The sequence below is a fragment of the Silene latifolia genome, chromosome X (genome assembly GCF_048544455.1).
Source record: "Silene latifolia isolate original U9 population chromosome X, ASM4854445v1, whole genome shotgun sequence".
NCBI lineage: Eukaryota > Viridiplantae > Streptophyta > Magnoliopsida > Caryophyllales > Caryophyllaceae > Silene > Silene latifolia.
The window spans coordinates 330,182,866-330,302,501 of record NC_133537.1 but is presented as its reverse complement, the minus strand read 5'-3'; the positions used below and the strand labels follow the sequence as shown (position 1 = coordinate 330,302,501).

Sequence of the window (119,636 nt, the reverse complement as noted above, 5' to 3'; positions counted from 1 at the left end):
AGTAACGTAACCTTTTTGTCATTACCAATCGTTGGTTGGCGCAGTGGTAGCATGAGGCTGCGCTTGCCGCTTGGTAGGGAGATCTGCGGATCGATCCCCCACAACTGCGATTGAGAGGGGTTTAAATACCGTAATCCTTGGACACCCCCCGAAATCCGGATTAATCGGCCCAATGTGGTTCGGATTACCGGATAGTTTAGACCAAAAAACGATTCAATGCACCTTCAAAATAAATTAAATCTAAATCTATCATATATAATAATCCATCAAATTCAAACTCGATTTGAATTAATTATTATCCCTAAGACGGTACAACCCTAGTCATAAGCGTGCCAGGCCAACATATAAAAACCAAAGATAATCTAAATAAACTTGTTGTCAATCATACCCAAAATCCCAACTTTTTATCCCAAGAAGATTGTCAAGTAAAAGGAAACAGCTGTTGCTGAAATTTGTGACAAATTTACAACAAAGCGCCAGCCTCTTTACCAACCACCTAAGCTTAAACTATCTTTCACCAACAACAAAATATTCAATTTCAATCATTAAACAAAAACCCAACACTAATAATTAATTAATTAATATAAAACCGTCTTCCAATATAAAAAAACGGTCCATTCTATATATAAACACAAATACTTGTATAAGACAATTTGACTATAACTATACTTCTATTTACATAAAAATATAAAACCGTTTTAAAATAAGATTAACGGTTACATCAATAAAAAGATCGTCTCAGGGTCGATAATTCGATCTTAATGAGTCAACTTATAGCACAACTATCAAGACCTCTTCTATCATTATTCTCTAATTACAATCATCATACACACTAACTACAGCTAGTCTTGCTTTGCTTTGTGACGCTTAATTCAATCATGAACTTTGACCTCTCACAAAAAGGAGAGGGGACAGTGGGATATCCCCATGTGCTTCCCACTCACCTTCAATGGCGTTTTGTGAGAGAAAGCGTATCCGTCATGCTTGACGGATATCGCCCGTCTTCAATGAGATTTTGTGCACTAACTAATCTTTAGGATTTTCCCTCCCAAATATCTCCCTGTTTTTCTCCAACATAATATTAATCAATCTCCTTCCTTTTTTTCCCTCCCTCCAAAATAATAAAAATCAAAAATTTTCTTTACTTTTTTTGCAATTAATTAAAAACTTTGCAACAAAAAATTAACCCTTTGTTTTGATCCTTTCCTCCCTCATTTGGGAAGAAGGTTGGGCAATTTGCCCTCCTTCATCCTTCTAAAAAAACCCACAAAAAAAAATCAATTTTTTTTTTTTTCAAATTTTCCGAAAATTCCAATTAATGAGCAATAAAATTGACAAAATTACAATTTTATTCCGATGATAACTCCGGCGCCAGCGCCGGCCCCATCGCTAACTCCGGCGGCGTATTTCGCATTCGGGTTACGGCATTATGGCGTATTTCCGGCGCTTCCGGCGGTTGACGCTTTCGACGTCGCAACCGTCGGATTAATCCTCTGTTTTGTGTTTCTCTCTCTACTTTCTGTCTCCTTTGTTATTCATCTTAGGATAAAATCCCGTAATTCCGTTAAACTTCAAAGTTTTTCATCACATTGGACCGCCCGGTTTCTTATGATTATTTTGATATTATTTTGGGCCGTTAATGAATTATTCCGGTTGCCAATTTTACGTAAAGGTTACATGTTTCCCTATTTACCCTTGCTTTCGTTACCTTACCAGACCCAATTTTGTAGATTACATCTTGTTTTGTCGTTCGGGGTGTTTGAACCCGGGTTTCTGGTTACGCTTCTTTTTCTTGTGAATATTTCGATTAATAAACGGAGTCCTAGTAATCTTTGGGCTATTGGGTTTGTTGCAATGACGTGTTTGCCCCTAGTGGTTGCGCTTTATTTCGTTATATTCATTTTACCTGGGAAATTCCGGTTTCTAACGCCGGCGGTTTACCGTTATTCTGTTTTAATGGAAGATGAGAAAACCGGGGAACACGTCTTGTATTGCACGTACCCTTTTATTGGGACGGTTGTGTTTGCAATATTCGGTGTGGTGTACTCGCTTGCATTCTTAGTCTCGTGTTGGAAAGTCGTGTCGCTTGCAATTAACAAGCGGCTAAGGGCGCGTGTTAATACACTTGCGTTAACGGTGATCGTTTGCCTATCGGTTCAGGTCGTGTTATTGTCGACGTCTGTATTTTGGGATCCGGTTGACTTGTGGTATTACGTTTTTGTGTTTATTAATTTCGCGAGTGTGTTGACATTCGGGGCAATGAGTCAGGGTATTTTGGTAATTAAGCCGGTTAGCGATACCCTTATGGTTGAGAACGCCCCGAGAAGACTAGGTAGCAGGGGGCCAGGAGATGAATCGGTTTGAACGGGTATATGCCATACGTGTGATCTTTCGAAGAGAGGCATTTTGTGAAGCGGAGAATCGAACTGTAGTCACTCGCGGGTATTTGAAGTCGAAAATAATGAAGATGATGAGCAAGACGCGCTACTTGCCCTCGAAAGGTTGATTATATTTCAAAGGAGAAGGATTGAACTAGTGTAAGAAATGTCTCTTTCAATGCTTTTATAAGATTTTTGTGAATTGATGAAATTATAATTCTTGATTTTTGAATAAAGAAGGGAAGAAAAAGAGACGTGGGTTGAAGAATATTAATGTAAATGTTTGTATATAGAGGACATTAGCATCAAAAAATGATGAATTTTGTTCTTTTCAAATTTTTCAGGTGTTTATGTTTTTAATCGAGTTTTATTTAGTGTAATTTTATTTTGAATTGTAGAAATAATCAAATTATTATATGAAAGTTAGAAAGATCCAGAAAATAAGTTTGTACACATTGTTCAAATTTTTGGGATCTTTAAAACAAGTTTGCACAATTTATAATTTATGCTTATTACTTTGTTTTAAGCTTTGATCTATTACAGAATAATCACCTTTGTTGGATTCGAACTCATGATCTATTGTCACGATACCTCAATTATAATCACGAGAATAATCACCTTTGTTGGATTCGAACTCATGATCTATTGTCACGATACCTCACTTATAATCACGAGACTAAGGTGTCGTTCGGTTGCCTCCACAAAAACGTTGTTCGTATTTTTGGGATCTTTAAAACAAGTTTGCATGGAGTACCATTTATAATTGATGCTTATTACTCCGTTTAAGCTTGATCTATTACAGAATAATCACCTTCGTTGAATTTGAACTCATGATCTATTGTCACTATACCTCAATCATAATCACGAGACTAAGGTGTCGTTAGGTTGCCTTCACAAAACGTAGGAATTAGAAATCCCATGATTTTCCAATTCCCATGAATTGGATATTCATGTGGAGTTCAATTTCCATGAATCGGATATTCCTGTCAAATTTTCATGTGTAAGACCTCTTTATATAATCACCTTTATTGTAAGGTGCTATACATGTATGGACTGGAACAAGAAATTGTGACACGGAAAGACACCTTGTTGGAAAGGATCAAATGCTTACATGTAGATTTCTTAAAAACACAAATTTATATTTCGAGTAAGTTTATTTTGGACGAATCATGATCATTTGTCCTAAATTGTGTCCCTTCTTAATATCTTTACACCACATTTTTCATTTACCACTTAATATCATAGTTTAATTACTCTGTGTGTGATTTAGTAAAATGTAATTATGTGCCATAATATATATGGGATAAGAGATGAGACATCAGTATCTAAACCAATGAAATTCAACCAATAGCTGAGACGGTTTCTCGTAAATTTTCCAAAAGAGAAATTGAAAACCAAGATTTCAGAAAATCTAAAGTTAACAAATCAAGTTTTTTTTATTCAAATGAGCGTACTATGTCGCGGGAAAGTTAACAAACCAAGTCATAATATGCATATAACATAGGCAAATAATAATGTTCCAAATAATAATGAAGAAAACAAGCTAATGTAGCTACGAGAATGCAACATCCCCAAGTGCGATCGAATTTCAGAACAATGGCTTTAGACTTTAGGGGGCGTTTGGTACGGAAAAGGAAAAGAGAATGGGATTAGGAAAGGGTTTACAAAGGGTAAGGAATTAGATATTATAGCACCAGTGTAGGGCAACGCCGGTGATGGCATGAGGACGACGGCGATGGGGCGGAGGGGGTGCGGCCAGGTGGTGGTGGTTATAAGAGCGTTTGAGATACTCGAGCGTGGTAAGGAATTAGAGGAGTTTAGGGGTAAAGGAGGGAACTTCATTCTCTTTGTTTATGTCTAACAAAGACAAACTAAAGGAATCAGTACATTTAATATTTTAATTCCCTTACCCTTTCCTGAATACCCCTAACCAGGAGCGGATCTGGGTGAGGGAATGGGTAGGCACGTGCCCTCCCTTAAGGTGATGATAAAATTTATTTCTGCGCACGATTATTAGAAAACCAAGTTGGTGTAGTGGTTGAGAGGAATGTCTTTGTATTTGATTGTGTGGGGGGTTGGAGGTTCGACTCCTATGTGTGGCCCATTTTAGGTTGAGTCCATGAGTTCTCATCTAAACCATTGAATCTTAAAAAATGGATGGTTGAGATTAAAAGATAAAAGACACACAATTCACACTACCTATGCATAATTAATTGTTTGTCTCTTTTACACCAATTTCCCATACACTAGTTAATTATTTCTCTTATAAATTCATTTACCTCTCATTTTTATTTCATTTTCAAAACAAATCAAAAATTTTATTTCCGCATAAAATGAAAGCCACTTCTTAAAAAGCTCCGTAAATCTTCATTCGGACTCCGATTAGGGCGAAATAAAAGCCTAAATTTATTATTTTTTCGGGCCCGTCATAATGGTGATATTTTTATATACCATTGAGTTTTCAAAATATTCAGTATTGATCTATTGTGCTCGAAATATAATGGTTTGTATTTGTTTCTTATTAATTTTTGTTGGATTTTGTTGAAATCGTTGTTAGGTATTTAAAATGATTTGATAATGTTAAATATAGTGATTTGTATGATTGTTTTTTTGATGAATTATATCTACATTTTTTAGTTATTAATTGCAATTTTTTTATGAAGATGGAGATGATGATGATGATGATGATGATGATGATGAGTCGTTGGCGATATTGATTGATGATGAAGATGTTGATATGTCTTTGGTGTTATAGATTGATCGGTTGCTTGGAATATAATGGTTTGTGTTTGTTTCTTATTAATTTTTGTTGGATTGTTGAAATCGTTGCTTAGGTATTTAAAATGACTTGATAATTTTAAATATAGTGATTTGTATGAATGTTTTTTTTTGATGAATTATATCTAAATTTTTTAATTATTAATTGTAGTTTTTTTATGAAGATGGAGATGATGATGATGATGATGATGATGATGATGATGCTGATAAGTCGGTTGGCGATATTGATTGATGATGAAGATGTTGATATGTATAGATTGACGATGAAGATGTGAGATTTAGATTGATTCATTTAGATTGATGATTGTTGATGAATGTTGTAACTTCAATTATATAGTGTGTAACTTTATTCTTGTAAGGGTGTAACTTCAAGTAGTGTGTAACTTCAGTTGCATTTCATGTAATTTCAGTTTTGTAAGGGTGTAACTTTAGTACTTTACGAGTGTAACTTTAATCTTGTAAATATACAAGTTTGAATATTACTAATTTGAATATTTGTAATTTTAGCACAAGTTATGTAACTTTAGTGCTTCATGAGTGTAACTTTAGTGCTTTATGATGAGTATAACTTTAATTTTTCACGAGTGTAACTTTAATCTTTTAGAGTCATTTCGCATATAAAATTTTGAATTTTTTAATTTGAATTTTTGTAATTTTAGCACAAGTTTATGTAACTTTATTGATTTACGAGTGTAACTTTAGTGTTTTGCGAGTGTAACTTTTATCTTTGACGGGTGTAACTTTAGTCCTTTGGTAATTTTGTATATGTAAAATTTGAATTTGTGTAACTTAATCACATGTCTATCTAATTTGAATTGTTGAAGGTGTAACTTTAATATGTGGCGTGTATAACTTTAACAAAGCAAGTGTGTAACTTTAGTTCGTTCCACCACCCTCGCCTCTTCATTCGGAATCCAATTAATTATATGAGTAAATTAATTAATTAAGATCAAGTAAAATAGTATAACTTCAAGTGGGCATGGTGTAATTTCAAGCAAATGAGATAATTTCAAGCAAATAGGGTGTAACTTTCTAGTAATTAGCCGTACTCAAAATTTCAAAAACTCAATGGTATTCAAAAATATTACCATTGCGTCGGGCTCGAAAAAATAATAAATATAGGATTTTTTTTCGCCTTAATCGGAGTCCGTATGAAGATTTACGGAGTCTTTTACGAACCCGCTTTTATTTTACGCGGGTATGAATTTCGTTATAATATTTTGGTAATTGAAATATAGATGATAGTATATTAATTTAATAAATTAGTTGATAGGAAAGAGAAAATAATTGATTAGAAAAATTGATAATTAAAATTATGGGAGACAAAGCATTAATTGCATGTTGGGTGAGTGTTTTTTTGTTTTAATCCCAACCATTCATCTTGTAAGATCAAATGGTAGAGATATGGATTTATGGACTCAACCAAATTTATGGATTCATCTGAACCTAACTCTCTCTATATATATATACCTGATTGCTGTGGCCACATTTTTTCTTTCTACAGTTTGTAGCGCGATTGTGGAGACGAGCGTAGCACCTGAATACGATCAAGATGAGTAAATCTTACACACATGTAAAATTGATAAAGGTTGAGACTTACTTGCGGCAGACATTCTTGTGTTAAAGATACTAAGTCTACTACTTCAAATCCCACGTGATTAATCTTTAGCTAGACTTAGGGCATTAGCAATAGACAAACCTCAAAGAGGTTTGTTCTCATGCCACATAAGCTAATATACAAACTTATTTACCTACAAACCTCCTACCAACAATAAATAAACCTCTTCAAGGTTTATATCATGGCCCACTATACTTTTTTCCTCTCACATTCTCTCTCCACAAACCTGGTTACTAATTTGTAACCCCTTTTATCCATGAACCTCAACACTCATCACCAACAATAGAAGGTTTGTTGACAAACCTTTAAAATGATGGACATGTCATCCTACAAATCTCTTGATGAACCTCTATTGCTAATGCCCTTAGTCTTAGTTGTTAAAGCTTAGTCAATAGTCTTAGCTTGTACTTCCTTCTTTTACTCTTCTGTTACCTATTCTCTAGGAGTTTAGTTAGCTTAGGTTTCACCCTATTCTTTAGTATATAATCATCCATTGTACACTGTAATTGTTAACACATTCAATATACATTTATTCTTATTCTTTACATGGTATCACATGTCTCCGATCCTCACGATCAAATCAAATCCGTGTCTACCTTCTTGCATTAGCTACTCGACTTTTTCGAAAACCGACCAACCATGTCGAACAATCAACTTCAAATCGTCAATACCGCTGAACCCACCCGACCCCTTACTCTCGTAACGTTTGCCAATTGCATTCAGTTGAAAGACACTATCACCTTTCGACAGTGGAGGTTTCAAGTCCGTGCTATTATGAACGGACTTGAACTCTTCTCTTATCTCGATGGAACCGTCGTTGTACCACCACGCACCACCACTGTCGACCCTGTCCCACCCGCAACCGAATCCACTACCGCTGCCAACCCTGCCTTTTCGACCTGGTATAGGCAAGATCAGCTTATACTAGGCGCCCTAATCGGTACCCTATCCCCACCGATTGCTGCCCTTATTGTTAATGACACCACCTCCACCGCAGCCTGGACCACCCTAACTCACACCTTTGCCAACTCGTCCCGTGGCCACCGTCTCCAAATTAAAGATCGTTTGGAAAACATATCTCACACCGATGACATGACCATCACCGAGTACATGACTGCTATCAAAGCATGTACCGATGATTTGGCTCAGTTAGAACATCCAATGGATGTCGATGATGTTACCAATAAAATCCTCAACGGCCTAAACTACGATAAATATCGCTCCGTCATTGAGGCAGTTCGTGCTCGTGACACATCAATTTCTTTTGAATCTCTTCATGAGAAATTGATACAGCAGGATGATGAATAGCATTTTAGTCACTTTTTATCCCGCATTTATATCTTATTACGACTCAATTTTGCGTGCTTAATTGTCTAATTAGCTCATTTATTTTCTAATTTATAATAATTAATCGTTTTAATTATATTTAATAATTAGTCGGATTTCAATAACATTAGTATTAATATTATTTTATTGTTTATAATTTGTAGGCGAGGCGATATAATAAAGTGGAGATTCGAGTAAGAATAAAAGGGAACGGAAATCGAGGAGTGAGACGGGTCATGGAGCAAAGCATGTGAATCAAATGAAAACAAAAGAAATGGTCAAAGCTGACCATTTGACAAAGTCAACCCCAACACTTTGCTTCATCATCAACAACACGCAACAACTACACCAATCTTGCTTCACGCCACCTTCACCATCATTCACCAGTCATCATCGTCATTCATACTCCCAACTCCATCTGCGACATCTCAGCAGCAACGGCTTCAATCACCATGGCTGCCACCAGTCCAGAAGCTCGACATCACCACCGCCATTTTCGAATATCACCATTGTTGTCCCATGCGTCCTTCACCTTCAACCCGTAACAACCTGAACTCCATCCTCCGTCAATCCATAATCAATCCTCACCATTAATCAACAACAGCAACCCCACCATCTCCAATGCATAATCAGATTCGAACTCGGAATCGAAACCGAGCTTTTATGAAGCTTTGTGCTCCATGCTTGGTGCCCCGGCGATCGATATCCCCTACCGGCAGAACACACCCATTTTTCCTCCTTTTTGCAATGGCCTCGCTACCGGTATAGGGACCGACGAAACCCGGCCACCTGACAACGCACCAAATCAACAATTTAGCATCGGTCTTGTTGTTCTCTCTGGGTGCCCCGTGTCGATCGACCGTGAACACACATCCCACTTGATTTCTGCTTTTTTCTCATTGACCTCGCTACCGGTGACCTCGCCGGCGGCCGGTGGACCGGCAAAGAACACCTGATCGTCCTTTTTCCTTTTTTTGGCCTTTTTGTCTACTTTTTGTTCAATTATTTGGGGAATGCGTGGATTGGTTTTTGGCTGGGAGTGTGTTATTATTATTATTATTATTATTATTATTATTATTATTGATGGGGCATATTCTGCACCCGCTGACCAGTCAACATATTGAGCAAGGTCAAAGATATCCACAAGAAGTCAACGGCTTAGGCGACCTAACCGACGAGGCTGTCGGCGGCTGTCGATGGGTCCCGGCCGGGCAATCACCAGGCCGGGGCACACATCCGTGAACTCATATCCAAGACCCCTCGGCGGTGAGTCAACGGGGCCCGCCGGCCTGCCATACGTCCCTCGGCCGAGGGGTAGATCGATCTTTCCCACCGCTAGCCACTTGGCCACTTGGCCACTACGTGACAAAAGGTGAAAGTCTATAAATACTCCTCTACTCTCATTGAGTAAAGGATCCACAATTTAACCTAAGAATCACTATTCAACTGGTAATATCTTCCTTATCTCTCTACAATATATACTTCACCAAGTAACAACAACTTATCTTTCTAAGTTTACGACTTGAGCGTCGGAGTGAGTTCGCTCGGCCCAAAGCCGAGCCCCTCGGTTGCTCATTGTTTCAGGAGACCGCAAGGAGGATTCAACTAAAGACATCATTCTACAAGCACGGGTGGTAACATATAACTGCTCTGGAATTACACCCGGAACAATTGGCGCCGTCTGTGGGGAAAAGATACTAGAAGCTAGTCACATTCATTCCCAAACAAAAAAAAAAAAAAAAAACCCACCCAAAAAGCTAAGAAGATGTCAAAACAACAAGAGGTATTCGTGAATCGACGAAACCGAGTTCGCCAAGATGATACCGTCCACAACTCGGGTTGCGCGACCCTCCACCGGCCGGGTAATTCAGCCGGAGTACGGGATGCCAATAATACCAGATACGCCGCACGCCGCCAACCAGTCACCATCATGGGACATGTGGTTGATGTAGCGAAACCGAAGCTACTCCTGGACCTCATTAGTAGTACGTCGGCTCACACTGTCACACCGACAAGAGCGGCGGAACCCGTCCAGGAGACCAGGGCCCAGAACGTGACTCCAAGAGACTTGAATGGAGCACTGGAAGAAGCTGGCCCCGTCAAGACGCCGGAGGAGCCCAGCGTGCCAGTGGTGGACCTAAGTCCTTCCCGCACCCGCGGAGGACAGCGTCGCCGCGCACCCGACGAGGCCTCGCCTCGGAGGAGTGAAAGAAGTCCGACTCGTCAGAGTCGGAGGAGAAGCCCGACTTACCCTAGTCGGAGGAGAAGCCCCACCCAAGACGAGGAGAGGAGCCGGACTAGGAACGCGAGGAGCCGATCGCCGCGTGTCATTCGACACGTGGTCGACACCCCTCGGTGCCTATGTCCTTGACACCGCCGTGCCAACCAAACTAAAATTGCCGGCGTTCACATACAAAGGGGATAGCGACCCCACCGACCATGCCGAGGCCTTTGAGTCGTACATGTCGGTGTGGGAACAACCCGATGAAGTCTGGTGCCGAGTCTTCCCAACGACCTTGCATGGGATGGCTCGAGTTGGTACAAAGGGCTGCCCGACGGCTCGGTATCTTTACGCCGACCTAAGGGACGCCTTCCTAGCCCAATACTCTTGCAATAAGAGGAGGGCCGTGGAGACATCGGACCTCCTAACTATTAGGCGGGGAGGGGGCGAGTCTCTACGAAGCTATGTGAAGAGGTTCGATGCCAAGGTTCAAAGATTCGAGAGATTAATCCCGAGCCGGCGCCTTGCGGCGATGAAAGGCCTCCCAAGGGGAGACTTAAAAACGAGCTCATCAAGTCCGGAGGCCTGGGCTTAGACGCCGCCAGAAAATGGCCGACCAAGCCATCAAGGTAGAGGGACTATCACAAGACTGGTCGGCCACGCGAGGCCGGGCACTCGAGAAAGAAGAGCCACCGGGAGGACAACCCGGATGAAAGACGCCGTGACAATAATAGGTCACGGTCGATAGATCTGCCAGGGAGCGAGCTCGGCGGGCGCCGGGGAGTTCGGGAACGTACCACCAAAGGCGGTACGGTGATCACACCCCCGGTTGTATCTCGCCGAGGTTTTCGCCCGAGCAAGGGCGAGGGCCAGAAATGGGAAAGGCCCCCAAGCCGAAGGGAGACGGTGACACGAGCCAAGATCGTGAGTACCACGGCCACACCGGTCACCTTATCGACAACTATCGCCGGCATCCGAAGAATGCCATTGAAGAGCTAATCCGGAAGGGGAGCCTCGGCAAGTATGTTGCCAAAGGCCAAAAGACTGAGGCCGGCGGATCAAATAAGAAATCCGTCTTTGAACGGATAGGAGTGATCCATGTTGTCATCGGGGCAACGAGAATGGTGGGTCCGCTCATGGGCACAAACGGCACCCGAACGAGCCGTATCGGGCCATCAACTTTGTGCCCAAAACAAATACTCCCGCTTCCAACATCCCCGATATAACTATTGGGAAGAAGGATTACGAGGAATCATCACCCCTCACCACAACGACCCACTCGTAGTCCACTTGGACATAGCCAACCACCTGGTGAAGAGGTGCCGATTGACACAGCGCCTACACAAACATTATGTACAAATAATGCTTTCTCAACCTCGGTCCGAAAGTTGAAGACTTGAGCCCCGCACCAACCCGTTGTACAGCTTTTTTCGGAGCTTCGGCCTGGTACCCCTTGGGTCAATCAGGTTGTCGGTGAGGTTCGGCGAGGGAAGTGCGGCCAAAAACGTTATGTCGAGTTCGTGGTCATTGACGGCTCGTCCGCCTACAACGTTCGATAGGCCGAGTCACCCCGAGCGAGGCCGATGCGGTAATGTCCATCCGGCTCGACATTGGTGTATGTCTCGGACCGGGGGGAAGCGCATAAGCTCGTTTCAAAGAACGAAAAGGACGAAGTGGTCAATATCCAAGTGTCCGCCAGAGGGTGCAACATGCAATCCTTCAAAGTGGCGAAGAAGTCAGAGAAGGGGAAGAGCCCATCCTTGCAACAGGAGGGCGAGCACATGGGTGCCACCGTCGGCATGGTTGAAGGAGCGGAGACCGAAGAGGTGGAGATTGACCCAGGCCGCACCGTAACTATCGGTGTTAACCTGGAGCCAAGATTCAGAGCCGCACTCCTAGATCTGCTGAGAAAGAACAAAGACGTCTTCGCCTACTCAGCGGCCGAGATGCCAGGCGTGAGCCGGGAAGTAATTGTTCACAAACTAAACGTACTCCCCACCGCTCGCCCTGTCAAGCAAAGGATGAGGAACTCCTCAGCCGAGAAGGATGAGGCCATCAAAGCCGAGGTAGATAAATTGCTTTGGCGCAGCTTCATCATGCCTTGTACCTATCCTGAGTGGTTAGCTAATGTTGTAATGGTGAAGAAATCATCGGGGGCATGGAGGATGTGCGTGGATTTTACCAATCTTAATAAAGCATGCCCCAAAGATTGCTATCCCTTGCCTCGAATAGATAGTTTAATCGACGCGACGGCAGCTACACTATCTTGAGCTGCTGGACGCCTTCTCGTGGTATCATCGGTGTTCATGGCCGAGGAAGACATGCCTAAATGCGCATTCATCACTGCTAACGGCACATACATGTACAAAATGATGCCGTTTGGTTTAAAGAACGCCGGTGCAACTTACACAAGACTGGTGGACAAAGTGTTCCAAAATAAAAAAGGGCGAAACATTGAGGCTTACGTCGACGATGCTATTGTAAAAAGCAAGTCCGACAGCGAGCACTTAGCCGATTTGCACGAGACATTTTGTTCACTAAGGAAGTACAAGATGAAGCTCAACCCAATGAAATGCAACTTCGGTGTCCGGGCAGGTAAGTTCCTTGGCGTACTTGTTAGTGCCAGGGGAATTGACGCCAATCCAGACAAAGTCCAGGCGATCCTAGACCTGCCGGAGCCGAGGAATCGAAAGGAGGTCATGATGCTGACCGGGAGGATGGCGGCTCTAGCCCGTTTCATCTCTCGGTCAGCCGACAAGAGCACCCCATTTTTCAAGGTGTTGAAGGGGAATAGGGACTTCGGCTGGGGGGAGGAGCAGAGCACGCTTTCAAACAATCGAAAGCTCATCTTCGAGACTCTCCCAACCCCGTCCGTGCCGATCTTTGGGGAAACACTATATCTCGTACATAGCGCTTACCTCGGCCACGGTCGGTGTCGTGATCGTCGAGAAGAGGAGAAGCAACAAGACACCAATCTACTTTGTCGACCATACATTGTTGCCCACCGAGAGAAATTACCCGCTGATTGAAAAAGCAGCCTTCGCTGTCGTCGTCGCTGCAAGGAAACTGAAACCCTACTTCGACGCACATCCCGTGACAGTCCTAACCGACCAGCCGTTGGAGAAAGCATTGGAAAAATTTGAGCAATCCGGAGACTCATCAAATGGGCGAGAGCTATCCGGCCGGCATTCGAAGACAAGCCGAGGCCCTCAATAAAGGGACAGACTCGCGCATTTCTGGCCGAATGCACATACCAAGAAGAGCAAAACCCCAGAGTATGGGAGGTATACACCGACGGGTCCTCCACGACGAACAAACGGAGCCGGATACTTATCATCAGCCCAAACGGGGACGAGTTCGAGTACGCCTTGAAATTTACCTTCTCGGCCTCAAACAACGAATCCGAATACAAGGCGGTGATAACCGGAGTCGAGCTAGCTAGGGCCGCAGGGGCGGAGCACATCATTTTGAAAACAGATTCACTTTTGGTGGCTAATCAAATCAGAGGAGAGTACGAGACTCGAGACGACGGAATGGTAAGATACCTGGAAAGGGTAAAAGCTGACACCTCAAAGTTGAAATCTTTTCAGATACAATGCATTCCCAGGTTTGAGAACAACCGAGCCGACGCTCTCTCAAAACTCGCCAGTTCAACCATCAAGAATGTCAGCCGAACTGTGCTGGTGGACATCAGGAATGCCAAGAGCATTACTGAGGCCGTCGGCATGGTGGGTAACATAGAGACCGAGACAACGTGGATGACTCCGATAATGAAATACAAATTGACAAATGAACTACCGGAGGACCGCAGTCTCTCGCAGAAAATAAACAGGATCGCAGCAAGATACTTGGTGTTTGAAGGGGAATTGTACAGGAGGTCCGTGACGAGGCCACTCTTAAAGTGCGTCGGTCCAGCCGACGCGCAGATAATACTGACAGAGATCCACGAAGGCATCTGCGGCCATCACATGGGGGCAAGAACACTAGCCCACAAAGCTCTCCGAGCCGGCTATTTCTCGGCCCACCATGCTTGCGATTCCGAGCCAAGACCAAAAAATGCAACAACCACAAATGCATGCTCCGGTGATACATGCGCCATCCCGAGACCTGCAGCCGGTGCTTAATCCCCTTCCTTTCGCACAGTGGGGGATGGATCTACTAGGGCCATTTCCAACGGCATCCGGCGGAAGAAAGTTCTTGATTGTCGCCGTTGACTACTTCACCAAATGGGTTGAAGCTGTAGCATACCCTGCAAAGACGACGGCAGCCGTAAGAAAGGTAATCTGGGAAAATGTCATAACTCGTTTTGGGTTACCCCAAGTCATGGTATTCGACCACGGCCGAGAGTTTTGGAGTGACACAATAATGAGCCGGGCCGGAAGAGCTCGTTATCAAATTTGCATACTCCTCCGTCTGTCACCCACGAGCAACGGACAAAGCGAGGCGGCCAATAAAACAATCCTCAATGGTTTGAAGAAGACAGTTGAAGACCTAAAGGGAAGATGGGCCGATGAACTACCCGGCGTCCTATGGTCCCTGCGAACCACGGAGAAAGAAGCAACGGGGTCAAATCGTTCCACTTAGTCTACAGTCCGGCGCCCCCGAATTGAAGCAACGGTGCCGACATTCGTAACGGCCACCTTTAACCCGGTTGAAAATGAGGAAGGCTTAAGAACCTCCCTAGACCTAGTTGAAGAAAGCCGAGATACAGCACGCCTCAACTTGGCGGTGTACCAAAACCGAATGAGAAGAGCTTACAACCGAAGAGTCCACAAAAGGGACTTGAAAGTAGGGGATCTAGTCCTAAGAAAGTCGGCCGCCACCAACAAGGGAAACATTCATGGTAAACTAACGGCCAACTGGGAGGGTCCCTACAAAGTGGTTGAAGAAATGAGGCCGGGTACATACCGGCTGACCGACATGGAGGGTGTGCCTCTGATGAGCCATTGGAACACTGAAAATCTCAGGAAATACTTTGTGTAGCGGCGGAGGTGTCCAAAACAATTGTTGGCACCCCAACGCATGTTTACATCTAATGAAGAATCACCCAATTTTTCCGTCAAAGTGTTTACCCCCTCCGCGGTCATATCGTGGTAGACGCCCTGGCCCAAGCCGGGCAGTCACCCCAAGAATGCTGTCGCGCCGTAACCCCTAGTCGCCTCGGCCCGCCGAAGGCCTGGCAGGGGACACAACGGTCGATACGCCAACTTACGCTGTCGCGTCGTAACCCCTAGTCGCCTCGGTCCGCCGAAGGCCAGACAGGGGATACAACGATCGATAAGCCAACTTACGCTGTCGCGTCGTAACCCCTAGTCGCCTCGGTCCGCCGTTGGCCAGACAGGGGACACAACGATCGATAAGCCAACTTACGCTGTCGCGTCGTAACCCCTAGTTGCCTCGGCCCGCCGAAGGCTTGGCAGGGGACACAACGATCGATACGCTAACATGTTCACAACGGCGGTTGGGAAGCGCAAATCCGACGCCTCGGTCAGACCGAGAGTGAAAGAGGAAGCGACCAACACGCTAACATGTTCAAGAAAAAGACGTTAAACGCAGTTGAGATACGCGTTCTAGCTGCCTCAGCTAAGCTGAAGGTAAAAATAAAAAGCGCTCAATTAATAACGCAAGAAGACAAGAAAAGACCCCGGCCAAGCCAGAGGCAAAACAAGCAAACTTTCATTAATGACAACAGATTACAAGCGAGAAGAATGCAGACGACGGCCGTCCCCATAGGGATAAGCCAAAACGCAACCTACCAAAGTCTTACATAAACAAGGAAAAGAAAAGCAAAAGATTACAGACATGATATTTGAAGCGCCAAAAGATGGCGGGGAGGAAAGGCTCGATGGTTGGCCCCGAACAGCTAAAGCTATCCGAGACGCCGGGTGAGTCCGGTGACGACCGCCCGTCTCCCTACGCTGATGCCGCCCACCATCGACAAAGAGCGGCGTCAACTTCGGTGGCCGGCCCAGAGGAAAGCTTGTCATCTCCACATGCCTTCAGCCTTTCAGCCTCCTCTTCGGCCTCCTTCACCTTTGCATCATAAGCCGCCTTGGCCTCGGCTATCTGAGCCGCCTTCGCCGCCTCCTCTTTTTCCGCAGCCGCCTTTTCCGCGGCATCGGCCATCTCGTCCAGAAGCTGTTCAAACTTCTCCCACGGGAAGGAGTCTTCAGGAATGAGCCTCTTGATCGCCTCCCTGGTCGCTTCCTCGGCCTGATCCCGGAATTGAGCGCACAAGTCAGGGAGGACCTTATCTTGAAGCACCTCAATATCTTTCTCCCTTTGGGCAAGAACAGCCCTAGTGTCCGCAAGTGCCTCCGACTGAGCCTCATACATCCCCCTCCATTCTTCCCTTTTGGCAACAACGGCGTCGTAGCCACCCTTATTTTAACGCCCCGTAATTTCGGACCGTTAATATATTTCGAAAATAATTTATTAATCAAATAAAATTTGATATTTAAAGTAATTAAAGTAAAAATAATTCAAAGAAATATAATTTTATTATATTTTGAAGAAAAGAATTTATTTTGATAGTTTCGAGATGTTTAAAAATAGTTTAAACCGTGTAAAACTTTTTATTTCGAAATAAGGGCGTATCGGGGGGAAAATGACAATTCTTTTGAACGTTGGGTAAACGAATTTGGAAATGGGTAGTATGAATATTCAATTTTCTTGTAATCTCGTGTTTAAAAACTTTGGTCTTGACGGAATTTGCATTTGACTTACGGTTTTAATTATTATCGAAACGAGTCAAAACCGACTCGAAAAATCCCGACTCAAACCCGACTCCCTCCTTTCTTTCTCCCTTTCCCGCGGACCAAACCCCCCTTCCCCTTCATTTTTCTGATTTTTCTTCTATCCTTCATCATCTTCAACTTCTAATCTTACAAACACCATTTTTACATAAAATCAAGCTAATTTGGCCATAATTTCTTCGTTTCTACTCGGATTTTCACGAAATTTACCTTTCCGGAATCCCCTCGCCGAGATCTACAACTTAGTATGTTCTAATTTCAGTTTTCTTTAAGTTGTTTTAAGACGAAATTTCGGTATTTTCGGTAATTGTGCTTATTTATGGTGTTTTTATTGTTTAATTAGGTGAAGATTTGGAAGACGAGTTCGGGGACTCGTATATTGTAGAGGATAGCGGTTAGTTGTTGTTAGGGTTTCGGTTTTGAGGTGCTAATTGCTCATTTTCTAGCTTAAGGTAACATATTTCGAGTTACTCGACGAAAGATCGTCACATGTTTTTGATTTTTGTATGTTTGGTGATTTTTGTTTGAGTAGTAGTTTTTCACATGTTAAAATTTGTTGCATGCATGCTTAAATTGTGCCTTTTGTTAGTTTAAATTAACAAAGTTGAATTGGGAACGATTAATTAATGTTCAGACGGTCTTTTACTAAACAAAAATGGAAAATAATGGTGGTGTAGGGGGACGGCCAGCAGCCGGCAGGCCCACGGCAGCCACGGCCGGCCTTGGGGTTGGCCCGGGTTGGTCTGTGCTTGTTTCGCGGTTTTTCGTACAATATTGGTCATTTCGGGTTAATTAATGTTAGAATAGTATAAGTAACAAATGGGTAGTATTTTGAATTGAAACATACTAGTAACAAAAATTATGTTAATGGTAAAATTGTGCTTATATTAATAGTTATCACATGTTAGGATAGTTTACAAAATGAAATTGTAATTAATAGGCTCAAAATGAATTTTATAGCGATAATTGTAATGTTTTGTTGATTGTGCCGAAAACTGAGCCTTAGTCCCTTTGACTGATGCGATGTCTGTTAATTGAGTGATTGGTCACCGCAATTTGACCCGCACTGCCGCAGGGTCTGGGGTTGCGGGTAAAAATTCGGTTGAATGATTTAGATAATCGGCCTTTTTCTTGTTTTAGGCCATTTATCAAGCTTTAGTTCACATGTATAGCTTATTGAATTTAATAGTGTCTTGTATTGTAGAAATGGTCCTAGTTTCCCCTAAAGCCTTTAATATTGTTAAAATTGCTAGAATTGGAAATTAGTATTGAATACTTATTGAGGATATTGTTGGGTTGTTTGCTGAATAGACATTTATATAGCCTTTCACATGATAGAATGTTAACATTTAGGTTGGTAAGTTGGACTTTTTGCCCTCTTATGGTTAAGTGGGTGTCTTAATTGACTTGAGTGGTGAGTCTTGTGTGGTGTGGGCTAAAGTATTCAAGCTGGGACTAGCTGGGACTAGGTCCTAGGTGAGTATTTCGGCCTTCATCATAGATAGGTCTTTATAGTCTTTGACGAGTATATGTTCACTGCTTGATAGCCTTTGTGTTCCTGACTAGTGGATTTATATCCAAGTTGGGGCATGACCTCAGTTACTTATTTTGATAGTAAGTGGTCAGATTAAGTACTAGCCAACCCTTTGGTGGACTCCTTAGGGTACTCACTTCACTTTGTTTTAAAAAAAAGTTGTGGGTCTTGGGTGCGGTGGTGTGTATCCGCATGTCTAGGTCTCAAGCTTGATTTTTAGGCTAGGGTTGTGTTGTCTCTTGGCCATGTTTTATTAATATTAACCGCTGAGCCAAGATACCGGTTCGATTACCTTCCCTACCTCGTGGTATAGACTCGAGTTACAAAGTGACTATTGACGGTGCTAAGAACTTATGCCTGTCTTTGATATATTGCCCTTTCTTGTATGGTGATTTTATGAACTGTAATAGGTGAGATGTAAGTCGGTTACAGTTGATAAAGTTTGGATTACTATTTGAATTATATGATTCACATGATAGTTTAGTTTGGTCAGTTAAGGAGTCATAGGATAGATTACATGATAATTACATTGTTTATCATATTGTTTACATGTTTTACTACATGTTACATTAATTTTGACGATTCGTGGCTGGGAGGACTCGAAGTTACTCCCCACCGAATTGTGGCTTTCGTGTTTGTATAAAATGCGATTGACAAAGTTGTTGATGCTTAGTTGGGGTCACGGACGAGCTAGTGAGCAAGGAACCTTGGACCTAGTTTGGCTTTCTTTTGTAGAAACCTTTTATCTTTTGGTTATGTATATAACCTTTTAACTTTTGGTTTGTATATAATTTGAAGGGACATATGTCTCCCTTTTCTATTTTGGGTTTGTATCACTATATTTCCGCGTCTTAAGTTATGTATGTAAATTAGTTTATCAGCTTTTGCAGGGTTTTTGACACTCTTCTTGAGTTGGATTGGTTGTGAATGGTTTAGGAAGAAATTTTTTTGAAATTGCAGGTTTTATCTAGTTGAACCATTTACAAACATATCCTACCAGTTTTTCCGTAGAGTTTACGCATTTAAGTTTTTAGATAACGCTAAATTTTTTTAAGGGTGTCACACTTATACCTGTCCCGCTCCTCCAGCAACTGGGCAGAGGTGGCATCAGCAGCCTCGACTTTGGCCCTCTCGGCCAGTAGCTGCTTCTCAGCTTCCTCCGCACGCTTCCGAGCAGCTAGGAGGTCAAGCTTAGCCTTCCCGGCTTCCCCCTTTGCCGCGGAGAGATCAAGCTTAAGCCGTTGGATCAGTGGCACAGCCTGGGCCATGGCCTGTTCTTGCTCCATAATGTAGGAGCCGCCGATTGAGTCCACTTCGCCAACCTCTTGGATATTTTTGCACCCTCTGCCACAAGCTCGGCGGGGGAACCTTCTGGAGTGCGGAGTCAACGGTGACATTCCTATCACCCGCCTTCTCAGTGTGCTTGTCTAATTGTCGATCGGTAAGAACGGCGGCCGCCGACGGCGGATCTACAAAAATTTACACAAACGCATCCATGTCAACATTCATTGACACATCGTAGAGTCTCACATCGGGAATGCATAATGAACCAAATAAGTCGAACCACGGGTTAGGTCCGTACCGATCTGGACCTTCTTAGTTGGAGGACCGGGTGAATCACTCTTTTCCGAGGCAGCGCAGGCTTTGCGGCAGTGACTCTTTTCTCTTTTTTGGAGGAGGAGGGCCCTTCGCAACGGTCACCATCTCCTCGGAGACATCGATGACCTCCACATGCTCCTTCTGGACCGTTGGGGTTGAAGAGGGAGTTGGGATCGACAACGTCGCCGACCTGGACCTTGCCTTTGATGTTCTCTTGGCACGCCCCCGAGAACCCGTGCTTGAGCCGCCGCCGATCCAAAGTGCCTTCACCGCTTGTCCATAAGTTCGTTGGGAGCCAATCTACGATCACGCGCGTCGGCCTGAGGGTGCCGCTCAACGACGTTCCCGTCCTTATCAAGCCCTAACCTCTTCAAGGTCTCCTCCGACAGATCCTGGCCAAACCGGTCTGCAAGAAACCAGACAAGAGTTACATAAAAGAAGTAAAACAAAGCTAAAAACAGAGCGTAATAGGCAAAGATGGGCCTCACACCGACCCTACTCACCCTGGTTGAGGGCCGGTATGAGGCCGACGCGGCAAAGCACTCATCCTGAAGAATAATCCGAGTCGGGGCACCCATCCCTTCTCAAAGATCAAACAGACGATCGCCCGCTCCTCGTCGGCACCAAGAGGAACCCCGCCGGCATCCATCTTGTGCTTACTCTGGGAGACCCATTTTTCACGCTCCCTCTTACTCTCGCACCGTAAGTTGACTTGGTCTTTGGAAGGACCGGGCAGCGGATAGTCATCCGACTTCGACATATACCCACCGCCCCTTCCAGTCCTTGCGGAAGAAAGCTTATCAACAGAGAGGACGCCCGCTCCATCTCGCATGCCGTACCACCCCACCTTACCAGGGGTCGATGCCCGAAGATGATGAAGCCGGCGGAATAAGTTAACTGTAGGTACCTTCCCCTTGAAAAGACAGAGCCACACGAAGCCAACTATCGTCCTAATGGCCAACGGATGCAGTTGAGCCACGGCAACGTTCATAGCTTTGATGATGGCCGTGACGTGTTTATTCAAAGGAAACCGGAGGCCATACTCCAGATGCCTGATATATACTCCGATATGACCCGGAGGAGGGCAACAGACCGCCTGACCCTTCCCAGGGATAACAATTTTGTACCCCTCACCGAAGTAGAAATGACCCTCGAAAAGAGTTCCACCGGAACAACTGGCGAATTTATTGGTCCAGGCACGGTCAAGACCAGTCATGCACGCCTCGCCGTGGTCCAGGATATGCGGCCTCTCTTCACCAGAAGGGATCCCTTCCTCACAGTCATCATCAACATCATCGTCCTCCCCACCCTCCGGAGCTTTTGGATCGACTTCAAGAGACGGAGACCTAGGGCCCCCAAACCTTATCGGGATGGCGTTTAGTATCTCCTCCTCATCAAGACGCGACGGGAACCCCGGCGCAGCTTACTAGGTCCAAAGACCAGCAGAAGACATGTTACAACAAAACTTACGAGTTAAAAAGAGAATTTATTTGTTTACCTTGAAGAAAAATGCCACGCCGGAGTAATGATTCTGAAAGCTAGAGAGAGGTTTCGTCACAAGGGCTAGAAAGAAGAAAAATTTTGAGAAAATGAAATTGGTGGCCAATTTCAGGGACTAAGTACCCTATTTATAGAGGAAAGCCCATGAAGAGGGACCAATCAGGGCACAGCCCATGAAACGTCAGCCAATCAACAAACAGACACGTGTCGAACATGCAACCACGGAATGTCAATCGTTGCAACAAATGTTTGAATGTCAATCAATGTAACAAAGACCAAGCGTCTTCAACACGCCCCTTCATATCTCTCTGCCTGTTCATCTTCCTCAACAAATTCCTAAGTATCCGTCTCTCCGCCGCCACATGATCAACCAAGCCGTAAAGCACCGCCAGGGGGCAATCGAAACAACCGCACTCACAACCCTAGTCTCGGCAACGTCATTGCCTTTTCCACATCGGATGTCCATTACACAACCATGTGGAGGGGGATATGGTACGACCTAAGCGAGCCACGCCGAGGTAGAAGAAGCCGGGCGAGAAAATTTCGTCTTACGCAGAATATACGCTCAACGTACATCGGAGCCCATACCACGGCATGACTACGCTGGGGCAAATTGATGGGGCATATTCTCGCACCCGACTGACCAACATATTGAGCAAGGTCAAAGATATCCACAAGAAGTCAACGGCTTAGGCAAATTAACCGACGAGGCTGTCGGCTGTCGATGGGTCCCGGCCGGGCAATCGGCCACCGGGCACACATCCGCGAACTCATATCCAAGACCCCTCGGCGGTGAGTCAACAGGGCCCGCCGGCCTGCCATAGGTCCCTCGGCCGAGGGGTAGATCAGTCTTTCTACCTGCTAGCCACTTGGCCACTTGGCCACTACGTGACAAAAGGTGAAAGTCTATAAATACTCCTCTACTCTCATTGAGTAAAGGATCCACAATTTAACCTAAGAATCACTATTCAACTGGTAATATCTTCCTTATCTCTCTACAATATATACTTCACCAAGTAACAACAACTTATCTTTCTAAGTTTACTGACTTGAGCGTCGGAGTGAGTTCGCTCGGCCCAAAGCCGAGCCCTCAGTTTGCTCATTGTTTCAGGAGACCGCAAGGAGGATTCAACTAAAGACATCATTCTACAAGCACGGGTGGTAACATATAACTGCTCTGGAATTACACCCGGAACAATTATTATTATTAATATTATTATTATTAGTGGTATTAGGGGAATTATTAGTAAAGTGGTATATAAAGACCACATTAGAATAGAACAAGGGGGACATTACACATTACTACTTTAGAAATTAAATTAGAAATTAGTCCCTCCATTATTATTCTCTCAATATTGTAAAAACCCTCATATTTCCTCTCTTATTTTCATTCAATAAAAAGTTGTTATCTTTCTTTAATTATTAGTTTAATTCTTCTTTTGTTCATTCAAGTTCTTCTCTTTTCATTAGTTTACAATTAGTAATTTTGGGTTGTATTTGGAGAATTGAAGAATCCTTCCATATTTCAATCCAAGTTCATTTCTTTGCTATTGAGTGGGTATAATTTCTCTTCCTAATTTCATTTGTTTACATTTATTTTTCTTTCAAGTTTAATCTTAATTGTTTATGTTAGATTGTTGTTATTCTCTCTCTTGTTCATCTTTTCTCTTCTCACCATTGTTGTTTACAAGATTGAATCTTTGATTTCTCATGTTAAAGATTGAGTCTTTGTGTTTATTGAGTTAAAGTTTGTGCCTTTAGTTTAATCTTCATTGTTTCTTGAATTAAATTGTCTTTCCTTATAATTTAAGTTGGATTGTTGCATGATTAGTAATAGAATTTGTACTTCCATCATGATTATGCATAAAGTTTCCATCTTTGTTGTTTCTCTTGCAATTAGGAACATGATTAGTGAGTAGTCTTCTACTAGGACTCGGTTTGACCCGACATGAGTAGTTTCACTAATTGAATCTCATAAAGGCTAATTATTTGGGGAAATTGGTGAGGGTAGTTTAGAGGATTGACTTGACTTATGGATCGATTTTGGGTAGTGTAGACTTGTAACCCTTGTCCACCAACGAGAGTTGGTTAGGTTGTAAATCGGGTACCCGGAACTTGGTCTTATCGCTAACCTTGGTTGAGACCGAAAGGGAGAACTAAGGGAGGGTACCTCTAGACTAGCGTTTGAAATCGACCTCCGAGAGGAGGAGTGGGATGACCCGGATTAAGATGGGGGCTTAATGACCTTGACCGATTTCTTGACCTCCTTGGAGAAGTGCACGTTTTTGGGGTTGTTGGGTGTTGAGTCAAGGATTCCGACCTTCGAACCCGAGAGGGGGGTTGGTGGGTAGTGCTAGTGTCCTACTTCGAACCCGAGAGGGGGGTCTTAGGCGAATTAGAGCCATCTCCTCCTTGCTTGTCTACCCTAGTGATTAGCCTAGGGAATTAGTATATGGAATTACGAATTGTTGTGGGAGAACCGAGTTCTAGGCCTTTTATTCATTTGATTTACAACTTTATTCCTCTCTTACTCATTTATCATCTTTAGTTAATTTGCATTTCATTTCATTTATGTTAGTTGTTTAGTTTAACAATCTCATCTTATATTGCCGACTTAGCTAAGCACGAGAATTTAGACAATTAGTAATCACCCATGCTCCCTGTGGATTCGACCTCGACTACCCTACTACATTAGTTAAGTTATTTGTTTGATCGGGGGAGTGCGACAAACCCCGCTATCACAGGAACTCCGTCTGAAAAACACCCCAAACCCGAATACCCAAACCTTTAATCCCTCCGCTCATGCTGCTACCTATCGACCCAACAATCATAATAATAATAATCGCCACAACTACAATACCCGTCAATCCCAACCACGCCAATCTTACCCGCCCAAACAGTCCTATCCCGAAACCCCTCAACCCGGTTACTCCAAACCCTACAAGGGTCGCTGCCATTTTTGTGACGAAGTTGGTCATGTTGCCTCTAATTGTCGTGACTTTCAGGCCAAATACCCGAATGTAGTCTTCCCAACTCGTCAACGCTGCGGCCCTCAACCCCAGGCCCATTCCGCCACTCATCCCTCTACCCATCCATCTGCTTCTTGGACCGTGGATAGTGGTGCTTCGCACCACATCACTGATGATTTAAATACCTTGTCCCTTCATCAAGCTTATGATGGTGCTGATGATCTCGTCATCGGCGATGGCTCCGCGCTCAACATAACTCACTCTGGTTCTTTTACTATGCCTTCTTCTTCCTTTCCTCTTAAATTTACTAATGTTCTCGTAGTTCCTAAAATTTCACGAAAATTATTATCCGTTTCGCAATTTTGTACCGATAATAATGCCTATGCCGTTTTCTCACCTACTTCTTTTTGTATTAAGGCAAATCCGACGGGAGCGGTCCTTCTTCAAGGGCCCCTTATTGACGGTTCCTACGTTTGGCATCCGACATCGCCTCAAGCTCAAATAGCTGTCGCCCCAGGTCAAGCTTCGTGGCACCATAGACTTGGCCATCCATCAAATAAAACTCTTCAAGTTATTAGTTCGCAATTTAATTTTCGAATTTCCCATTCCGAGCAATGCATTTCGTGTAACATTAATAAGAGTCACAAAGTACCCTTTGGACAAACTACTTTAATTTCTAAGGCACCATTAGATCTTATTTTTTCCGATGTTTGGAGTTCACCTATTTTATCTACCGATTCGTTTAAATATTATGTCATTTTTGTTGACCACTTTACTCATTATATTTGGTTATACCCGCTAAAACGTAAGTCCGACACCGAAATTACATTTCTTAAATTTCGTTCCATTGTTGAGAATTATTTTAATAAGCCAATTAAGCAATTTTATTCCGACAATGGTGGGGAATTTTGAAAATTAACGTCACATCTCAATCTCACGGGTATTAACCATTTAACGAGCCCACCTCATACACCGGAGCACAACGGATTTGCTGAACGTAGGCACCGCCATATCGTCGAAACGGGTATGTCTCTCCTTACTCACGCTAAATTACCTACTTCCTTTTGGCCTCACGCCTTTTCCACCGCCGTTTATTTAATAAATCGACTTCCTACCCCGTCCCTTCAAAATTCATCTCCTTTTACTAAATTATTCAATAAAAATCCTAATATTACAAACCTTCATAGCTTTGGTTGCTTATGCTTTCCTTGGCTTCGACCTTACACGGATCACAAACTCCAGCCCCGCTCCACTCAGTGCATTTTTATTGGTTACTCCACGACCCAAAGTGCCTACTTATGCCTTGACCCGCTCACTAACCGTATTTATACATCCCGTCATGTTCGTTTTGTAGATGATCAATTTCCCTACACTGAGCTTTTAAAACCTACTGCATCCTCTCCAACCCTTACCTCAACTGAATGGTGCGACTTTGTTATTCCTGTAACTTCGACCCCATCACCAACGTCTATCCCCTCAACCTTCTCCACCTCCGACACCCCTGCCTCCACCAAACCCACCCCTGCCACGACTCCCAACCCCACGCACACCCCTGATTCCACCACTCCCTCTCCCATTGAACCCGCAGACTCCCCTGTTTCTCCCTCCCCTGCCTCTGCCGCACCCCCTCCACCACCTCCACCTCCTCCTACCCGAACCATTACCCGCCTAAGCAACAACATCCGCAAACCTAACCCGAAATATGCCCAACTCACCACTATTTCCACCCAATTTGTAACCCCATCGACTGTTAAACAGGCTCTTATTGACCCTTTGTGGCGAGCAGCTATGCAGGCCGAGTTCGACGCCCTTTCTCGCAATCAAACTTGGTCCCTTGTTCCCCCTGATTCTGCCCCGAATGTAATCGGTTGCAAATGGGTCTTTCGCCTCAAGTATAATCTTGATGGCAGCCTAAAGCAACACAAAGCTCGATTAGTTGCTAAAGGTTTCCATCAACGACCCGGTTTGGACTATACTGAAACCTTTAGTCCCGTCATTAAACCAACCACCATCCGCCTTATACTCTCCCTTGCTATTTTACATGGTTGGTCGCTTCGTCAAATCGATGTTAATAATGCCTTCTTGTAAGGCACGCTAATCGAGGATGTATACATGGAACAACCATCAGGTTTTATAAATCTCGACTTTCCGTCTCATATTTGTAAATTACGTAAAGCTATTTATGGGCTCAAACAAGCACCTCGTGCTTGGTTTACTGAGCTCAAAAATTATTTTCTGTCATACGGGTTTCGCAATTCCTTGTCTGATCCGTCATTATTTATTTACGATAAAACTAATGTCCGTCTTTATGCTCTTGTTTACGTTGATGATATAGTTGTCACAGGTTCTCATTCGAATGAAGTTAATAAATTCATTGCAGCCATATCAGTGCGTTTTTCCCTCAAAGATCTCGGCTGCCTTTCTTACTTTCTTGGGATGGAGGTCACCCCGACATCAGCCGACCTTCATCTTAATCAGTCCAAATATATTACTGATGTTCTTACCCGATACGATATGCTTGATTGTAGTCCTTCTACGACTCCCATGCTTTCGTTTCCACCCCTGCATCGTGAAGATTCCAACCCAATTCAAGACGAGTCCAAGTACCGCGCCATTGTTGGAAGCTTACAGTACCTTTCACTTACGCGTCCCGATATTGCCTTTCCAGTTAACAAGTTAGCTCAATTCTTGACGCACCCGACAGCAAATCATTGGACCGCGCTTAAAAGATTGCTTCGATTTCTCAAAGGTACGATTCATCATGGTATACATTTACTCAAGAATACTCCCTTCAATCTTCATGCCTTTTGTGATGCGGATTTGGGAGGTGATCCTCATGATTATGTCTCGACCACCGGTTATGTAGTATTTCTTGGACAAAATCCTATATCTTGGTCGTCCAAAAAGCAAAAGGCTATATCACGCTCATCTACTGAAGCGGAATTTAGAGCTGTTGCCAATACCACTGCGGAACTTTTATGGTTAAAATCATTATTCAGTGAGCTCGGCATTGCTGTCCCATCGCCCCCGGTTATATTCTGTGATAATTTGGGTGCTAAAAACTATTCCGCCAACCCGATTTTTCATTCCCGTATGAAACACCTTGCCTTAAGTTTTCATTTTGTTCGGGAACAAGTCCAACATGGGTCTATACGAGTTCAACATGTTAATGGTGACAATCAAATCGCAGACACTCTCACTAAACCACTATCTAAGGCCCGGTTTCTACTATTATCTTCCAAGATTGGCCTTACTCTCCGACCGTCCATCTTGAGGGAGCATGTTAAAGATACTAAGTCTACTACTTCAAATCCCACGTGATTAATCTTTAGCTAGACTTAGTCTTAGTTGTTAAAGCTTAGTCAATAGTCTTAGCTTGTACTTCCTTCTCTTACTCTTCTGTTACCTATTCTCTAGGAGTTTAGTTAGCTTAGGTTTCACCCTATTCTTTAGTATATAATCATCCATTGTACCCTGTAATTGTTAACACATTCAATATACATTTATTCTTATTCTTTACATCTTGTCTTGGTTATACTTCCTAACCAAGGCCTGTAGAGAAGGCTCGATAATTCCACCACGCAGCCTTAGAACAAGATGCAGAGTCGACTCTACAATAACAAACACATTATAATTTATAGTTCAGCATGTATCGAAAAAGAGGAGTGGGACACCGGACATGAAATTAGGCCATAGAAATAAGTAGTATATTATCGGAAGAACAAACCCTTCTGAATGTTGTAATCAGCAAGTGTGCGGCCATCTTCAAGCTGCTTCCCGGCAAAGATCAATCTCTGCTGGTCTGGTGGAATTCCCATTTCGAAATCAACCCGTACAAAAGGTCAACTTTATTTGCTGACAGTACATACAGCGTATAATGATGCTTCAAAACACGAAATTTGACATTCATTATGACGAAAGTTAACCAAATTAATACATATATCTTGACATCTAAGGGATAGCTTAAACTCCATGAAAAAATCTTCCAATTTTTAGGCGATTTTAGTTGATAATTCGTCAATAAACGACTTTTTTACAAGATTTAACCCTTAAAAATCCAAGCTAAGGGTATATGTTAGAATTTGTAAACTTAAGATACATAGTAGAAAATCTCCTAAAACAAATAAAGATTTTTAATACGAGTCTAATCAAACTGCATTGCAATTTGGATTTCACAAGTTGACGATTTTCAGTTTGGGTAGAATGGTTTATGCGACTATTATTAAAAGTAACTATGTTATACTCCGGAGTGAATTAAGAATAATATGGTTATAGGATAGCTACTTTTAACGGTCTCATACAAAGAAACGGTAATACCATAGAATTAGTACGAATAAAAATTGTATTGCAACTATAGTAAAAAAAATATAACCCAAGAAAATAAAGACCTTCTTTGTCTTGAATCTTGGTCTTAACATTTGTAGGCATTAAAATTTTATTTAAATGTCAAAAATACAAAAAATAATTAATTTGAGTTAATAATAAATAAATTACTCAATTTAGTTATTTTGCCCCTTTTAAATCAAATTTGGGTCATTCTGAGTTATTCGGGTTCAAACAGAAGTCAAATTGGGCTAAAATTGCAAACGGGCCGAGAAGTGGGCATGCGACCAAGCCCGAGGGAAAGCCCAGCGATTTCTCTATAAATATAGAGAATTTCATTCATTTCAAAGGAGAGAAAACTCGAATATAGAAAAACTCGAAGAAAAGAAAAGCTCTGAAATTCTCTCTGAAAATCTCGTGAAATTCAACGTAAGCAGTCAACAAGCACAACAAATTCGTGCGCTGCTGCAAGAAAACTCAAACATTCAAACTCGAATATTCAAACATTCAAACATTCAAGAGAGACTCAAGTCGTTCGACCCTCTCAAGAATAATAGTCAACGTCGCACGTAGAGTGCATACACCCTCTACACGTGCAACCCCTGCAAAACGCACGCGCACCCCCTACGTGGATCGTGCACGCGTACCTTATTTGTTTAGTTAGAATCAGAGGATTATTAGAGATTGTACACGAACTTTTCTGATATTAATAAAAACTCATTTTGTTTCCTTGTTTTGTATTTCAGTTATCGCAATACAAAATTTGTCGTTACAAATTTGGTGAACCCGACGTGAAACTCTCTACCTCTCATCTCTACTACTTTACAAGCCAAGTCTACTTAAAAAGGATGTCTACCAAGCAGGACACGTCACCTGACGCTTCCAAGAAGACCTACGCAGCTATCCTGCAAGGCACTCCCACTGCTGCTACCTCCCCAGCTGTGCAATCAGTTGGCATCTGCACTAGAGGAATGGCAAAGAAAGCTGCTATCAACGCTGCTGCTACTAGCCTACGCTCTGCACATGTCCCTACCAGGCCACGCAAGATCTCAGTTGCCTCCATAGCTGCTGCTGCTACAGCTATCCTTGCTGCCTCTACTCCTTCGCGCGAAGGGAGTCGAAGTTCTAAGGTCGACAAAAACGCTTCCCCTTGCAAACCTAGGGCGTCACCAAAAAAGAAGGATGCTTCCACTCCTATCAGCGCTTCAGTCATGGTGATTGCAGGTTCTACACTTGAGGAGCAAGTCCAAAGCATGAATAAGCTCCTTGAAAAGATGGTGAAGGAGAATGAAGAAAAGAACAAGAAGATTGATGACCTTCAAAAGGAGGTGGTGGAGCTTCGCGAGAAAAAGATCTCAAGTGAGCACACTGACTCTGACAAGGATGATGATACTGATAAGGACGATGACAAAGATGATACTGGAAAGACTTCTGGCAATGAAATTGGCGCTTTCACGGAAGAGAAGCTCCAGGAGTTGATAGCTAAGACAATTAAAAGTCAGCTAGGTGAAAGTTTGACAAGCAGTGGACGCTACATCAAGCCTTACACTAAGAGGATTGACAGTCTGTGCATGCCTCTTGGTTATCAGCCTCCAAAGTTTCAACAGTTCGACGGGAAGGGAAATCCAAAACAACACATCGCCCACTTCGTCGAGACATGCAACAATGCTGGAACTAATGGTGATCATCTAGTCAAGCAGTTCGTACGTTCTCTTAAAGGAATTGCTTTTGATTGGTACACAGACTTGGACTCTCAGTCAATTGACAGTTGGGGTCGCATGGAAGACGAATTTCTTAACAGGTTCTACAGCACTAGGCGTATTGTCAGCATGAGTGAACTAACAAACACAGCACAGTGGGAGGATGAACCTGTCATCGACTACATCGATCGATGGCGTGCATTGAGTCTGCAATGCAAAGATCGCTTAAGTGAATCCTCAGCAGTGGAAATGTGCATTAACGGGATGACCTGGGATATTCTTTATATAATGAAAGGAATCAAGCCAAAAAGCTTTCCAGAATTGGCAACCCTCGCTCACGACATGGAAATTACAATCAAAGGGCGTGGCAAAGCTCGATCAACCTCTTCTAAGACGCCAAGTGAAAAGAAGGAGTTCAGAAAGACAGATAAAGGCTTCAAGTCGATAGGAAAGGAGGCAATGGTCGTCGAAAACAGCGGCTCGCCCGTTAAAATCTCATCAAAGCCTAAGTATGAAAAGAAGAAGGACTCATATGCTTACAATTATCAGCGGGACAAACCCACATTAAAAGAGTTATAAGCTAAGAAATACCCTTTCCAGACTCTGACTTAGCCGGAATGCTAGATGACCTTCTAGAGAAAAAGGTTATACAACTGCCAGAGTCCAAGAGACCTGACCAGGTTAACAAGACAAGTGATCCCAACTATTGTCGCTATCATAGACTGGTAAGTCATCCCCTTGAAAAGTGTGTAACACTGAAAGAGAAAATTATGCAGCTCTCCAGAGACGGAAAAATTATCCTTGACTTGGATGAAACAGTAGCTACAAATCAAACTACTGCAGTATTGGAGCAGCATGAGGAACACGAGGAGCCAACGATGCATTGTGGGTGGGATGTATGCATGTTGCAATTCGGGAGCCTTGAACCTGTTGCTATATGGTTTCAAAAGCCATCTTCATCGACATCCCCAAAAGCAGGATTAGGTCCTCAAGATGAGAAGAATGTAGATGATGTTGACGAAGGGTGGACCTTAGTCACTCGTAAGAAGACAAAGAAACAAGTATGGCAAGCAGTCGAACATGTCCATCATCGACGAAAGCAATCAAAGAAGATGAAATCTTGCATGTCTGATAGGGAGAAGAAGTCTGAAACAGTGGTCAAACCATGTGTCTTGCCTATCAATATGCCTAAGCAAAAATCGTTGAGTCATATTGCCCTAGAGGAATTCCTTCCAAGAGATTTCTTGAACAATGTTACCGTATGTACCATTTCTGTAGTAGGTCATGATGATAAAGAAAAAGTAAAGGAAAACGAAGCAGATGATGCGGTACCATCACAACAATTGAAATCTTACCCTCAAAAGGAAAATGAAGTTGTAAAGGCTCTCAACGCCCTTCCCGCAAATATGGGGTGGAGACAAATCTTTCACTTGCCTAAAGAGAAGCGTCAGATAATACTCCAAGGACTTGATAAACCAGAACTATACGCTGGCAAGATGAAAGATGTAGGAGAGTTTGCAGAGTCGTCAACACAATGTGTCTTCTGCAATGCAGCCTTGACCTTTTCAGATGAAGATCTGCTTCTTGGTTCCAAGCCTCACAATAGACCGCTTTATGTGTCAGGCTACATTCGAGGACAAAAAGTCAACAAAATCTTAATAGATGGAGGCTCAGGAGTAAATCGCATGCCCAAATCAACCATGAAAGAGCTAGGCATCACGGTTGATGAACTTTCTAGCAGTCGAACAGTAATTCACGGTTTCAACTTAAATGGAGAGCGGGCTATTGGCATGATTCGTTTAAACCTTAGCATGGATGACTTGTCATCTGAAACACTCTTCCATATCATCGAGGCCAAGACATCCTTCAAGTTATTATTAGGTCGACCATGGAAACATGAAAATGGAGTCGTTACATCAACCCTCCATCAATGCTTGAAATATTATCGCGGCGGTGAAAGGAAGATAAATGGAGATGCCAAGCCTTTCACTAAGGCTGACTCTTTCTTCGCTGACGCAAAGTTCTTTGAGGAAAATGGTACTTCTAGTGAGTTCATGCCAACTACCATTTCTTCAACTGGAAAAGGAGGTAAGCTGAAAGAGAATACCAAAGAAGATGTTGTTACGAGTCATGTTAAAGAAAACTATAAGCAAAATATAGATAACGCTATTAAAGCATCTACCCCCTTTACATCACCCAAAAAGCAAGAAATGCCACATAAGTCTACCTCGCCAGTATTGCGGTATATTCCCAAGTCCCGCCACAAAGAAGGAGATAGTCCTTTTGCAGAATGTCTAACAAATAAAGATCTTAAGGACAAAAGTAAACCAAGCCCAATGATCAAGCAAGAATGGATGGCGAAAGTCACCACACCTCTTCCAAGTTCAAACCAAATGAAAGTTATGAGACTTCTTCCAGTCGGTTTCGTCTGTTCATCAAACCCATCATCAAGCGATCAGAATGTGGGAATATTTGATTCCAACGCATACAAGCTACTGGCAAAGGCAGGTTACGACTTTACAAAACCAAATCCGCTTGGGAAACTTGTAGAAGTTGAACCATATGGGCTTAACAAAATACAACAGGAGTTGTTCAAGCAAGAAGGAAGCTTTATAGAGACTAAAGCGGGGGGGCTTGGTTATAAGTCTCCCACACCCGTGAAGATCAGTGCTCGTAGGAACAGAACTACTACATCTTCACAACATGTCACAGTGGAAGAGGCCGAGGAGAATGAAGCAGAAGACATTAAAACACTATCAACATCTTCAGTCTTCGACAGGATAAGTCCACCTGTACAGAGAGCTCGTCCTTCTGTATTCGATAGGCTGGGGAGACCGAGTCCTACAACAAATTGCCCTTCTGTCTTCACTCGACTGGATAAACGAGGAACAAATGAAGTTAAGTCGTCAACCCCTCCGCCATGTACAAGAAAGAAAGGTGCATTAAGTGATCATTTAGGTGTTCGTTCAAACACGGTCTTCACTCGTTTAGGAGCCTCCAATAATGATAGTGATAAGACTCTTCTGTGCTCAACTTCTGTGGAAGAAAACGATGAAGAAGTAAACATAACTGATGATTTGAGAAGCGCAATACCTTCTCGCATGAAGCGTTTGCAAGTGGTGGACATCATCCAGCATGAAACACTAAAAGCACGAAGACGAGTATTAGTTCTCACTGGTCTGTCCTCAAACAATGTTGAAGAGTCTAAACCTCCATATTCACACTCCCGTGATGCAAAAGACTTGGAAATTGTGACTTCTTATCATATCACTGCAGAACAGATACCTGATGACAGGGAAGAGGTAGAGGCTGACAAGGCACCTGAAACACTTGAAGATGAGGTACAATCAACCGTAGATGATTTAAAAGAACTAAACCTAGGAACTGATGAAGATCCTCGTCCAATCTACGTCAGTGCTCTATTGACTAAAGAGGAAGAAGAGGAATACTACAAATTGTTGGTTGAGTACAAGGACGTATTTGCTTGGAGCTACAAGGAAATGCCTGGACTAAGCCCAAAAATTGCAGTTCATCGATTGGCAATCAAAAAAGGAATCAGTCCTAGAAAAGCAATCTCAACGTCGCTTTAGGACGGAGCTTATACCTGAAATCGAAAATGAGGTTAACAAACTCATTGAGGCTGGATTTATCCGTGAAGTCAGATATCCTACCTGGATAGCCAACATTGTTCCAGTCAGAAAGAAAAATGGGCAACTACGTGTATGCGTCGATTTCAGAGATCTTAATGATGCATGTCCAAAGGACGACTTCCCTTTGCCAGTTACAGAGTTGATGATTGACGCAACCACTGGTCACGAAGCACTCTCATTCATGGATTGTACTGCTGGTTACAATCAAATACATATGGCACCTGAAGATCAAGAAGCAACAGGTTTTCGAACCCCAAAAGGAATCTTCTCCTACACGGTCATGCCGTTTGGACTAAAAAATGCTGGGGCCACATATCAGCGAGCAATGCAAAAGATCTTTGATGACATGTTGCATAAAACGATAGAGTGTTATGTCGACGACGTGGTTGTCAAATCAAAGAAAAGAAAAGACCATGTCTAAGACCTTCAGACCGTCTTTGAGAGACTTAGAACATGTCAACTCAAGATGAACCCACTCAAGTGTGCATTCGGTGTCACATCCGGGAAGTTCTTGGGGTTCGTGGTAAGGCATAGAGGCATTGAAATCGACTAGACGAAAATCAAAGCTATCAACGAAATGCAAGAACCAAAGACATTGAAGGAGTTGTGCGGGTTGCAGGGACGTTTGGCATACATTCGAAGGTTCGTCTCTAACCTAGCAGGACGTTGTCATCTCATGAAAAAGGATGCTCCATTTCAGTGGGATGAAAAATGCAAACATGCTTTTGATAGCATAAAAAAGTACCTGACTAGTGCACCAGTGTTGGGGGCCCCGATTCCAGGGAAACCGCTCATTCTATACATCGCCGCACAAGAACGATCACTGGGGGCAATGTGTGCGCAAAAAATTGAAGACCGCAAGGAGAGAGCACTCTACTACTTGAGTCGTACCTTGGTTGGAGCTGAATTAAATTACTCGCCCATAGAGAAGATATGTCTTCCTTTGGTGTTCGCCATCCAGAAGTTGAGGCACTACATGCAGGCACATACCATACACGTGGTCTCAAAAGCTGATCCAATCAAGTACATACTCTCAAGACCAGTCTTATCTGGAAGACTTGCGAAATGGGCGGTGCTACTTAAACAAGTATGACTTAGTGTTTGTGTCTCAAAAAGCAAGAAAAGGTCAGGTTATTGCAGATTTCTTCGCGATCATCCAAATCCAAAGAGAGGGGAACTTTCAGACGAACTACCAGGAGAAGAAATTTTTTACGTGGACATTTTACCCCATGGCAAATGTACTTCGACAAAGTCTTTGCAAGGCGAGACGGAGCTGGAGCAGAGTTGTGTTCATATCTCCGCAAAACCATGTAATGCCATACTCATTTACACTCACACGCTTTTGCTCAAATAACGTGGCGTAATACCAAGCTTTGATATTAGGTCTTCAAATGGCAATTGAAATAGGCGTAAGGGACATGGATATTTACGGAGACTCACAATTGGTGATCAGCCAAGTCCTCGATGAGTATGAGGTAAGAAAGGAAGACTTGATTCCTTACCATCAACAGGCGCTGCAACTGCTTAATCAACTTGACTCCATCAATATTGGTCATGTACCGAGGAGTGCCAATAAGTTGGTTGACGCGCTTGCTAACCTTGCAGCCACTTTGGCACTGGGGGCAGAAGAATCTATGCAAGTGCCAGTCTGCAATCGCTGGGCAATACCTCTGCTTGAAACAGTAGAAGATATAGATACAACATATATGATTTGCGTCTACACGACTGATGAGGATGACTGGCGCCAACCTATCATCGATTTCTTGGACCACCAAAAATTACCTGATGATCCCAGGCACAAGGTAGAGGTACGTCGACGTGCTCCAAAATTTCTTCATTACAAAGGGACGCTCTACAGACGCTCTTTCTTGGGACACTGGTTGAGGTGTCTAAATAAAGATGAAGCTACTGAAGCAATGCACGAAGCTCACTCTGGCATTTGTGGCGCTCACCAATCTGGACCTAAACTTTATGATCGTGTAAAGAGAATGGGGTATTACTGGCCAACCATGGTTCAAGACTGCATGGACTTCGCGAAAAAGTGTCAACCCCGTCAGTTCTACGCAAACTTCATACATCAGCCACCGGAGCCATTACACCCCACTGTATCTTCATGGCCCTTTGAAGCTTGGGGACTTGACATTGTGGGATCTCTCACTCCAAAAGCCTCGAATGGACACGAGTATATTCTCGCTGGTACTGACTATTTCTCAAAATGGGCAGAAGTCATCACATTACGGGAAGTCAAGAAGGAAAATGTTGTGAATTTCATCCGAACTCAAATAATATATAGATATGGTGTACCACAACGTATCATAACTGATAATGGGAAACAATTCGATAACCATCTGATGACAAGTTTAGGAGAGAAGTTCAAATTCGACAAAGATAAGTCATCGATGTACAACGCTCCCGCAAATGGCTTGGTCAAGGCTTTAACAAGACACTTTGTAACTTGTTGAGAAAAGTAGTAGCAAAATCAAAGCGAGATTGGCATGAAAGAATTGGCGAGGCATTGTGGGCCTATCGCACCACATACAAAACTCCTACTCAAGCAACCCCTTATGCGTTAGTGTATGGAGTAGAAGCTGTGTTGCCGTTAGAAATGCAGATCCCATCCTTACGCATTGCTATTCAAGAGGAACTTACAGAAGATGAAAATGACAAGTTACGTTTAGCAGAGTTGGAGGCACTCGATGAAAAAAGACTAGAGGCCCAACAGAAGCTCCAATGTTATCAAGCAAGGATGTCGCGAGCATTCAACAAAAAAGTACGTCCTCGTTCTTTTCAAGTAGGAGACCTAGTCCTTGCAATACGAAGACCAATTATCACCTCTCACAAGCCAGTTGGTAAATTCACCTCAAAGTGGGATGGCACGTATGTGGTACAAGAAGTCTACACAAATGGCGCATACAAGATTGCGGATGAAGACGGTGTGCTCATAGGCCCAATAAATGGGAAATTTCTGAAACGTTACTACTCTTGAAACAACACCATGCTCCTAAGCAAGAGCGTAAACTGCAAGCCATGCTCCTAAGCAAGAGCGTAAACTGCAAGCCATGCTCCTAAGCAAGAGTCTAAACTGCAAGCCTCTATGAACTACGTCGGCTTGATCTTGTGAAGTACTGTTTCTACTTTGCAAGTACGTAGGCAACTTGGGTGAACATGTAGCCTGAGTGCAGCCACACAAAAAAAAAATGTGTATCACACCAAAAAAAAAACGTTTTACCGCTCCTGGCCCGCATGAGTTTAAACTGTGAACGGCTAAATCTAAAAATCACGTGTCTGTTACGTTATATCTTATACATAGATATAGTCTAACAGCCGAATACAAATTTATAATGTAACATACATTTATATTATATCCAAAAGAGAGAAGTGTGCAGCATATCAGCTAAACACAAAATTACCACGTACAACAAAACAGTACGAATACAAAAAAAAAAAAGTACGTGTGTATACCGAAGACTACAACTCTTACTTACTAAGTTATAACGTACCTCGTTATCATGTCAAAATAAAAATGGGTACGTATACAAAAAAAAAAGGATGGTGACCTATGATAAAATTTATCCTAGAGTACCAAATCCATCCAAGCATCTGGGTCCAATGATGATTGCAATTCCAGGACTAAACGTCTCTTCTCCTCAAGAACGGCTACATCTTCTGCACTCAATTTCGGGGTGGCCTCCAATTTAGCGATCTTCGACCCTCTTGTTTCAATTTGGTCTTGAGCAGCCTTGTGGGATCTTTCAAGATTTTCCATGTCACTAGCTAACTGACGATATGCTTGATGAGCTTTTTCTAACGTATCTTCCAGTTGAGCTATCTCCTTGCCTACATCGGACATCTTTTCCGCTATAGTGAGACAAGCCGCCTCGGCATCAGCAAGAACATGACTATCTTTTTTGAGCCCTTCGCGCTCTTCAGTAATTTCTTTGCCCAAATCCTCATGGCGAAGACGGTCCCTGGTAGCTTCTTCTAGAAAGCGGAAAGCCTTGACGGTGGCGACATACGACTCTATCTTGTCTTGAAGACGAGTTGGATCTCCTTTAAAGTGTGTTATACATTTGTAAACCAAGGTGGCTTCTTTCCCAATTTTCTCGACATCTGCAAAAGCTGCCTCTTTTACGGTCTTCAACAAACTACTAGCAGCCAACTTCAAGCCTGTATGTAAAATCCCTTTTACTGGTGTTTCTGGCATAATTGTAATCACGGATGGCGCGGGGATGTTCAAGTTTGGATGCACGTTAACTAATGTACCAAGCGCCCTCTTGTGGAGTTCAAGATCTTGTCTCGCAACTGCTTTTAGGGAGTGAGGACTTTGAACAGACGGTTGACTGGTAGAGGTTGACTGGGCCATTGTTTTGTTCTTTGGATGAGATGATTCTACTTTACCTTCGTCAACAGGATGTTTGAATTTTTTTAACTCCTTGCCTTTGCGTGGATTCAGTCGGTCAACAACATCAAGAAGAGGTTCACCTATCAAATTTGGCACTTCTTTCTCGAGGTTAAATTCTCCATCCTGCAAAAAGAAATTTTAAATAAATAAATATATATATATAATAATAAAATAAATAAAATAAAATAAGTTGATAACAATAATTAAAGGGTTATTTAATATGAATACTATGAACTATAAGGGTCCTTCCTAAAATACTCTGACCTATGAATTAACTATGAATAACACCAACTAACGTACCGCCTCTCTTATAATAGAATTCCCCTTTTTTTTACCTGTTGCAGCAGGTAACCTTGATGTGGGACCCATTTTTTTTAATAAGCGTCTTATCTCCATCTCTTCAAAACTCCATTTTTACTCTGGACAATGGCTACCTCCAATTTCTCCTCTCTTCAAATCCCAATTTCTCTAAATTTCTTCACGTCCTACGTTTCACAACTTAGGAATTTTCCAGATTTAAATCCATTCCATTGTCGAGCAAATCACTGATTAATCCCCAATTCACATACAAAATCCGTCATTAATTCCAATTGACATTGCAATTAAACTCTATATTTCACCCCTTACCCTTCATCAATCTCAACCTGAAATACTCCCAACACTTAAAAATCACAATAATCTTCCCAAACTTAATTGATAAAACCCTAAATTTCAATCCTTACAACTGTATATCATAAATTCTTCAAAGATTCAATTGTTTTATATATTTTGATTCAATTAGTGCTGAACTCATTTGACTTGGTTTTTTTGGTTTATGGCGTCAATTTAGTGTGGAAGAATGGTGATGGTAAATACCTTGTGTAACCAACAAATTAGTACGGAATCTCGATTATCCGGGTTATTCGCTTTTGCTCTACCATTCATGGTAGGTAGCATGAAGGACTAGAGGCGTTAATTGTGTGATTGGTGAGGATAAATGGGTAGCAGGCGGTGGTGGCGGTGGATCAGTGGTTGATTGTACGTGGTTGTGGTTTGGTGATTGATGTGCGGTGGTGATATGGTAAAGGAGGAGGGTGGTTGTTCCTGTAATGCAATGTGTTGAAGCAACCCTTAAAATGTTCCAGATCTCTAGATCAAATTCAATAGATATAAATCATATAATAATGGTTAGATCAAACCCCTTAATGAAAGTACTCCAAAATATGGTGTCAGGTTGGTGTTTCGATGAATGTGCTCTGAGCTTTGTTTAATGATGGTGCACAATGGATGCGGGCGGTGTCGACGGCTTAACATGAGTGTTGAAATTGAAATTGAAGAAGGCGAGATCTTTGAAATTTGCGTAGGCCAGGTGTTTGTTGTCGATTTCCCATGTTGTTTATTGGTGGAAATTTGGTTTGATTGATTATGTTGATGTCTAGTATCGGACCTTCAGATTCAAAGGGGAAGTAAAGGGGCAGTGCTTGTGGCGACGATAAGGCTTGAGTTGGTCGGTGGCAGATCGAGGAGAGTGGCAGGTGGTTATTTTAGGGTTTCAATGGTGGATTTTAATGGTGAATTGAGGCGTTGAAGGGTTGTGGATGGTAGAGGTGCTTTAAGGTAAGGGATGAAGATAACTAAGGTAAGGGACGATGATGAAGGAAGGTAAGGAATAAAAGTCGACAAGGACTTGTTTATCAGGTAGTCGGTCACCAGAGAGCATTTTGAGAAGAGAGTATTAAAAGTTGGGTTTATTTTGAGATTTACTGAAGTTCATAGTACTTTGAGAACATCACCTATAGTTTAGAGTATTTATATTAAATAACCCATAATTAAAGGTGTACTACCAGAATCAATTTTGAGGGATTATCAGAGAATTCTGGTATGTTTGCAAAGAGGTCCACGTCAACTCGACTGAGGTTTCGCACATCGATAGTAGCAGCTGCTTTGCCTTTATCAACTTCTCCTCTGGCTTTATCAACGTCTCCTCGACGCCTATGTTTGAAGTTGGTGTCAGACTCCCCATCATCACTATCCACTCCTCCCGCAATAATTTGGTTTGGTTGCAAACCGCCCGCCTGGTTTCTCGGAGATTGAATTAAGGATGGTGTCTCACCAGAGCCTTCAGTTATGGAATGATTCGGCGACGTACGTGTTGCACTCTTTTTCCCATGACTTTTAGATAACTTCTTGGTCGGATCAGGTTCTATTGCCGAATTCAGCACATGAGCTTTTGCTAACAAGTCCTTAACATCTACCTTGCTCCACCACTTTTCAAAAGCTACCGAATTAAAATCGCGCCACTTTGACCTTGGAGGAGGAAACAAATGCACCCGAGATCGACTACCTTCAAATAAAATCATTCGCCATTTTTTGAGAGCTTTTTTGCAAGATACATGTTTAGCATTTGAAGTAAGAGTGCCGGGAAGCCCTTGACAGAAACCAAATTGTTTGGAAAACCGATATGGGGTGTATGGCTGGAGCACAAATAATGCACCGGAGCGTAATGGAAAGTATGCAGTACGTAAACAAATGAAATAGCTGAAGTTTACTTTATCTAAGGCTCCATCATCGTGCAAACATACACCTTTGTCAAAGAATTTAGTAATACAGCCAAGATTGATGGATCGTCCCTCGTGAATGAGTCTACGAGCTTCTTCATCTCTGAAAAATTTTGCGTGTTGCGCACCAGAATAAAGCACCATTCTTGGACCCCTCGGGCATAGTTCAACTTCATGATGTGTCCTGAAATAATGAGCAAGCCAGCCATACAGATAATGGGCAGGGAAAACAGAACCCGAATAACCAGGCTTGGGAGATGTAGAAATCATGTTGAGCCCTCGATAAATACTAGCTAACACCGGCGGCGCAAGACTAAATACTTCTCCACGAGCCATCAAGCTTGCTACCTCAAAAGTTTCTGGTCTAATAAGTCGATCTTCAGATTCCGGGAGTACAAAGTTACATAACCAACATGACAAGAAGGCTGCCAAATATGTTGATTGTTTCCGACTTTCATGAACTATTCCCAATGACTCAAATATTTTTGCCTCTTCAGCTGTCCAGACAAGCGCTTTAGGGTCAATTTTTCCAGAAGGGTTTCCCGTGAATTTGGGAGGATTCTTGCTCTCTCGTCGTCGCTTCGGGGCATTTTATATATATGAGACCTCTTGCACCAAAACTCAATCCATTGCTGTGAAGTGACACCTTTGACACCTTTTCCACCAGACTGCATTTTAAGACGATGATAAACAACCAGTAGGAAATGACATGCTCGGGGGATTACCCGAACACCTTGAGCATCAAGAGCATGTAAGTTTTCAAAACTAGGAACTGCTTCATCATAAATTGATCCAAGGATAGGCAAACCGCTGAGACGATGGAGATCCCATAGTGAAATAGAAAATTCTCCGAACATAGTATGAAGTCACTACTACAGATACAGGCTATAACAACGGTTGAAAACCGTTGTTATATAAAAAAGCGGACGTTGTTAAAGCGTCCGTTGTAAAAGGTTTTAACAACGGTTGGTTTTCTTAAGAAACCCGTTGTTAAAACTATTAACAACGGTTTTAAGTATAAAAACCCGTTGGGGAAAGTGTGACTCAATTTTGGGGGGAAAGTTATAACAACGGTTGTAATATACAAAACCGTTGTTATAACTAAAGACAACGGTTTTTTAATAAATAACCGTTGTTGTTTGTTCTTAAAAAAAAAAAAAAAAATTAAATATTACTAGATGCATGCATAATTACGGCCCGTTATAATTCCGATGCATGCATTATTACTGCCATCACTGTGCATATGAACGGACAATATGGAATGAGAAGGGTTAGTAATAAGATTTGAAGCAGCATTGAGAGATATGATGATGATTATGGCACAACTTCCTAACATATATATTAATTAAAAAACAACTCAACCCACACATTGATTAGTATAAATACATTGCATTATCTCCACTAACATTTCCATTATCTCAATATATACATCTCCAAACCCTAACTGCTAAAACAAACTCCAAATAAATTAACCCTCCTTAATCTTTCAAAACAAACTCCAAACTCCAACAAAATGAATGATATCATCCTTAAGACTCTTACTATGATCGAGAACAACAACAGTTTCATCCGCCGGTTGCTCCATATTGAGGAAAGTTTCAGGAGCTACCTTGCGGATGCTCGATCCGTACTGAAGGACGCCAAAGAAGATGGCTTGACGGAGCGGCGATTGCGGCTATATGACGATATAGCGGATCTTTGAACGGAACCTCCAAATAGCCAAGGAGAAGAGGACGGATATGATAGAGGAGAATAAGATCCTCTATGAAAATATAAGAATTGCATTTTTATTAATGTAATTTTTTTTTTAATTTATGTATTTATAAATATATATATATATATTAATTATGTTTATCTTGCTTCTTCATCTTGCTTCTTCTTTGTTTTACTAGCTAATTATGCGAACAATACTTAAAGAAATAACATAATGGTCGATAAAAACACATACATGCAAATGAAATAATTAGAAAAAGAAAATAATGACGATGAAACTAACAAAGGATTTGGCGAGATTTACCTGATAATTACAGAACGTAAGAGACGATGAAATCAACAGTGACGGCGAGAAGATAAAACGACGATGAGAAAGAGAGAAAGAGAGAAAGAGACGATGAGAAAGTGTGTGTTTTGTGTTTGTCTTTGTCTGATGTGTTTGTGTATTAAGGTTTGTGTTTTGTGGCTGCAGCAGACTTGTGTTTGTGTGATTTATAGTATGGAAGGTATTGACAACGGTTATTAAACAACAACCGTTGTCAAATAAGTTTTAACAACGGTTGTAAATCAACAACCGTTGTCAAATAAGTTTTAACAACGGGTTCCAAAATCAACCGTTGTGATTACTTTTCACTAACTTTGCGTCAATTTTGCGCCATATTATTAACAACGGTTGTGCATGTGTAACCCGTTGTTAAAACTAATAACAACGTTTTTTATAACCATACCCGTTGTAATTCATTTTAGTAAAATTCGCGCCATACATTTTACAACGTCTATTGTGATTTTCGTGAATACTCGTTGTTAATGGGGTGTTGTAGTTGCCTGGATTTGTAGTAGTGAGTGTGTTGGTAGTGGAACACCAAGCTTCTAGGAATGCACGCAAAATACAAGGTTCTCGGACATAAGAATATAATGAAGCATACACCGCATCATAAATTGAACAATTTTTTAGGCCGGCTCCATATCTAGCAAGAACATCTTCGGTCCATTCCCAGTATCCTGCGATGTAAGTTGATTCTCCGGGAATTTGAATAACGCGACAACCCCATCTGGTATCTCCGGAAATGATTCTACGCCCCAAAAGTGGAAATATTTCATCTTGCATAGGTTGTGTAGGTAAAGTACTGATAAGCGTATGACCACGGGTCCCATAAGCGCTCGGCCTAGCAGGAATTGACATGTTTTCTTGAAAATCCGCCGGAGTAATGGTGTTAACCAGTTCACGCTGAGCACGCAATAATGATTTGTAAACAGGAAGGCTGGTCTCGGACTCTTCACCATGGTCACCATTGTTAATACACAAGTATTTTCGATCACCCTTGAGACGTTCGACAAAGTGCGCCATGTTGAGATATATACCTGTTTCAAAAAAAAAGGGGTGTCTGTCAAGAGTGAATAATAAGCATAAAAGAAGCAAAGAAGGCAAAATATACATATTCACAAAGCATCTCATATGGCTACTACGTGACAATAAGCAGGACTACCTTACAAGAACAATTATAAACCTCTAGTCTGCTAGTCAAATAATCAAGTAACGATGAAATCGGTCTCACTTTTGAAACTGCAAAAGAAAACAAGAAGATCCAAATCATAAAAAAATATATATATATAGTGGAAATAGAGAATGCAAGATGGAGAACTAGCACAGCATGAAGGTATATACAAAGCATGAAAATGGGCTGAAAATCAAATATAAATCTCAACCTCAAGCTTAACACAAAACGGTCTCTTCATCATTCAAATAAAGACCAACGTTTCAACCTATAATTAATGCCATTACAAAATAAAGAATAGCACGAGTACCTGCCGGTGTCGGGGCTAAGAACAAAGAAACAAAAAAAGCACTCAACAAAGCAGCTGTCCGAGTATTTATACTGGAGTTGTGGTTTCCAATCAGCTGCCAAAAGAACAAGTAACAAGTAGAAGAAGGGTTACGGTCTGGACGCCATGAAACTAAGAAAAGACCATGCAAATTCGGTGTACTAAAATGACGAAGCTACTACATATGTTAATTGTGAGACAAGAACAAAGCAAAAAATGAGATGCACACACAAGCAAACGTCAGGTCTTGTACAAATTGATAGAGAGGATGAACATGTAAACCCAAATTGCACAATCCCACCATATGGTTGTAAACTTACCTAAGATTGTTAAAAAAAAAAAGGAGGAAAACTCACTCAAGTTTGTATCCATCTCATCATTTGGAAGTATAAAAGTGGCAGAAAATCAAATAGCAGGCCTAAGCTTAATACGAAGACAGTCCCTTCTCCTTTACGAAGACAAATGCTTCTCACCATAATTATTCATAATATTAACAAAAGACTAATGAAGTATGCATCCCTCAAAGAAATAAAAAAAAAATTCGTAATTGTATACTACACTCTATGAACTAATGTGCAGGAGGAAGATTGAGTACCCTATAATTAACAAAAAAAAAACTCTGAAACCATGAAGAACCTTTTCTATTACATTACCCCTAAAGCCTTGGTGTTAGGCCCAAAATATGGATATGGGCTGACTTGGGGCAGCAGGCATGGGGGCGCCATGGGATGCAGAATATCAGGGTACCAGCATCAGCAAGCAGCGTAGGAACTGGGCTTTGGTCCACACGGGAGAAGCTTATGAGAGTCCAGCATCTTGCGAGATCCGAAGAAGGAAAGTCCTACCCAATGTCAAATTAGGGATAACTTGGAGGGAAAGCAAGAAACCCTAGCCTGACGAGCTCCCCTATATAAAGAGCCTCAATACAAGGAGGAACGATGATAAAAAAAAATACAAGAACTATACTCTAGCATTCGTAGCAAGCATAAGAATTGTATTTCCTCTCGAATTATAGTGAAAATATTGGTGGGATTCCGTCTCCCCCCGCGGTTGTTTCCCACATCGGGTTTTCCGCGTCACCAAAATTGCTCGTGTTCTGTGTTTACATCATTCATACAGGTTAACATACGACGCTCAAACAAATCACAATACAGACCTAACGCTAAGACCACTTTAACCCTAAATTGGTAGAAATTTACCAAAACAGTTTGGCGCCCACCGTGGGGCATAGTGGTCGTCTTTGTTAGTCAGTCTAACTCAACAGTCAAAATATGTCCGGACACAAAGAAACAACCCCAAGCAAAGTCGGCGGTGCACCAGCAACACAGGTACCACCTCCCTCGGCAGCAGCGGTAGCACGTGCAACTTCGGTTCGGACCACCACTGCTGTTCAGATACCAGCAGCCAAGCAAAGTCAGAGTTCCCAAGCAGCAGCAAGCCCATCCTCGGGAAGGGCTCAGACTAAAGACCCAGGAGTCGCTCAGGGACAGCAGGGAGTCCCGCAATCAGAAAGAGGAGCACAACCCAGACAACAGATTCAAGCACCTCCAAGTCCTACCAGCATCATGATAAGCGGGTTGGACACATTAGCCAGAACCATCAGGACCATGCAGAGCGAGAATAGAAGCATGAGATCCCAGATGGAGGAGGACAACAATCTCCTCCGAGCACAGATCAACGAATTAAGGAACCAGGCCGCTAGCCCGGCCCCTGGGATGCGAGAAGACAGATTTGGAAGGCCGCCAGGAGAAAGTGGGGATCGAAGGCAAACACGGGTATTACCACGCGAAGTAGCACTCAGACTGGATATGGATGGAACACCACAGCCACGAGGAGGCCTGGTCCCAACAGGACTGGGAGCATTAACACCAGATGAGGAACCAGTGCGCCAGGAACCTACGCCCACGTCAGGCGCGGTGGGACCACAGAGAAGCAGGGCCACAATCGCAGTCCCAATAACCAGGATGCCAGTTACGAATCAAGGCGAATATACCTGGGAGGACACTCCGGTGGCAGCAACATCGCAGGCGCGTCAAACAGAAATCCTGGAACAGCAGAACTTCGTACGAGGAGCAGGACACCAGTCACAGGAGCATCTGCGACCCACCGGAAGAGAGACATACATAGAACAGCAGTACCAGGAACTACGAAGCCTCCTCAGGAGGGTCCCCGGCATGCCTCTGCCTATGGAGATGGTTGCACCAGAAAGCTACGCTGACTCACCGTTTACTGACGATATAGCCACAGTGGCCTTACCAAAAGGATTTAGCGTCCCAACAATGACCCTCTTCGATGGAACCACAGACCCCTGTGATCACATCAGTCAATTCAAGCAGAAGATGATGGTTACTACAGCCACGGGAGCCTCAAAAGAGGCATGTATGTGTAAGGGATTTGGTTCAACCCTAACCGGGGCAGCATTGCAATGGTTCGTCGGTCTACCTAACGGCACTATATCCTCATTCGCCGACTTGGTCAACGCTTTCAACCAACAGTTCTCCAGCAGTCGGAGGACACCCAAACAACCGAGTGATCTGTATAGGATCGTTCAGGAGATAGGTGAATCAATCAAAGACTACGTCACTAGATTCAATGCAGAAAAAGTCTCAATACGAGGCTGTGATATGTCCACTGCCATCAACGCCTTCAGGCAAGGCTTGGATAAGGAGTCAAACCTCTACAAAGAATTAACGATGTATCCTTGTGAGAGATTCGAGGAAGTCCAACAGAGAGCTACCGCAGCGTTAAGGTTGGAAGAAGATATACAGGCTAGAAAGGGTACAACAGGCTTCGATAAGACAAGCAGGAAATTCGCACCAGAAAAGAAGGATGACAGAGCTAAGCCATACAGCAGACCCAATATCAGCAGGGTAGCAGAAAAAGTTCAGCAAATTGATGATTCTCCGCACCCTCCTAAGCTATCTGAATACGGATTCAACACGGGAATGGAGGGGTTGTTAAAAGCACTCAGAAACCTGGGTGATCAGGTGAGGTGGCCAAAGCCACCCACTCAGGATCGGCCAAACGACGACAGAGACAGCAGCAAGAGGTGTGAATGGCACCAAGACATAGGACACAGGACGGAAGATTGCTACAAATTGCGGAGGGAGGTGAAGTTCCAGGTACGCAAGGGGAACTTGGACCACCTGTTATCACGTGGGGGCAAGCAGGACAGAAGAGAAAGCGACAAATCGCGCTTCCTTCCTTCGCTCCCACCCGTATCTTGCGAAGATTATTAACGTGATAACAAAGGATCTCGAGCTAGCGGTTTTGACATATTCCGCTGCGAAGAGGAAAGCCACCGGGAGCAAAGGGGTCATCCGAAACCTCGTGCGAGTAAGCCGAGCAATTTACCCCCGAACTTTCGATGAAACCGACATGGAAAGTGGCGCGAGAAAAGACATGACGATGCCTTAACTATAACATTATCCATTGGCAATTGCACTGTACGGAAAGCATTGGTAGATACAGGGAGCTCTGTGAACCTTATCATGCTCGAAACCCTCAAAACCATGGGTTTCGATAAAGAAAACCTGATAAAGAAATCGTGCCACTTGGTGGGATTCAGTGGGGAGATCATGATACAAAGAGGTGAGATAACCATCCCAACGTATATTAAAGGAGTTAATAAACTGGTAAGATACCTAGTCATCGAAGGTCCAACCACCTACAACGTGATACTAGGAAGACCGTGGCTGCATCAGATGAAGGCAGTACCTTCAACATATCATCAGTGTCTCAAGTTTCCAACACCATGGGGCACGGTTACGGTAAAAGGAGATCAAGAGGAATCCAGAAACTGCTATACCCAAGCCCTCAAGGCTACAACCAAGCTCCCCTCATAGCAATTACAGGACCGGGGCACCTCGGCAGAATACAAGGAGCCTCCCTCGGAGGAGCTGGACCAGATACACCTGGACGAGGAACACCCGGATAGGACAGTGTTGATTGGGGCAACCTACAGTGAAGAACTGCGCAACCAGCTGATTCAATTTCTCAAGAGCAACATGGATTGCTTCGCCTGGTCCCACAATGATATGGTGGGCATAGACCCATCCGTTATTTCGCATAAATTAAGCGTGAACCCAAGCTGCACCCCAGTACAGCAGAAGAGAAGAAAATTCGCGGCAGAAAGAAACGAGGTCATTAACAAAGAAGTGGACAGTCTCCTGGCAGCAGATAAAATTAGAGAAGTCAATTACCCTGAGTGGCTCTCTAACGTAGTAGTGGTGCCCAAGAAGAACGGCAAATGGAGAGTGTGCGTAGACTTCACAGATCTAAACAAAGCTTGTCCCAAGGATCCCTTCCCATTGCCGCATATCGATGCAATGGTGGACGCTACTGCGGGACACGAGGTACTCACTTTCCTCGATGCCTGGAGCGGTTACAATCAAATCAAGATTCATCCACAAGATCAAGAGAAAACAGCATTCATGTCGGAAAGAGGCATATATTGTTACAAGGTCATGCCCTTCGGCCTAAAGAACGTCGGGTCCACCTATCAACGGTTGGTAAATAAAATGTTCAAGCAACAAATAGGAAAGACCATGGAAGTATACATTGACGACATGGTGGTGAAATCTAAAAAGGCAGAAATGCACATGGAGCACTTGGCGGATACCTTCCAGACGTTAAGGGAATTTAAAATGAAACTTAATCCATCCAAGTGCTCGTTTGGGGTGTCTTCGGGAAAATTCCTAGGATATATGGTGACCCAGAGAGGAATTGAGGCAAGCAAAGAGCAGATAAGAGCAATACTCCAACTGAAATCATCCCAGAAGCCAAAGGATGTGCAGAGGCTAGCAGGAAAGGTGGCGGCCCTAAATAGGTTCATATCAAGGGCCTCGGATAGGTGCAAACTATTCTATGATATATTGAGGAAGAGTCAGAAATTCGAATGGACTGAAGAGCATGAAAAAGCATTCGCAGAACTCAAAAGCTACCTAAGCACGCCACCATTACTCGCGAAACCTGAGCAAGGGGAACCACTATTTTTGTATCTATCAGTCACGGAAGCAGCCGTAAGCGCAGTTCTGGTCAAAGAACAGGAAGGAGCGCAGCATCCCGTATATTACATTAGCAAGTCTCTGCTCCCTGCAGAGACCAGGTACACTTCCTTTGAAAAGTTAGCATTGGCTTTGGTTACTGCCTCTTATAAACTGCGGCCGTACTTTGAATCTCACACCATCCATGTCATAACCAATTACCCCCTGAAGACTATTATGAGGAAGCCTGAACTTTCAGGTAGAATGACTAAATGGTCAGTGCATCTTAGTGGCTATGACTTGCAATTTGAACCCAGAACGGCGATAAAATCCCAAGCCCTAGCAGATTTCGTCTCTGACTTCTGCCCTGCTACTCGTGGGGAGGCAGAAGAAGGAATGCTGACAATGATGGGAAGTCAGGATGGTGAGGTATGGACCCTGTATATTGACGGAGCCTCAAATGCAAGAGGGGTTGGTGTGGGTTTGGTGCTGCGATCTCCTAAAGGGGATATGATAGTGCAAGCCATTAGGTGCGAATTCAAGGCGACCAATAATGAGGCCGAGTATGAAGCCCTTATACTTGGGATGCAGATGGCGTCAGGGCTCAAGGTAAGGAACCTGAGGGTGTATAGTGACTCCTTACTTGTGGTAAATCATGTGAACAACGAATATGTGGCACGAGATTCAAAGATGATAGCCTATCTAAAGATAGCCACAGAGCAGAAATCAAAGTTTAGGACGTTCAAGATAACTCAGGTGCCACGAGATCAGAACGTGGAGGCAGACGCCCTAGCTACGCTGGGGGCAACCTTCCAGCCCACAGAACTGTCAAACATACCGATTACCCACGTATTGACCCCAGCCATCCAGAAGGAGCCAGACCAGGATCCCGCAGCAAAGAATGTACACGTACAGTGTGCACAGGGAACCAAAACGCTGGTTTCTACAGTGGGACAGCAGGATGCAGATTGGAGGATTCCATACCTAAATTGGCTAAGGGATGGGACGCTCCCTGAAGACAGAAAGGAAGCACAGAGTTTCAGAATAAAAGCTTCCAGATATATCATGATCGATAATATTCTCTTGAAAAATCATTGGCGGACCATGCCTCGGTGTGCTAAGCAAAGAGGAAGCGAAACGATACTACGGGACGTGCACGGTGGAGAATGTGGGAACCACGCTGGAGGACGAAGCCATCACAAACAAAATCTTGAGGCGGGGGTATTTCGGCCCACAATGCGTGCAGACGCCGTAAACCATGCCAAACGTTGTGAATCATGTCAAAAGGCGGCTCCAAAGAATCCACCACCAAACAGAACCAATGCATCCGATTATCTCTCCATGGCCATTCATGATGTGGGGCATGGACATAGTGGGAAAGCTGCCCAGGGCTCCAGGAAACAGAGTATATATGCTAGTTATGACCGACTACTTCTCAAAGTGGATTGAAGCAGAAGCAATGACAGAGGTAAAAGAACAACAGGTGATCTCTTTCATCAAGCGCAACATCATAAGCAGATTTGGGATACCATCCGAGATCATATGCGACAATGGGTCCCAGTTCATATCAGATAACACCGAGGGCTTCTGTGCACGATGGAACATAGCACTGAGAAAGTCAGCCCCCAGGTATCCGCAAACCAACGGCCAAGCTGAGTCCAGCAATAAAATTATTGTGGAAAATCTCAGGAAACGGCTGGAAGAATTGGGGGGAAAATGGGCATATGAACTACCACTGGTACTCTGGTCAGATAGAACAACGCCGAAGATGGCGATAGGTCAAACTCCGTTTAGCCTGGTATACGGAGCGGAGGCAGTGATACCCTCAGAAGTTCTGGTACCCACACACAGATACGGCTGTCAGACGGCGGAGCAGAACAAAGTCGAAATGACTAGGAGCCTAGATACAGTTGATGAGCTGCGAGAAAGTGCTTACATACGGATGGCATCGTATAAGCAATCCGTAGCAAGGACATATAACAAGAATGTCAAAATCAGGACCCTCGAAGTAGGGGACCTAGTACTCAGAAGGGTATTTGAAAATACCAAGAACCACAAGGCAGGCAAGTTCGCCTATAAATGGGAAGGGCCATATCAGGTCGAAAGCGTTATTAAGAATGGGGCATACAGGTTGATGACCATGCACGGTCAAATCCTGGAAAAACCCTGGAACATCCGTCACTTGAAACGGTACTTTGTCTGACAAAGTGCCAAAACTTTAGTGTACAAAGGACCTTTCGAAAGTCCGTGAAGCAAAAACAAAAAGTTTTCAAAAAAAAAAAAAAAAAAAAAAAAAAAAAAAAAAAAAAATAGGGGGTGGGGGTTAGTATATGCTTTAGGTGTTAGTTCGTTTCATAAAAACTTTTTTTCTTTTTTTAGTCAGAAAGAGTCGTTTTTAAACCAAGTAGTACAGGTTGTGGCTTCCTGGATCCAGGTGTTGCCCTGGAACACCATGAGATAGCACCAGGTAATTTGCACTACTTTGGACTTTATAATGCTTCTACGAAGAAGGGCTTTGGTACTAATGTTGGTTACTTATCAGATGAGGCACACTTTGAGGGTCCAGCCCCTGCCATGTGAGGCTACGAAGACGCTTATCTTAAGTCAAGCCACATGGAGAGCATACGCCGAGGTAGCGCGCAGGGTTCGGCATACTAAGACCACCCATACCTTAACGTTAACTCAGTAATTCCTTAGCTAGCTATGTCGTCGATCAATGGGTGCACGCACGGATTTCAAACGTCTGGAACCACAAGGAGCGCAACACTCCTTGTTAGTCAGAAACATTCAATGAAGGTAAGCTCTAAGTCAGCCAACCCTAGTGATAAGGTATTTTACGTCATGGGTGAAATATGTTATCAAAAATCTGTCGCCAGAAACAGGGGCTGTGCACCTGGAGCCAGGTCAGCTTCCTGGGTATATCTATGTGGAATCAAAACTCCAGAAATTGGTGGCAAAAACGCAAGTATAACAAAAGTGGGGCCTGGAAACCTGGGCCCAGAGCTACTTTAAAATAGGGCACCTGCTACCTTTAGCAGGCGCCATCAAAAGTTCAACGCCTGCACACCGGCAGGCACAAAACGGACCAAAACAAGAAAGAAAATAGTTTTTTACAAAACTTGCGCCACACAGGGCCAAGTCCCCAGATAATTTGAAATAAAATTTAAGAGAGGTCGATCCTCTCGATGGCTGCTTCCTGACTATTTCTCTGCTCCCCATGCTCTATTTGCTTCTCCGTTGCAGGTGTCTGGACAGCCTCAGGAGTTGCAGTAGCACCATCGCCAGCCTCCCCAGCCAGGATCTCCTCTACAGTCCCAGAGATGGCTCCAGAAATATCCATGGCTATGTACTCAGGCTCCGGGTTAGCAGCTTCAGCCTCAGAAGGGAACAGGGCACTCAGGTCCATGCCATTGGGAAATGCACGAGCAAACTCAGCCAGCTCCTCTTCCAGGTTCCAGGATGTGTGCCTCCCCTCGGTATAAGCACGGATGCAGTCGATCCGCCCCTCAAAAGCAGTATAGGCTCCCACATTCTTGGCCAGTTCAGCCATCTCTTCAGCACGGGCCTCCGCCTTTGTTAACCCAGAAGTCAGAACGCAGTTGGCCTCCTGGGTCCTTGCCAGCTGATCCTTAGCTGCCTCCTTCTCCTTAAAAGCCGCGTGGAGCTGCTCCCTCAACTTGGCACAGGTGGCTGTGAGTTCCTTGTTCTTCCCCACAGAAGCCAGACATTCAACCTTAACCCTCTGCAGCATCTTGCGAAGGTAGAGAGAAGATTGGAGAGCCTAAAACAAAAAAGAACACGTTAGTTGAGGAAGCACATGGGCAAAGGGAGAAAAGAAGCAGCGAAAGGAGGCTCACCAGAAAGCAGTGTTCTGCAGCCAGGTCGGTCATTTCCTGTGGGGCAGTCGAGTCAAACGCCTTTGAGCAAGCTGGGGTCAGAAACCTTTCTAGTGCAGGCCAGTAATTGGCACGGTCAGCATCCCCAAACTCAGCAGGGAGGCGTAGAAGCAGCTCGTCAGTATGAACGGGGGACCTAGGTGCGCGCGATATTGGGGTAACTTCAATGGGTTCTGGAGCAGGCCTAGAAGAGGACCTTCTTCTTGAGGAGGCAGGAGAGTGAGAGAAGTCAGCCGTTCTCTTCCTGGCATGACGCATCAGGATCTCAGAGGCAGATGGTTTAGCACTTCCTCCAGGGGCACAAGAACGCAGGGGGTCAGAATAAAGAATCAAAGGGGACAGGGAATTCCAAGAGATTGAAGGATGTTTACCAGAAGACATGGTTTCCTCGGTAGCAGAATCGTCTAAACCAGCAAGCAGGAGGGGAAATAGTCTACGATCTTCAGGGATGGAAAAGAGCTTGGCAACAGAAGTATCCTCGTCCTCGGATTTCTCAGGATTCTTGAGTTCTGCATCAAATCAAAGAGTAAGAATAGTGAGCGACGGGGGCAATTAAAAATAAGCATGTAAATACACTTACTCTTGGCGAAAACCCAGTGCTCAAACAGGTAGTCGGCACGAATGGGAAGAGATTAAAGCTTGACATAGAAGAAGTCCTCGTACCACCCATCGTCTTTCCCTTTTGCCGCCGAGAGGAGGAAGTTCTCGGTCTTCTCCACAGACCTAAAAGTATATTGGCCGTGCCCCAGTGACCGACACTCGAACCTATGGGCCAGATCTGACAAACCAATCTCGGCGCCCATACTGTGGTTCAGAGCAACGGTGGATAGGAGGATCCTCCACGCATAAGGAGCGATTTGGGCCATAGGGAGAAAGTTCAGGCGGATGAACTCTTGTATCATCGGGGGGAAGGGAAATTTGAGACCAAGGACGAAGGGGTAGGTGTACAAGCAGACCCACCCCGAACGAAAGGCGTCTGCTTTCTGACCAGGTTTGGGGATGAGGATCACCACATCGTCACCCAACCCCAGCAGAGCTTTGATCCTGGGTATATCCTCTTGGGTTAGGTGGGAGTCACCGGAATGCGGTCTTTTGAGGACTCCCTGTGAGGGGAAGTCATCGTTTTCAAGGTCGATGGTGGTGGAGGAAGATGATGTTAAGCGGGTCTTAGCCATGATAAACGAGGAGAGAGAAATGAAAGTACCTGAGAGGACGGATGAAGGCGGCGCTGGCAGTGAAAGGACGTTGACAAAGAAGGAATTTGGGGAGACGGAAATTTGAAAGGTTTGAGGAGTCGAAATGATGATGAAAGAGAGAGTGGTGGGCGGATGAGATTAAATAGGAAAGAGTAGTTGGGGTTTTGAAAATGTGAATTGAAATGGAGTATGCGAGAAGTCATTCAACGATACACTGCAATTTCCCGCTCAAATAATTAGGGTTGCACTTTTCGCAGAAAATTGGGGGCAAACTGTTAGGCCCAAAATATGGATATGGGCTGACTTGGGGCAGCAGGCCTGGGGGCGCCATGGGATGCAGAATATCAGGGTACCAGCATCAGCAAGCAGCGTAGGAACTGGGCTTTGGTCCACACGGGAGAAGCTTATGAGAGTCCAGCATCTTGCGAGATCCGAAGAAGGAAAGTCCTACCCAATGTCAAATTAGGGATAACTTGGAGGGAAAGCAAGAAACCCTAGCCTGACGAGCTCCCCTATATAAAGAGCCTCAATACAAGGAGGAACGATGATAAAAAAAAATACAAGAACTATACTCTAGCATTCGTAGCAAGCATAAGAACTGTATTTCCTCTCGAATTATAGTGAAAATATTGGTGGGATTCCGTCTCCCCCCGCGGTTGTTTCCCACATCGGGTTTTCCGCGTCACCAAAATTGCTCGTGTTCTGTGTTTACATCATTCATACAGGTTAACATACGACGCTCAAACAAATCACAATACAGACCTAACGCTAAGACCACTTTAACCCTAAATTGGTAGAAATTTACCAAAACACTTGGGAGGCAATATTTTAAGCAATGATATACAGTAGGTCTTCATCAAAAGTGGGGCTTGGGCTTGTTAACTTCAAACCAATATACCCCCTGACAAACCAGTTCAAAAAACATCTCGTTGAGAATCAAAGAGAGAAGACTCGCAATTTTTAAGAATATCAGTCCGTCTACTGGAACTAAGTAGTAGCTAAATATCTCCCTGGCAAGCAAACCCAATCAAGAAAGAATATTAAGACACTCTCTTCCTATGTAAAGTACAACGAAAGTACCTCTGTTCTTCGACGTCGATGATATGGGCAGCTGCTATGCACAATAAAGAAACTAGTAATTACTTTACTCGCTCAATCGTCAGTGTCGTCCTGCTTTCGAGGAACAAGACGGCTCCAAAGAAAGTCGAAACAGTTCGCCACTCTCGATTCGACCTTACACCTATCAAGCACAAATTAATTATTCATGGATGAATTCTTGAACAGAGCAATGGCTGCAAAAGGAAAGGAGAAAGACAGATTTTTTAAATGGAATAAACACAAAGGAAGGAAACTGAACAACCTGAGTCAGTATCAAGCTTAATTCATAAAAGCTAAACAAGTGACCATATGAGTTCAAAAAAAACGTACAAGGAAAATGGTGATAACATGGTCAAGTATAAATATAAACCACAAGCAAGATTTAAAGGACCAAAGAATGAACAATGGAGTCATTAAGGAGTACCTCTTATTTGAAGAACGTAAAGCTTGTGTGAAATGTGATATGAAGATGCATACGTCGAGAAGTATATATAGAAGGAATTTATGATTAGAAAATTAAAGTGCTTGTCCTACAAGTAAAATCAAGCCGTTCCACCTCTTAAAGGAACCAGTAAAATAAGCTTTGGAGAATTTACTGGAATGATCAGGTCAGTTTAAAACAAATTGTGTTTTAGCAAATTGCTTACCCAAGAAGTTATGAGTATATATCTATAAATATTATTAAAAGGGTAAATCTTAAAAGCCACATAGACAATGCCACCTCATATTACTAGATGTCATCTTGCATTATCAAAATTACACGTCACCAATCCTCCATGTAGTACGTGTTTAATTAAGAGGGTAATTCATGTTCGTATAACGATCCATTTAAAACGATACACAAATTAAAAAATATTTACATAAAAAATAAATTAACATAACAAACATTAAATTTTGACTTTTTTTTTTTTTTTTTACAAGAAAGATATTTCTCATATATTCAAAAAGGATATTTTTTTTACAAAGATATAACCACTTAAAGGGAAAGAAAGTAAAGAGTGCCTAAGCTAAATAATTAACCGCCCCCAATTAGATCCTCGTGATTAACCAAGGGAGTTTTGAATAGCAAAGTAGCACTAACTACAAACTGGATATCCCTCAAAAGAGCAGCAACAGTCCTGTCATGACCCTCAAAAATCCGCCTATTTCTCTCACACCAGATGACGTAAACAGTGGATTTTTGGCCTTTTTAATTTCTAGATAAACTGGATATCCCTCAAAGGATATTTTTCTGGTTAAATAGTTGTTCTACATATTTTTTAAATCCTCGGTGGGTTGGTATTCAGTTTTGACCGTTGGATGATTCTAAGACTGTTTATCGGATTGTGTGTTTATGTCTTGCAGGTTCAAAGGGCATTGTTTTGCGGATAGAAGGTTGGGATATGTTTGCCTCTTTTTTTTTATTTTTTTATCTCGTTGCTGTTTTTCACCTTTATTCACTCAATTCTGGGTTCTACAGTTCAATAGTAGATAGATTGATTAATTTAGCATTATTATGGGCAATAAACAATAACCACATTATTTTCTTAAAAAAAAAAAAAAAAAGAGTAATTACAGCAAAAAGTTAGAATTAACCTATCAAATTAACAATTTATAAAGCCAAACTCGACTCTACACTATGCAATTAAGAATAGTAGTAAAGGGAAGTAAGGGTCGAACCCAAGAGAAGGGATTTAAGACTAAAAACTTGAATTTGTAAACTATTGACTACTAAGTAGGTCTCTACTTACTAATGAAGAACCTAATGACAACTTAAACTTAACAAAAAACACTAATCACAAACAATGGGTATTAACAAAGGTCAACTAGTAGAAAACATGGATGAAAAAGGATTGGTTTTGGAAAACAAACATGGAAATATGAGTAAAGATTTTAGTTCTTCCTATTGAGACAATTCCACAAACAACTAGTATGCAAGATTCAATATTAAGGGAAAACTTGATGTAATTCTCTCTTAGTAACCCAACAATGGTAAAGCTTGACTCTTTTTACTCTCTCGCAATTATCTACCCAATACTATCACCTCAAGATGTTGATACATGTAAATTAAACCATCTACACATACCCTTCAAGCTTAAGCAACAAATCATTAAACCATGAAAGGAGACTAAGCATGAGCATTAAGAATTTACCAAAAGATGAAGCTAGGATCAATTCCTCATAAGATTAAACCATACAAATGAGCAAAAGACATGGACTTTTCTATTTGTTGTAAGAATCCTTTAAACCAATTCAACAAACAACAAACTTGCTTCAACAATCCCAACTAAATTAGACAATTTCCTTAGGATTTGCACTAGTCAAGTGAATAACATGCAAGGATGGCCAACCCAAACATTCAATTACTCAACATAAGAAATTAAGCACAAGAAAAGAGCATTAGATAAATTAAGAGAGGTTTAAGAGTCTTACAATCACCAAAGTTGGATACTTTGATCAAATTACATCAAGCAATGGAAAGATTAGCCTTCCATCTTCTTAGAAAAACCCAAGAAATGAGGAAAGATTAACATTCAAAGCTAAAAGATTACAATTTTCACCCAAAATAAATTGTTCTTGCTACTACAAATTTCTAGAGGTTATTCAATAATTAGATGATAACTAGGTCTTCAAACATGAGGGGTATTTATAGGGCTGCCCGAAAACCTAGAAAGATCCCCCATTAAGAAGCCCAAAAAGGAGATTAGAAAACCCGTATAGCAGAGGTGCGCGCAGTGCCACAAGCAGCTGCGCAAGACTGTTCTTGCTCACGCAATTGTGCGCACTGCAAGACTGTTTGCGCAGCCTGCTGCGCACAGCTCGCATTTGTGGAATTGCGGTGCGTATTTGCGCAGTGCGCACACAATTGCGCAGCCGCACACACACACATTGCGCAGTGCGCTTGGACTAACAGCGAAAGATCTTGCGAAGGCCATATCTCCCTCTTTTTTTGGACAAACGAGGCGTGTGACCTACCGTTGGAAAGCTAAGATCACAAGCTTTCACCTCCAATTGGCCTTGCATCGATACGAGGTCTAGAACTCGAGATATACTCGTTTGAAGTTGACCCTTGTGAAACCGAGTTTTCAATTCTTCATTTTGGCTCTTGTTTGTGCATGTCAAGGCTTCAATTCTTCCTTTTGCTTGCTTCTCTTGATTTTGCACTTATTCCCTTGGCTTTCCTTTTGCTCTCCTTCTTTGCCTTGGTAAGTTATAAGCTAAGACTCTAAAATTACAACCAAAAGTGCAAACCGGTATATTACAACAAGTCCAACTAAAACCTGGTATCAAGCATGTTTATTGTGATAACATTAACCTATTGACTCGTCACAATTTGACACTATCAAGCAGCCTTCATCATTTCAAAACCATGAATGGATTGTAACTTCTTGTTGCAATTTAAATTGTCATTTCTTTCATGTTCAAGCTTCAGCCATTGTGCATGCTTTCTTCTCATGCATTAGTCAGTTCGTCAATGATATGGGAAAGAGAAAGGTACCAACTCCTGATTGGAGTTGATCACTTGGTCCTCCTCTCTTCGAGACACTATTCCCACGCAGAAGGCAGAACTATTGTTTGCTGACATTTAAATGGGCATTCAGATCGCGTGGCCAAGATATTTGCTGCTGAGATAGATACTGCTGATTGTTATTTCCAAAGTCCACTTATCCTGAATGAATATTTTGTAGTGTAAGCTAGATTCTTTATTGTAACCAGTGCGCGCAGGTGAATTTTCGGGCACACTAGAACTTCAGAGAGCAATACCTGTTCTGAAGAAAGCTTATGGTAATGGTATGGGCAACTGTGAGACCCATGGTTTAGGTTTGTTAATGGTTGATTATTCTCATTGGTCGTTTTTGTTTTAGGTTTTCCTGGTCAACAGAGGGCTAGAGTTACAGAGCTATCTAAATTTGGACGCCCTGTGAGTGGTTGATTTTTCCGTTTTATGTGAAATCTCATCTAATTAATTGCTTGTTGTGGGCATTGCAATGACGGTTTGAAAATGGTGATTGTTGTTAATAGGCTAAAATGAGGAGTCAATCCTGGTGGTTGCGGTTTTTTGTTCAGATTGGAGTGGAAGTGAACGAACCCGCTACCAAGAAGTTTGAGCAGGCTGCCACCAAACAGTCATACTGTAACACCCCTGCATTTTTCGGCAAATTTAAGAACTAAAATTGATATATAAAACTCGCCGAAAATACAGAAATGTTATAATTTTAATATATAAAGTCTCTTATTACAAATTCTTTTAAATATAAAATAATACAAAATGTAAACAAACTTTTAAAAACTTTAAATAAAATCTTCACTTCATTATCTTCACTGGGCATTTAAAATGTCGGCTCGCCACTGCGGGTTATGAGCCAATCTATAATCTTCACTGGGCATTTAAAATGCCGGCTCGCCACTGCGGGTTATGAGCCAAACTTTAATCTTAACTGGGCATTTAAAATGCCGGCTCGCCACTGCGGGTTATGAGCCAAACTTTAATCTTCACTGGGCATTTAAAATGCCGGCTCGCCACTGCGGGTTATGAGCCAAACTTTAATTCTCTAATCTTATAGCTTTCAATTTATTTAAAGCGAACACAATTTAAACACAATAAAGAACCAGAAGTTAAATCAGAAAACCAAATTCCTCATATCTCAATCTTAGTACAAAACCATTGTCTTAGCTCTAATCTTCAAACAGAGAAGCTCATCTCATCTTCTAAATAATTTGCTTCAAGAGTTCTGATAACTCTTGTTCACATACCACCAGAACCAAGTCCCACTCCTTACTTTAGCCTACTGCTCACTTTTATTTCCAATGAACAATATTGTTTTAAATGGAAAATGTAAACAGAGCCACCAAACTAACCAATTATACCAATAATGCAAACTACTTCCAACTTACTTGAATTAACTAAACAACCCATCTCGGTGACCGGGAGACTAATTTACTAAGTATAAAATATATAACTAATAACATATCTATGTATGGAGTCTTTCCTTGGACTGAACTATAACTGAGAAAATTAGCCATAACATGTAATCCATGGTTAAACAGAGAAAGGAGGAGGTATACGAAAATACGAAGTAGTGTCACCTGATCTGACAAAATTTCCTGCACTTTCTTCCTATTAGACGATTTATCAACGAACTTCAGATATATGGTACTCATTTAAACAATAACCTTAACATTCAATGATTCAATATTACTTAAATTAAATCACTAATTATACACCCTCAAATTTACGAGATCAACTTGCTAAAACGAGCACATCCCGTCTCATTATCAAACCCGACACCTAACTTCAATTAAACCATGAGCCATAGCATGACCACCATAAATCTTTCACGTTAATTCCTTCCTGCTATCAACCAAGCCAACAAGAATTCCAATTAAAAAAACTACTCCACTTCTTACCTATATCCTTTATCATATAACTAACTCAAGGCGAAGTAATCGACACAACTACTCACTAAGTTAGATAGTAATATTAACCATATTTTCCGTCTTTAAACAACTTGTATTGCCAAATCATTCAATTTATTCAATAAAGAATGTATACTAACTAAAAGGTGATACCTTGATTGATTCGGAATGGAGCGGATACAGAAACAAAGGATGATGGCAGCGACATAGTTGATCAGGGAGTATAAAACGTGTCCTAGCTCTTTCGTTCTCGCTAAGTCTCTTCAAAATACAACACGGCAACGACAACACTCCATGGTTGGCACACCAACATATTAATTGAATGGCTCTATTGAACCTCAATGGCAAATAGCCAATGAAAGGTAATAATAAAGATAGGCTAATTGCACAGAACCATGAAATTGGCCACCGTGAGAAGATCATTAGTAAAATAATGATCCTTATTTTGGAATTAGGATAAATAATTCAATCATAATGATTGATTATGCTGTTGATAGTGATAAATGATGAATGACCATGCTCTTGAATTGATGATGAGCAAAACAATAGAAGTAGAAAAAAAAATAAGAGATCTAAATGACTGACTAAACTTAGATCGAGTAGGCATACCCAGATCTCCATTTTGGGAAGATTTTTATGGCGGTGAAAGGAGAGTACCCAGAACCTTCTCGTCACCCAATTGAGATGTGAATAGTATATAAAAAAAATGAATATAAAAAAAATGAATACTTACTTACGATGCACAATTGTTTATAAAGAAACCCCGTCAAAACCGAAAATATTATTATGACTTTTGAAAAAAATTGAACGGTGGGGGATTTTTAAGTTCTGAATTCAATTCCGAATTCTTTATATTTTTCATTATTATTATTATTATTATTATTATTATTGAAATTAAAGTATTAAAAAGAATATTTAAAATATATTGGGGTATTACACATACTCACCAGGCTCCCAAGTTTTTCACCTTAAATCATTTCATTAAATATTCCAAATTTGAAGACAGGATCTATGTTATGTAGTGTTAGGTTGGTGTAGCAATTGTGATTCTAATTTACCTGGTGTTCACTGTTCACCACTACTTTGTATTCTATGCATTCAGTATTTATTTATGTGAGGGATGCATTCGGTATTTGTTATATATATTTGTGATATATGCTACTAAATCATTTTTAGTCTCACATTTCCGATTTGTAATTGGGACATCTTTTTTTTTTCGGATTGAGGTGTGCGTTCACCCATGAACAGTTCCAAAGGATGATTCATGTCAGCCGACCCCAAATTATTTTGGGATTAAGGCTCTGATGTTGTTGGGAGAATGTTATGTATGTAGGAGTCGGTATATAAGTACATTCATTGGCAGGAGCAAAACTATGGCCTTAATTGTGTAAAATAGCTTTTCATTTTAAAAAGGAGTTTATTTATAAGCTACTTTTTGGAAAAGTTTTGCTTGTTTGGCCATACTTTGGTAAAAACTACTTTTATAAATTTTGTTTGTTTGGCCTAACTACTTACATCCAACTTTTTTGCTTTTTTATTTTTCTTATTAACCATGTTATTTGTAAAATTGAATACAAAGTAATATTTAAAAAATTTATGTAATCACTCGATAATTACATAAAACTATATAATTATCGATCAAAATTATGATTCATATAATTGTCGGTGTACGTCAGGAAGGCAATGAATTGAGTAGCAGAGAGAAGATGGAACATACCATTATTCATATATAAGGGGTAGGGGTTTCATGGAGGCAAAAAAAAAAGGCGCAAATAATTGGGGTTTTTGGCGCAAGGTGAAAATAATTGGAGTATTTGGCGCTTTTGTGAAAAGTAGAATGAGAAGTAGAAAATATCTACTTCTACTTTTTGGGGTCAATAATCAGTTTTTGACTTCTTAAAAGTAGTTTTTGATATCTCTAATTTATAGTGTTTGGCCAAACTTTAGCTTTTTAATTTACAAAAGCACTTTTAAATCTTGGCCAAACACCACCTATATTGGGAAGAATAAGATGCTAAATTGTGCTCTTTATTTCATGTCTGTTTTTGTTTCTTCATGTTGCATAGTTAATTATCTTTTGTACGTAATTAGAGCTGGTAAGTCTGACCCGACCCGAGTGACCCGACCTGAACCCGAGCAAACCCGACCCGACCCGAACCCGAAAATATTGTGACCCGAAACCGACCCGACCCGACCCGATGACAACCCGTAACCCAACACGACCCGATTATCAGTGACCCGAACCCGACCCGATACTAACCCGATTAAATTGATGACCCGACAATTATTAAGCTTAATTTTGACCAAAATGAAAATGATTTTGTGTTTAGATTGATATGTTTGACTTAGTAATGAATTAATTAAACCAAATAATAGGTTAAAAACTAAATTTAATGGTTAAAAATTGTAGTAATGCGATTAAGTCACCTGACCCGATAATGACCCGACTCAAACCCGACCCGACCCGATACATCATTTGACCCGAAATGACCCGACCCGATAACGACCCGAACCCGACGCAACCCGAAAGGGTATGCTGACCCGAACCCGACATCACCCGACCCAAACCCGACCCGACTGACCTGATTGCCACCTCTATACGTAATAATAGTTGAAAAGGGGCAAACGAAAAAAAGTGCTTAGTCATGGAGTTGGTAAGAGATCTGTTAGGATGATATTGACCAATGACCATGATATGCCACGGATCTATTATGGCCTCTTCAGCTGTATGGCCTATATCTAGGGCGACTCTAGAGGATAGCTTTTACAAATAATTAGAATATCTTGTCTTTCCAAATCACACAGAAACTACGAAGGGTCTTAGCCAGTAAAAAAATTACTACAAACTAATAATATATTGATTGACCCAGGGGCGGAGCTACCCATTGGGCTATATGGGCTGTAGCCCAGGGTACTTTTTTGAAATAAAACTTCATAGCTGAGGATAATACACAGTTGTTCTAACTTGTTCCAATGGTGAAGTAATGTTATACAAAGCCAGTGACCCGCGTTCGATTCTTCATTTGTTGATTTTTTACCCACTCCGTTCAAAATAGGGAGGTTTGGGTTCCTCTTATTTCTTTGTTGAATATACTCAATATAGCTATATATTGTCAACATGCAATTTCATTTTTTTTACTCCTTTCGGTCCCGGTTATTTATTTACCTATTTTTATATTAGGGTGTCTCATTTATTTTTTTACCTTTCTAATATTAGGAGGATTTTTATGTGTATCTTGATCATAGACATCTATTATGGTCCACCGATAATCCACTAATAAGTAAGTAACAACCACCACAAACGGTCTTATCCTCTTTCCTGAATCTTTGTGCTAAAACCAAATGTAAACAAATGACCGGAGGGAGGGAGTAATTGTTCTAAATTAATTACATTTCGGGTTTCTTTGTAAACACACAATTACTATATCCGTTTTGATTGTTCAAAATATATTACATTCTCATGCATTTGGTAAAACATATGAAGTGCGTTATCATGTATATAAATAACATCCATTCCAAAAAAACTCTATAAATTTAATTAAAATATAACTCATATAAATTTTAACATATATAAAAAAATGATTTGAATGAAGGAAATATTTAACAAATATATAAAACAAATTGGTCTATGTATTGGGTCATTTTTGGAGGATATAAAGACATGATAATAATGTCTTCATTTCATTTTGAGCCTTACAATAAGTTAATTTTTTTTTTTTTTCATTTTAAGTTTAGCCCTACATTGATTCAATTTCTGGCTCCGCCCTGGATTGACCAGTATGCATTTGATCACTTCTCCCAAGCAAAACCAAAGTAGGACCTTTAGTTGACCGTATTATTAGAGTACTAAAAAAAACAAAAGTATATAGACGTTATTAAGGAAAGTTGGAAACGGTGGAATGCCAGAGGATAATACCTGTTACGCCGAAGCGTCGGTGTTCGCTTTGGGCTAAAGCTTCACGTATTTACTTTTGAGCTTCTTACTAAAAGGCCCTATACTATCATATTTGTGAACACTTGCAAAGATGACATTTTCCCTTTACGCTAGCTATCAATGTGGGACATGAGTTCGCACCCTAACAGAAGTAGTTTTATGTCATGACTCATGAGGAATGTTGAGTTAAATTAGGCAAATGCGGTTGTGCTATCTCCTTTTTTTTCCGTTTAAATGTTATACAAAATACGTATTAACTATTCCCGTCACCACATGAAATCAAATGTGACTAAAACTAAATGTATACTTTCTCCGTCTCGGTTAATTGTTGTCATTTGGTTTTGATCCAAATACCAAGGAAAGAGAAGATGACCAATTATTAAAGGATATGTGGACCAAATTGAGTGTGAATGATTAAATTGCTCATCAAATGCATTCTCTATTTCATTTTACGTTTTATGTCGTGTCCCATTATACTCTTTTTGTGAAATTATTTTATAATAAATGGAGTACTATTAATTTCATTGTCATTCTCGCCCAAACATGCATGGCAAGTAATTGAAATTATTTGAGTGAGGTTAACTTAGCCTACTTAGGTAAATTAGTACATGATTTTGCAATAACAATTATCGTCTCAAACCGTTTTACACAACATTTTTTTTGTTTTCTCCAATACTACTCCCTTCCTTCAAATCCACCCTTCCTCTTTCACTTTTGGACACTATTCACAGTTAAGGAGAATCTTCAATATTCTCGACAATCTATAAGAGAAAATATATTCATGTGAGATCCTGTTTGATTTGTCTTTTAGGAGTACATTATTATTACCAAACTTGTATAATTCTTATTACGGAAAATTCACGTGGTACCCTCGAATTTTGTCATTTTGCACGTGGTACCCAAATTTTTAAGTTTGTGTACATAATACCCTCTATGTTTGATTTTCATGCACAACATGTTTTTTTTGTCGCTATAAAAAAACTCAATTGCGCATAACTCCTAGACCGGAATTCGGAATCGACCAATTTATTTTCCGAAAATGCTTATCTCGTCATAATCTACGATTTGAGAAAAAAGAAATTGTCGACTGACATTTTATAGGGTTTTTTTTAAAGAAAATCTCAAATCAACCATATCTTCGATCTTAAATTTCCGAATGACCATTTTTGTTTAATCAATTTATAGATCTCGAAGAGGTAATCAAGTTGAAAAAAAAAATTAGTCAATTCCGATTTTTGGTCTATGATTTATGTTCAATTAAAAATTTCAAGAATGATAAAAAGGGCACATTGTGCTTGAAAATCAAAACCAAACGATATCATGTGCACAAACTTGAAAAGTTGGGTACCACGTGCAAAATGGCAAAGTTCAAGGGTACCACGTGAATTTTCCGTTCTTATTAATAATATATAATGAAATATATAAACGATATAAGATGCACATTAACAAACGTGAAAAAGCAAAGGGAAAAACATATTTGAATCGAGGGAGTATTAGTTTTGTATTCCCCTTTTGTTTTTTTTGCAGAAAACATCCTTTTAATAAAAAAACAAGCAAGTCAGATGATTTAACTAGTAATATGAGACACGGCGATTACTACTCGTAATATGAGACGCGGTGATAATGTGTTTTAACTTGTATAGACGTATAGTTGTATATTATGGACAAGGGGGGATGTCTTTCTGACTTATTGATTCTTATTTTTTCAATAACTTTTCATCACAATAATGATATTAAACTTTTGAAAATCGTCTCCGGATTCAAGCTTGCAAATAGAACATGCATGATTAAGACTTTAAGATAATACGGAGTACATAGTATGAAATGATGACAAAAAAACCTCCAAGGCTCCAATACGAATAGTAGTCACCAACCTTGAACCGGCCACCGCCGGTTCGGGTCTGGAAGCCAACTACTGCTTGCTTTCCTCACAACCCTTAGATCATCCACCTTCACACCATCCTCCTCCTCCTTCTCCTTGATGTTGGATTTTATACACAATAAAACCTTTGAAATTAATATCCAAGTCTTTTTGCTGTTGTTCTTCTCCTTGATTGATCTCAAATTCAGGGACGACTCGCCATTGTCTCGCGTTGAAGCAGTGAACCGGTCGAACTCATTCGGGATCGAATTAGGGTACAGTATGGGTGAGCTCCTGGACCGACCTAGCCTCATGGTTGAGCATCTATGAGGTCTAATATTATCTACCGGTGAATAGTATTCTTCCTCGTCCATTATTATTATACTAGGTAGAAGCTAGTAATTTTGGTCTCTTAAAATTTCTTGTAAAAAAAATTGTTTTCTTAGTTTGTTGACAATTAGTAATTTGGAACGACCGACTCTTTTCTGATAAGGAGAAATCTAAACATCGTCGTGTTTTTCTAGTGGGTAACTGGGGTTGGCGTATACCCTATACACATCAAACATACCATAATGATGATGTGAAGGTGTGACGATGCGACGATGATATATTCAAATACTCCCTCCGTCCCGATCCATTGTTGTCATTTGATTTTGGCATAAAAATCAATTACTAAATGACAAGTGGAACAAATTGAGTGTAAATGATCAAATTGTTCATCAAGTTCATTCTTAAAATAGAAAGGACAACAACTCACCGAGACACCCCAATATAGAAAAGGACAACAAATGACCGGGACGAAGGAAGTATTATTCAATGTTAACAAACATTGGTGGCCAAGTCGCTAACATTATACTGTGTGTGGTGACCTGGCAAAAACATCTCAATTTGATTGACCCGATCTAAAAAGGTCGATCTGAAATCCCAAATTGACGCGAATTACATCTCACCCGAATGTGGCCCGAAACCCGAATAGATCCGACCCAACCCGAAAATGACCTGAACTTTCTTGACCCGTAACTGCCCCGATCCGAAAATGACCCGATATGAAACCACCGAACCTGAAAATGACCCAATAAAACATAACTCTAATTGAACCGAACATGCTTGAAATGATTTTTTATCTCTTATTCATTGACCCCAAAAATGACCCGATCTGAAGTAACCCGACCCACTTGACCCGATCAACAAACCTGAAATAGACTCGAAACCCGAAATGACCCGACCCGACCTGAATTAACCCAAAAACAATGAGAGACCCGAACTAACCCGACCCACAAAAACAAATTAATACAAACTCTTTATTTTCCTCTCATAAATTTGTATCAATCTACCTATTCATTTAATTTTTATTTCTTTTGTTTAATAAATGGTCTTTTGTTTTTTCCTCACAATTATTATACTTTGTATTTATTTCACCATAATTTTTTTATCTCCCCCTTAGTTCACAAAACATTCTTCTTCTCTCAAATAAATTCTTGAAATTAATTAGATATTTAATTATATAAATTTTCTTACATAAATATTACAACAATCCTCTTTTTCATTTTTATCCAAAAAGTTGGTAGGTAAAGTATGCATATATAACCAATTGAATTATTTAAATTTTTTATTCTTATTATGTTTTGAATTAATTAAGAGTTAGAATCATATTTAATTATTATTTTTGTGTAATTTTTCTATTGGTTAATAATAATTCAATTATATTAATTACTTGATTATCTAATTAAAAGTAATCTCTCAATACCATGTGTTACATACTTATAAAATACAAACAAAATAACAAATATTAGTTGCAAACACAAAAAACAAATTAATATAAACTTTTTATTTTCCTCTCATAAATTTGTATCAATCTACCTATTCATTTAATTTTTACTTCTTTTATTTAATAAATGGTCTTTTGGTTTTTCCTCACAATTATTAAACTTTGTATTTATTTCACCATAATTTTTTTATCTCCCCCTTGGTTCACAAAACATTCTTCTTCTCTCAAATAAATTCTTGAAATTAATTAGATAATTAATTATATAAATTTTCTTACATAAATATTACAACAATCCTCTTTTTCATTTTTATCCAAAACGTTGGTAGGTAAAGTATGCATATATAGCCAATTGAATTATTTAAATTTTTTATTCTTATTATGTTTTGAATTAATTAAGAGTTATAATCATATTTAATTATTATTTTTGTGTAATTTTTCTATTGGTTAATAATAATTCAATTATATTAATTACTTGATTATCTAATTAAAAGTAATCTCTAAATACCATGTGTTACATAATTATAAAATACAAACAAAATAACAAATATTAGTTGCAAACACAAAAAACAAATTAATACAAACTCTTTATTTTCCTCTCATAAATTTGGTATCAATCTACCTATTCATTTAATTTTTATTTGTTCTATTTAATAGATGGTCTTTTGGTTTTTCCTCACAATTATTATGCTTTGTATTTATTTCACCATAATTTTGTATCCCCCCCTTAGTTCACAAAACATTCTTCTTCTCTCAAATAAATTCTTGAAATTAATTAGATAATTAATTACAAAAAATTTCTTATATAAATATTACAACAATCCTATTTTTCATTTTTATCCAAAAAGTTGGTGGGTAAAGTATGCATATATAACCAATTGAATTATTTAACTTTTTTATTCTTATTATATTTTGAATTAATTAAGAGTTAGAATCATATTTAATTATTATTGTTGTGTTTGTATTAAAATTGCAGGAGGATGAAATACTCGCATATCAAAAACATTGCATGAAATATGGAAATAATGGTTATGGAACTTCTTTGCAATTATCTTTTGATTTGAATATATTTTTCATTTTTATTGAGTTTTCCTTTTTTTATTATTATGGTGTATGCGCAATATCAAATTTTAGTATGAATATCTAATTATTGGTGACATGTTACATTATATATTCCAACCCTTGGAATATTAATTGACAAATTTAATAAATTGTACTAAATTGTCTTACACCCTTTCGTGCACTTTATTAGTTTTCCGTGTACTATTCAACTTATATTTTGTCAATCAGGTTATAAATCAAATATCTTAGTCAACAAACAGATTATAAATCAAATGTCTTAATGAAAGTGTTGAAGTTATATGCTCCAAGGATATAAATTGGATCTTTTAATGTGGATCAAGGTAAATGTTTTGCATGGTTTTTGATTGGAATCCGATGATCATTCTCCAATTCATTGTTTCAACTTTGAATGTTTTCAAACCTTTAAATTATTTTTTGTTTTCCATCAAATATTTTCTTCTAGCACTCCCAATATTTCTTCGAGAAATGTTTATTTATTTTTTGTAATGATTTGTATATATTTTTCTTTTCTCATAATTAATTGTTAAGAATATTTTTTAATTATCACCCCACTTCTCTTTTTTGTCTATTTTTATATTATCACTCTTTTTTCTTTAATTTCTACTTTGGGACGTGATTTTTACCAAATGCTTCTTATAACTTTTTTAAAAATTACAAAATAAATGTCATCGTTTAAGGGTAAAATTTTCACATTACTCCACCAATTGCAAACTTTTTCCTAATCTTAATTATTGCGCACAAGCAAATGAGGCGATAATTAAAAAAAAATGGAAGTATAATAATACAAATTTTGCATACTTATTTCTTTGGAATTCATTGGGATAAGCGTTAAAACTTCTCACATAAAAGTTCACCAACAACAAGAGATATAGAGATGACTCTAATTGACAAGAGATATAGAAATGAAATTAGAATGATGTCATTGTTGAACAGATACATTTTCTCGTGTATCCTCCCAAAAATTGCTCACATAAAATTTATTTTAAAAAATATTGAATGTGTATTTATTCTAAAATTTTATTTGTAGAAGTCACATGTCATCAACTCCTTGCTAATAATTTAAGTATATCACTTAGGTCTTTCATTATACAAAAATCATTTCAATAATATTTTTCCCAATACGTTGGAAATCAATTGAATTTACAAGGACGATGTTGCAAGACCGACAAATCGACAAGAATTATAAATGTATTATTTGCTGAAAAAGTTTAACAAACTCCTTTGCATTTAAGAAAATAAACTTGTAATTTTATCCTAATTAGTAAGATAAACATAAGTTGTATTTTAACAGAACGCTTTCTACACATTATTCATATCGTCTCTAATTGACTAAAGACAATATGTAAAATTCAGTTATAAAATATCATTATTATTCATTCATTTATATATTTTATATTTTTACTTTATTTTACATTTCTTTTTTCATTATAATACATTAGGTAATAAGGAATAGAATTAGATGTTCAAGTGTCCAACCTTTTGTTTCTTTGCCGGATAAAAATGGGACCAAGGTTCTTAGAACGCACCAAAACAACACTAAAAACAACATATCAAGTAATAGAATACCAAAAGCCGTCAATGTTGAGTGAACTGAATAACCACCGTGACAAAGTCAAGCGCCCTCGAAATCCAGAGAGAATCTAAACACCGTAAAAAAAAAGCAGGGAACAAAAACAGAAAGGGGACCGACAGTGATTAACACAACAAGACAACAATCAGTAAAAAGACAAAGACAATGAGGACCGTAGCGTTTGCAAACTTAATATTCCACTGTTTGAATGCAACTTTACGTTTTTCCATAATTTGTGTTGACTTTTGCTTCTAGGCTTTGAGAATAAGTTGTTTAAAGTGCTCTGATGAAACACAAGACAATACAATAATTTTCCATTTAATTAAATCTATATGCAATACCAGTCTTCGAAATCAGAGAATGGACATTCATATGTTCTTTAAAATGAGGGATTCATGGGTTTTGGTGTCATTGTTCAATAAAGAGTTTGTGATTTCCAACAAGTTCCAACTATTCTAATATAATAACGGTTTTTCTAACCTATGCCCACTAGGCATAGGATAAGAAATCCAAAAGGGAAAGAAATAAATGATATTTTTATGGGAAATTGCAATATCAATTACTTTTATTTTTATTTACAAGAAAATATATTTATTACTTTCCCTTTTGGGTTTCTTATCCTATGCCCAATGGGCATAGGTTAGAAAAACCCATATAATAAATTCCAAACCCCCTTAGATATAATATATCTTATCCTCAGTATCTGTGGCAGGACCCTCTTTATTGTCTTGCTTAGGTATCCTACCAACATATCTCCAAGATAATAAGCAAGAAGACAAACAAGTCGAATAACGCATTCATGAACGATATCGCAAAAATAAAAGAACAAAAACAATAAAATCCGTGATTTTCACGGGTCACAAAACTAGTTCTTAGTTAAATGGGTAAATTCATTTTGTTTCAAAAAAAAAAAATGCTCGAGCAAATGGACAAATCGTTGACCAGCTGGAGATAAAATTACCGGATTATAAAAATTCAAGTGTCATCCGTCAGGATTACAAATGACTAGGGTGATGAAAATTCAAATGTCGTCCGTTAAGGTTACAAAATGACCAGGATGATGAAAATTCAAGTGTCATCCGTCAAGGTTACAAATGACCAGGGTGATGAAAATTCAAATGTCGTCCGTTAAAGTTACAAAATGACGAGGATGATAAAAAAAAAATATCGAGAAGAGTTGCCAGTCATCCGCCAAGTCAGATAATGACAGGATGGCCAAAAAATGCTATCGATGCAACACAATGGGTGCCCGTCGACTTTCAAGTCAAACCAAAAAAATGTGTCGAGACCCCGCCACGCTGAAACACTTCGAAAGTGGGCGTGACAAAGTCTCGAGGGGGCAATTTGTAGGCATTAAAATTTTATTTAAATGTCAAAAATACAAAAAATAATTAATTTGAGTTAATAATAAATAAATTACTCAATTTAGTTATTTTTGCCCCTTTTAAATCAAATTTGGGTCATTCTGAGTTATTCGGGTCCAAACAGAAGTCAAATTGGGCTAAAATTGCAAACGGGCCGAGAAGTGGGCCTGCGACCAAGCCCGAGGGAAAGCCCAATCATTTCTCTATAAATATAGAGAATTTCATTCATTTCAAAGGAGAGAAAACTCGAATATAGAAAAACTCGAAGAAAAGAAAAGCTCTGGAATTCTCTATGAAAATCTCGTGAAATTCAACGTAAGCAGTCAACAAGCACAACAAATTCGTGCCGCCTGCGCAAGAAAACTCAAACATTCAAACTCGAATATTCAAACATTCAAACTCGAATATTCAAACATTCAAACATTCAAGAGAGACTCAAGTCGTTCGACCCTCTCAAGAATACAAGTCAACGTCGCACGTAGAGTGCATACACCCTCTACACGTGCAACCCCTGCAAAACGCACGCGCACCCCCTACGTGGATCGTGCACGCGTACCTTATTTGTTTAGTTAGAATCAGAGGATTATTAGAGATTGTACACGAACTTTTCTGATATTAATAAAAACTCATTTTGTTTCCTTGTTTTGTATTTCAGTTATCGCAATACAAAATTTGTCGTTACAACATTGTCAATGGTATCGCTTGACTCAACTTCAAGAGTAATTGTCTTTCCAGTTAAGGTTTTCACGAATATCTGCATCTTTTCTTGTAGTGAGAATCCTCTGTCCCATTACATTATGTGTCAAGATGTGTATGGAGTGGAATGTGACACAAAAGTGGGACAAAGGATCCTCACTGCTTTTCTTGCTTCTTACTCTTTTTCTCCCTTACGACACAATGTGATGCTGATCTCTCTCTTTTCCTATGTTTTGGTTTTATATTTATACCTATGCATGCATCTCTTTGGTTACCCTAGGCCCTAGGATTTAATGATTTTTTTGAAGTAAAAAGTTATCACCTGTTGAACCCAAACTCGGCCCAATTATAACAGATCACCAATTACATCAATAGATCCTTTCTCATAACCCTAACCAATTTATTTGAATTTTCTATATTGGAAAAGAGAACACGATGTAGTACATCCGACCTTATTTATCAAATGAGGTTACATGTATTTTTTTTCGTGTTTCGAAAAAAGTTTATAAGTTACATTTTAATTTTTTAACGTTAGAATTCAAAATAAAGTGAATTTTTAGCTTAATGTTGAACGAGCTCGGAAAATTAATAGTAAAGTTTATAATTTTTAAAACAAAACTCGATAATTTTATTATAAACGACTCAGAAATTAAACAATCAGTTGTTATACATCTAGTTGTATAATCTAATAATCTATGAACTATATATATCCAATCCACATATCAAACCTATTTATGTAACCAGTTTGAGTCATTAAAGTATTATACTCATTAACCGAACTTAGTTTTGTACAAAGTAATCTATTAACCCAAAAATGATGAATAATATTAAACAATTTTGGTTGAATTACCGACTTAATCAACTAATCAACTGAAATTATGATTTATTTAAATAAATGAGTCATCTATATCGGGTGTGTTGAAAGACCTCATTCGCAACTCACCCCTTATAAATTTGGTGTCATGTCTAAGTCTACCTAATTAGATAAATGGATCATAACGTCCTAATCCTGCCATATCATCACGTTAGGACGGGGCGATATTTGTCACGTCTAATAATTGGGTACGAATAATATTTCATTAATACTCCCTCCATTCAACTCCACTTTACATGTTTGCTTTATCACGTTTGCCAACGCGACTTTTACGCGGTAAATATCTTTAGCTAGGTATTTGCAAAAATTATAAAAGTTAGATATTTTTAATGTACTCTTAAAAACGAATCAAATAAGATCCCACATGAATATATTTTGACTCATGTATCGAGAGAAAATTGAAGTTGAATCTCCGCTTGTGAATAGTGTGCAAAATAGAAACCTGCAAAGTGGAGTTGAATGGAGGGAGTAGATCTTATGAATCGTTTGTTAAAATGAAAACAATGTAAGTAAGACGAACGTAACACATGCTTTGATTAAAGTAGTCTTATATTCCTTGTCCCGGTTTTGTTGTTCCCAATTTGGCTTCTAAGGTTCTATTTTTTTTTTATTTTTTTTTAAGATGAGAGAACACGCAACCGTTATCTCTGGTGCACACTTGGTAAACACAAATTCTCATTATAGACGGACACTATCCGTCTATACGTATAGACGGATACCATTTCCCCTCACAAAATACCCATTTGCCATAAAGTGGGAAGCACATGGGGAATTGGGGATGCCCCACTTTGTCCCCCTACCCGTTTTATTAGAGGTCTTTACCCGTTTATACGCCCCACCCGTCTATACCAAGACCTATTCCTTGGTAAAAGGGTGGCATAAGAGCATCCGCAAAGGTGAGGCTCCCCATATTTTCTCTTTCCTTTCTTATTCGTCCACCTCATTTTCCACTAACTTTTCCATTTACCCTCCCCATTTCATAACTACATCTATGCAACAATGAGGTTCCCCAATTCACACACAAAAATTTGGGAACCTCCCCAAAATAACACAAATTGCCTTACTTTTCTTTTGGGGACCTTCCCTAAAAACAGTTGTTGGGTTCCTTATGATTGATGATAACATGCCCATTTGATTTGTGTTATCTTAGTTTACCTTTTCAGGATTAATGATTAATTTAAGCATGGATTAAGAAGTATTGAAGTTGTTAATCATCCCATTGTATTGAGTCTTAGTGTCATCTAATGTACAAGTGAGAAAGTAGAGTATCTTAGAGTAATAGAAACAGTCAAGACGACTGTTACTTTCATTAGTAAACAGCTGCTTGGATTGTTGCCACAACTCGTAACACTTGAAACTCTCTTTTATCAAAAGGCTTTCACGTGTCTCTTATTTTGAAAGATAAAACTTCATATTTTTATTAGGATTTGGCTTTCAATAAAGAGTGGTTTGAATAATTATTATTTTCAAAATGTTTCCTCTTTATGCAAATTCAACCCTTTGGTCTTTTGGAAAACAAGAAATGCTTTTTGCCATATTTGTGTAAACTTGTCATGTGACTTGTTTTTCCCTCTTTGTTTTCTGAATTTGCATGAGCTTTTATGGATATCCTTCAAACACTCTTTCTCTATTCTTGCCTTTGCAAAAGAGCCTTCTTTGGTGCAAGTTTTGGGTGGTTGCTAAAGCTCTTCACATGTGTGGTCTTTGACCCTTCAAAACCCTAGCAACCCCCTTACTCACTTCCTCTATAAAAGACGAGCCATATCCCTCATAAAATCCCAAGACTTCTTTCTGAAATTAATTTCAAGTTTGCAAAATTGTTTTTCAAAGCTTTAAACCGTGTGTCCTTTGCAAAACTTCTAAGAGTCTTCAAGTTGTTACAGTCGTGACTACTGTTATTTTAACATACTAAACTCTCTTGCTTATGAATTGTTGATCTTGTAAAAGTTGTCCATCTCTATTCTTTGTTAAGAATATGTTAGTGGAAACTTGATCCTTATAACATTCTAAGTGTGTTAGTAGAGTTTAGGACGGAGTAGTCTTTAACTCTTGGCAACCGGAGTAGGTTGCGAGTTGGCTTGTCATAAGAACGGAATAGTTCTTGGACTCGCTTTACAACTGGAGTAGGTTGGTGTCTTTTATTGTACGGGTCTTTTAGTAGTCGGAGTAGATCACTAAAAGAAATCAATAAAAAGGTAGATTGGACGTAGGCATTTGAGTATTTGCCGAACCAATTCAAAATCTCGTGTTTGATCTTTCTTTTATTTCCGCTGCTCTTTTAATTTGTTTGTTTTGCTTTGCTTAACTTTCAAGTAATATTCATCATACACATTTGGTCACATTTGTCATATCTTCATAAACCGAGACAAATAAATACAAAATACCAGAACAGTTGTTACTTTCATACTTCAGCAAACATTCATTATATTTACTCGTTTAATCCTACCATATTACTCGAAGTATTTTCTAATCTCTTTTGTTCTCTTAACTTACTTTAAATCAATAAAGTTGAAGTTAAAATTTTTTTAACTAGTACCTAATTCACCCTCTTCCCCTCTTAGGTACTCGAATCCATAAACTCAACAACAGTGGAGCCCCAAATGTTGGGGAGGTTGGTGCAACAATGAGGAGCCCCATATGAGGAAAGAGAGTGTATATGGGGAGCTTGATTTCCACCTTTGCGGATGCTCTAACACCACGACCAATTGTGTTAATGCCACGAACTTTATACCGCCTAAAAAGTCAAGATTCTTCTAATTACTGCAACAATGTCGTGGCATTAAAGAAAATGTGCGTGGAAATATCAGTCCCCCTTAATAAATCCCCTAGTATAGGTGTATAATTATGATAACATGCAAACCACGTTTTAAAAAAGTCTAATTGTCGGTATTTTTTTTTTCCAAAAGAGCCCCTATAAAAAGTTCCTAAATACACTCTTCAGATCCTTATTAATTTCCTGACCCAAGCAAAAGGAAATGGCATCTTCACAAAACTTTAGTACCAAATTAACATTATATTTAAGCCTCATAATAGTCATATTTACCTTGTTCTTAAACTCAATGGCTGAGGCACATTCTAAAAAGCCTAAAGTCAGCATCTTCAACAATAAACAAGAACTTGCTATTTCCTTGGCAGAATACACTGCTAATTTGTCTGAAAAATTCATCAAAGAAAAGGGGATTTTTACTGTTGTTCTTTCTGGAGGTTATCTCATTGACTTTCTCTGGTAATTTTTCTTTTACATATTTATCGTAAAACGGGTTCTGTTAATTTATCACCTAATATGGTTATGTTTTGATATGTTTTAAACTGTAGTTGTGTAAAACCGGCTTACACAAGACTAACTGAATTTTAATTTATTGTTGTGATTATGGATCTTTTTTGTTTAATTTATGGTTTATATTTATGATTAGGAAATTGAAGGAGGCACCATATGTAGAATCAATAGATTGGTCAAAATGGCATGTGTTTTGGGTTGATGAAAGAGTTGTTCCAAGGGATCATCCTGATAGTAATTATAATCTTGCCTTTAATGGTTTTCTATCTAAGGTATCATCATTCATCATTTGATTATCTATGATTATCGTGAAACCGTCTCATATGAGAATTAGCGTTTGATTATTCAGCTGTCTTTTTTTTTTTTTTTTTTTTTTCATTTCCATCAATCTGAGTTATTGACTTATTGATACTCCCTCCATTCAACTTTTATCACCCCACTTCAATATAATACTCCTCCTATTTATTAGAGAAATGGGGTGATAATTATTGAATGGAGGGAGTATGATTTTTCTGTTCTTGAAATGATTGGGATCATCTCTGTATGCAGTTGTAATTAGTACGGACTACGGAGTATAAATTTATTGTCATACGAAGTACTACTTATAATTATAAAAGTACCCAAATTCTTGTTTAAGACGGACACTTTTCGTCTTATTTTTCAGACGGACATATGTATGACCATTTTATAGTTAAATGTAACCACAATGGTATAGGCAGTATTACAGCTTGTGATAACTGGTTTTTCAATAGTGGTCACATTTAACTGTAAAATGGTTACAAAATCTCGTCTTATTATTTCAGACAAAAAAGGCCCGTCTGAAGCAAGACGCACTAATAAAAGTAACACAAGCAAATGCCAACTAGCTTAAATGGTAAAGTCATGAGTGGTGGTATTCATGACCTGATTTCAAATCCCGTTAACTTCAAAATCATAAATCAGTTCAATCAGATCACTTGATCATTGTTAAGCCATCTAAATTGACTTAAAAGTTCCTATAATTACAGGAAATGAAGGTACACTAGTAATTAACAAGAGTTGCTTCCTTAGGCACCAAATGCTTTATTAAGTATATTACAGCATCAACCAAAAACTAAGTCTTAGTCCCAAAATGATTTGAGGTTAGCTATCGAAAATGAAATGTCGTTTTGCTATGTTAATGTGAGTAAGATCGATCTACTATGGCTCAAGAAATGTTATTTTGTACCGTTTTTCAATTTTATTAGATGCCGGAAAAGAGAAACGTGAGAAATATTATTAGACAAACTTGTGGAACTTGCTCATTACCTAATTGTTTGTATTTGACTGTTTGATGGCAACATGTGAGCAACTACAAGGACATTTCTTAGACAAATTTCTTCATCTGATGCTCAGGTACCTATCTTGATCGGAAATGTTTATGCCATCAACGATGCCCTATCAACGGAAGGCGCTGCTGAAAACTACGAAGCTCGTCTCAAAGAACTTGTCAAGAACAAGGTGATAGCTACGTCATCGACAGGTTTCCCCAAGTTTGATCTGATGCTTTTGGGCATGGGTCCGGATGGACACGTTGCATCTTTGTTTCCAGGACACCCTCAGAGATATGAGCATAAAAAATGGGTTACATTCATCAAGGACTCTCCAAAGCCGCCACCAAATAGGATCACATTCACCTTCCCGGTGATAAATTCCGCTTCTTATAATGCATTTGTGATGAGCGGGAGTGGGGAAGTTGAAGCGGTTAAGAAAGTTCTCGGTCCTAAACCAAGTGGTGAACCTGTGCCTGGTCGAATGGTTTCTGCTGAGGTGGAGGTGAAGTGGTTCCTGGACAAGGAGGCGGCAGCGTTGCTGAAGTAAGCCATGCCATGGCTGTCAGATGATACTACTGTGGCTGATGAATGGAGTGTTTCACCCTGCAATGCATGTTTTCCCGGTCACGGGAGGTGACAGCCTGCACCGTTCTATTTGAACTATTTTGTATCACTGATTAACAATGCAATAAATCAAATCAGGATTGTTTACGTTTTAACAGACAATATAAATGAGATAGAAATAGTATTCTGTATCAAACAGTCAATCCAATAATACTAGAAAAACCACAGAAATCTCGACAAATTACGAAAGGTTCACAGCGTCTGGTAAGCAGTATAATAATAGCAAGGACAATCAGAAGTTCAGAACATGTGATGAAAATGGCTAATATTCTGTTCTGTAAAGGCTTTGACGACGATTCAAAGAACTAATTAGCCGATACACATGACTACAACAATCGAAGGAAACAAGAAATTTATTTTCTAATCCTTCTTGGTGTAGTGACGCACTGCGAATGCCAACCCCAAAATAAGAATGGGAACTAGAAACTGTAGGATCTTGATTACAAACTCTGGTGTCTTGTCCGGGTTGTAATGTGCTTGCTGCGGTGGCACGTAGGTACGCTTTGCTGGTACGGTTGATGCATCCACCTCTCCTATGTAGTACTTCTCCATCTCTTCTCTGGCCTGATCACTGTGCCCTACATCTTCGAAATCGTTTGTTGCATCTTTGCCTACAATATCCCATGAAGAAGCTGATGAGTCTTTCTGTAAATAGTCTCATATTTATATTATCACGAGACTGTCGTGGATTTGAGCTAAGACACACAGTCAATTGTGTCCTAAATTATGCTAAAGCTATAGAAAACGATAGTTGAATGGCAAAGAGAAGAGTATGCACCAGTAGCAGAGAGAAGAACTTCATCACCACCAGGATGATCTTCCATGAATGGAGTTACATCATAGACCTATACATATCAAAACAATACAGAACTAGATCAACAATCATGAATAAGAAGCAATCCTATATATACATTCAGGATATCAGCAAACGGTCAAAAATAGGACTCTAGAATGGAACGAACAACTAATGTGCAAAACGTAGCGCCACAAAAAGAGCTCTAAAGGTGGGGAAATAAATAGGCAGTGGCGGATTTTGGAGAAAATAAAAGAAGCCAACAATTGAACTATTGATCTAGGATTTAGAAACCTTTATCACGGTCAATTGAGCCCATACTTGTGCAAAATGTAATCCATACATAAACTCGAAAGGAGAGTAGGGCCGCAGCCAATGGTCTCTCAGTTGACTTGAGCCTAAACCAAACCAAAAGGCTAATAAGTACAACCCAATTCCAAATGACCCAAATCCGTTATGACCTTATGACCTGGTATGAATTAGCAAATGTCCACAAATGACTAATTTGATACAAAAAACTTGAAAATCACAACCTGCATCGTTCCAAAGACATCCATCTATAACTAGCCGGCCAAACCCAAATCAAACCCGTACCAAAACTACCTTACCCAAACCCAATCCGAATGATCCGATTGCCAGGTCTACCTACCTACACTATAGACAATAAAGCCACAGAAAACAGACACCGCAGCGTCCACAGGGTTCTAATGATATAAGCTTGCACATAAGAAGAACAGTCTGTCTTGCTTCAGACCGCCTTATTTCAGACCGCAATAAGACCTCTCACAAGTGAGAAGCACATGGGTGGTGGGACACCCCCATCTGCTTTCCCACTCACACCCCTAAATGGGTTTTTTGTGAGAGGAAATGGTATCCGTCTGACCATTTCAGACGGATATGACGGCCTGAAATAAGAATTTGTGAAGAATATAAGATGCACAAGATGTCAGCTTTCCATATCAACAGCATTGCAGTCAATGGCAATTGAGGATTATATGATCATGAAATACTCCCTCCGTCACAATCATTATTTCACGTTTGATTACAATACGCCTCATAAAGAATACGAAAAAGGTAAACAAATGATTGGGACGGATCAAATGGTAGGTGATTTCAACTATTCAGCACAAAGAACACAGAATTGATACATCATCTAAACATCAAGAAGCTAATAATTCAAAGTAAATATATCAAAATACAACAAAATAAAGGGAGATCAATGCAAAATCATACAGAAATAAATCAATAATTGAAGAATTGAAGATTATATATTGGAAAAAAGAGATCTTACTTTTCCACCAATAATAAGCCAGCAATCTTTCGTACTGTTGTGTTTTGATACATCCTCAAAAGTGAGAACTTTACGATCTGCTGACATTTTCTAATGCTGCTAATCAAAAAAATAAAAAGTTGATAAAAAATGAGTAAAAGGTAATTAAAAGTAGAATTAAACAAGAACCCAGATGATGAAACTCTAAGAAAATGCAGAAAATATAGGAAAGATTGAAACTTTGAAGAAGATTAAGTAAAGGGTAGGATTTCGTTACTTACAAGAGTCAATAGTGTATCGAGAGAGATGGAGAGGAGATGGTGTTCTTGTTGATCTTTAATTTGTTTATTACTCACCAACTACTTTCGCATACATGTCTTTTAGTCGTGTGCTTGGGGTTGGGCCACATTTGACCCTCAAATAGGACCAACTAATTTTTAATTGAACGTGCTAAATCCCGCACACTATTTTAGTAAAATCCTACACAAAATTACCGCTTATTCCAATTTTACCCTTTCATTTTACATACACGACAAAAAAAAACTAAAAATCACTCACCTTCTCTTCCTCCCTCCTCTCACAACTAAGAGCATGCACATTGAAGAGGAGGCCATCTTCCTCTCTTCAATTTTTTCTAATTTTTTCTTTGGTCATACTACTTTCTCTTTTCACTACCCAATTTCCCACTTTTTTTCATCCTCTTCCTCTCTTCTTTTCCACATCAAAGAGGATCTTATTTCGTCTCTTTTAAATAGTCCCCACCACCCATTTTCTCTTTTTGGCACAAGGCCAAGAAACAGACATCCTCTATTTATAGAGGATGTCTTCCTCTTCCTCTTTAAAGAGGATGTAAAGAGGATGTTGCCACATTGAAGAGGATATCCTCTTAACACCTTCTTTCATCTAAGAGGATGGGCAATCCTCTTCAATGTGGATGCTCTAACTCTCCTTCCTCTACCGTCTCAAACAAAGCCAATTGAAGAACAAACATCACCTCAAATTAGATTAAAAACCGGGTTGCAAAACGTCGTCGACATTTTATAACGTATCGTCGACGTTTTTCATAAAAAAGACGAACACTACCCTTGCATTCTCTTTCCCACTTCCTCTTACTCACTCTTTCCTTTGTACACAATACCCACCTATCCCTCACCCCGCCCCACTGCCACCGCTGCCACTGTCACCAATGCCACCACCGGAGCACCGAACCGCCGCGCCACCAACGCACCACCACGATAGTGTCTTTTGGAATTCAGCAGAAATACTTCAAAGTAACGATTAACATACATATCGCATACTTAACAAAGGAAGGAATATCAAATAAAGATTGATGAAATTACCAATTAACATACATCTAATCATCAGTTGGAACGTAGTATAATCATTAGTTCTGGACTCGAATTTCAATTCCGATGGGCTCGGATTGGCTACAATTGCTAGTTTGTCGGAGCAGAAAAGTAGCAGGTGCGATAATTGTCGGTGACGGTGCATCACAGGACTGAATTTGGGGATGATGGTGTTGTTGTGGATGGAGGCGTAATTAAAGGGAGGGTGAGTTGTTGCTGGTGTTGATATACATTGGGGATGGAGAGGGACGTTGATCTTCAACGTTGGGAAGGGAGTATAACATTGGGCTTGAACGTTTGGCTGGGTTGGAACGTTAGGCTTCATTGTCCGTTATGGTGTTGGACGTTGATCTTCAACGTTATGGTTGGGCTGGGACGTTGAATGCCAACGTCAAGACTCAAGCATGGTGTTGGACGTTGGTTTTCAACGTCTGGCATGGTGTCGGACTTTGAATTTTATCGCCTCGTTCGGACCTCTAAATTTCATTTCCGCCTTAATTTCGTGATTTAAATTGTTTTTTTTAATTATTTTTTTTGTTTATCGATGTTTTTCTTATGTTTTTTTTGTTAATGGACGTTTTTTTTCGATGTTTTACCGATGATTTGCTGTTCACTATTGAATTCGATCGTCAAAAAGTTGTATTGTTTTTTTTTTTAATTTGTTATTTGGGAGAGAATCCTCTTTCTATAAAAGCTGAAGCATTTCAAGTGTTTCTAGTGGCCGATTAATTTCCCTCTTTTCTCCTTTTTTTTTGATGTAGGGCCCTCCACTATCACTAAGCTAATTAATTTGTCTCTCTCCTCATTTCTTATATTATCTTATTCTATTAATTCAATGATTCAACAAAACCTTATTTTTACATAAAAAATTAATTTCAACTTAATACAATTAAAAAATAAATAATAAATTACGATACCGCAAAATAATCTATCAGAATACCCGTACAGAAAAATGTGAAGAATCAAACAAATTCATATCATTATTCATTTACTTGAATTATAAAAATCGCCTTAAAATTGAAAAAAAAAATAGTATATTTAAATCCATCAAGATTGGAAAACAAAAAAAAACACGTACTAAAATGAAAAATAATTGAAGAAGTATAGTTGAAAAATAATAAAGACTAGATCTCATTTTATTGTTAAAAATTAAAGGACAAAGACGCCATAATTAACCATTTACATAAAGCGCTTTAACTCAAATTTCGGGTTATTTAAAAAAGGGAACAAAATTACAATAGATCACAAAACTAAAATTACAAAACTAAGTGGATGGGGTGGGGATGGGGGCGGGAGAGGAGAGGGGAACATGTGAGTTTGTTTTTTCTTTTGGTGAGTAGCGTAGATCAGTGTAAATTAGGAGAAAATTTTCAAAAGTGAGGGCGATATCAGACTATGAGAGACATCTTAGGAGGATTTAAGGTCAACTTTAACATCAACGGGAATTTATACGAGTGGCTATTAGATAAAATTGGGCTTTATAAGCAAATGCGTTGAATTTGGTTATACTAAAAGAAGGCTTTAAGAAAATGAAAGGGGAATATTGGTGTTTAGATTGGGTCATACGAAAATGAGTTGAATAAGGAAAATTTTTAAATATGTATATTTTAAAAAAAAAAACTGGAAAAAAAAATTATATATACTTCTTCCGTTTCATTTGTTTATCTTTTATATTTTTTTATGAGGGGTATTTTTAATCAAAAAAATATACCCCGTATATGATTGAGAGAGGAATTAAATGTGTATAATAATGCAATATAGTTGGATTGTGATGTTACATAGCATAATTATATAAAAACAAATTGTCAAGATAATTACATGTTAACTATATTAATTGAGCCATATATTTTGCGGCATATAATTTTTCGACTTAATATAATATTTTTGTATTTTAAAAAACATATTCACGCTTGATTATTTAATTTTCAAATAATATTAGCAATTCTAAAATTAGAGGGATGTTGCTGTTGTTGGGGAACCCGATCAATAATTTTGACAGAGCTTAAGTGTCCCAAATTATATTAGTAATAGTACATTATCAACTACCTAGATATATATTATATATTACTCACTCTCATTCTTTGAAAAAGCACACTTTGAGTAAAATACTACTCATATATACTCCTTAGGTTCGAGGTCATTGTCATTAATACCCTTGTGATAGTCGTTCATAGCAGCGACTAATAGATTGAATCGATTAATTTAATTATGTTATTTACGTTAAGAAAACCGTTGTCGTTAGAATGAAAACTGTTTTTTCTTTTTTACAAAATTATATATACAATTATATTTACGCCAATTACATTAATGAACAAAATTACATGTACAATTATATTTACGTCAATTACGTTAATGATGAAAACCGCGACTAATAGATTGAATTGATTAGTTTAATTACGTTAATGATGAAAACCGTTGTCCTTACAATGAAAACTGTTTTTTTTTTTTTTACAAAAATCATACAATTACATGTACGTCAATTACGAATGAAGAAAACCGTATTTTGTCGTCAGAATGAAAATTGTTACTAAAATTATATATACGTCTATCTCCAATTATAGACTTATTTATAATCTCACAGCATTGCACATTTAATAACACGCTCATTTATATGCTTATGTAGCCAATAATAGCACCCGTTATTACGACCCGTGCATTTTTTGCACGGGTTTAAAACTAGTAGAATAGAGAGAGTGTGTCAAGGGTAGTGGTGGTCTTTTTTTAAAAAAATGTCGACGATTCGTTACAAAACGTCGACGACATTTCGCAGCCCTCATTAAAAATCATGGTGTACTACGGAGTAAGAAATAACAAACGAGATCATTAACTTAACACTAATTTATTTTAATATAATTAAACCATAAATTAAACCAAAATAATATTACATTTCAAATTAAATAAAAATCACAGGACCACCGCTCCAAATCAACGCCGTTAATGGAACGACCTCGTCTGTCGCATTACCGAAGGAGGTAGAGTTGAATTCAGCGCACGACATTGTCGTTAGAGTTTTAGAGAAGACGGTGTATTTGTGGTTTCGACGAATAAGGTGTGGTGGTTGAAGAGCGACAAATGGGCGAACGGATAGGTAATTGACTTAATTATTATCGTCGGTCGGTGACCAGCGACGGCCTTTGAGGCGGCAGAGGAGGTTAGTCGGTAGGGAGAGGAGAGAGAAAGAGAAGGGTGAGGAAATTAGGTTTAATTTTCTTTATATTGGGTTGGTGAAATGAAATGGGCAAAATTAGAATAAGTGGGAAATTTGTGTAGGATTTAGTAAAATGACGTGCAGGATTTAGCAATTGGGTAAATTTATTAGGAGACCAATTAAAAACATAATTGTTAAATCTAACACACTCATTTACTATATCCTACCACTTCGTCAATTTTTTACAATACTACCCTTCCTCTTAAAAATGAAAAATAAAAATTTTCTTTTTCTCCCTCTCAAACCCTAACCAATTTGTATATAATTTGATAATTAGGATCTTAATTCGTACATATCACAAGTAATTTTTCCGTTTGAAACAATTTCATTAATATTCGTCTTTTGATTGATTGTAGTAATGTTCTTTTTCTATTGAGTTTTTTTACAATTAGGGTTTGAAAGTTGATAGTTCAAGGGCTGAATTTGATTTAGATTATCAAATTACACAATTTGAAGTCGTAAATCAATTCATCCACTCACTTTGAAAACAAATTCTGCCAAACTTCCAATTCAATTAGCAAATCAAACAACAAGCTTCCCTAAAACTTGAACTAATCAACATATTTTGCCGTACTTAAATTCATAGAAACCAAACCATTAATTGACTAATTCAAAGTCTATAGTTCCACAAATTCAATTGGATAAATTGATTATACTAATCTCGAACTAGCAGATGCAAATCACACAAACTAAACTAAAAATATATGATTCTCCGTCGTCGGTGGTCGGTACTCTTCTTCTTTGCCAGTCGGCTGGGGCGAGGGAGACATGAGCCGGTGATTCTTCCCTCTCTAAAAATTGTTTTCTCTAAGGGATTGTTTTTTTGGGTATGAAATGAGAGGGGCAAAATCGGAAAATGTTGAAGATTTTGTGTAGGATATAGCAAAATGAGTGCAGAATTTAGCAAGTAAACATACTACTTCGTATAATCGTATATGATGGTAATTACTTTGAACAAACTACCCCTGGCCTTGCTTGGAATGCGAAAAATTATTATGAACGGGCTTAAAGGATGAAAAAAAGGAGATGATATAAGGCAGTTACTTTAATGCATCAATCGGTTACTCCCTCACGAAGAGGTAACTATTACTATCTCGTCTTCATTTAACCTCTATTACCGTAGTAACTATTTTATCTCGTTTCAAGCAAGCCATGTAGCCTTCCATTAGCATCTACAAGAAACTTAGAGTAAACTACAAGATTTAAGATTATCAACTAAGTCTAGACTCTAGACTATGGCCTATAAATGTACATTGGCAAGTAAAACCATTGCATCCCAGATGATTAAACCCATGACAAAATCATTTTTCCCTGCATATTTTATCTCCCATTTGTACGTTTCTTGCTCTTTCCTTATTGTGTTGTGAATTGATTCGTTTGACAAAATTCTGCTACAAAATCCAACATTCTTACAACTCGCCGGCATTGAAGGTCATACACATCGGAGGCTGGATCTTAGCCAATGCGAGTATAGACGAGGGAAGTATCCACAACCCGTCCCCACATATCAATCCTGAAGCAACAGCCGGAACCATCACGTTCGCTTCAGCACTGTTAACCTTGTGCCACAAGAACACTGTCAAGCTACCCACACACATGTCGATGGCAAAATTGGCTCCCACGAGGAATGGCACGGCCATTGCCATCGGGAGAGGGACCCACTGTCCGATTTTCTCGGGGGCGCGATCTCTCACTAGATTTGCCACGACAGCGAACCCAAAAAAGGCGTAACATAGCTGCAAGCAATGCTGAGGTAAGGCCGAGAAGCCTTCCACCCCAAGGATGGCCATGTTCCGGTAAATGATGGCGTATGGAGCCTTGTACTCTCCCTCGGGATTTCCTAGATCGAATGCCTTGTAGAAAAGGAAGAATGTCAGCGGTGCAACCACGCAACCAATCGCTGTCCCGATTGCTTGGCTAAGGAGCATTGACCGGGGGGACGTGAGAGTGAGGTGGCTGGTTTTAAAGTCATGCATTAAGTCCGAAGATATGGAAACCATTGACTTGATTAGACCGCAAGCAACTAGACCGGCCACCACACCTGAATCTTTCCCGGATATTGCTGAGAGCACAAAAAGCGCGACTTTTCCATAGTTGAATGCCATGTTCATGTCGGTCAGACCAGCTCCATATGCGTTACAAAAGCAGAGAGAAGGGGCAAAGATGTAGGTCGCAACAACGTAGTACCATTTCAACTGTGGAAACATTAGAGGTACTACTGTGACGGAAATCGCAGCAAAGAATATGTACCCAACGAAGGCTATCCAATACGGGATTCTCTCTCTCATAAAGACCTCGTTTCTTTGGAGTTCATCAGGTGACAATGCCAGTTTTTGATTCTCTGAAGAACCTGGTTTACGAAAGTTTCCGTTATAGGTCTAGTACTATAAAGCAAAAAACATTAGTAGAACATTTTTGTGTGTGCAAAGGGAGATAAAAGGGACATTTTGTATGATAGCGGGTTTCAAAGCCAAGTCACGCGAATTACTCGAGATCAATATTTTTGAGCTTACCTACGCGAAGGTTCTTGTCCTTGAGCCTATCGTGGATGTTTTTGACTGTGAATAACAGTGTCTTAATAAAATTGTAGAGCCCGTCGCCTAGAATTAGAGCTATAGAAATGAAAACCTGCAAGAGCACATGAAATCCATGAATTAATGTGGCAGGATCAGAACTTCAATCAATATTCACAAACTACTGCCTCGAGGTTTCATAAATAAAGCGAGAAGTGCTAATTTGGTAACAACCTTGTAACCATTCAGGCTTTTCATACTGCTTTCAGGTAAGGACGAAGCGAACCATTTCCCTTTCAGGTCTCCAATCAATGGCCACATTATGCCCCAGGAAAGAACAGCACCAAAAAGCAAGGACAAGTTTACTAGGTGAGAGCAAATCATTCCTGCTCCGACATAAGTCATGCTGAAATCGAAGAAAAACCTGCAAAATTCAATCCCACAGTCCATAAATACGTTAGATACATGACTAAGATGAACCCATGTGAAAGCTTTAACATTGAACAAGGCAGTAGGCACTTACGTGTTTTTCCACGCTTTCAAGCCAAATGTTGGAAATTGATTAAAACCGCAATGGTTTCCACCAGTATAGAACCACTGGAAGAAACCCCAGAGGAAACTGACGGAGAAATATTTCATGAAGCCATGAACTTGCTGCCTGTACAATCATAAAGCTGTTTAGTCAGAACTTACTATTGAATATGAGCAAGTACTTAGCCGAAAGCTAAGGATTGTGCATACTTGGCTATCTTGTCTCCTTTGGGAGTATGGAATCGATTAATAAGTACTGCCGTTGCAGTTCCTGTTGGATAACTTAGCTTGTAGTCTATTATCATGACCTGCAAGAACGTTAATTCGAGGAGTTTAACATTCTGATTATAATAAAACAAGTTCCAGAGGCATATCAGAATCCACATTATTCAGCAAGAAATTAAAAGCTGCTTAGTGCAAAATATTTAATCTTGTCCAAACGATATCACAATCAAATATCGCTTAAACCTGGAAGTTACAAATTTCCTAATGGAAAGAGTATATGTTCAAGCACGTTCTTCTCGTGGACAGTGTATATACACATACCTTTCAACAAATTCTCTCAAAAGCTTATACATTCCCTTCAAACCAGGCAGTCTCATTCCAATCCCTCCGTCCTGATCATTTGTTTACCTTTTTAAATCTTTGTAGGGATATTTTAATCAAAGAAAACAAATGATTGGGACGAGGGAGTATATTTTTGAGCTCTGTGAATTTAATCTGTCATAAACTACCTCGTATACGCAGGTCAGACACTTGGATATGGTAAACTGAGTTTAAGTAAAATATGTCCGCGATTTATACATAACCAGCAAGCGATAAACTACAAAATTCCAAACATACAGTCGATTCGAATTATAACTCAATTGTAGTTATACCAGGTCATTAAGCAGTTTGTACATAGATATCACATCAGTGATACAACTAAGCACCCGAAGAAATTCGTCATGCCGGGTAAGGAAGAATGTGACAACACAACTACTGATGCTTTTTTCTAGTATGAATGGAGCATTATAGTCTTCATTTTCTACCACTATACCTGACTCCCTAACTATCTTTAGGATTTATGCAAATAGATGCCACAGGTTTGCAAATAAAGGCAAAAGGGTATAATTGTATGAAGTAAACACCAATAGTCCTTTCATCACATGCTTTAGATGACACTATTTTATTCCACAACTCCCTTTCAAAGGAGACTAAGGGCCAACAAACAAAAAGGCTTAAAAAGTCCTAATGTAATAAAAAATATTCTTTTTTTGGAGGGGCGTCGCTGTACCAGCCAAACAGATCATTAGGGTTGGGTTCGGATTAGGTACTACCAGGTCTGATTGTTTCGGGTGTGTCAATATCGGTTCTTTTACTTTGATTTACTTTTAAGCTACACACTTTGAACGGTTTAAGTTGGATCATTTGTGGTCTCATCGGTTTCAATCGGAACAATTCCAGTTCAGGTCCACTTCAGGTGTGGGGGGAACCTACACAGTAGCAAAGGGTAGCACTCGCTACCCCAAATTCCCAAAAAATGATTAAGATTATCGACTTTTGCCACCCCAATTTTTTTAAATATGCACCTTAACATAAGTGTAAAACAACATCAAAAAAAATTCGCTACCCCAAAATTTTATTTCTGGGTTCGCCCCTGATTGTCTTCAGGTGTTCTATTTGAGTCTAATTCAGGTTCTAAGAGTCAAATAAGATCAGAATGACCCAAGATGAAAATTCCGTAGAGAATACGGAATGGGAGCTCCACTTATCATTAGGTGCTAAAGTAAAAGTGTAAAACCAAAATATAAAGTGTGGGAATAAAAGCTAAAAGGAATGTTCTGGAGTTACTGTTAAGTACATAACATTAGCTAAGCAGAGATTTTTCCAAGGTAAAAACACTGTGACAGTATATTCTTCTAGTGATTATATCCTCAAAGTTAAAGTTTGGTATCTTGACAACAATAATTGACATAACTATTCCAAAGGGTGGTCCTAACGCCACAACAGAATGTACTATACCACTCAAAACACACCTTAGAGGAATTAAGTTATTAAGATACGGAGTAATGTTCTGGCATATTGAGTGGCAGAGTATATTTCATTGTTAGCGTTTATCATTTCCCGAAACAAAAGAGTACCTTTCGAAGTGGCACCAACGCGAGCAAGCCAACAAATGTGCTAACAAAAAGAAAAGCAGTCATCCAACCAAGTCCCGGCTCCTTGGTACTTCCAGGAACATTCCCTTCTGTATCTACCCCTGCCTGCTCATATGTCTTCTTGTTTAAACCCAACAGATACGATCCAAACCCGCCTACATAACCACAACTCCATGAAATCACTAGCTATACATACTAACACGATCATCAAAGAGGTTGTTTTCAGATTACCAGAAATGCGGAAATTCACACCAAATGAAGTTATCTACAAGTACAAAAGATTGAAATTTACAATGATGTAATGAAACCTACTTCTGTCGGATTAATTAAATTCGCATTTTAACGAGTGTTTTAAGGTACCGTCATGCGAAACGTACACATATCCAAATACTATGGCCTATGGTATTAATCTCTTGAGTGAAAATGAGCAAACTATATACTTCCAGTATAAAATGACATGAAGTCATAGACTTAGTGACAACTGACAATTACTTATCTATTCATTTCAATACTTCTTTTTCTTGTTGAACAATTCCAACAAATTCATTACATTTACAACTTTTAGGTAAATTTCAATAGTAAAACGATAAAAGTACCCTCTCAAAGTCCAAACCATCCACCACCCACCCACCTCCACTCTATAATATATACTCTCTCCGTCCCGGTCAATTGTTGTCCTTTGGTTTTGGCACAAAGACCAAGGAAAGTGCAGAGAGCCAATTATAAAATGTCAAGTGGACCTAATTAATGGTACAGGTTAAAATTGCTCATCAAATGTAATCCTAAAATAGAAAGGATAACAATTGACTGAGACACCAAAAATGGAATAGGACAACAAATGACGGGGACAGAGGGAGTACTACTTAACGTCACAAGCTTGTGACGTCTCACAACTAGTTTAATGATAAAAAGGGAAGGTGGACATGAGATGTCACAAGTACCTCTTCGTCACAAGCAAAAATAGCAGAATTAACATATACACCATTCCTAAGAACCTATTTTCTAATATTTGTTCACCATGCACTTATGCACATGTGATGAATTCAAATAAACAAAGGGCATAATAACCATAATCTCTCCGTCCACTCGTCCAGTAAGATATATTTTAATCGAAAGTAAACAAAAACAAATAATTGAGACGGAAGTAATAATAACGAAATACTCCGTACCTCCATAGGCAATGCTGTAACAAGCAACAGCACAAGTCTGAACAATAGTATTCTCTTGTCTAGTAAAAGGAGTAGTAACAAAACCAGCTTTATGAACCAAATTAGTCCAACTTTTAAGAAACACAAATGCAAGAAGTGCAGCAGAAACATTAAGATTAGGAACTAAACCAGTTGTAAGATTCAGTTTTGTTACTATTACACTATACATCACTCCTATTATTATACTTGCAATTATCCCTCTTATTGTAAATTGCTTTTGCCATGGTGGTAATCTCTTCATTTCTTCTTCCACATTATTATCATTATTATCATGTTCTCCATAATTTTCACTTTCTATCCCCATCATTTCATTTTCACCCCTCATTTCTTAATTAATTTTGAACAAAGTTTAAAACTTTTGAATTTTGATAAATTTTTGAGGAATTGGGTAGCTATAAATGTGATTAAATTAGAGAAAGGGGTAGTAATTTGTTGAAATTATGAAGTGTTTTAGGGATTTTACTCCTTGATTTTTTTATTATTTTGGAGAAAGTTTCAATCTTTGGGAGAATAATGAACTTTTTAGGAATTGGGTTGGTATAAATGTGATTAAATTAGAAAAATGAGTAGAAATTTATTGAAATTATGAAGTGTTTTAGGTATTTCACTCCTTAATTTTCATTAATTCAAAGAAAGTTTCAATATTTGGTAGTAGAAAAAACTTTGGAAGAATAGGAAGCTATAAATATGATCAAATTAGAGAAATGAGCAATAATTTGTTGAAATTAGTAACACATTATTACAACATTATTACAATTCATATTAGAAGTGCTGATTAATTTGAAGAAAGTTTCAATCTTTGGTACTAAAACAAAATCAGAGATATGGGGAAGCTCTAAAAATGGTAAGTTTAGTGAAAATTATGACACTGTGTTGAAAAAATGACGACACTATTGCATTGCAAAATGGGTATTTTTTTTTTTTTTTCTATTTTCAAACCAAAATTGACAACAAAAAATCAGAAATCAACAATTGGGTTTTTATAAAACTGACATTTGTAAAATACCCAGAAATCAAACTTTAATATTGGGGAATTGTAAACAAAAAAGAAGATAGCTTGGGATTTGGTGATGAAATAAATGAGGAAAATCGTATGAATGAGTGAATACAAAATGGGGGAATTTATTATGGATTTATATAGGGAATGTAAGACAGAATCTTACCAGAAAGTAAAAAGAAGATTACTGGCATTTTGATCTTTGTACTTTTGTACTATCAAATTGTACAATGTGACCGTCGTATGATGTAACGATAGAAAAAGTGACCCTTTTGGTAAAAAAGTTACTACATCTTAAGAGTTAAAAGTAGTCACGGTTTAACGTAAAATAATCGTTTTTTGGAATGATGGTCGCACATAATAATTATTATTGTACTATCGGTAAATTGATGATTAGTAGTACAAAAGATGAGAATTTAGGTTTGTAACTAATGTACTACACAAAACACAAAAAATAGCATATTTGTAAAGAATGTAGTACTAAATGAAAAAATACAAGTGTTGGGCTGAGATCAAAGATTGTGTTACGTTTTTGGTTGACTAATTCATTTATCTTTGATTTAGCAAATCAGCACGAAGGTTGGTGGAGATTAGAAGCGATTAAATGATTAAATATGGAATGTTATGAAAGTGGGAAGTTTTGGTATGATTATGGTTGTGGGAGGTTTTGATGTTATTCTTCCCTTCAAAGTTATTTGTACGTATGTCTTTTTCACGTGTGACGAAAACACAGGGAACCAATCTAGCTTGGGTGACAGAGCAATTTGTCTAGTTCATCTGGTGTATCACATTATTATAAGAGTTACTCTTTTTACCTTGTTATTTGTGTTTTACAAGTTTTGTCAATGATTATTTGATTTCGTTAATATCTTTAGTTAATAAATTTCCAAAAACTGTAAAATTTTAATACTCCCTTCGTTATTTTATACTTCCTCCCATCCAGATCAAAGGTTACAGTTGCTTTATCACACTTGTCGAGGCACGTTTTGTAACGTGCATATCTTTAGTTAAATATTATTAAAAATTATAAAAATTTGATATTCTTATAGCATTCATGACGATAAATCAAACAAAATCTCACATGACTATATTTTGTCTTATAGATTAAGAATAATATCAAAGATTCCCTACGACCATGAATAGTGCCAAAAAGCAATTGTAACCTTTGGTCTGGATGGGAGGGAGTATATGACGTTTTCGTTTTACGAGGTAAGCCTTTGACTTTCAATTATATAAAAATATACTTTAGAAAAAATTATGAAAATTATATCATTAGATTCGTCATAAAATTTGCTTTCAAAAGAGTATACATTTCATAGTATTAACTTATATATTTTGAAAGATATTGAAGAGAGAAGTGAGTGTCTTGAAATGTGAGAATGACATATATAAAATAATGGACGGAGTATTTTTTATGTACTCATTAAGACAAATCAAATAAGATTTTACAAGACTATATTTTATTGGATCTTGATAAAGGACGCCCCTGGGGCGTTGGATAAATCTATATCTATATCTATCTATCTATCTATATTAATAAAGGAAGCTTTTTTCGAGCGATATTAGAGTCTCCAACATTAGCAAAACACCTCGGTCTAATAATTAATGCTATTTAACAACAACAAAAAAAGACGTACGAAGTTTAACATAACTTTCTATATGAACACAAACACTAATACATTAATAGGACTTTCCCATGCATTAATACACTAATTTCATTATATTTAATTTAATGGATAGAATTGTAATATACTGTTGTTTACAAATCCTAAACCAATGCAAATGCTACCTCTTCCAAATATAAATACATTCCTTCAAACACACTCCCTACCGTAAATTTTTGTATTCGGGTTTCTATTCTATTCTTCTAGATTAGAATGCTTTGCATGTATGTCGATTTCATCAATTTTCAGATCATATTGTGCATCTACGAACTACGTCTATTCATTATTTTACAATATATATTCACTTTCCATATACGCACAGATTGTCTATAGTGTGAACTAAACTAACCAATTTTTGCTTATTGTGCACGATGCAACCGTGATGGATAATTTAGTATTTTAGTGTTTTGCTCTGTTATTAACTTTTGAAATGTGAATACTATTCGATTTTTTTCTTCTATTTGTAGGATTTCAATATGCAAAGTGACTAAAGGGCAATAATAAGATTTATAGTAAGGTGATTAAGTGAAACTTTTCATAAACAATGTAATGGTGTATCTTTTACTCCGTATAATTTTTGAATTATTATATTTTTGTAAAATTAAAGGCAGACGGTCAATTCGAAAAACAAAACGCCATATAAAATCGGAGGGATCCGAGTACATAGTAAATACTTACCATCATTATTTGAAAGTTTTACATAAATATAATTGTCTTATATAAAAAATAAAGTATTTGTCTTATATGCACAGGTGGTATGATAATTGGCCCGTTTTAAATTTATTCGGACAATGTCGTCTTAAGGAGACTTTCTTAACTTTTATTGGTCTTAAGATGTTAAGTGGGTTTGCTATATACTCCCTCCAATCCTCTATTTTCTTCCTCTTTAGTTTGGGCACAAGGATTAAGAAATGGAGTATTATATTGATAAAAAGTTGGGTGGGGTTTGATAATAGGAGAGAGGGATGAATAATTAAGAGTTAAATAATGAATTGTGGGCCACCAATATTAAAGTAAGGAATTAAATAGGATTAAAAGAGTTGGGTGGGTGGGGTAATAGGAGAGAAGTATGAATAAAATAAAAGTAAAAAGTTACCAAAAATAGAAAGGGGAAGAAAACCTGAATAACCGTTTTAGGAAATAGGGAAGAAAATGGCGAATTGGAGGGAGTATAAAAGAAAAAAATTGTACGAATTCAATTCATTCTTTATCTATGATGTTTTAGCGTACTTCAAGTTGTTTTATTTTATAGCATAACATAATACTGTCTAAAAGTGCCCACTGCTCTCCCCTTTTTCTAACTTTTCCTCCCCTCTTAAGTAACCTTTGCTCTACTACCGCCGCCATCCTCCTGACCTCCCCATACGCACCTCCGGCGCCGCCGGAGATATGGCCATCCTTCGGCTAATCTCTGGCGGCTTCAAATGCTTGATCATGGTCTGATTCCGTCTTATCTCCGTATTTGACACCTCTTTCTTCTGCAACCTCGTTTTTATTTATGTCGGTTTGTCTCCTTCTTTATTCCTATGTCGGTTTGGCAGACCTCCCTTTCTTTAATCTATATGATGAGTTCGAGTACCTTTGGCGGTCGTTTATGGGTTCAGATCTGGTTTTTCGAGGGGACTTGCGTTGATATACAAGGGTTGCTTTATGTTTTGGCTTCGGAGCTTCCTTTTCCTATTTTATGGTTTTCATTAAAATTAAACCTTTTATCCTACGCTACAAGTTTGTATATCATCCACATATTGTCTCTCTTGTCGTCCTTCCCTTTTCACTGTTAGTTTTGATGGGACTTGTGTGTGTTGTGCTTTTGCTGATCATTTGGGTGAGCTTTGTTTTGTCTTCTGATGGATTGGGTCCCCTTTCATCTTTTTAAATCCCTTTATTTTCTTTATGTGTGGTTGCTTAGTTTTCTCAGGGGTTGTCTGAGCCGTTGTTTGAGGTGTTGTCTTTTCACTTTGTTTATCCATGGTCTAGTGTTTGGCGGAGGTGGTTTGGATGGGGTGGTGCTGCGATGGTTGGTCGGTTGTAGTAGTTTTCCTCTCTTAATTTCTTCCTTCGCGCTTTTCTCTGTTTCTCTAGTCTCACCGTCTTTACGCTTTCTCAAAAAGGCAGATCATTTTCTTCTTTGTTAAGTTTTATCCTCTGTTAAGTTTGTTTTGGTCTGTACATTTCTTCTCTTTAAGCTTTCTGGTTTTCTCCTCCATAGTCTACAAAGTCATTGTCCTGTTTTTTTTTCGTTGTTCCTTAATTATGGCTTATCAATTAATTTTAGCTAGTCTTCGGGATATGTTTCGTGGGGATGATTGTCCTGAGATGGAAGTTGTCCTTGGTGAAGCCATTGTGGAATGTGGGGTGCCATCGTGTCAAAGTGTTGGCCTGCTTAAGGATAAGGGGAATGCTTTCTTTAAAATGGGTTTTCTGCCTTTGGCGTTCCTCCATTATAAACTCGCTCTAAAATTTATCCTGCTTATGGGTATCCCAACTAGTTACGATGAACCTTCTGCAACTTCTCTTGCCCTTTCAATCTTTTTGAATTTGGCAGCTTGTGAGCTCAAGACTACCGATTATGACCAAGTGTGCCGGTATTGCTCTTTGATTTTGATGGTTCAGCCGTCAAATGTTAAAGCTCTCTACCGACGAGGGTTAGCTTTTAAGAACCTAAATCTTTTTCCGAAGGCCATTGCTGATTTCGAATATGCTCTCAAAATTACTCCTCATAACAAGGACATTTCCCGAGAGCTACAAGCTGTGCACGATCGTTTAGCTATCAACTCAAACGGGAAACGAGAATCTTCTCAAACTGATCCCGCTGCCACTGAAAGGAAAGGAAAGAAGCCCTTATTGTCTTCGGCTTCGCTTGATGATTGCGTCCCTTCGCTTGCTGATTCCGTCCCTGTCAGTTTACCTACGCTGTCTCCTGATCAGGTGCCTATGGACTCTGAGAGTCTAACTGAGGTTCCTATGGAGTCTGCGTGTTGCCCTGCTCCTTCCGAGGCTGTGAATGTGACCGTTGTGGATGACACCGTCTCCTCAGCTAGCTCAAAATCGTCCAATTTCATCTTTATCAACAGGAAAAAGCCCCATAATAAACTTAATCTTTCATCTGAAGCCTATGAGAATTTAATGAGTGGTAAAAATTTGGAGTTTTTCCACCCAAGGTCTATGTCTATCATGAGGGTTCGTCCCCTCATCTCAAAAACTATCCAGACGGGAACTCCCCTGAATCTTTCAGGGACAGCAGAAGTTCCCATTTCTTCTCCTGTTACGGAGAATTTTGATACACAGTCTAATGTCATGAAGACTGAGAGTGCTGCGTTGATCCAAGAGGATGTAATTTTTCAAGTAGAAAAGAAGAAACGACTCTCTTCTGTTTCTTCCCATATCAGCAAGGTCTCGGTGACCAAGTTCAAGTTTGCAGCGGTCGGAAATCAGTTGCATAGCAAATGGAGATGCAATAGGAGTCCCTCCTACGGGAATGCTCGACAGGGCCAAGCTTCTATTATTTCGAAGAAGCGATCGTTAGTTTTTGTTGAGGTTTCAGTTTCTTTTACCAAAGTTGCTCACTCCACCACACAGGTTGCAAGGGCCAAGCGAAAGGAGTTTCATTCGATCGAATTTGACACCCACTATCATCCTCCTTTTAAAAAATATCGTTGTTTCTCTTCAGTTTCGACTTCAAGTTCCTTTACTTCGGTTACTTTAAGTAGTTCAGGGGTCTCTAATCCCCCTGTGTTTGTATTTTAGATGCACGATATGTACTAGTTTATTTATTTATGAAAGTTTATTGTTGTCAAAAAAAAAAGTTGTTTTATTTTTATGGTATTATTGTTTTAGTGTACTTCATGCATGCAAGTTGTTTTATTTTTATGGTATTATTAGAAGGTATTAGATCAGATGGAGCTTAGACGGAGCCAATTAGATGAGATCTTTTCTGGAATATGGAGAACAACTTCCGTATCATCAATCATCATCAAGTTAATACACTCCTTTTATATATCTATAGGTTCATGCAATTAATCCCTTACAAAGCTCATGTTTTGAGTCCAATTTTGGATAAGTAAACTATGAGGCAAGAGTTCAATTTTATATAGATAGATATATAGGTTCTATTCTTTTTATTTTGAAAGTAAAAAATTAGTATGGCTCCTAATCCTTCTTTGATATCCGAACCCGAAAACTGGTCAATCATAGATATTGAATTACGGATAGATTAGTCAATAATGATCCATGAAGCACACATAAATAATATATGTCCCATTTATCCTACTATGCAGTATGTATAATGCATGTGCACAAGGTTGTAAATTGTAAGTATTTTTCTTGATGAAAAAAAATCGTAAAACGAGATTTTTTAGTAACCGCTTTTACACATTAATAGAGTTGTATAAGAAGTAAACTACTTGAGAAGCACAGATTTACATCTAGAGTCAATTTGCTCAATGGCTTCAAAGTTCAAACGCTATACTATGTTCTAACCATACTTTTTTAGTTATTGATCGAGTTTCTTTGAGACATATATTGGTCAAGAAGAAGTATTTACCAACAATTCTTATCTTAAGGCACTTCAATTTAAGTCATATACTTTTTTATTATTGACAAAAAAGTCGTCCATGAAGTTGAGCTAAGCAATAACATTAACATAATTAAAAATAATCCAAAAGACTCTACCGAACGGCTTAATTATACCCATTTTTCTATAAGTTAAGCTATAAGTTTAATTCAGCCGCCCCTATAAGTTCGATCCAGAGAAAACAAGCTCTTATAAGTTCAGCTCAACTTCTATATATTCAGTTCAGCAAAATTAAGTGCAAAAGAACAAAGCTTTGAAGTATTATTACATCATAATCATAGATTATTACAAATTGGCCCGGGCATCGCCCGGGCATTAAATCTAGTATATATATATACAAAAGAGAGTTTTTTCGAGTGATCTGAGAGCGTCCACATCATCAAAAATTAATTTAGGAAAGTATAATTTTTGATGTAAAAAATAAAGTAGAAAATCTTTTAATTATTATAATATGTATATTTCCTAAATTATATTCAAGTGATATTTCCAATTTTTATATCAAACTTTTACATTTCATTTGTCAAAAAAAATATCGTTAAAAAAATTATGAAAATAATATAATTAGCTTTGTGGTAAAAAATGCTATCATTATAGTATAAATTTCATATTATTTGCACATATTAAAGATGGTGTACTTCTTAATATGAAAAATTGTGTACTTTTTAGTATGTTTTGTCCCACATTGAAAAATAAGTAGGCGTGGTGAACATACTACATATAAATAGTAGAATTGTTCCACATCGAAAGATTAGTATAAGGTGGCTGATTCTATAATTATAAATAGGAGGCATACTTGGAACTTAGGCATCAACCCAAAATCTTTTGAGTCTCTTAAGTATTGTCTTGGAGAGCTCTTAAAAGTTTATATCATTATATTTTCTACCTATAGATTTTATATATCCCACATTGAAAAATAATATAGGTGTGGTAAATGTACTACGTTTAAATAATATAATTAGAATTGTGTTAAAAAAATTCTATTATTAGAGTATAGGTTCATATCATTTGCACATATTTTAATTATGATAAAAAAATAAATAAAAAACAAACATATGAATATTAATAGATAATGTATTATTTGCTTATTATTAAATCGGGTTGGATTTCGAATTAGGTTCAAAAAATATGGTGTACTTTTAAATATGTTATTCGTCTCACATTGAAAAATAATGTAGGTGTGATAAATATATACTACGTATAAATAGTTGAATTGTCCCACATCATAAGATTATCATAAGGTGGGGTGATCCCATGATTATAAATAGGATTTATCCTTGGAACTTAGGTATCACCCCAAATATATTGAATCTCTTAAAGTATACTTATTATATAAGAGACTTTAAACATAATCTTGAATTAAATGTTAAATTTTTAAAGTTGTAACATTTTTTTAGGTGGGAGAAAGATCGATAAAACGGTCAATATTATAACGGAAATTTTTCATGGTACCCTCGAACTTTGTTAGATTACACATAATACCCCTAATTTTAAGTTTTGTACATATAATACCCTTGTGTTTACTTTTTTCATAACGTCGTTACTCCTATGAGTAACTTGAGTAATTGAGCATGCCATGCTATTTGTGTTTTGTTATTTAGATATTAAATGTTAGTTTATTAAATAAAATTTGGATTTAAGAATTAGATGAAGTGTTTGTGTAATAGATAACAAAAGAAAAAGGGGTCAAAAGTCATAGAAGCAATGTCGTTATGACGGAAGTTGTCAAATGGTATTCTGGGAAAGAAAAAGGTGAACACAGGGGTACCATTTGTAGAAACTTAAAATTAGGGGTACCATGTGTAATCTATCAAAGTTCAAGGTTACCATGAGAAATTTCCAATATTATAATGATATACTTAATTAAATTTTCATTTAAAAGAGAGAGATATTTGTACCAATAAAACAATAAAGGGGGTTTTATTGTCACGCCATCAAACTTAACGTCTATTTAACAGCTTTTATATTAGGGGGTACCATGGGCAAAAAAATGGAACTTCAAGGATACCATAGGCAGATTCTTAAAAGTAGGGGTAACATGGAAAATCTGACAAAATTAAGGGGTACCACGGGAAATTTCCGTATCTCAATTATAATAAAAAAAATGAAGAAAAACAACGACAAATATTAATGGAGAGTACTTGATCATATTATTAAATTTAAATATAACTATTAGATATAATGAGTAACAATTAACCGTATTCGGTATTCAGGGTCTGGTTGAATGTCGAACTAAGTGCAAAAAAGATGGTGTAATTCTAAGTATGTTATTTGTCCCACATTGAAAAACAATGCGGGTTTGATGATATACTACGTATAAATAGTAGAATTGTCCCACATCAGAAAAATAATCCAAGTTTTTTCGACCGATTTGAGAGCGTCCACATAATCAAAAATAAATTTAGGAAAGTATAATTTTTGATGTAAAAAATAAAGTAGAGAATCTTTTAATTATTATAATATGTATATTTCCTAAATTATATTCAAGTGATATTTCCAATTTTTATATCAAACTTTTACATTTCATTTGTCAAAAAAAATATCGTTAAAAAAATTATGAAAATAATATAATTAGCTTTGTGGTAAAAAAAATGCTATCATTAGAGTATAAATTTCATATTATTTGCACATATTAAAGATGGTGTACTTCTTAATATGAAAAATTGTGTACTTTTTAGTATGTTTTGTCCCACATTGAAAAATAAGTAGGTGTGATGAACATACTACATATAAATAGTAGAATTGTCTTAAGTATTGTCTTGGAGAGCTCTTAAAAGTTTATATCATTATATTTTCTACCTATAGATTTTATATATCCCACATTGAAAAATAATATAAGTGTGGTAAATGTACTACGTTTAAATAATATAATTAGAATTGTGTTAAAAAAATTCTATAATTAGAGTATAGGTTCATATCATTTGCACATATTTTAATTATGATAAAAAAAATAAAAAACAAACATATGAATATTAATAGATAATGTAGTATTTGCTTATTATTAAATCGGGTTGGATTTCGAATTAGGTTCAAAAAATATGGTGTACTTTTAAATATGTTATTCGTCTCACATTGAAAAATAATGTAGGTGTAATAAATATATACTACGTATAAATAGTTGAATTGTCCCACATCATAAGATTATCATAAGGCGGGGTGATCCCATGATTATAAATAGGATTTATCCTTGGAACTTAGGTATCACCCCAAATATATTGAATCTCTCAAAGTATACTTATTATATAAGAGACTTTAAACATAATCCTGAATTAAATGTTAAATTTTTAAAGTTGTAACATTTTTTTAGGTGGGAGAAAGATCGATAAAATGGTCAATATTATAATCATAGGAGCAATGACGTTATGACGGAAGTTGTCAAATGGTATTCTGGGAAAGAAAAAGGTGAACACAGGGGTACCATTTGTAGAAACTTAAAATTAGGGGTACCATGTGTAATCTATCAAAGTTCAAGGTTACCATGAGAAATTTCCAATATTATAATGATATACTTAATTAAATTTTCATTTAAAAGAGAGAGATATCCGTACCAATAAAACAATAAAGAGGGTATTATTTTTTAATTGTTATTTTATTGTCACGCCATCAAACTTAACGTTTATTTAACAGCCTTTACATTAGAGGGTACCATGGGCAAAAAAATGGAACTTCAAGGATACCATAAGCAGATTCTTAAAAGTAGGGGTAACATGAAAAATCTGACAAAATTAAGAGGTACCACGGGAAATTTCCATATCTCAATTATGATAAAAAAAATGAAGAAAAACAGCGACAAATATTAATGGAGAGTACTTGATCATATTATTAAATTTAAATAAAACAATTAAATATAATGAGTAACAATTAACCGTATTCGGTATTCGGGATCTGGTTGAATGTCGAACTAAGTGCAAAAAAGATGGTGTAATTCTGAGTATGTTATTTGTCCCACATTAAAAAAACAATGCGGGTTTGATGATATACTACGTATAAATAGTAGAATTATCCCACATCAGAAAAATAATCCAAGTTTGGTGAATATATTACTTATAAATAGTAGAATTGTACCACATCGAAAGATTAATATAATGTGGGGTGATTATATGATTATAAATAGGAGCTAACCCACGTATATATTAATCTTTTATTTTTTTTAAAAGAGATATTTTAATAATATGTAAACAAATCATTAGACATAGAATGTAAACATTAAACCCTTATGTTTTTTTTTGCATTATAAATAAGTTAATTAACCCGTTGCAACGCACGGGCATTCAAACTAGTAAATATTATTCTTAACTACCAATAGATACAAAACTGTAATAATATCATACGGATCACCATCACTTCATCACCCTCTGTCCCAACCATCACCTATCGAACACCATCACCCAAACCTCGTCGCCTTCGTCGCCGCTTTTTCGACGACCACCCTCATTCCTTTACTTTACAACTGTACCCAACTCTGACCACCCAAAACCCTTCGCAAAGCTGGTTCCCTGCACCCAAACTATGACCAGCGACTATCACCACCACATGGTAAATCCTACGGCTTCGTCGGATTCCGAACTAATAGACACCCTAAGAAGGAATGGATGAACTCTTTTCGGGAATGGGTTTAATAGATAGTTGTGGTGGTTGGCGGGGGAGGTCGTCGTAAATGATCGGTTATAATGGGTCGCCGGTGACTGGAGTTGAGGTTTGAGTTGGATATATCCGGTGGTCGAGGGAGATGATGGTGATATAGTAGTTGCTGGACTGCTAGAGGTATCCGATAGTTGGGAGAAAGGTTATAGTAAAGTTGTTAAAAAGCCTAATATCAAGGGATGGAAGAGAAATTTGAGTGGGGACACTTTTATTATTTTTTCTTAAACTGTTATTTTACCGTATATTTTATGAGTTTTATTTATTTATTTCTCCCTATTTTTCATCTTAACGAATGCCCCCCGCGCTATGGTTATCATTTGCCTATTTTATATTATATATTACAAATAATTTTAAAAATTCGCTTCACTTATGAATAGTGGCCAAAAAGGCAAAGGATAACAATTAACCGGAAGTCCGAAAAAGAGGGAGTAATAGAGTAATTGACCAATAGTATGGTTTGAGTGTAATACACGGTTTTCAGATTCCAGGGTCCCGGAACAATATTCACCAGAAATCTCACGTAATGTATCTCGGGTTAGATAAAGCGCCCACACAAAATTTGAGGACCAACCGGGAACATTTGAGGATGCTGGTATTCTATAAACCAGCATCAGCCCAAACTCGGATAATTGTGAGAAAGGGATAGATACTTGTTTTTAGGGGTTAAAATCGAACAGGGTAACTTCTCAAGAGACGTCGGATTATAAAATCTGGAGAAAAAGAAACATGGTCCGGTACGACCTCTGGAATGACTCAAATTGGTGTATAATACACGGTTTTCGGGATTACAGGTTCAGGAACAAAATTCACCGAAAATTTCACGGAAGGTCCCTCTGGTAAAATTGTCGATTTTGTGATCTTGTTTAGACACTAGTATAGATCCCGCGCATGCATGCGCGGTATATATATAGATTTTTTTTTTTTTATTGTATTCTTTATACATTTTTAATATACACCTTAATATTTAATATTTCACCCCTTTGTATTTGGATGTGAAAAAAAATTGAAATGAAAAACTAATTAAAGAGAATTAAGTAAAGTTATTAATCTAGTATTTTTATTAAAATATTTTTTTTTACCATAAAACTAAGGATTTCATTTATAAATTTTCTCCAATTATTTTAATGATTTTTTTTTTGTCATGAAGCTAGTTGTATATATGTGTCAAGTTATTCTCTAAGGTAATAATTTTTGTACTACTGAAAAACTTACCAACTTATAATTTATAGTCTAATACCGATTTTTTTTTTTTTTTTTTACTGAAAAAATCATTATTATGAATTTGATAAAAAGATTATATTTTAATTATAAGAACATTATTATTGAAAAGATAATAATTAAAAGGAAAAAATTTTACTTATTTGTTTATTTAGTTATATGCATTTTGGAGAAAAAATTCTCTTAAAATCTACATAGTATAAAAGTGCAAGTCTTTTCTTGGCTGCAGAATTTTAGGGAGTAAATTGGATATAGGGCCTCACATGATCATTAAGTTAATTAATTAGTCTCTCTCCTCCTTTCTCATCCTAATTATTAGTTAACTAGTGCTTATACCCGTGATCCGTGAAAATCATGATTCTTAAACCCTTTTTTGTTGTATTCTCAATCTATTGCTTGGTAAATTAGGGGTTTCACATTCAAGTTGTTATACTTAGTAAGCCTTCAGTTTTAGTATTTTTTAGTAGAAAATAGTTTCAAATTTACATGAATCATTTCTCACGACGTTCCTTTGCTCAGGTGATTGTGTTTTCTTTGCAAAAGACTTATCTTGCTCTTAAAAAATGTTTTTTGTCATCATCAATTCTAGTACATCTTCAACAACTTCATACGTATATTTCTAGAACGCATTGTGAAATCTCGTATTGATACAATATAGTAAGCTCACGGTGATTAGACTTTGGTACCGAACCCAGCATGATTTTCTCGGCTACTATAACCATAGAAAAAATGGTAGTTAACATAAAAAATAATTAAAATTACCGGTAAAAAAAAAGTTGGAGGAAACGACCTTAAGGATGTGTTGCTAGCATATCTTTTCTCTTCTCTCAAAATATAAAATAATAGGGAACTTGATAAGAAAAATCTCTCAGTAAAAAAAAATAGTCAAGATTGTTACTATAGATTAAAGTTCCTAATTAAGTCAAGTTATGGAGGTTAAACTCCGCCAATTGATCAATGAATGAATGGGCCATTTAATAAAGAATTGAAACTCATCTAATTACTCGGTCATAACTCATAAGTGAAATACTATATTGGTATATGGATTTTGCTTTTACGCACGTTCCCATGCATATGAATTTATCTCTTCTCCGGTGTGTATTCCAGAGTTCATATTTTCTCAGTATATATTTACGAGTATGTTGAAACTATATCACACGAAAATTATCGTAAAATTCAATCAATCAATCAATACATATATATAAAGCAGAAACTTTTCGAGCGATATTAGAGAGTCCAACTTTTTTAGAATTTCTAACAAGAGTAGTTTTAGAAACAAATTTAATAAAATTATCCTAATAAAAGTAGATTTCTTAACATTTTAATAAAGTTATCCTAATAAAAGTAGATTAAATTTATTTTAATAAGATTATTCTAATATAAGTAGATGATACTCAAAATACACAATGTAACTAATTATATGGCATATTAAATATAATATAAACATTATTCATATACTATATCGAGTTAATTAGATTTTACTCCCTTTTGAAATTCACATTTTTAAAATTACTCCCTTTTGAATTTTTTGCTAAAATTACTCCCAAGTTGCATGTTTTTCTAAAATTACTTCAAAACTCCAATTTTTGAATTTATTCCGTTTGTGCCTTAGCCAATTTATACTTTGAAAGGTATAACTATGTAGACAAATGGAAGGAGAGTTGAAAAACAGAGAAAATAAGTCACTTAAATTAAAGTTTTGAAGCAATTTTAGGAAAAAAAAATGCAACTTAAAGGAGTAATTTTAGCAAAAAAAATCAAAAGGGAGTAATTTTTAAAATGTGGATTTCAAAAGGGGTAAAATATAACATACAATATCTTAAATTTACTTTGTCATACTAACTGAAAAGTTAACTGAAACCTAATATTGTAGCTTAAAAGGTAACTAAAATTAAGAGATGATAATTTAATTGATTAAGCCAAAAATGTTTGGCAAACTAACTAAAAGGTAGCTCTTCTTTTGGTAAAATGATATAAAAGGACATAATAAGTTCTCTATATTTAATATTATAAATTGAGTGAATAAAAAAAAAACAGGTAACTTATTTCTCACATGCTAATCTTATTTTGGTAAATAATTTATCTATCAAATATTTACAAAAAAAAAAATTAAGATAAATGACATTTTGTTCAAAAGCTAATTTCAATTTCTTTGAAATAAAGCCTAAATAAGAGATTTTTCATGATCTCCCGACCTTCCTCATATCTAAATTACTTCTTGATGTTTTTTTGCCAGTGTTTACTTATTTTTGACCTTATTGTTAGTAATTGATCTCAAGTTCCATTTTTAATTTTATAATCTCCATTATAGCTATTTATTCAGAATAAATATTAGCAATTAGGCATTGTAACACAAGGTACATATATACTACAAAATCATGAGGAACAGAATAAATAAGTAATTGGTTCAAAATAAATGTTAGCTTTCTACATAAGAAAAAAAAAATTATTGTTAGCTCTACAATAAGGAAAAAAAGCAAATTAATTTGATCAAAAAGGAAAATCTATCACAAGTGTCCAACTATATCGCATTTGACTTGGATGTAGCGAATATAAATAAAGTTTTAGACTCAAACTGAATTTTAAATCGTGCCAACCATGAATGTTATATATGGGTAAAATAATATCAGAATTATTTGAGAAAGTTATAGAATAGACGAGTATATGACATTTAAATGGAACAAACTATTTTAAGATCTCCCAAAGTTGAAGCGATGATGGTTTTGAAAATTTTTAGTTGCGACAAGTAGGGGCATGTAATTTTTCTATTAAATAAGGGTATGAGAAGGCCTACATTCGTCATGTCTTATTCCCCATTTGGTATCCTTACTTTTAGGCGTCGCTTTTGTTTTCATTATGCGAGATTTGGTCGGGTATTTTAGTTGGTGTAGACTTTGGGAGTAAGATTCATTATCTTTTAGGAATTTCACACTAAATATATTTCTTCCTCTTCTAATTGATCCGTATTGCTTCTACACAATTGTTAATGCGGAAGTTTGATCATGATTTTCGACATATTAATGGTCAAAGTTATAAAAGTTTGACCTCTAAGAAGCAAGGTGGGAGAGTTTAAGAAGGGGAGAGAGTATACATGATGATTTTTTTTAATATAACTAATAATAGTATGCTCTACCAAGCGTGGTATTCCATTTACATTGTAGAGGAACATTAACTCCGTAAGAGGATTATCTAACGGGATCTGTCTTATTATCAATCGCCCTGGAAAATTCATAGTAGAAGGGAAGATACTTACGGGTTTCAAAGTCGGCAAAAGGTACTGAACCCGAGGATAGCAATGACTTCCTCAGATATAAATATTCTTTTCGTTCTTAAAAAGAGACAATATACGTTGTGGCCATGCTATGTAGACGTGACAAACAAATCAGGTTGTATCGGGTTCAGGTGTCACATTTAAACGGGTCACGAACTCTCCAACCCAAACCCGACCCAATTAAATCTCGTGTCGTGTTCGTGTCGATCCAATTGCATTAATAGGTCATCAAACCCCAACCCTAACTCGTTAATTTCGTGTCGTGTTTTCGTGTCATGTCATATTTGGAAAGTGTAAGTATATTTATGTGAGGATCAAGAAAACTTGGGATTAATTTAGTAAATAGGTTATTCGTGTCGGGTTCGTGTGTAGAGTGCTCAATCCAAACCTAGCCCAATTAAATCTCGTGTCGTGTTCGTGTCGACCCACTTACATAAATGGGTCGTTAAATGCCAACCCAAACCCGTTAATTTCGTGTCGGACTCTTGTCGTGTTTTTGTGTCGTGTCATTGTTTGCCGGCTCTAATACTGCGCCTTAACAATAAACAAGAGTTAGGGACAGTCACTAAATCATGTTGAAATTTATCTCCTGAAACCAATTTTTATTAATGGCAAGCTTTATGTAGTTTCAAGAACAACGTCATCCGAGAGATAGGGATGACAATTATGACCCAAACCGAACCGAATCCGAATCGAACCGAAGGAAAAAATTCGATCCAAACCCACTATTTAAAAACCCATTCCCGATCCACTATTTAAAAACCCATATCCATATCCATATCCACTATTGGAAAACCCCATTCATACCCGAACCCGATCCATTCATACCCGAACCCGATCCAAGTGGATATTATTGAAAATTTAGGCTTTACTAACCTTGAAATTTAAATTTTCTTATATAAGATTAAATTTTTATGTAGTCAAATCAAGTTTCGTATTGGGTTTTGGATTATGTAGTGGATCGGGTATGGATTTGGAGCGGGTATGGGTTTGAAAAAAGTATAATGGATCGGGTATGGATTTTAGAATTTTGGATATGGATCGGGTATGGATATGGATCTGTGATCCAATAAGTAAGTGGATCGGGTTTGGATCTAGCAAAACCTGATCCAACCCGACCCATTGCCATCCCTACCGAGAGATTAACGTTCTACATCGTCACATCGATGATAGAGACCAAATGTATCAAGGCCACAAGAAGGACATTGTTTACAAAGAAGTTTTCATAATTTACCAAATTAACATGTCGTATTATATATTTTGCATGGAGTTTTTAAGGATAAGTAGTCAAAGACTATTTCGGTAAAAAATAGATGGTGCTAAAACAATAAGACGGTAACTCTATAATCCAACTATATCTTTGAATGTTAGTATACAACTCACATAGTTAAATAGCAAATGCCACAACGCTTTCGTTGCGTTTTTGTTATAAGAACTCATGATTAATCTGTCTTCATCTAAATCAACCCCCGAAATTTTGGTTGCTTCCATTTTTAGCATAGTTTGACTTTTTGTTAAATTTAATAGTTTTCTATTACCAGACCATGGTAATGTATAAAATAACGTTTCTGCGGTGCCATACAATATATACTACTAACTGACATTATTATACTAACTTGGTAACCCAACTATTTTAAAAAATGGCATAAACTACTCACTGATGTTGTCACAGATAATACTACTAGGTGCCCGTGCATTCTATGTAATAGAATGAGAGATATTGGGTGATGTTTATAAGGAGAAAATACTCTTATGTGTAAATAGTCAAGGTATAATTTATGTTGTAAGAGATCTACCATTTTCTCTCAACGCACTAAATATATATAATTATGATGCCTGCTGTTTTTTGTAACATCATTCAGTTTTACGTAGTTGTAAAATAATTTGCAAAACTCATAAAGATATGTCTTCGTTATTAAGGATTCATATTGATGAGCTCCACCATGTTTATAGAGAAAGCATTTTGTATTTAATTAAAAACCGGTTGTGCCTGTAAAAATTAAAAAGCTAGCGACATGCTATAACTATGTCACTTGATGTTATACTAATCGTTGGCAAAACGTTTATGCTAAATCACTAATAATTCATCTGTTATCATCTATACCAATCACGAATTTTGTTTCCATCAATGACAACATAGTAGGACTTTTTTTATCAACTTAAGAATATATTTTTACAGATAATCGTAATGAAAGTTCTGTGCATCGCACGGGCTTTTCATCTAGTATTACAATAAAATAAAATTGATTCAAATTCGATAAATATGCATAACTACTCAATCAGCAACTTACAAAAACCATGCTTGTTCTTTCTATCATCCATCATAAACTTTTCGCTTATGCTCTAATTCAGGAAGTAGCAAATTTAACTTAGCTACACATTGTGTACTGGATTAAAATGGCTAATCTTCCAAAAAACAAAAATTAAGGGGAGCAAAGACTTAGACATGTAATCTCGTTGGGAAATACAATACTATAAAAAGGTTAGTTGAGTGGTATTGTGAATCTATACAATAACGGCATTCATAAACTTAGGTTGGGAAGATGAAGGGTATTTTTTATTTTCTTTTTCTTTTTTTTCCCACTTTTATAGTGTGATTTAGAGAATGTGTGATTTTTGGTCATTGAAAGCCAATTAGCAATGACACGTAGGATTTTCAAAACACCACTCAACTAACCTTTTTATAGTATTGTATAGATTTTATTTTTGTCTTTCACAAATAATTTACAAATATTAAGCTAATAAAAAATCATTTAACGTTAAAAAGTTGCAAATAATTTTTACAAATTATATTAATGATAAGTGCACATCAATTATGTTCTCATAAAAATTAAATTGAATAAAATCTAAATTTACCATGATATATATAATCCCATTTAAGAATTTATGGCAGTATAATAAGTAATAATAACATTAAAATTATTGTGTTTGTTGTGAAAAAAATTATTATGTTTGTTGTGAAAAAAAGCGTAAACTTTAATTGACAGGATAATTAATGTTGAAATCTTTAAATATAACATTAGATTAGTGAGAAAATCTTATCAATTAATCATGAATCATAAAAAAAAATATATATATATAAAGTTCCAATTTTTCTTTAAAATGAATAAACAAATATTGACCAAAAGATTGCATCTAGCAATTATTTAGCAAGATTTAACAATCTTTTTTTGAAAAAAAAGGAATTCTTGAATAAAAAAATACGAATCAAACAATGCATAAATATAATGATAAAAATGATAGATCTAGCTAAAATTAATGTAAACAATATTTTAATTTTTAAATCATGCAACAAAATTAAAAAGAATAATGCTTAAAACATACTTACAAATTAAAGCTCTATTACTTACAAAAGAATCTAGATTGACATGCCTGGATACATTATTTTCGTTACAAAAACAACAATTTTTGGTACTTGAGAACTGAGTTTGAAGCCAAATATGTAAAGACGCTGAGACGGTAGACGAGTTAGAGAGAAGACGGAGTGACAAGGATGAAATGGAGGTTGAGGAAATTTAATGAGAGATGTGTGGAATGACACGATTTTTTTTGGGTTCACTCTCCACTGTGCAAATGAAAGATTCTAGTGTGTTAATTAGACTTATTGGAGGTTTTAGGGTTTTAATAAGGAGAGTAATAAATTGGAGAGGGTAAACTAACTTCATGCACTTATGCAACAAGCTGAGTTTATGAGCTTGGGTTTATACAACGAGTTGGTGCAAACGGGGATTTTTTTTTTCTTTTTTTATCATTTTAAAATTTTAAAACAAATATTTTGAAAATTAATTTATATATAACATTCATATTTAATCAATATTCATTTTTTTTGTGTTTATACAGAAATACCCATAAAATTTAATTTATCGTTAAATGATAGTATAAACGTCACACAAATTCTCATTTAAGACGACACTATTCGTCTTACGGGTCAAGTATCATACCACTTGAGTGTATATATATATATATATATATATATATATATATATATATATATATATATATATATATATATATATATATATATATATAAGAAAAATATGTTTTTTTTATCCTATGCATTCTTATATACACAAGTGATATGTATTAAACCTGTCTTAAGTTTAAGACGTATAGTGCCGCCTTAAGGAAGATTTATTGTAAAAGTCATACTCTCTTTTCATATATTACCTCATTATGGCGAGGCGGCTGGTCTCACCAAATTACTACCTTGGACTGATTTGCATTATACATGGATGGGCTGATTTTGTAATGTTGGACTGAAAAAACAAGGATGAAAATTAGGGGTCAACAAGAAACTTTTCATTTGGTCCAAAACACTTTCTCTCTCTAAACTAAAAAAAAGCCCAAATACCTTATTCTCTCTAATCTAAACAAAAGGCCCAAATTCTTTCCTTCCAAAACTACTGAGTTTGTGCGCTTATACAAAATGACTCAATTTGGGCGTTGATTTCAAATAGATCATCAAATTTGTGAGACGATTTCATCAAAATAATCAAATTCTGACAATCAAAGAGGCGAATTCATCAAATTAATCGATTTCTTAGAAGATTTCGAGGTAATTTCCAGGTAATTTCATATTATTTGATGAAAAATTGATTTTCTTAACTTCGTTCATTAATTGATGATATAATGATCAAATTTGAACAAAATCGAACTGTTTTGTAAATTTATAAGGATCAAAAACTGAAGTATTTCGTTAGTTTAGGGTTTGAATTCGATCAAAACTGAGCAATTGAGCAATTTCGTCATTCGCGGTGTAAAATTTGTTGATTTTGTTAATTCATTCATTAATTGATTATAATTCATTCATTAATAAGGCTCAAATTGACGTTGCACTTTAATTTCAATGGAGATCACGTACATTACAAAGAATCGTGATAATACTGCTTTGTTGAAACAGGTAATCTCCGTTTTTTCGCTATTTTATGAAGCTGTTTTGCTATTCTCCTGATTTTGTGAATATGTGAGGTTATATTGTGAATCTAAGAAGTTATTTCGTAAATCTGAGAAGTTATTTCGTGAATGTAGGCTATAATATCCCGAATTTGATCAAAAATAATCAATTTCGCCCTACTTATTATGGTATTACTGCGATGTTGCAGTCTAACTCCCGATCTCGCGACTCCCGATAATAGTGCTATTACAACAGTATTCTGTTTTGTCCCTATTTTATGAATTTGAGACGTTATTTTGTTTTGGTTTTGTGAATCTGAGAGGTTATTTTGCGAATCTAGGAGCTAATTTTGTGCATCTGAGAGGTTATTTTGAAAATATAAACTGTTCTGGTTTTGTAAATCTGAGAGGTTATTTTGCGAATCTAGGAGCTAATTTTGTGCATCTGAGAGGTTATTTTGAAAATATAAACTGTTCTGGTTTTGTGAATCTGAGAGGTTATTTTGCGAATCTAGGAGCTAATTTTGTGCATCTGAGAGGTTATTTTGAAAATATAAACTGTCTATAATATCCTGAAACTTGGATCGTGGCAGAAATTGTTTGACATTGTCTATTTTGTGAATTAGAGTGCTTATTTTGTGAATATAAGAGCTAAATATAATATTCAGGAAACTTAAAAATCTTGTAATTTTTCATCACATAAAATTTCGCAGGTTCATGGCTTTCGAATTAACTAAACAACAGCATTCAAAAATAAAATAAACTGAAAAGCTGAAAAATTAAACAAGATATGATATTTGTTTAGTTTATCAATCACCCCTATTTGTTCGAGGCAATGCACATAGAGCAATATTGATATAGCTATAGGTGCGACTTTCATCTCGCATCGGAGTGATCTTCCCGCATGTTTAGATGAATATGGGACTCTTCTACATACTTTGAGTGTAGCTAAAATATTTTGAATCAAGCCTTGATGCTACCCATAGAAAGGGCCCCGAACTCGGGAATAGGTAGCCACCATTCGGATCTAGTACGCCCAAATTGCTCGAACTTCTCCTGCAACTTAAAAGCCTGTTTGCAGCCATTGTCATTTGTGCCAAATTGAATTAGTACTAATCCCATAAAATGACAAGTCTGCTGCAGATAATAACGAGCACCAAAGACTCTATCTCATAACCTTGGCTCATTAAACAATCTGCCAATTTAGAGAGGTCAGGACAAACATACTTCCCTTTTTGATTCATATAACCTGGAACATTCGCCAAAACACAAGTATAGGGAAATACAAATAAATGAGACATTGTGTACAGTAGGGATTTTTGAAATGTTTTACAGAAGAGAGAAGATAGGTTATTGGTATATACTATTATGTTTCAGAAATTAGATATTTATAGGCCTGGTATTTGGCACAACTGTCAACAGTGCCTGTTCACATTACCCATGTATTAAATTTTTTGATTGAATGCTTGATTGTTCAATGTCCTTTTCTTGGGAATGGAACTGTTATTAACAAATCAACAAAATATCTAGATACATACAACCTGACCTTTTCTTAAAAGTGAATTCATAATCTTCACCAATTTGTTTTTTTAATTATTTGAACTAATAATCTGATACTTTATTTAGTGAATCTCGGACTTTATTTGGTGAATCTCAGCCTATAGTTAGTGAATCTTGGGCCTTATTTTGTGAATCTCTGTTGTTAAACGTTACTGATGCAATTTATTTATTTCTTATTGTGTGAATCAGAGACCCTAGTTTGTGAAACTAGAAGGTTATTTTGTGAAACTTAAATAACTAATATATACAACCTGGGTAAGATTAAAACTAAATAAGATGACAAATTCTGAAAAGTTTGCACAAGTCCGCACCATTGAATGCTTTAATTGTCTTGTATCAGTAATATTGCATGCTTTCTTATCTATGGTTGTCGATGTCATACTTATTATGGTGTTCCTACTATTTTGTTAATTTGAAACATTATTATTGTGAAACTTTATTTGTTAATATAAGAGCTAATAAGGCTCAAATTGACGTTGCGACTTCAATTTCAATGGAGATTACGGACATTACGAATCGGTGATAATATTCTTTGTTGAAAACAGGTAATCTCTTTTTTTTCGCTATTATCCTGATTTTGTGAATATGTGAGGTTATTTTGTGAATCTAAGAGTGAATTTTGTAAATCTGAGAAGTTATTTCGTGAATGTATGCTATAATATCCTGAATTTGATCAAAATTTATCAATTTCGTCCTACTTATTATAGTGTTCCTGCGATGTTGCAGTCTAACTCCCGATACTACAAATGACTCTGATAAGAGTGCTAGTGCAACAGTATTCTGTTTTGTCCCTATTTTATGAATTTGAGACGTTATTTTGGTCTGGTTTTGTGAATCTGAGAAGTTTATTTGCGAATCTAGGAGCTAATTTTGTGCATCTGAGAGGTTATTTTGAAAAATATAGACTAATATCCCGAAACTTGGTTTGTGACAGAGGAACTTATATGCTAATATTGTGAAACTTGATTTGTGAATCTCCTATGTTGCTCTTTTTGGCAAAACTTACTAATTGAACCGAAGAAACATCAATCTTTTATGAATTTGAGATGTTATTTTTTTGAGATTGTTTTGCTATTCTCCTTATTTTGTGAATCAGATAGCTTATTTTGTGAATATAAGAGCTAATTATGTGAATTTGATAGGTTATTTAGTGAATATAGACTATAAGATTATGAAGTTTGGTTTGTGGCGGATTGTTTAACATTGTCTATTTTGTGAATCAGAGTGTTTATTTTGTAAATATAAGAGCTAATTATTTGAATCTAGAGTAGGTTATTTATTGAAATATAGACTATAAGATCCTGAAACTTGGTTTGTGGCAGAGATTATGAACCTTATATGCTAATATTGTGGAACTTTATTTGTTAATCTCCTATCTTGCACTTTTGGCTTATTTTGTGAATCTACAATTTTCATTGTTGATTCCAATTTTAATTGCGGGTCAAGCTTCTACCTCTCTTTTTTTTAACAAGCCCTACAGTACCAACTATTTTCACACCTACTACTCTTATAACTTACACACCGAGTGGCAGCCAACGATGGATAAATAGGATTGATGAAAAGTTTACACCAAACATTGGGAAAACATTTATTGACTTAGACTCGGCGATCTTTGTTTTATGAAACGTATGCTGTTGCTTGTGGGTTTAAATCAAGGAAATCTTCAAGCAAAAGGTTTCGTGATGATATTATCGAACAAAGTGCATGGTTTGCAATCGGGAAGGTCAGTAATAAGAAGAAAAGACGACCTGCCCTAACTCGGTGTTGCGAGAAAAGGCGGATGAATCCGTTGCATCGAAATAACGAAAAATAGGTGGTACAAAGAGCAAACTGAAAAAACCAAATTGCTAAACGTAGGGTGAAAAAAGGTGGAGGAGAGGCAGAGAGTTCCAACAAAGGGTCAACCACAAGAATAACAAAGATTAGAAGGTGGGGCTGTCCAAAGAATGATAAAGTTCAAGTTCCATGAGAACAAGTACATGGTTGACGTGTTTATTGAGGGTCACAATCACCCGCTTGATGTTGTGAAAAATAAGGAATTTGAGAAACTTGCTGAAAATATCAATGAATTTCATATGCAAATGATTGTCAGCAATTCAAAAGCAAATGTTGGTCCTAGCTTAACACACCAACTATGCACTCAACAATTGGGTGGTTTTCAAAATGTCGGGGCAACATACCAAGCAATTCAAAAATTTTCAGAGGGAAATGAAGTGTCTAATGAACAGTCATGATGGGGAAATGTTCAAATCACGCTTAGACACCCTAGCTGAAACAAAAGGGCTCCACTTTGTTTATGAAAAAGATTCCAAGAACGCATTGACAAGGATTTTCTGGACGGATTGTGACATGCAAAGAGCGTATGCTCTGTTTGGAGATGGAGTTTCATACGACCCAACTTATGGTACAAACAAGTACAACATGACGTTCACGCCTTTCACGGGCATTGACCATCATAAAAGGTCAATCACATTTGCATGTGCGCTTATAGAACATGAAAACGAGGAGTCATTCATGTGGGTATTTGACCGGTTTAAAATGCGGTATGGGTGGGAAGGAGCCTAACTACATCATCACCGACGAAGACCCAGGAATAATTAAAGCAGTTCCTGGTATGTTTCAAACTAACTACAAAATTTATGTAGTCTGAATCCGAGGATAAGACATGAGATTCACAAAATAACCCCCTAGATTTACAAAATAAGCTATAGGATTCACAAAATAAGCTATATGATTTATAGTCCGAATCTGAGGATAAGACTTGAGATTTACATAATAGTGCATCATATGACTTTGTTATGTGAAACTGCGTGAATTTAGTTATTATAAAATGATGGTGACGGTCGATAATTTGATTTTGTTCATTGCGCTAAGTTCAAAACAAATAAACATCGGTTTTGCATGTGGCACATCATGAAGAAAATAACCGACAAGGTTGGGAGTAAAATTTGTAGAGATACCGACTTTTTAACCCGTCTGAACAGTGTTGTATGGGACGATGACCTGGAGCCCGGGGAATTTGAAGAGAAGTGGCTTAAAGTCATGAACGATTTCTCCTTGGAAGACAATACGTGGTTGATCGGGAAGTTCGGCCGATAGACACACATGGATACCCGCTTATTTCAGAAATGTGCCAATGGGCGGTTTACTACGAACTACACAAAGGTCGAGATCGCTAATAGTTTCTTTAAGCGGTTTGAAAACAAATACGGGACATTAACCGAGTTCTTGGTGCGCTATGAAAGCGCCACTGACCACCAAAAGCACCTGCTGAAGCTCCGTGAAGAGGAGAATGCGAATTCAATCCTCGAAACACTCAGTATGGGTCAAAATGGGAGACACAAGCAGTGAGAAGCTATACCCATGCAATGTTCTATGAGTTCCAAAACCAGGTGAAGCTTTCAATAAATACCTGCAGTTTGGTTGGATACACTCCGCTAGATCCTGTGACGAACTTTGAAGTGTCGTTAGTTGAGGATGCAAAGAAAGGACTAAAATTTGCGATTGAGTGCGAGAAGCACGAATGATGTAAGGTGCACATGTAAACTGTTTGAAAGGAGAGGTATTTTATGCAGTCACATCATTTGGGTTTGTTCGGGAAAGTTTAAGGACATACCTGATAAATATATTTTGCAAAGGTGGAGCAAGAATGCACTCAAAAGTGACGTTTATGATTGGAATGGGAATCATTAGAGAAATACAACAATACCAAAGACAAAACAGATTGGAATGTCTGTGGTGTGGTCCGAGATTCAGATTAATCGTTGGTATGCTCAAAAGGAAAGAAGAGTCGGATGTGAGAGAGTTTGCCAAGTTAATCAAGGAATTCATGACAAAACTAGAGGGAAACACTCAACCGTTGACAAAACAACAACAGATTGAGCTTCTACTTTGAGGCCGCAAGGTTCCGGAAGAAACCAACATCTTACCGCCTAATGTGTCTAGAAACAAAGGTTGTGGTAAACGGTTGGTGAGCAAGAAAAATAAGGCAATCAAGAAGGCGGAAAAAGCAAAAAGGTTGTGTGCTAACTGTAAGCGCAAGTGTAACCACGACAAAAGGAATTGTCCAT

The 119,636-nt window shown here is 38.2% G+C and overlaps 4 protein-coding genes and 2 long non-coding RNA genes across 8 annotated transcripts; 2 read left to right on the top strand and 4 right to left on the bottom strand.

Annotated features, from left to right (window-relative positions):
* Positions 1–4,229: 4,229 nt before the first annotated feature.
* Positions 4,230–73,736, bottom strand: LOC141620845 (ubiquitin-ribosomal protein eL40z fusion protein-like). Its single transcript, XM_074437608.1, has 7 exons — positions 73,659–73,736; positions 33,106–33,112; positions 28,406–28,510; positions 28,209–28,289; positions 6,757–6,778; positions 6,627–6,693; positions 4,230–4,235 (listed from the first exon to the last, which is right to left on the bottom strand). Exons 1-7 carry the CDS (start codon positions 73,734–73,736, stop codon positions 4,230–4,232), a joined length of 366 nt encoding a protein of 121 aa, XP_074293709.1.
* Positions 57,244–60,115, top strand: LOC141618576 (uncharacterized). The gene is made up of 3 exons (XR_012531431.1): positions 57,244–57,376; positions 59,708–59,903; positions 60,005–60,115. It is a non-coding gene; the product is annotated as an uncharacterized LOC141618576 (long non-coding RNA).
* LOC141618577 (uncharacterized) lies at positions 60,175–62,337 on the bottom strand. Of its 2 annotated transcripts, none has more exons than XR_012531434.1 (2): positions 61,553–62,337; positions 60,175–61,337 (listed from the first exon to the last, which is right to left on the bottom strand). It is a non-coding gene; the product is annotated as an uncharacterized LOC141618577 (long non-coding RNA). The 2 variants fall into 2 exon arrangements; XR_012531432.1 differs by having other exon boundaries at positions 60,175–61,334.
* Positions 73,737–77,398: 3,662 nt separating the features above from the next.
* Positions 77,399–79,875, top strand: LOC141618582 (putative 6-phosphogluconolactonase 4, chloroplastic). The gene is made up of 3 exons (XM_074435680.1): positions 77,399–77,772; positions 77,960–78,095; positions 79,198–79,875. The coding sequence occupies exons 1-3, from the start codon at positions 77,522–77,524 to the stop codon at positions 79,660–79,662; spliced, it is 852 nt and encodes a 283-aa protein (XP_074291781.1). The 5' UTR covers positions 77,399–77,521; the 3' UTR covers positions 79,663–79,875.
* LOC141618583 (cytochrome b5) lies at positions 79,862–82,192 on the bottom strand. Of its 2 annotated transcripts, none has more exons than XM_074435682.1 (4): positions 82,084–82,192; positions 81,824–81,922; positions 80,518–80,584; positions 79,862–80,350 (listed from the first exon to the last, which is right to left on the bottom strand). In XM_074435682.1, the coding sequence occupies exons 2-4, from the start codon at positions 81,908–81,910 to the stop codon at positions 80,100–80,102; spliced, it is 405 nt and encodes a 134-aa protein (XP_074291783.1). In that variant the 5' UTR covers positions 81,911–81,922; positions 82,084–82,192; the 3' UTR covers positions 79,862–80,099. The 2 variants fall into 2 exon arrangements, with proteins under 2 accessions (XP_074291783.1, XP_074291782.1); XM_074435681.1 differs by having other exon boundaries at positions 81,824–81,919.
* Positions 82,193–87,371: 5,179 nt separating this feature from the next.
* Positions 87,372–93,488, bottom strand: LOC141618580 (metal-nicotianamine transporter YSL3-like). The gene is made up of 7 exons (XM_074435679.1): positions 92,711–93,488; positions 91,524–91,696; positions 89,611–89,708; positions 89,393–89,527; positions 89,104–89,293; positions 88,870–88,984; positions 87,372–88,706 (listed from the first exon to the last, which is right to left on the bottom strand). The coding sequence occupies exons 1-7, from the start codon at positions 93,072–93,074 to the stop codon at positions 87,766–87,768; spliced, it is 2,016 nt and encodes a 671-aa protein (XP_074291780.1). The 5' UTR covers positions 93,075–93,488; the 3' UTR covers positions 87,372–87,765.
* Positions 93,489–119,636: the final 26,148 nt, after the last annotated feature.

Excerpts from the sequence above, each read along its gene's own strand:
- LOC141618583 (XM_074435682.1), bottom strand. The coding sequence starts at position 81,910 with ATGTCAGCAGATCGTAAAGTTCTCACTTTTGAGGATGTATCAAAACAC. Across the intron at positions 80,585-81,823 it reads GGCTTATTATTGGTGGAAAA|GTCTATGATGTAACTCCATT; the intron begins GTAAGATCTCTT and ends TGATATGTATAG. Across the intron at positions 80,351-80,517 it reads AGTTCTTCTCTCTGCTACTG|GCAAAGATGCAACAAACGAT; the intron begins GTGCATACTCTT and ends GGGATATTGTAG.
- LOC141620845 (XM_074437608.1), bottom strand. The coding sequence starts at position 73,736 with ATGCAGATATTCGTGAAAACCTTAACTGGAAAGACAATTACTCTTGAA. Across the intron at positions 28,290-28,405 it reads TGATTACAACATTCAGAAGG|AGTCGACTCTGCATCTTGTT; the intron begins GTTTGTTCTTCC and ends TTGTTATTGTAG. Across the intron at positions 6,779-28,208 it reads CTTGGTTAGGAAGTATAACC|AACACAAGAATGTCTGCCGC; the intron begins AAGACAAGATGT and ends CTTAGTATCTTT.
- LOC141618582 (XM_074435680.1), top strand. The coding sequence starts at position 77,522 with ATGGCATCTTCACAAAACTTTAGTACCAAATTAACATTATATTTAAGC. Across the intron at positions 77,773-77,959 it reads TATCTCATTGACTTTCTCTG|GAAATTGAAGGAGGCACCAT; the intron begins GTAATTTTTCTT and ends ATTTATGATTAG. Across the intron at positions 78,096-79,197 it reads TTAATGGTTTTCTATCTAAG|GTACCTATCTTGATCGGAAA; the intron begins GTATCATCATTC and ends TCTGATGCTCAG.
- LOC141618580 (XM_074435679.1), bottom strand. The coding sequence starts at position 93,074 with ATGAGGGGTGAAAATGAAATGATGGGGATAGAAAGTGAAAATTATGGA. Across the intron at positions 89,709-91,523 it reads CGTTGGTGCCACTTCGAAAG|GTCATGATAATAGACTACAA; the intron begins GTACTCTTTTGT and ends ACGTTCTTGCAG. Across the intron at positions 88,707-88,869 it reads GGACAAGAACCTTCGCGTAG|GTTCTTCAGAGAATCAAAAA; the intron begins GTAAGCTCAAAA and ends TTCGTAAACCAG.